This window comes from Heterodontus francisci, chromosome 6, assembly GCF_036365525.1.
Source record: "Heterodontus francisci isolate sHetFra1 chromosome 6, sHetFra1.hap1, whole genome shotgun sequence".
NCBI lineage: Eukaryota > Metazoa > Chordata > Chondrichthyes > Heterodontiformes > Heterodontidae > Heterodontus > Heterodontus francisci.
In genome coordinates this window covers 44863969-45008147 of record NC_090376.1, presented here as the reverse complement: position 1 = coordinate 45008147, position 144179 = coordinate 44863969, and the positions used below count along the sequence as shown (strand labels likewise).

The 144179-nt window shown below is 43.7% G+C and overlaps 2 protein-coding genes across 8 annotated transcripts; one reads left to right on the top strand and one right to left on the bottom strand.

Annotated features, from left to right (window-relative positions):
• Positions 1-33707: 33707 nt before the first annotated feature.
• Positions 33708-77357, top strand: LOC137371278 (transcription factor IIIA-like). The gene is made up of 9 exons (XM_068033567.1): positions 33708-33942; positions 49968-50068; positions 53575-53671; positions 62779-62867; positions 62951-63024; positions 71961-72044; positions 73906-74135; positions 74518-74571; positions 76687-77357. The coding sequence occupies exons 1-9, from the start codon at positions 33742-33744 to the stop codon at positions 76855-76857; spliced, it is 1101 nt and encodes a 366-aa protein (XP_067889668.1). The 5' UTR covers positions 33708-33741; the 3' UTR covers positions 76858-77357.
• Position 77358: 1 nt separating this feature from the next.
• On the bottom strand, positions 77359-89455 carry mtif3 (mitochondrial translational initiation factor 3). Of its 7 annotated transcripts, none has more exons than XM_068033569.1 (5): positions 89266-89356; positions 86067-86135; positions 83737-84242; positions 79774-79928; positions 77359-77598 (listed from the first exon to the last, which is right to left on the bottom strand). In XM_068033569.1, exons 3-5 carry the CDS (start codon positions 84239-84241, stop codon positions 77428-77430), a joined length of 831 nt encoding a protein of 276 aa, XP_067889670.1. In that variant the 5' UTR covers position 84242; positions 86067-86135; positions 89266-89356; the 3' UTR covers positions 77359-77427. The 7 variants fall into 7 exon arrangements, with proteins under 7 accessions (XP_067889670.1, XP_067889672.1, XP_067889673.1 ...); XM_068033571.1 differs by having other exon boundaries at positions 89207-89293; XM_068033572.1 differs by lacking the exon at positions 89266-89356 and adding an exon at positions 89170-89237.
• Between the last annotated feature and the right edge of the window lie 54724 nt (positions 89456-144179).

The following is a 144179-nucleotide window of genomic DNA, read 5'->3' as shown; positions in this document are numbered from 1 at the left end:
ATAGACAGATCGATTAATACAAACACTACTAAAGAGACATACAACCTGATTACCATGTTATTGCCTCTTTGGTGATTCCCTTATCTGATGTGATTCACTTTGATCTGCTTGCTTGTTTAGATCACTAAAGAATAAGAAAAGGCTACAAGGAATGGGCAGGCTAATTTAAAGAGACCTGAGGGGAATAGGAAGACATCAAGGTGGCTCAGAGGTTTTATGTAATTGAGCTGACTTTAGGTTTCTTTCAGTGTCCAGACCACCTTTGTTACCACTGTTAGATATGGGCAAAACATAGAATCATTTGTTTCATTGTTTGGAGCAGGTGAGAGGCCCTTGTGCTATTAATCAGCGCTCTTCTAAGCACCCATTCAGAATGAATTCAAGGTGCTTTTTGTCACGTTGGTTACAGACTCAACCTAGCACCTCCATGAACAAAGCGAGGAGCTGGCTAATTAGTGGTTAAAAACAAAAGCAGGATGCCTTGCATTTGGATGTAGAATGTCACAGTGGCAGGAATACAATGAGGTGAAAACAACAGTATTAGGAAGAAACTGCCTGAGAAAGAGACAGAGATCACCAAACACTTAAAAATTACAGACACAGCAAGAGTGGCAAAGGTCACAGGTGGGGTGGCGGGGGAGGGGGGGGTGGTTGTGGGGGAGGTGGGTGGTGGTGGGGGATCACAAAATCTGATGATATAGACACATTGCTTTTTTCAGAAGAAATCAGAATATTAAATGGACAATCCTCATTTTAAATACATAGGCCGTCCAAGAACCAGATGGTCAATTTTCAAACTGATAACTCTATCTTTGTAGGGTTTATACTTTATTCAGGTTCTACAGATTAACATGACTCACAGGTTAGGTCGTACCAAGCAACATACAGAATTTCCTGTAATATGAATTATTTTGCTCTGGCTATACTGAGACCTAGAACTTGTTCTCAGGATGTGGCCTCACTGGCTAAGCTACATTATTGCTCATCCCTAGCTGCCCTAAGAAGGTTGTTTTGAAACTTTTTCTTGAACCACTGCAGTCCTTGTGCTGATTGTATTAGGTAGGGAAGTCCCAGAACTGTAATCTGAATTCAATTTATTCAATGTGAGTATAAGCAGGTCAACGGGACTGCCCAGTTAGAATGGATAGTCTCAATAGATCAGTTCCATGATTGAAATAATTCCTTCTTTTGCCCATCATGTGCATAATATACTTTTCCTGTACTGCAACAACAATGTACATTTACATAGCACCTTTAACATAGGAAAATGTCCCAATGAACTTCACAGAGTGTGATAAAATTCAAGAGCCAAAGAAGGAAACATCAAGGCAGGTGAATAAAAGCTTGGTCAAAGATGTAGGTTTTAAGAAGGGTCTTAAAGGAGGAAAGAGAGGTGAAGAGAGGTCAAAGTTTAGGCCATACTTTGAATAACTAATAATTTTAAATGTATTCCTTTTCAAATGTTATAACTGCCTTCTGACGTTGTGCCACTTAATATATAAACAAAGACACATGGACTGTGCATTTTACAGTTAGTTTTTCTTTCAGGCACACAGTAGATGGAGCCTGCCACCCAAAAAGTAAGTTCCAACTTTTTTACTTACCTTATTGTGGAGTAGGAGGAGCAGCAGTGCTTCTCCTGGTTGTTGGCCACTACTACTTGCCAACACTCCTCCCACAATTGCCTCACCCTCCTCACACTCCTGAGACTGATTGGCCAAATTTGCTGCCCCTGCACAACTGGCAAGCTGCCCTGGGGCCACGGCTGGCATTTGCAGCTCGCCAGAACTGTCCTAATGATGCTGCAGACCCTTTTGTCGTGGTCTTACCGCTGGCCTCATCAGGCATGTGCAGTGTTAACTACACTGGGATCGAGACCTCATTCAGATGCAATGTAATTTCTAGGCCACATTTTCCATCTGGAGAAATTGGCCCTAACATCGCTGGATACAGGAGAGGAGAGTCAGCCAGGATTCCCATTCTTGATCATTATCGTCTGACACCCTTCTGGAAAGTATCTATGTGGACGTTTAAGTGAGGAACCAGAGAATGTTGAACCTGTGGGACCATAGTTCAACATGAATCAATGTCATTAGGAGAGAAAGTTACAAAAATTGTACTTTTGTAGCTGGGTTAAGCATTGAGTTGTGTTTAAGGAACTTAGTATTTGTTAATTAACCCTCTGTGAATTGCCTTCGAACTTTTTCTACCTCAAAGGCACTAAATAAAAGCAAATTATTATTGTTAATCATGTAACTTGGAACGGAAATTCATCCTCTTGCAGACTCTTTCTAAAATATCACAAAATGCAATTGTATTACTTTGCTCTAGATCACTATCAAACCACAGTAGCAGTTATTGCACAGGTTTTATCACTTTCTGTACTCATACGGGTGTGTCTGCTGCTGTCAACATCAATGAATATTGCATTTGGAAGGTGTAGAAAACTGGAAAGAAAACAGCAGCCAAACTAGCTTCTGATTTCAATACTATTTGATTTTCTTTTGCCCCATGTAAGAAGAATGTCTCAGTATTACATGTCAGCTGTGACTCAGTTGATAGCATCTCACTCCTGAATTATGAGGTTTTGGGTTCAAGTCCCACTCCAGGGCTTGAGCATAAATATCCAGGCTAATGCTGAGGGAGTGCTGTGCTGTTGGAGGTGCCATCTTTTAACGAGATGTTAAACCAAGGCTCCATCTACTTGTTTGGGTGTATATAAAAGATCCCATGGCACTATTTTGAAGAAGAGCAGGGCAGTTACCCCACAGTGCTGGCCAATATTTATCCCTCAATCAACATCACAAAAACATTATCTGGTCCTTATCACATTGCTGTTTGTGGGAGTTTGCTGGGTGAGTTCTGATGAAGGGTCACTGACCTGAAACATTAACTCTGCTTCTCTCTCCACAGATGCTGCCAGACCTGCTGAGTATTTCCAGCATTTCTTGTTTTTATTTCAGATTTCCAGCATCTGCAGTATTTTGCTTTTATTGTATTATTGCTGGTTGCAAATTGGCTGCTGTGTTTCCTATACAACAACAGTGACTACACTTCAGAAAGTACTTCATTGGCTGTAATGTGCTTTGAGACATCCAGTGACAGTGAAAGGCGCTATATAAATGTAAGTCTTTTCTTTTAGTATTAGGGTTCTATCATTATTTTAACATTCATTGCTTAATAACACAAATTAAGCCCTAGTTAGCTTTGTGTTTATTAATGCCAATTGTTACTGCCTTTCAGTTGTGTCAATGTGGAGTTTGTGCCACTATAGTTCCTAGGGGTGTACCTGGGGGTGAGCTTTGCTGATCCAGCAGTATCAACTCAGCAGTTTCTTGCCCCTAAATTCATTGGGCTAGAAGTGTTCCACTTAAAGGCCTGCTCAGGTCTGGAAAAAAAAAACCCAACCCGAACCCGACAGAACCACATAGGACCCGAGCCCGACCCGGCCCAAGTCCTTCCATTTTATCCCACGCCCAACCCAACCCGAGCCTGACCCAACCATAGTGCACTCACTGTACTTACCACTTTTGGATGGATGGAATGGAAGAAGCTGCAGCATGAGCGCGATGACATCATAGAGACGCTCACTCGCTCACTGTGCAGACTCAGAGTCTGTGGAGTGCGGATGCACGTTTCCCTCCTTGACGTCCTGGACTCCCAGCTCAGGTAGGCTTTTCAAATTTTGATGTAGTACTGTGTGTGTCCGACCCAGATCCGACCCCACCCGACCTGACCCAAGCCCGAAAGTCGGACCCAGAAGAGCGACCCGACCCGACCTGAACCCGACATATGTCGTTGGGTCTGTTGGGTTTGGGACAGGTAGCAGGCCTTTAGTTCCACTGATACTTGTGCTGGGTCTGGTGTTCACACAGGACCGTCATCAACCTGAGAGCCATTTGATAAATCTGACATCTAACACTGCAGGACAGCCTTGCCTCATAAGAGACACAGTGGAGCACAGAGGAGATGAGAGGGTTGTCCTATGATGAGAGGCTGAGTAAATTGGGCCTATCCTCTCTGGAGCTTAGAAGAATCTTGTATGTTTGAAATATACAAGATTCTGAAGGGGCTCGACAGGGTAGTTGCTGAGAGGTTGTTTCTCCTGGCTGGGGAATCTAGAACACAGGGGCACAGCCTCAGGATAAGGGACCAACTATTTAAAACTGAGATGGGGAGAAATTTCTTCAGTTAGAGGGTTGTGAATCTTTGGAATTCTCTACCCGGCAGGGTTGTAGATGCTTCATCAATGAATATGTTCCAGGCTGGGACGGATAGATTTTCGGTCGCTCAGGGAATCAAGGGATATGGGGAGCAGGCAGGAAAGTAGAGGCGAGGCCAAGGATCAGCCATGATCGCATTGGTTATTTCTTTCTCCTTTACATTGGATTTCAAAGATTCCGAATTCTACAAAACATCAACCGAATTAAAAGAGAACAAATTGGCTCCCCTAATAACTCAGTGGGTGAGGCCTAGCTTTATCTCAAGGGGCTGGAATTCAAATGGGGGAATGGGGAAAGTTATGCTTCAGTTGTTCCGAGCCTTGGTCTGACCCAATCTGAAGTATTGTGTTCAGTTTTGGGCAGCAAACTGCAAGAAAGATATATTGGCCTTGGAAGGGGTATAGTGCAAATTCAACATAATGATACCAGGGCTTAAAAGGGTTAAATTATGAGGGCAGGTTGCATAAACTTAGTGTGTATTCCCTTGAGTGTAGAAGACTGAGGGGTGATTAATCGAGGTGTTTAAAATTATAAAGGAATTTCATAAGATTGATACAGAGAAACTGGGTGGGAATCCAGGACAAGAGGGCATAATCTTAAAATTAGACCTGGCCATTTAGGAGTGAAATCAGGAAGCTTTTTTTTACCATTAAGGATAGTGGAAATCTGGAATTCCCACCAAAAGGCTGGATGGTGGGTTAATTTTCACGAGGAGATCAGTAGATCTTTGATGGTTATCAAGGGAAATTGAGCAAAGGCAGGTAAATGATTTGAGGTACAGATCATCCATTATCTAATTGAACAGGCTTGAGGGGTTGAATGGCCCTGTCCTGTTCCTGTGTCTCAGATGGCCAACAAATATTTACTCCCATTGAGCGGAGGACTATTCTATTTACGGCAGAAGAACCAAAGGAAATGTGAGGAAATTATTTTTAGCAATGAACGGTTAAGATTTGGAATTCACTGCCTGGTGCGGTGGTGGATGCAAATTCTATAACAGCCTTCCAAGAGAATTGGATAAATACTTAAGAGAAAAATTGCAGGGATTTGGAGAAATAGTGAGGGAGTGGGACTAACTGGATTGCTCTTTGAATGAGCCGGCACAGACTCGAAAGGCCAAATGGCCTCCTTCTATGCTGTACAATTCTATGATACTGTGAAATACCATGCAATTGGCACTGGATCATACACCTCAGGAAGGTGCTAGTTTCAACCCACCCAGTCTGTACTGAGTAACCTGGTCTCAGTCAGAGTTTTAATAGACACACTACAGTTGAAATCAGTGTCCCCGGGTGAGGGAGGGGGAAATCAGTTTGGATTCCTGCTCCTGGTCACCATCCAGGGATCCGCTGCTGAAATTTAAATCTCTGGATGTCGGGTGAAGACAATTTCAGATGATGCATCCACAGTTGAATTGCCCATCTATACAATTTGAGCTCAGTCTGATAAATGTCTTACTTGATTAAGGCACTAGAGAGCTATACTCCAACATTAGTCACAACTTTATGAATGGGATGGGGAAGGGGAGTGGGGAAAAAGCAGAAAATGGAAAAATAAATCAAACTCCCATTCTCTCGGATGTCTGTATACAGTAATACAATACTTTAGTTGTGAAAATACCTAAGGATAAAAAAAACTATTATTACTATCAACAGTCAAAGTGGTTTTGTTCTGCTTTTGATAAAAGTAACAGGTTATTTGGTGTAACTGTTAAATCAGCCATAGTAGCTTATATTATGAGTGAACAATTTGATATTTGCCTTAACCTTTTCATTTAGCAAAGTTATATTTGCCCTGAAATATTTTTGAGCAACAGAAAGGCAGATATCAACTGAGGGACTGAGTGGCGCTCGGTTACAATGTTATCTTTCTGCTGTGAGACCTTTGAACAGGATACTTTTGTTACGAACTTTAAGGATGTTACATGAAATGGGTTTGAACAGTAGCAATCTATTTCCTAGGAATATGGATCCAACTGAACGATTGGCCGTAACCCAGCAATGTTTGGAATTAAACTGAGAGTATCACTTCAAATATGAGGAAATGTTGCTGTCACATTGGTGTTGTAGGGGATGTATTCCTGAAGCTCAAGTTAAGGTACATTGTGAGGTTACAGTAGGAGGTTTACTCTGCATTTGGCCACATGATAACTGAGGGTGGGTGTGCTTGATACAGATACTGAGTGACAAAAAGTGGGACTTTCCTTCTCTCTTTAAAGCACACTATTCTGACTTTGTGGGGAATCATTATGCTAGACATGCACTATTTCCCAATCACTGCCGGGTGGAGGCAGTGAGCAAAGTCAGTCCCCTCTACATTGGCCTAGAAGAAAAATCCTAAATGTCACTGTGGACTATTCTTATACCCTTCCTAGCAGCGCGTTACAAAGCAAGGGCATGGGAGGAAGCTGGTTGCTCACCCTGGGGCTAGAGTATATTGTGAGTTACAGCGATACCTACAAGAGGGGATAGAAGACAAATATCAAATAAAAGGCAAACTATCAATTTAAAAAAAGATTGGTGGATTTAAAGGATCCAGTTCTTTTTTTTGGCATTGTCAGATTGTGGATTTAATATAAGTAAGGTGTGCGGAGCATATAAATGATTGGGATAGAATCAGAATGTAAAGGCATAAGATGAGGGAGAGTTTAAAATAACATATCTTTCCCACAATATTAGGGTTTTAGGTAATGTAGGTATATAAATCATCAAATGGACCCAGGTTCACTCAGACTTTTGTCCTGTTAATTGAGATTTGCCTAAACACTAATATTTTTCCATATGATTAATGGCTGAAGTGGTGAAAGAAACATTTTATTTTTTGAACACAACTTTAGTAATAAAATTGTATTCATTTTAATGCATGTGTTTGTACTTCATTCATGAATTCTGGTTTAATTAAACAGTAAATTTTGATGCTCTGATAAAGTTACACCCAAAATTTTTCTTTGAGATACTGATTGATTTGCTGACCATTACCATCATTTTCAATTTCAATTTCCAGAATCTATAGATTTCCCCTTTACTGTTAATGCTTATTCTCTTTTAACAGCAAGTTCATAAAGAACTTAGTATATATTAGATTTTTTTAACTGAAAAATGATCAAAGGGTGATCATTATAGTATGGTATGTATAATAAGCACTTTGAGATTGACTTCAGGTAATCTTATGCACAGGTGTTGTGTTAATGCTGGTTAGAGTCTCAATGATTAATATGTCATTGACATTGTCAGTAAATGATTACTTCAGATAGGCATTTTCTGGACAGGTGGCCTTTCTCTATGGGTGGGCTTTAAATCATAGAGTAAATTCAGCAACTTCATTCTCTCAGCAGGGAACTGCTAGCCACAGTTGTAGCTCTATCTAGATCTGCTCCCTCTGAGTGCAATCACTGAATCTGTTCACATATTTCTCTGGCAGTTCTTAAAGAAGATGATACACTTTGCAGGTTTTGCTAAAAAGTATCACAAGGCTCCACAACTATTGTTACTATATGTTAGGTAATTCTTATCTCTCCACTAAGAAGGAAAGAATCTGTTTAGGAGGGCAATTAAAACAGATCAGTGAGAACTGATTTCCATCCTGGGTTATGCTCTAAATCAGAGTTTGATTAAGTATGAATTGACTTAAAAAGCCTTCTCCATTGGTTAAGGGAAGGATGGAATACCCTAATACCAATAACAAGCAGCCAATGGCAAAGGAAGCAACTTGGCTGCCTCCTCACCAGACAGTCAAGGTTTTGAGTCTGAGGCCAGGGTTTCCAAATACAATAGCTAAACTCTTGTTGAGACTTGTTCAGTCCAGATACAACTGCAGTGTAGATGCGACTTCTGTCAACAGATGTGAGCACCTCAACTTGGGAAATGTGGTCTGGAAGGGGACTGTTTCCAGTATGGATTAACTAGCTATGAATCTTTGTTTATTATTGAGCAAAATTGCACCATAATTGTATCGTTTCTTTATTTTTTAGGCTGGTTAATTTTTGGTGATATATAGAAAGATGCTTAAAGCTACTTAAAGCATTTTCTTAAAATATCAAACAGAAGCAGGGAGCCCTCATGCCCTGCATCTGTTTGAAGTGGTTCTCATCGGCTCTTCCTCAGGCCAGGAGGTAAGATGCTCTTGGGATCAGTGAAAATATTTTAAATCAGTTCTTCACATTACTGCATACACACCTCCTACAGCTGTACACAGTGCTGCCAATGGCCATGGAGCCATGTGGAAACCAAGGCTGTCCATTTCTTTCAGCGAGAGAAAGTTTAGGGTGCATATGGGCTAGATCTGAAGTAAGGAGCCACAAGAAAAGTTAAATAATAGCCACAACATTGGTTCTGAACATCTTCAATGGCACTATTGTCATGAATAATGTTCTTCCAGGGTGACGTCTATAAGTTCTTTAATAGAATTTTGTCTTTAAAAAGCAAGAAAAAACATCCATTTATGCAGTACCTGTCATGACCTTAGGACATGCCAAAGCATTTACAGCCAATGAAGTACCTCTGAAATGTAGTCGCTTGTACTGTAGGAAATGCAATAGCCAATTTAAATGGGATAAATATTGCCCAGTATACTGGGGAGAACTCCCCTGATCTATTTCAAAACAGTGCCGTGGGATCTTTTACATCCACCTGTAAGGGTAGACAAGGCTTCGGTTTAATGTCACATTCTATAGATGGATTTATATGCTCTGTTTCCTCTTATAGTTTTCCGATTCTCCTGTTCAATTTTCCCTGCTTCTCCTGAAGTTAGCAACTGACTTTTGGGCCACTTCTGTTGACGAGCAGTCAAGCCCGATGCAGTCCGCAGTCAATAGTCTACACACATGCACTTTGCAAGAAGTTTACTGAATAACTATCAGTATCAGGAATCCTGACTGAAATTCCCGTTGTTTAATCTCCGACCACCTGCTTTCAGCTTGCAGAGCAGAAGAGATTGGAACCTTGTTATGCATGGGATCATAAGCACTAACCTTTAAACTAGCCATATGTAGCACAGCATGTAGGAACATCAGTGTGTTGTGCCTTTGCATCATTGCTCTCTTTTTCTTACTGCTTTCTCCCTCATCCTGATGAGATTACTTTTCCTGCTGTGATTTATCATTTGTCCCTGAGATCTCTGAGCATTAAAATGGTCCTTCCTGAATTGAACAGTGTTTTTACGACTGGAGGGTCTATTGTTAGCTAAGGACTCCAATAGAAAAAGGATGTTTACAGTCCTCTATAAAAGTAGTTACAGCCAGACATTCAGGACAGCCTAGACAGAAGACATTAAGCAGCATAATGCAAAGGCTGGAAATCTAGAATAAAAAACTGAAAATACTGGAAACACTTAGCAGTTCAGGCAGCAGCTGTGGAAACAACAAACAAGTTAACAATTCAGGTTTGCAGAAGTAGACGGAGAAACAGATGTGTCCATCCATCGGTGAACAATTTGTGTCATGTGCACATGATAATATTTCATAGTTTCTTACCAGAATCTGCTGGTTAAAAAAGACACTGCACCTGCACTGTGTATAAGTTCATGGGATGTCAAAAAAAAGGGCACAAAGAACAAATCTGATGGAACTGACGATTCGTTGCATTAATGATCAAGAAACTGTTTTATACAACACCATCAAGTAAGACAATTATAAACTCATCGGAACTGGGGGCAAAATCCATCTCATTGAGGTTCATCTTAAGAAAAGCTTGAGCATTTTGAATAATTAGAATAGGAACAAAGGAAATGGTTAGTTATAATAACAGACTAATTATTTAAAAAAATGTTTTGATGGTGAGGTTTTCATTTAATGTGGACAAGTATCCACACAGGAATCAGTCAGCCAGAAATCCGTTCTGGCCATATTAAAACTGTACACCTGTAGTAGCAGATTCTTCACTTTTAAAAAATGATTGTAATTCTTAACACATATTGGGATATGAGGTTAAATCTGTTTCCTTTGTGTTCACACAGTTCTTCCACATACTGAGATCTTACGTAATAAAAACAGAAAATGCTGGAAATGCTTAGTAGGTCTGGCAGCATCTGTGGAAGCAGAGTTAATGTTTCAGGTCGATGACTTTTCATCAGAACAGTTCTAATGAAAGGTTACCAACTTGAAACAGTAACTATTTCTCTCTCCACAGGCGCTGCCATACTTACCGTGCGTTCAGAGGGAGTCGTCCGGTAAACAGTTACTTTCTACTGAAATAACATTCTTGCTATTGCTTTTCCCACAATTAACAAAATATAATCATCTTCTGGAATCTCCAAGGATTACGGCCATAAAAATCCCAGGTGAGGCATCTTGGCATGTGCCCAAACGGGCCTGCCCCAGGCCTCTGCTACCTATCCTGCTAAGGTTCACAGGAATACCTGCATCGACCATGTGCCAGGTCATTCTGAAAGTGTGGGGTATGGCAACTTCTGACCTATGGAGTTCCCACCCCCTCAGCCCCGTATCTCCTTACCACATTGGGCTTGAAATGGGTGAGCAGAGGCTCCATCCCCGCAAGGCCATTCTGGAAAGGTCATTGCTACATCAGAACCTAATGTAATCAGGTCCCGACCTGGTTTGCAGCTATTTCAGCAGATTATGCTGGAATAACCTTGGATTTTCAGGTCCTATCTATTTCACAATTTTAAATACTGAACATCATGAAGAAAATGCAAATGAAGAAGTCATGAAGCTTTATGTAAAGTGGATAAAATTTAAATTAGTTTGAAACTGACTATAATTTTGAAAGAGTACACACCTTCGTGAGTCAGCATTGCACGTCTGACTGCTAAAATACAGAATTGTACCCAGACTTCCCTAAACAGTGAGTTACTACCAGTCTTGACTCAATCGGTGAACATAGTGAAGGATGGAGGAAGAAACAAAATCAAAGGAGGAGTCACCAAAATCTGTCCCGCACAACTCCCCGTGCTTAGGGTGGGAGCAAGTCACCTGCCCAAACACAGCTAATGAATGATGTGCAACTTTGGGGGGAGAGTTTAAAGGAGACCAAAAGCAATTTAAGAAGAAAGTCTAGAAAAGAAGATAAATGGTAAAAATAAGTCTGACCTTATAGTGAAAGGGGAATCTACATGCAAATGGGATTCACTAGAAAAGAAATGCTTGCTTTTACATAGAGCCTTTCATGAGTTCCTCAAGCGTTTTACAGCTGATGTAGTACTTTTGAAGTGTAGTCACTGTTGTGGTGTAGGAAATATGGCAGCCAGTTTGTGCACACTTAAGTCCCACAAACAGCAGGCATCAGGGGTTGTGGTGGGAGGGCCTGGAAAATTCTTCTGGAAAAGGCCCGCCACAACCTGCGACGCCGCATTTTACCAGCAGCGGCGGGGCCTTCATTTTAATATGCAAATGATATTAAAAATAAAGGATAATTACCTACCTGGTAACGACGGCAGTCCCACGCCGATATTCCAGCTGCTGGCCAGAACTCCCGTGCCTTTGGAACTCTGTTTGGCGTTCTGAGGCGTGACACTGGTGGGGAGGGGGGAGGAGTGAATCTTTTGGAGTGGGGGAGGGAGCGGGGAAAACTGCTCCGATTGGGTGTGGGGATGGTGGGAAGGGGTTGAGGGTCAAAGGTGCTGAAGTTGGTGGTGAAAGGTCTTCATTTAAAAAATTGGTTTTCGGGGGCGGGGGTTGGGTTATTTTATTTATTGATAACTCAGTGGGGGGTGTTGGAAATGGGATTGAAAGTACACTAAACTTTTATTTCTCCATTCAGGGCGGTGGGACCTTTAAAAATTGAAATCTAGCTGAAGGGCTTGGAGCCCTTTAAAAATGGTGCCGGCGCCTGCGGGGTGGCGCTGGATGCCATTGCTTGGGACGGAGCGGCCGCACCCTCTATGTCATTGGAGTGGCCACTCCGCCTCCTCCATTTAAATAAGCCCCCACGTGAAATATCACGGGGTCTAAGTGTCGGCGCATCCCGCGGGAAGACTGGTCAGATCAGAGTACGCCGCCGTGATTTGCGGCGACCTCATAAATTTCAGCCCAGCATGTGATAATGATCAGATAATTGGTTTTATTGTTGTTCATTGAGGGATAAATATTGGCCAGGACACCAGGAAAACACCCTTACTATTCTTTGAAATATTATCATGGGATCTCTTGTATCCACCTGAGACCACAGAAGGAGTCTCAGTTTAACGCCCCAACTGAAAGACAGCATCACTGACAGTGCAGTGCTCCCTCATTACAGCACAGACCTAGATTTTAGCTCAAGTCTCTGGAATGTGGGAATTGAACCCATAACCTTTGATTCAGAGACAAGAATGCTACCACTGAGCCACAGCTGACACCAGAACACTTTTAACATTGTCTCCGTCTGCACCCTGCTGTTATGTCACCTTTCATATGTATAAAAGAAAACAGGAATAGGATATTGAATGGGTGGGAATTATAATACCTTTTATCTGTTAGGATGCTAAAGACATAAGTTTTATTGCTAGAGCAGTTGATATGTTATCTGAAGTAATAAAATTCATTGTAAATGTCATTTTACCAAAAGGGGTCTCAGGCTATCAGCTGTTGAGGACCCGCTGTGTTGACTTAATGTGGTGTGAGGGAGACTCCATATTAGGCACCTGCAGATAGTGATGGTTTATCCCATTTCCAATAGCATCTCAGGCTTTCCTGATAATTTTGACAGGTGTGTGGATATATTATAGGGATATTTCTATGGTCCAAATGGAAGTACGACTATGGAGAAATAATTAAAGGATCAAAGATACTCTAAAAATGTAATAGTGAAGCCAAGGCCTGGTGTAAGGCCGATTCATGTTACAAAACAACAGCTGATGGGAAACAGATGTTGCTCTCCCACCATTGGCTGCTGTATAAAATCGACAAGTGCTCACATACCCTGTGTACCCTTAGCAGCACAGACACATTTATCCATGGGGTTTGTGAAATGCTCCCAGAATCTGTTGCTTGATGGAGAACTGCTGAGTGGCAAGGTAAACAGGAGAGCACAATGCCAGGAGGCTAATTTTCCTGTTTTCAAATCCCTTCATGGCGTCACCCATCCCTATCTCTGCAATCTCCAAACCCAGAACTCTCCAAGATTTCTGCACTCCTCCAGTTCTTGCTTCTTGTGCATCCCTGATTTTAATCACACCACCATTGGTGACTGTGCCTTTAGTTTCCAAGGCACCAAGCTCTGGAATTCTCTCCCTACACCTCTCCACATTGCTTTCCTCCTTTAAGACCCTCCGTAAAACCTACCCCTTTCACCAAGCTTTTGGTCATCTGACCTAATATGTCCTTTTGTGGCTTGGTGTCACATTTTGTTTTATAATGCTCGTGTGAAGTGCCTTGGGACATTTTATTCCATTAAAGATGCTATATAAATATATATTGTTGTTGTAGTTGTTGTTGACTGTTCCACTTCATGATGGTGTGTGACTTGGAGGGGAACTTGCACGTGGTGGTGTTCTCAGGTGTCTGCTGCCCTTGTCCTTCCAGTTGGTAGAGGTCACAGGTTTGGAAGATGCTGTCAAAGGGGGCTTGGTGAATTGCTGCAGTGCAGTGCAGACTGCTGCCACTGTGTGCTGTTGGTGGCGGGAGTGAATATTTAAGTTGGTGGATGGGGTGCTGATCAAGCGGGCTGTTTTGTCCTGGATGGTATCAAGTTTCTCGAGTGTTGTTGGAGTTGTACCCATCCAGGCAAGTGGAGTGTATTCAATCACACTCCTGAGTTGTGCCTTGTTGTCATGAAAACCCCTATATACCAAATGGGAAATATTAATTTCATTGGTTGGAACCTTGCATTAGACTTTTACTGGAAATTCTTACAAGTAACTTTTTAAAAAAGTAAACAGGCAGCCAGGATGGCCACTGCAATTTACGTTTGAAACACCGAAAGATCAGACTGGAGATAACACGACTGACACAACCTAGCCAGAACAATGGGTTGCTCTCTGATTGAATTACATGGAATGGCCTTATCATCACAGTCATCAGAGGCCATCTACACCCATTGACTTTGAAAGAGCCAATCCCCTCCAAGTGTGACTGGACAGCTTGAGGTGTAGCGCCTTGAATCTCAGAGAAGATTCCAGAAAGACCTCATTGAATCAACAAAGGAGCTTGATAATATCATGTGACTGCCTGCGTAGCTCTGGGGAGACTGTAAGCTTTATCGCACAGAAAGCAGACAGGGGTAAGTGAAAAGCCATCAATGAAGCAGGTCTCACTTACTCTCTCCTTCTCTAGTAAATATCAAGAGAAAACCCGGCTGCAGCTGGAAACCACCCCCCCTCAAGCTTACAGACCACCACAGCCAGAAACTAGGGGACAAGGATCGAACCCCTCTTCTGCCTTTAGGAGTCCTGAGAAAAGCAAGCCCACGACCGTGCACGTGGCCCAGCGAGGACATCAGGAATACAACTTCAACTGAGGACTTGAGATTTAAAACTGTATTTAAATTCCATTTATTCCAGACTCTACTCCAATCACCAAAGCTGTTTTCTTTCTGTAATCTATTTATGTGTGTGTGACTCTTGTGTGAATGTGTGCTTGAATGCATAATTTCTTTTAGTAACTTTAATCAGTTTAGAGTGTTAAGAGTAATAAACTCACATCTTTCTTGTTTAAACTCATGAAAACTTGTCTGATTGGTTCTTTAGCAATTACATTCGAGGAAGAGGAGCAAGCGCTCACTGACAGTTCAATGACTCTGTTAAAAAAGTATAAACCCTGTTGCAGTCAAATCAGAGAAGGGGTGAAAGGGGAGCCTGAAATCCCCTCCTCACCTGGTCGTAACACTTGTAAATGGTGGTCAGGCTTTGGGGAGTCAGGAAGTGAATTACTCGCCGCAGAATTCCCAGCCTCTGACCTGCAGTTGTAGCCACAGTATTTATATGATTGGTCCAGTAAGGTTTCTGGTCAATGGTAACTGCTAGGATGTTGATAGTGGGGGATTCAGTGAATGGAATGCAGTTGAATAAGAACCAGGAACATAAGAACTAGGAGCAGGAGTAGGCAATTCAGCCCCTCGATCCTGCTCCGTCATTCAATACAATCATGGCTGATCTCATCTCGGCCTCAACTCCAATTTCCTGCCCATTCTCCATAACCCTTCAACCAATTACTAATTAAAAATCTGTCTATCTACTCCTTAAATTTACTCAATGTCCCAGCAACCACCACACTCTGGGGTATTGAATTCCACAGATTCATGATCCTTTGAGAGAAGTAATTTCTCCTCATTTCAGTTTTAAATCTGCTACCCCTTATCTTAAAACTATGACCTCTCAGTCTAGATTGCCCCACCAGAGGAAACATCCTGTCTACGTCTACTTTGTCAATCCCCTTAATCATCCTATATACTTCAATTAGATCTCCTCTCCTTCTTCTAAACTCCAGAGAGTAAAGGCCTAAACTGCTCAATCTCTCTTCATAAGACAAACCCCTCATCTCGGGAATCAATCTAGTGAACCTCCTGTGAACTGCCTCCAATGCAATTACATCCCTCCTCAAGTAAAGGGACCAAAATTGTACACAATACTCCAGGTGCAGTCTCACTAATGCCTTGTACAGTTGCAGCAACACTTCCCTACTTTTATACTCTATTCCTTTAGCGATAATGCCAAAATTCCATTTGCCTTCCTTATTACCTGCTGCACCTGCAAAATAGTTTTCTGTGATTCATGCACGAGGACACCAAGATCCCTCTGCACTGAAGCACTCTGAAGTTTCTCTCCATTTAGATAATAATTTGCCTTTCTAGTCTTCTGACCAAAATGGATAACCTCACACTTAGCCACATTAAACTCCATCTGCCAAATTTTGACCCATTCACCTAACCTATCCATATCCATTTGTAAATTTCTTATTTCTTTATTGCAACTTACTATCCCACCTATTTTAGTGTCATCTGCAAATTTGGCTATAGTACCTTCTATCCCTGCATCCAAGTCATTAATATAGATTGTAAATAGTTGGGGCCTGAGGACAGAACCCTGTGGCACCCCACTAGTTACATCTTGCCGACCAGAAAAGGACCCATTTATCCCGACTCTCTGTTTTCTGTTGGTTAGCCAATCCTCTATCCAAGCTAATAAATCGCCTCTAACCTCATGTGATCTTACCTTGTGTATTAACCTTTTGTGCGGCACCTTAACATTGCACTTGGAAAAGCATAGTATGATTAGAACAAGTCAGCATGGTTTTACTAAAGGGAGATCCTGTTTGACAAATTTATTAGAGTTTTTTGAGGATGTAACTAGTAGGGTAGATAAAGGGGAACCAGTAGATGTAGTATACCTGGATTTTCAAAAGGCATTCAATAAGGTGCCACATAAAAGATTAATAGGCAAGATAAGGGCTTATGGTGTTGGTGGTAATATATTAGTGTGGATAGAGGATTGCTTAACAGACGGGAGCAGAGAGTGAGCATAAATGGGGCATTTTCAAGTTGGCAGGCAGGGAATAGTGGGTTGCCACAAGGATCAGTGCTGGGGCCTCAGCTATTTACACTCTATATTAATGACTTTGATGAAGAGACAGAGAGTATTGTATCTAAGTTTGCTGTTGATACAAAGCTCGGTGGAAAGGTAAGCTGTGGGGAGCATGTAAGAGATATAGACCGGTTAAGTGAGTGGGCAACAAGATGGCAAATGGAGTATAATGTAGGGAAATGTGAAGTTGTTCACTTTGGTCGTAAAAATAGAAAAGCAGAAAACATTTTAGAAGGTCTGAAACTGCTAAGTGTTGATGTTCAGAGAGACTTGGGTTTACTCGTGCAAGGAACACACAAGTCAACATGCAGGTGCAGCAGGCTATTAGCAAGGCAAATGACATGTTGGCCTTTATTGCAAGGGGATTGGAGTACAGGAATAAAGAAGTCTTATTAAAATTGTACAGAGCTTTGGTGAGACCACACCTGGAATATTGTGTGCAGTTTTGGTCTCCACATTTAAGAAAGGATATACTTGCACTGGAGGCAGTGCAGCAAAGATTTACTAGATTGGTCCCTGGGATGAGGGGTAGTCCTTTGATGAGAGGCTGAGTAAATTGGGCCTATATTCTCTGGAGTTTAGAAGAATGAGAGGCGATCTAATTGAGACATACAAGATTCTGAAAGGGCTTGATAGTGTAGAAGCTAAGAGATTGTTCCCACTGGTCAGGGAATCTAGAACACGGGGACACAGTCTCAGGATAAGGGGTCAATCATTCAGGACTGAGATGAGGAGAAATTACTTCACTAAAAGGGTTGTGAATCTTTGGAATGCTCTACCTCAGAGGGTTGTGGATGCTCCATCATTGAATATATTTAAGGCTGGGATAGATAGATTTTTGGTCTCGCAGGAAATCAAGGGATATGGGGAGGGGGCAGGAAAGTGGAACTGAAGCCCAAGATCAGCCATGATCGTATTGAATGGCGAGCAGGCTCAATGGGCCATATGGTCTACTTCTGCTCCTATTTCTTGTGTTCTTATGATACTGCAGAACATGGTGCAAATGAGTATTAATATCATATAGCCTGTTATAGAATATTAATATTAAAGAGTATGGTATGACAGTGTTAATATTATAGAATAAGCTACAATAAAGTATTAATCTTAAAGAGCACAATACAACAGAGTATAGATATTAATGCACATGGGGCAAAAGAATTTTAATATTTAAGAGCACAGTCGGCAGAATATTAATATTGGAGACCACTGTGCAACCAAGTTATAGTATGGTAAAAATTAATATACTGGTAAGAGCAGTTAGACATTTAATACTTTGGTATTTCTCTGTCTGCACCTTTAACAAGGGTATTAACCAACTTATTTTAAATGTTAAAATAGCAGACAGAGAAATATCAAACAATTAGGTTAAAGAACTCGTCCATTATTATCAGCTGTAATTTCTGGTCTAGTGTTGGGTGATCACTGTGACTAACATTGACAGGACAGAAAGACCTAAGCTTGCCATAGATTTGTGATTAAATAAAACTCATACAATTCTTAAAGGATTATTAAAACTGATAGACAGCCACTTTGGAGAGAAGTTTACAAGGAGCAACTTACTGGCAGGCAACTTCGACCTTTAACCGTGTTTCACTTACCTACTTTCAACTCTTGTTGATTCAACAACAGAATAATGCAAGCAACCATGTGCCCTACATGGGTGCCTATCGGTGCTGCGGATTAGTGACTGCAGCTGGCAAGCTACGTCCTGCAACAAATATAGACCACACCTGTAACACAAGACCATTCTCATAACTGCTGATTCTGATACCTCACTGGGCTGAGACACACTCCACGTAGTTACTTTTAAGAGTTCACAGCTCCAGGCTGTCAATTTTATGTTGCAGATAAGAATATAAGTTACACTACAAGATGGTAAACCTATCTAAAGTTCAGTTCAGTGAACTTTAAAGGAATGTAAACACCTAATTATTAATCTGGAATAGTAATTAATATCAAACTTTGCTAAATCTTTTTAGGTTTTCAACCTTTTCCATGCCTGTTTCTTTTTAAGCCACTGTGAAAAATAGGGAGCAGTCACTGTTATCATTAGCTTATTTTTCCACTAAAGCATCTATTTGACAAGAAAATTCCATTCTGATAGGGTCTTAAAAGCAACACAGGAAGATCAAATTCACCAAATAAGATCCCGAGTTACTGCAATGGTTTCACTTGCAGGCTGGTTTCAATGCCCTAGCAAGGATCTAGACAAACCAGAAATGGGACAACCGAAGCAGAAACATTCAGCACTCTGCCAGCGAATGGATCATGAATTCATCATTACCTCAAAAAAGTTATTTGCACGTGACCTATTTCCACACCTTTAACCTACTGCTAAGGGATGTACCAAAGAGGTAACATGTGACTGACCCCTCAACATTCCTTCCCTCCCTTGCACCTGTTTATTTACTGTCCTTGAAGATACCATGTGAGGACCTCAAATTTCTAACAAAAAATATGAAGCATCAGAATCCAAGAACACATCAAATGCTGAACTGTTTATTTGGGATAGTATTCTCTGAATAAAATCTTGAAGAAGTCTCATCCGAAGTGTTAACATTTCTCTTTCTGGCACTGAATGACTTGCATTTTCTATTTTTATTTCAGATTTTATACACTTTTGATCTAACTGTAAATCATTGCAATCTTACCTTACTTGTTAAACTTGGCCCAACTTGCAGGAGGATTAGGAACATAGCAACAGGAGTAGGCCATTGAGTGAGCCTGCTCACCCATTCATTTAGATCATAGCTGATCTGTAACTCAACTCCATATACCCACTTTCTTTTTTAACTCTTGATACCCTCACCTCACAAAAGCTGATCAATCTCAGTCTTGACATTTTCAATTGACGCAGCATTAACAAACTTTTGGGAGAGTTCTAGTGTTCCATTATGTGTGAAAAAGTTAACAAATTGAAAATTGAACAATATAGCACGAGACAGTGTGAACTCACCATTCCAGATTGCCAGGTTGAAGAGGTTATACTGTCCCACAGGCTGCCAAAGAGTTACTAGAGATTATAAACATTTCCACTGTCTCAGAGTTGCTTAATAATTTACCAGTACCACAAGTTCCATGTGTTATCATCACTACCTGAGGTCAGTATCAAAAATACACATCCATACCTAACAGGGCACCTGTTATCTTCGGCTTATTCTGTTTGTCTACAGGTAGTGAGTACACACAGTTATTAAACACAAAACTGGTTTATTGTGATGTAGTGGCTCTATGTAGCTAAACATACAGGTGGCAGGACTATATCTCCAACACAGAAGTCCTTGAAGCGGCCAACATCCCCAGCTTATACACACTACTGAGTCAGCGGCGCTTGAGATGGCTTGGCCATGTGAGCCGCATGGAAGATGGCAGGATCCCCAAAGACACATTGTACAGCGAGCTCGCCACTGGTATCAGACCCACCGGCCGTCCATGTCTCCGTTATAAAGACGTCTGCAAACGCGACATGAAATCGTGTGACATTGATCACAAGTCGTGGGAGTCAGTTGCCAGCATTCGCCAGAGCTGGCGGGCAGCCATAAAGACAGGGCTAAATTGTGGCGAGTCGAAGAGACTTAGTAGTTGGCAGGAAAAAAGGCAGAGGCGCAAGGGGAGAGCCAACTGTGCAACAGCCCCAACAAACAAATTTCTCTGCAGCACCTGTGGAAGAGCCTGTCACTCCAGAATTGGCCTTTATAGCCACTCCAGGCGCTGCTTCACAAACCACTGACCACCTCCAGGCGCGTATCCATTGTCTCTCGAGATAAGGAGGCCCAAAAGAAAAAGAAAGAATGTAGCTAAACTATACCTTCCATTATTTTAACATAAAAAGTGAAATCAGCCACACAGATCAATCTGAGAATCAACCACTGCGTCATTCAAAGTCTGTTTTTATCAGGCAGTTAAGTTAATTACATCTAGTAAATCTTGTAACAATCGTTGTAACACTTGATGCTCTCTATCATGTTGCCTTGCTATACGGGTTTTAAATGAGACTTACACGACTAGAAAATAGCAGTCCAATGCATAATTCCTGCTGTTAGGCTAATTGATATGATCAACTCACAATTATAACTAGCTTGTTGATCATGCTATAAATCACCCAAAACCACTGAACCCACAACAAAACATTGCTGATATTGGCCAGCAGATGGCTCTGTTTGTTCATTTTTCTTGCGAATTACCTTGTAAAGATCGTGGTCTTAACTGTACTCAAAACTGTGGAGCAGAGACATTGTAGACATTTAGTCTAATTCTGGCAGAATCTGTTTTGTGTATCTTACCCATTGGGAGCAAGTATCATAATCTTTTTGGAACCTTATACTTTCACTGCTAATATATAATATAAATATTCATACCTACTTCAGTTTCTAAATTCGAATTAGAAAATAATTAATTGGCAGGATTGATGTATGTTACAAGACATTTCTAAAAGTAATTCTATAAGAAGGTTATTTACATTAATAGATTATAGAATCACATCTCCAATTTAAAAATGTTAACACATGAAATTTATGCTGTTGGGTGGAAACTGTGCCATCTTATTGCACCAAATCCTGTAAAACATAGGGTAACATACTGGATTGATGTGCTAAAGGATTACCTCCTTTGTTGATATGCATGTGATTGCTCCATATTGGTGTGCATTTTTAAAAAAACTTGCACTTAGATGACCACCGGACATTGAAAAGCATTTTACAGCCGATGAAGTACTTTTTTTTGAACTGTTGTAATGTTGGGAACACAGCAGTCAATTTGCACACAGCAAACTCCCACAAAAGGCAATGTGATAAGGACCAGATGCTCTGTTTTTATGATGTTGGTTGAGGAATAGATATTGACCAGGATACCAGGGATAACTCCCCTGCTCTTCTTTGAAATAGTGTAATGGGATCTTTTATGTCCACTTGAGAGAGCCCACAGGGCTTCAGTTTAATGTCATATCCAACCAAAAGACAGCACCTCTGACAGCATAGCAGTACTGTACTGGTGTATCAACCCAGATTGCTATGCTGAAGCCCTAGAGTGAGACTTGAACCCTCAAGCTGCTGATTTAGAGATAAAAATACGACTAACTAAGCCACAGCTAACATTATACTTTAGTACTGTGAAACAAACCAAACTATTTTTAGTATAATATTTTCTTCCTACCAGAGACAATTTTACTACCTGATGTAGCATGATAATTCCGTAAATCATCCATTCTGTCATGTGCTGTGAAGCTGCAGACCCACACCCTGTGGTAATGGAGAAAGTAGGTGATGGCAATAAAAATATAATGCAAGGAAAAATACAACTGTTTCTGGTATAACAAGATGGTTGGAAATGGGTATATAGATTACACACAGTGGGGATTATATACTTTCAGACTTGTGCATATTTAAATCTCACAATCAAGGAAAAATTATGAATGTTATTTCTGCAAATTAGGAAAAGGTTTTCTCTCTTTGTTATTTGAACTGAAAATATAAACACGGGTGTAAAGAACACAATTTGACCTCTACAATACTAGAGTGAGGCCCTTATTGAAAATACACCTGGAAGTTGTTGTATGCTTCATTGTAATAAATAGTACGAAGTGGAAGCTAGGCTGGCTCCACAGTTATGTGAAAAACATGATCAACTATTTTTCAAAATCTATTGTAAGGACTTCCCAGGCAAGGATACCCCAGGAACCCTGAAGCAAGCACAATCCAATTGCAATGACCAACTTAAACAGCAGTCCGACACTAGATGGCACTATTGAAACACAAACTGGAGCATCACAACCGTTGCAGACAATTAAAAAAACTTCCCACGCCCAGACCAATTCTGGCTCATATTTTCCTGTCAGTGTGAAGAAACTGTTTACAGCCAATGATACTGTAAATATCATGCAGGGTTTATGTAATTTTACTCTCCTGACTGTAACTGGTAATGCAATATAAATACCTGCTTATCAGTGTTCTCATAGTGTAACGATCATTTCTTTTCATTAGTGGAATCAATCATGACCATAAACATATGTTGCATGCAGACACTGGAAATCTTCAATAGTTACAGCCTCTTTAGAGTGGGGCTTAAACCCATGACCTTCTGACTCAGAGATAAGAGTTGCTGCTACTGAGTTAAGACTGACATTTAGGTTGTGCAGAGATAGAGCTGGGCATCAACAGTGTACACATGGAAACAGATTTCATGCCTATGGATATCATTGAGGAGCAACTCTTAAATAGGGATGGAGGTTGAGTAAAGCTCCATCAGGAACTCCATAGGTGACAGTGAAAATCTCAAAGGTGTCCTACAGAGGTTAACAATGAAGGAGAGATGATGAAAGAAGATGTTCCGAAGAAGGGTCACTGACCCGAAACGTTAACTCTGCTTCTCTTTCCACAGATGTTGCCAGACCTGCTGAGTGATTCCAGCATTTCTTGTTTTTGTTTCAGATTTCCAGCATCCGCAGTATTTTGCTTTTATTAAAGAAGATGTCATTCTCTGTTTTTCTAAGGAAGAGGAGAGATATTTCACCTCAGCCCCAGAGGATGTAATTCATTGGTTTGGTTAGAGTCAACTCGGTGTTGTGAGATGGGTGGAAGCCAGTTTGGATAGATATGAACAGGGAGTATTGAGAGAGATGGGTATGGAATTTGGAGGCAATACTGCATTTAAGAACCTTGGAAAGGAAAGAGAAGTGAAAGAGGATGAAGGTGTTGAGGGAAGCCTGTTTTGTGCTTGTATCTGGAATTCCCTCCCTAAAACTCTCCACCTCTTTTTCTCCCTCTCCTCCTTTAAGTCACTTCTTAAAATCTACCTCTTTGACCAAGCTTTTGATCATCTGCCCTAATATCTCGTTATGTGGCTTGGTGTCAAGTTGTGTTTGATAATGCTCCTGTGAAGCGACTTGGGAATGTTTTACTATGTTAAAGATGCCAAAAAATACAAGTTGTTGTATTCACTGTGTATCACACTGTACTTATAAACACTGGAAAATGCACCAAATAAAGTGTCAAAAAAAATTGGGGTCATGCCTCCAGACCTCTCTAGAAAAGAAATCTCATTCAGGAAGTACAGTAGATGTACAACTAAGAGTGAAAACATACTGCTGATGTTGCTATATAACATGTTGTGATGCAAGAAGCAGATGTCAATTTAGGAAATGAGAGTGTTAAAGTAGAGAGAAATTATAAAGAAAACATTTTTAAAAATTCTTTCATGGGATGTGGGCATCACTGGCTAGGCCACATTTATTGCTCTCCCTAATTGCCCTGGAGAAGGTGGTGGTGAGCTGCCTTCTTGAATCGCTGCAGTCCTTAGGGTGTAGGTACACCCACAGTGCTGTTAGGAAGGGAGTTCCAGGATTTTGACCCAGCGACAGTGAAGGAACGGCGATATAATTCCAAGTCAGGATGTTGTGTGGCTTGGAGGGGAACTTGCAGGTGGTGTCCCCATGCATCTGCTGCTCTTGTCCTTCTAGGTGGTCGAGGTCACAGGTTTGGAAGGTGCTGTCTAAGGAGACTTGGTGAGTTGCTGCAGTGCATGTTGTAGATGGTACACGCTGCTGCCACTGTGTGTGTTGGTGGTGATGGGCGTGAATGTTGAAGGTGGTGGATGGGGTGCCAATCAAGCAGGCTGCTTTGTCCTTGATGGTGTAGAGCTTCTTGAGTGTTGTTGGAGCTGCACCCATCCAGGCAAGTGGAGAGTATTCCATCACACTCCTGAGTTGTGCCTTGTAGATGGTGGACAGGCTTTGGGGAGTCAGGAGATGAGTTACTTGTCACAGAATTTCCAGCCTCTGACCTGCTGTTGCAGTCACAGTACCTATGGTGTATAGTCACCAAGAAAGGTGATACTATTATCCATATATCACTATGGGTAGATTCCATAGCTAGATAAATGATGTTTGTTGAGGCAATAAAGAAAATTATCTGGTGCATTTGTTAGAAGCTAGATTGAGTGAGAGCTGGATGATACATGGATAGATGGAAGGACATCTGAGCTAGTTATCCATCTTGACATAGACAAGAAACAGTCCCAATCCCTAAAAAGAAAATTTTTTCAAGGCTACAAGACAAAGTATGAAATGAGATTATTTTCAGGCCTGACATGTGCCTGGAACTTGCTGCCAGGGGAGGTGGTGGAAGCAGATACGATAGCGACGTTTAAGAGACATCTTGACAAATACATGAATAGGAAGGTAATAGAGGGATATGGGCCCCGGAAATGCAGAAGGTGTTAGTTTAGGCAGGCATTAAGATCGGCGCAGTCTTGGAGGGCCGAATGGCCTGTTCCCGTGCTGTACTGTTCTTTGTTCTTTGAAATGAAATGTGATAACTGACTTTAGTTCGTTTAATGGGACTGGATCACATTTAAATAGACAGGGGTTAAAAATTCGTTCAGGATGTAGGAGCCCAGTGATAGAAACATTTTTCCACTTTATTTTCACTGTGACAGTACAACTGGATTAAAAACTAACTGATGTTACCCAGAACTTTAAAAAAAATTCAAAATATAATACAAAAACAAAAAGTGCTGGGAACATTGAACGGGTGGTAAGGGTGTTGAGCTACAAGCACAATTAGCCATATGCGAATATGATGTCGTGGCAATAACAGAAAGGTGACTTAAAAATGGTGAGAACTCGGTGCCTAATATTCACAGATACAAAGTATTCAGAAGGAAGAAAGGGATGTGGAGTGGCAATACTGATTAGGTATTGTTGCAAAGACAGAATCCATTTGGTTAGAGTTGAGAAGCAAATAGGGGATGATCACGATGCTGGGGTATTGTATAGGCCCCCTAATAGTCAGAGAGAGACACAGGAGCAAATCTGCAGTGAAATCACAGAGATGTGCAAGAACTATAAAGTGGTATCACACGTACAAGAAGTGCGAGGAAGAAAAATTACAGATATTGACTTTGTCTTTTAAAACATGGACCTTCCTTTTAAAAAGTGAACAATGTGCTCCAATATGGCCGCCGAGGGTTAAAAGACCTGGCTTTATATATTCAAACTGTTTACTGGCTGGTACAAACAAAAGAATACCTTCAAGGCTAAAATGTATCAATTGCACCCATTCTAAACCCATCAAGAGACACTTTTAATTGAATGGGTTCTTCTGAAATAAAGAAGGTGTGAAGTAGCCATATCCTAGGCTATTGTTGGTCACCATAGGGAGGGAAATCCATGTCTCCCAGCAGAGACGAGATGTAACAAACTTTTACCTTAAAAGGCAGCCCTATAGCGAGAGAGAGACACACACCAAGAAATTAGAATTAGAAGTGATCCACTGTCTTCAACTGAACTTTCAACCAAGAGAGAAACCTACAAATACCTCAGTTCTGCAACCAACGAGAACTTGACTTCTGAGAGAATTCAACAGGTTTCCCGGGATCCCTGAAACTTACCCCACTTAAAACCACTTACCCCTTTTCCTCTCTATCTGTCTCGTGTGTGTGTGTGTGTGTGTGTGTTCAAGCAAATGCGTGAATGGATGTAATTGCAGCAATTTCGGGTTAAGGCATATTGATCAATAAATGATTGTTTTTCTGTTTTAAATTTAAAAGAAAACTTGTCTGTTTATTTGGCAAATAAAACACAAAGGGGTTAAACCCTAACAACAAAAAACACTTGCTGTGGTCAGGTGGGAGTTGAACAGTGGGAACCACCCAAACCCCTCACCACGTGGCCATAACAGTGGTGATATTGGGGGACTTTAATTACCCAAATATCAATTGGGATAGTGTTAGAGTAAAGGGTAAGGAGGAGGAGGAATTTCTGAAATGTGTTCAGGAGAACTTCCCTGACCAGTATGTTCTTGGTCCAACTAGGAAGGCGGCATTGCTGGATCTGGTGCTGGGGAATGAGGTGGGTCAAGTGGACCAAGTGTCTTTCAGGGAACACTTGGGTAATAGTGATTATTGAATCATAAGGTTTAGATTAGTAATGGAGAAGAGCGAGGAACAATCTAAAGTAGAACTTCTAAATTGGAAGAGGGCTAACTTCAATGGGATGAGAGGGGATCTAGTCAAGGTAAAATGGAACCAAAGACTGACAGGAAAAACTGTAATGGAACACTGGGTAATCTTTAAGGAGGAGATGGTACAGGCTAGGCGCATTCCAACAAAGGCAAAAGGTAGGGGAACCAAAGTCAAGCCTCCTTGGATTATGAGGGAGATAGAGAATATGATGAAACAAAAAGGTGTATGATGCAAGTCAGGTGAATTCTTCAAGTGATAACTGGGACAAATACAATAAGTTGAGAAGGGAAATTAAGTGGAAAATAAGACTGGTAAAGAGAGAATATGAGAATAGAATGGCAATTAACATAAAAAGGAACCTAAAAATCTTCTACAGGCATTGTCACGACCGAGGTGGGAAGAGTGCACTGTCTTTTCTTAGTTCCATTTCTCCACAAGTCACAACATATATTTAAATGTTTACCCAGTTACCAATACGGTCAATCATTCTTTATTCCAGAATAAAATATACCAACCAGGTTTCTTTAATAAACAACAAAATTATCAGTTTATTATAAAAACAAGACTTAACCAGTACCAAAGCAAAGCATTAACACAGACTGAAATATGCAAGTTCCCTTTTAACTTAGACACACACACACACACACACCGGTTAACCGAAAAATAAATACATTTTTCCTATAGCGCTCTGTTACAAAAAAAAGACAAAATAGAATATTTTGGCCAAATACTTGCTAATTCTTGAAGATATGGAAAGATGTCAGTTGTCCCTTTTTGGTTTAATGTCCCAAATATGCATAGACAGCTGTCACTGGAATCATTCTGGAACAGTTCTTTTCAGGCGACATTGAAGATGTCAGTTTGGCAGGCTTTCCAGGAGAAATGCAGCATCAGTTTCCCTATCTCTTACACTTGATTCTCAGGAAGTTCTCAAAGAGATGGAAGAGGGTGCTTATGGTGACTGCTCTCTTGGGTGGTTTTCTCCAACTGCCTTCAAAACAGTTCATACCCCAATATTCTGTCCAAGTGAAACAAAAAACAATATCTCAAAGAGTCAAGCCTCCTGATCTCTATAAATTTTGACCTGTCATTTCTCTGTAAACATCTCCCCAAGTCAAAAAGCCCCTGATGAGTATTTATCTGACAGGTGACTTCCAGTAAATGTTGTTTTCAAACAATATCTCTCAGTGTCCTTTCAATGACCCCAGTGAAAAAACATCCATGGAATCCTTTTCCATTTTCCCAAATAAAGCAATGTCTATAATTCTAAAATACATGAGTTCTCAAAAAAAATACTTAACAAAAAATATAGAAGCACCATCATAACACCATGTAAATAGTAAGTGGGTAGTAAGAGGCAGGTGGGACATATTAGGGACAAAGAAGGTGATATATGCTTAGAGGAGCAGGGCAAGACTACAATACTTAATAAGAACTTTGTATTGGTGTTTACTAAGGAAGGGGATACTGACAAAATATTGGTAAAAGCAGAGATGGTAGAGGTAATGGATGGGAAAATTGATAGGAAGGATGTACTGGAAAGGCTGACTATGCTTAAAGTGGATAAGTTGCCTGGTTCGTCTGCCTTGTATCCCAAGTTGTTCAAGGAAGTGGGAGTGGAGATAGTGGAAGGGCTTGCCATAATCTTCCAATCTTCCTGAGATACAGGGGAGGTGGCAGAGATCTGGAGAGTGACAAATGTGACACCCTTATTCAAGAAAGAGTGTAAGGGCAGTCTTAGTAACTACAGACCAGTCAGTCTTAGGTGGGTAAGTTTTTAGAAACAATAATCAGGGAAAAAGTCAATAGGAATTTGGAGAGGTTTGAGTTAATTAAGGCGAGCCAGCATGGATTTGTAAAAGACAGATCATACTTGATGAACCTAATTGAATTGTGTGATCAAATAACAGAGAAGTTTGATGAAGCTAAATCAATGGATGTATTTTAAGAAAGCCTTTGACAAAGTACCACATAAAAGGCTGCTAAACAAAACTGAGGCTCATGGAATAGGAGGGTCAGTGTAGGGTTGGATAAAAAATTGGCTTAAGGTCAGAAAACAGCAAGTCGTGATAAGTGGTTGTTTTTCAGACCGGAGGATGGTAGACAATAGTGTTCTCCAAGATTCAGTGCTAGGGCCATGGATTTTTTTGATCTATACAAATGACATGGATATTGGAATACAGAGTAAAATTTCAACATTTGCCGATGATACCAAACTTGGTATGGCAGACAGTGAAGATGATACCAATCGACTACAACAGGACAGATTGGCTAGAAGGGTAGACAAGTGGCAGATGGAATTTAATACAGAAACGTTTGAGGTGATACATTTTGGCAGAAGGGATAGGGGAGAGGCAATATAAACTCAATGGCGCAGTTCTAAAGAGTTTGCAGGTACAGAGGGACCTGGGGGTTCATGTGCATAGATCTTTGAAGGACACATTGAGAGAGTAATGCACATGGGATCTTGGGCTTCATAAATTGAGGTATTGAGCACAAAAGCAAGGAAGTTATGCTGAACCTTTATGGATCTGATTAGGCCACAACTAGAGTATTGTGCCATCACAATTTAGGAAGGATGTGAGGGTACTTGAGAGGTTGCAGAGGAGATTTACCAGAATGGTTCTGGGGATGAGGAATTTTAGCTACAAGGTTAGGTTGGAGAAGCTGGGGTTGTTCTCCTCAGAACAAAGGAGTTTGAGGGGAGATTTGATAGAGGTGTACAAGATTATGACAGGTTTAGATAAGGTAGACAAAGAAAAGCTGTTCCCATTAGCTGATGGTACAAGGACCAGGGGACACAGATTTACCATTTTGGGCAAAGATGCAGGGAGGATGTGAGAAAGAACTTTTTTATGTAGCGAGTGGTAAGGACCTGGAACTCACTGCCTACTAGGATGGTGGAAGCAGAGATGATGAGTGTTTTCAAAAGGAAATTGGATGGGCCTTTGAGGGAAATAAACTTGCAGGGCTATGGGGATAGAGTGGGGGAAGGGACTGATATAGAGAGCCGACATGGACTCGATGGGCCGAATGGCCCTCTTCTGTGTCATTATGACTCTAGGTCAAGCAGCATCTGTACAGCATGGCATTTATAAGACCCTGAGAATTTTTGAATAGGTAAAGCAAGATAGCTGAATGGAGAGGGAAGCATGAGGAACTGGCAAAGTCTGCTTCCTCCCCCATCCCTGGAAGCACTAACACAAACATCCTGCATTAGATATTACGTTGAAAGTATGATATTGGGAATAATAGATCTATTGGTTTGACATCTACATTTGATAGTTCATTATAACGTCATTGACATCATGTTTGAACAAAGAACTATGAAGTTAGTCCATTCAGCTCACTGAGTCTACCCTATTATTTCAGGCCATGCACAGAACCTGTGGTTGCACTCAGTGTATAGTTTATTACTGAATCAGAAAACAGTCCACTTATTAGTTGAATGCTTCACCTGAGTCTTGTCCACATCTCAGCCAACTTGGTCATTGAAATGTAATAATCTGAAGATAATAAACGGCATTATACAGTGAAAGGCTTTGGGGAGTCAGGAGGTGACTTGCCGCAAAATATCCAGTCTCTGACCTGTAACCACAGTATTTATGTGACTGGTCTGGTTATGTTTTTGGTTAATGGTGGCCTCCAGGTTGTTGATAGTGGGGGATTCAGCAATGGTAATGCCGTTGAAAGTGAAGGGGAGGTGGTTAGGCTCTTGTTGGAGATCTTGTTGGAGATGGTCATTTCCTGGCAATTGTGTGGGGCGAATGTTACTTGTCACTTATTAGCTGAAGCATGAATGGTATCCAAGTCTTGTTGGATGCTGGCACAGACTGCTTCAGTATCTGAGGAGTTGCGAATCAAGGCTGACACTCTGGATTACTAGTCCAGTAACAGATCCAGCATGATACTGTTCCCTAGTCTTCAGCACTCTATGCCCTACCCTCTGCAATTCCCTCCCGAAGTCCCTCTGCCTCTACACCTGCTTCCTTCCTTTTAAAACCCAAAACATTGACCAATCTTTTAGTCATCTCCTTCTTTAGCTGAGCATTGCTTTGTCTGATTGCATTTCTGTGCAGCGCCTTGGGATGTTCTTCTACATTGTAGGCACTAATATCAATGCAAGTTGTAGTTGTATTATTTGATACCAGTCAGATACTACGGGGGGAATTTTAACCCCAACAAATGGCAGCTTTAGGTCAGGTGGGGGTTGAATTGTTACATGTCTGTATCCCAACCACAACCTGCTTCCATCTTTAACAGAGGTGGGACGGAGTCATGCGTGTGGGCGACCAACCTGCTCCAAGGAGGCGGGTTATACTTTAAATGTTATAATGAGGGTATGTGCCTTATTTGTATTTACCAATTGAAATACAGCTCTGGCTGACCGGGTTTCCCGGGCCTTGGGAAACCCGCCAGTTAAATCTAGGCGAGGGATTGCTGGATCAGGAGATAAGTGCCTTTTCAATTACCTGCTGAATCTAGCGTAGCTGCCGGGCCAACTCCCTGCAATCGGACACTCCCCACCCCCCCCAAACCCTTCCAATTTCCTCCCAGTCTCACCCATGAGGCCTTCGACCTCCCCAAGTTGTGGGCCAGACCTACCTCATCCTGCGGCCTGCACCCTGCCCAACTGGAAGTCAAGCTAGCACTTAGGCTGGCATCCAGGTGGGGAACCTATTAGTGACGTCACACATACTTCTGGGTTTCCTGCGCTCCACCAGTCACCCCATCACCACCGCTGCTCAGTTCCTGGCAGGTCAAGAAAGCTGAAAATCTCCCGTCAGTAAGCTTTCCCCTTACTGAACTGCACGGTCCTGCCACTGTGTTGTGTTAATCTGTGCAAGCAGGACTCCAGTTTCCCAGCCTCATCAGTGATGGAACTGGAAGTCTTGCAGAGTGTCAGTTCTACATTTTGTTCTTTTTATGATTAACCTTGGCCAGAAGCTTTTGCTGTCTTTTATTGGCTAAATTGGCTTCGGATATCTTCGTAGAATTGTTCACATCTGGTTTGGAAATGTCTAAATTAGTTCAAGGCTGTGAGGTTCTCTTCTCTAATACTGCTATCATATAATTTTGGAACCCATGACAGAATATTTCAGTATGGATTGAACACATGGAACTGTTTACATAATTCTTAGTGTAAAATCTCAGCTGTTTCTGTCTCGTGTCATTTCCTAGTTCCTATTTCCTGCAAATTGCATACAGGATATATAATTGCTGTATACTAATGTATGGGACAGTAAGTTTTACAACACACCTTTTAAAGGTCCCTGCCAAAGATTGCTGCCAATTTACAGACTTGCATTTATATAGCATGTTTAATGTAATAAATGTGGAGAGACAAGAGAAGCTGGGATTGTGGCAGAGAAGGTTAAGGAAAGATTGAAGGAGGATTTTGATGGAGTAAATAAGGAGAAATTGTTTCCACTGGCACATGGGTAGATAGCCAGAGGACATAGGTTTAAGACAATTGATAAAAGAACCAGAGGGGAGATGGGGAGAAATGCTTTTACTCAGCAAGTTGTTAAGATATGGAATGCACTGCATTGAAAGGGTGGTGAAAGCAAAATTTGGAGCGCTATGGAGAAAAACCTAGCAGAGCCAGCACAGGCAATATGTGCTGAATGGCCTCCATCTGTGCTGTATGATTCTATTAATTGTCCAAAGCACTACACGGGAAAGGAACAGATATCAAACTGGGGGGCAAACTTCACGGCCACAGCGAGGATCTTGAAGATGGAGATGGAGGTAGCAAGGTGGAAGGTTAAGGACAGGTGAATTTTTTTTAAATTTCCAAAATATACTTTATTCATAAAAATCTGTAAAAAAATACATTACCAAACAGTTTCAAACAGCACCAAGTCAAAAAATACAAACAGTGCTAGGGAGATCAGTTTCCTTCAATACAATCATGAGTTGCCTCACAACCCTTCCATTTCATTTGTTATGCCATATACCTTTTTACATTTTACAGCACACACAATTTTCCTGATACAGTTTGAGGGGTTTCCCATGGATCCAGCCCCTCCATTCAGCTTGGTGGGGGGACCTTACACAGTGGTCTTTCCCCATTGAGCCTTTGCTGCGGCTGCCCCAAGCTTTAGTGCGTCCCTCAGCACGTAGTCCTGGACCTTGGAATGTGCCAGTCTGCAACATTCGGTCGTGGACAACTCTTTGCGCTGGAAGACCAGTAAGTTTCGGGCAGACCAAAGGGCGTCTTTCACCGAATTGATAGTCCTCCAGCAGCAGTTGATGTTTGTCTCGGTGTGTGTCCCTGGGAACAGCCCATAGAGCACAGACTCCTGTGTTACCGAGCTGCTTGGAATGAACCTCGACAAAAACCACTGCATCTCTTTCCACACCTGCTTTGCAAAGACACATTCCAGAAGGAGGTGGGCAACCGTCTCTTCCCCCCCACAGCCACCCGGGGGGGCATTGTGCGGAGGGGATGAAACTTTGGGTGTGCAGGAAGGATCTGACAGGGAGGGCTCTTCTCACCACCAGCCAAGCTACATCTTGGTGCTTGTTTGAAAGCTCTGGTGATGAGGCATTCCGCCAAATGACATTGGCGGTCTGCTCGGGGAACCATCCAACAGGATCCACCGTCTCCTTTTCCCGTAGGGCCTTAAGGAAAGGTGAATAGGGTACATGCTGGAGCATTGAGCCGGACAGATTGCAAAGACAAGCTGAGGTGACTGTCGGATTTATTAACTCGGGGACGGCCAGCGTAAAGGCTGAACAATACACAATCTTGACATCTCACCAAGGTCTGCTCAGCCCACCTGACTCTGATACACGTGACTCAGTTTCAGGGAAACGTTCCAGGGCGCGAGGTCGCAGCGACATGACGTACTATGAACAGTCCAACTGAATGTATGGGGGGTGTTGGGTAGAGAACAGAATTTTGTGTATAGACCCGGAGCTCTCCCATGAAAACTTGTTTCTGACATATTTCAGATTATTATTTAAGTTGAATCGTAACTTAAGTAAGTAGTTACATCTGCGGCTGTTCCTGGGGGTTTCACATGCAGGAGAGACGCCCCCCACACTCGTCTCCAGGCCAGATAGAAGAGCCCCTGAGGCTGCGCACTCTGGGTGCGCGGAGATGGATAGCGGGATACAGCAGCTGAGCGGAGCCGGGAGTGAGGAGGATGAGAATAATGAGAATGATAGCGATGGCGCCGGTGGGAGCGGAGAGAAGCCGGCCAGACTCTCGGGGAACCTCTTCATTTGCTCTTTTGGCTGCGGAGCTACTTTTTCCAAGAACTGGCGGTTGCTCGCTCACCTTTGCAGACACACGGGAGAGGTAGGACCTCGGAGGGCATATTCTACACTGGGCCCTAGTCACAGATCATATCAGGCCTCAGTCCCAACTCTCCACACATGGAATAAGCTGTTTTTATTCAGGACTGTGTTGCAGGAGGATGTGATCAACCGCGTGAATACTGTAAATTTTGGGGACTTAATGTTCGGCACTTTTCATCATTTATTATTTTATATCACTCTATAAAGTCATCACTCACATACCATTCTCGTACTCAAAAACCTCAACTCGGGCCCTTGACACCAGGGGTTCGGCTTGTTGTGGCACTTCTTTACATTGGGCTGGATTTTGAAGTCAGCAGTAAAGCGATGCTGCTTGCTGTTGACGTCGTGAAAACTTCCCACAAAGGTCTTGTAATCTCCGTTGTGGATTTTCCCTTTCCCGATGACAGTTTGAATCGGATGCCAAGTAAAGGGGATCTCTGGGCATCAAGCAGTAGTGAATTCAGCAAGCACTGTAAGCAGCCAATTGCACTGAAGTAAAAAAAAAACAACTGATTCCCTTCACTTATTTAATTTAAATGTTTTAAAGAAAGTGAAATAAATGGGCCATGCACAGGAGATTAAGGTAGAAAGTAAAATATCAAACTTTAAGGTTAACAGGTATTCAATTCTGAATACTGAGGAAGGTGATGGTTCATCTGGGGAGTGCAGCCAAGGCACCATGGCTCAGCTGCGCAGAGGGGCACACGGAAGACTGGAAGAGCAATAGTGATAGAAGATTCAATAGTCGGGCGAACAGACAGGTGTCTGTGACCGCAGACCTGAATCCAGGATGGTGTTGCCTCCCTGGTGCCAGGGCCAAATATGTCACTGAGTAGCTGCAGAGCATTCAGAGTGGGGAGGGTGAACAGCCAGTAGTCATGGTCCGCATTGGTACCAATGACATAGGTAGAAAGAGGGATGTGGTCCTACAGAAAGAGTTTACTGAGCTAGGTAAGAAATTAGCAAGCAGGATCTCAAAAGTACTAATCTCTGGATTACTCCCAGTGCCACACACAAGTAAGTACAAGAATAGAAGGATAAGACAGATGAATGCATGGCTGGAAATTTGGTGCAGGAGGGAGGGCTTTAGATTCTTGGGACATTGGAACTGGCTGTGGGGGAGATTGGACCTGTACAGGCTGGATGGGTTGCATTTGAACAGAGCTGGGACTGAGTTCCTCGTGGGACATTTTGCTTCTGCTATTGGGGAGGGTTTAAACTAGTTTGGCAGGGGAATGGGGACCTGAGGGTAGACTCAGGACAAAATCAAATGAAAATGGAATGCATAAAATGAATGGATGAGTCTAGAAGGCAGAGGAAACAAAAGTTAGAAAATAGTTTGGCAGTGCTTAAGGGTATCTATTTCAATACAAGGAGTATAGCAAATAAAGCAGTTGAGCCGAGAGCACAAATAAACACGTGACAGCATATTATAGCCATTACAGAAACATGGCTTAAGGAGGGACAGGAATGGCAGCTCAACATTCCTGGTTACAGTGTTTTCAGATGCGATAGGGAGGGGGATAAGAAAGTAGGGGCTGTGGCACTTTTGGTCAAAGAAACAGTTACAGCTGTGAGGAGTGAAATGTTGGAAGATTCATCAAATGAGGCTATATGGATTGAGCTAAGGAACAAAAAAGGGGCAGTCACACTGCTGGGAGTATACTATCGACCCCCAAACAGTCAGAGGGAGATAGAAGAGCAGATATGTAGGCAAATCTGAGAAGTGCAAAAATCAAATGGGCAGTAATGGGGGATTTTAACTAATCCAATGATAACTGGGATAGTTTTAGTGTGAAAGAAATTGAGGGAGCAGAATTCTTGAGGTGCATTCAGGAGAATCTTTTTGGCCAGTATGTAGCAAGTCTAACAAGAGAGGGTATGGTTTTAGATATAGTTTTAGAAAATGAAGATGGGCAGATGGAAGGAGTGGCTGTGGGAGAGCATTTTGGTGGTGGTGATCATAATTCAGTCAGTTTTAACACAATTATGGAAAAGGACGAGGATAGAACAAGAGTTAGAGTTCTCAGTTGGGGCAAGGCCAATTTTACTAAGCTGAGGAGTGATGTAGTGAAAGTGGACTGGAAACAGCTACTTGATCAGTGTCAGAGCAGTGGGAGGCATTCAAAGGGGAGATTCAAGGAGTTGAGTAAACATATTGCCACAAAGAAAAAGGGTGGGAGAGCCAAATCTAGAGCTCCATGGATGTCAAGGAGCTTACAGGGTAAGATAATGCAGAAAAGGAAAGCTTATGTCTGACACCGAGAACTCAATATTACAGAAAGCCGAGAGGAGTATATAAAGTGGAGGGGTGAAATCAAAAAGGAAATTAGGAAAGCTAAGAGAGGGCATGAAAGAATATTGGCAAGTAAAATCAAGGTGAACTCAAAGATGTTTTATCAATACATTTAGAGTAAGAGGATAACTAAGGAAAGAGTAGGGCCCATAAAGGACCAAAATGGTAACGTGTAGGGGTGGCAGATGTTGGTATTGTTCATAATGAATACTTTGCGTCTGCACAAAAGAACAGGATGATGCAGATGTTGTAGTTAAGGAAGAGGGATGTGAAATATTGGATGTAATAGACATGGAGAGAGAGGAAGTATTAATGTGATTAGCATCCTTGAAAGTTGATAAATCACTCGGGTCGGATGAAATGTACCCCAGGCTGTTAAGAGAAGCAAGAGAGGAAATAGCGGAAGATCTGAACATCATTTTCCACTCCTCACTGGATACAGGTGTGGTACTGGGGAATTGGAGAACTGCGAACGTATCTTTGTTTAAAAAGGGAATAATTACAGGCCAGTCAGCCTAACCTCAGTCGTGGGCAAATTATTGGAATCAATTCTGAGGGACAGGATAAACTGTCACTTAGGGCACAGATTAATCAAGGATAGAGTCAGCATGGATTTGTTAAAGGAAGATCTTGTCTGACCAACTTGATTGAATTTTTTGATGAAGTAACAAGGAAGATTGGTAGTGCAGTTAAGGCTTTTGACAAGATCCCACATGGCAGACTACTTTAAAAAAAAAAGAAAGCCTATGGGATCCAGGGAAATATAGCAAGTTGGATGCAAAATCGGCTCAGTGGCAGGAAACAGAGTAATTGTTTACGTTTTTTTTCAACTGGAGGGCTGTTTCCAGTGGCATTCCACTGGGCTCAATACTGGGTCCCCTGCTTTTTGTGGTATATATTATTAACGGTTTGGATGTCAATGTAGGGAGCATGATCAAGAAGTTTGCAGACGACACAAAAATTGGTAATGTGGTAGATAGCGAGGAGGATAGCTGTAAGCTGCAGGAAGATATCAGTGGACTGGTCAGATGGGCAGGAAAGTGGCAAATGGAATTCAACTTTGGGAAGTGTGAGGTGATGCATTTGGGGAGGTCAAAAAGGCAAAGGAATACACGATTAATGGGAGAATACTGAGCGGTTTAGAGGAAGCGAGGGACCTTGGAGTGAATAGCCACAGATCCCTGAAGGTAGCAGGGCAGGTTGATAAGGCGATTTAAGAAGGCATATGGAATCCTTTCCTTTATTAGCGAGGTATAGAATATAAGAGCAGGGAGGTTATGCTGGAACTGTATAAAGGCCACAACTTGACTAGTGTGTGCAGTTCTGGTCACATTACAGAAAGAATGTAATTGCACTAGAGAGGGTACAGAGGACATTTACGAGGATGTTGCTGGGACTGGAAAAATGCAGCTATGAGGAAAGATTGGATGGGCTGGGGTTGTTCTCCTTGGAACAGAGAAGGCTGAGGGGAGATTTGATTGAGATGTACAAAATTGTGAGGGGCCTGGATAGAGTGGAGGTGAAGGGCCTATTTACCTTAGCAGAGGAGTCAGTAACTAGATTTGGTAGAAAGATTAGAAGGGAGATGAGGAAAAAGTTTTTCAGCCACCGAGTGGTGGGGGGTCTGTAACTCACTGCCTGAAAGGGTAATAGAGGCAGAAACACTCAACTTATTTAAAAGGTGTCTGTATATGCAGCTCAAGTGCTGTAACCTGCAGGGCTACGAACCAAATGCTGGAAGGTGGGATTAGACTGGGTGGCTTGTTTTTCGGCTGGCACAGAGACGATGGGCCAAGTGGCCTCTTTCTGCACTGTAAACTTTCTATGATTCTAAATTTTTAAAATGAACTTATAATGGAAAAATTTGACATTCAAGATATAACATTATTCTTTCAGAGATAGCGAGGCTTTTCAGCAGTAATTATGAACTTAGTACGCTGTTACATATCATTCAGCAAAAGGTGTAACTTTTGCAGGTTTTACAGTGACCAAAACCACACAGAAGGCAGCACAAGTACAGCTCAATTGGCGTAGAGATTGGGCGCCATGGGTTGCCTTTGTCGGTGGGACAGGTCATCGCATCTCCCTGGACAGCTACCGCCCGCCTCAAACCGGGCAACCCCCGGTCAGAAAGGTTCTGTCCCGCCACAGTCCACCTGCTTCAATGGGTGCTTGGAGCTCAGGATCATTGCCCGACATGCGGACTGTAACACTGCACCAAACAGCACGACAAAAAAAGGAAAGCAGGTACCAGCCCTTCGTTTTGCAAGCTGGAACGTCAGAACTACGTGTCCTGGCCTGTCGGAAGACCTTACACAAATCAACGACTCTCGGAAGACCGTCATCATTAACAACGAGCTCAGTTGGCTCAATGTGGACATTACAGCACTTCAGGAGACACGCCTCCCTGCGAGCAGATCTGAGAGCAAGACTACACCTTCTACTGGCAGGGTAGGGATCCTGAAGAACCAAGACAGCATGGAGTGGGCTTCGCCATCAGAAACTCTTTGCTCAGCATGATAGAGCCACCTTGAAATGGCTCGGAACGCATACTGTCCATCTGACTGCTCACCGCCTCTGGCCCAGTATACCTCCTCAGCATCTAAATTCCAACACTCTGCTCCCTACCTGAAGTTAAAGACCAGTTCTACGTGGAACTCCATAATATCATTAGTAGCATTCCTAATACAGAACATTTGTTCCTGCTGGGGGACTTTAACGCCAGGGTTGGGGCCGACCGTGACTCATGGCCCTCCTGCCTTGGACGCTATGGCATTGGAAGGATGAATGAGAATGGACAGAGACTGCTGGAGTTGTGTACCTATCACAACCTCTGCATCACCAACTCATTCTTTCATACTAAACCCTGTCACCAGGTTTCATGGAGACATCCAAGATCACGTCGTTGGCACCAGCTGGACCTCATCGTCACAAGGCGAGCCTCTATAAACAGTGTCCAAATCACACGCAGCTTCCACAGTGTGGACTGTGACACCGACCACTCCCTGGTGTGCAGCAAAGTTAGACTCAAACCAAAGAAGCTACATCAGTCCAAGCAGAAGGGCCGCCCGTGCATCAACACTAACAGAATTTCTTATCCACAGCTGTTACATAAGTTTCTAAATTCACTTGGAAAAGCCCTTCAAAACACTCCTACAGGGGATGCAGAGACGAAGTGGGCCCACATCAGAGACGCCATCTATGACTCAGCAATGGCCACCTTTGGCAAACGTGAGAAGCAGAATGTAGATTGGTTTCAATCTCACTTTGAAGAGCTGGAACCTGTCATAGCCACTAAGCGCATTGCACTGTTGAACTACAAGAAAGCCTCCAGCGAGTTAACATCCGTAGCACTTAAAGTAGCCAGAAGCGCTGCACAAAGAACAGCCAGGCGCTGTGCAAATGACTACTGGCAACACCTATGCAGTCATATTCAGCTGGCCTCCGAGACCAGAAACATCAGAAGAATGTATGATGGCATTAAGAGAGAGGCGGTATGGGGAGGCGGTGGTGTACTGGTATTGTCACTGGACTAGTAACCCAGAGACCCAGGTATTGCTCTGGGGACATGGGTTTGAATCCCACCACAGCAGAAGGTGGAATTTGAATTCAATTAATAAATCTGGAATTTAAAGCTAGTCTAATGATGACCATGAAACCATTGTCGATTGTTGTAAAAACCCATCTGGTTCACTAATGTCCTTTAGGGAAGGAAATTTGCTGTCCTTACCTGGTCTGGCCTACATGTGACTCCAGATCCACAGCAATGTGGTTGACTCTTACAAGCCCTCAAAATGGCCTAGCAAGCCACTCAGTTCAAGGGCAATTAGGGATGGGCAATAAATGCTGGCCTGGCCTGCGATGCCCACATCCCATGAAAGAATAAAAAAAAGAGAGAGCTTTTGGGCCACCCATCAAGAAGATCGCCCCCCCTCAAGTCTAATTCAGGGGAAACGGTCACTGACCAACGCCAATGGGTGGAGCACTACCTAGAACTGTACTCCAGGGAAAATGTTGTCGCTGATACCACCCTCAATGCAGCCCAGTCTCTGCCAATCATGGATGAGCTGGACGAACAGCCAACAAAATCGGAGCTCAGTGATGCCATTGATTCTCTTAGTGGTGGAAAGCCCCTGGAAAGGACGGCATTACCCCTGAAATAATCAAGACTGCCAAGCCTGCTATACTCTCAGCACTCCATGAACTGCTTTGCCTGTGCTGGGATGAGGGAGCAGTACCACAGGACATGCAAAATGCCAATATCATCACCCTCTAGAAGAACAAGGGTGACTGCAACAACTACCTTGGAATCTCCCTGCTCAGCATAGTGGGCAAAGTCTTCGCTCGAGTTGTTTTAAACAGACTCCAGAAGCTGGCTGAGCGTGTCTATGCTGAGGCATAATGCGGCTTTCGAGCAAAGAGATCCACCATTGACATGCTGTTCTCCCTTCACCAGCAACAGGAGAAATGCCACGAATAACAGATGACCTTCTACTTTGCTTTCATAGATCTCACCAAAGCCTTTGACCTCATCACCAGACTACTAGCAAAGATCAGAAGTCCACCAAAGCTACTAAGTATCATCACCTCATTCCATGACGATATGAAAGGCACAATTCAGCATAGCGGTGCCTCATCAGACCCCTTTCCTATCCTACCTTTTCCTATTTACATGGAGAAGGTCATGGAAGCTAGTGAGTTCAAGGGAGGGAACAGTGATTATCCTGGAGCTTATCAACATTACAAAGGAGGAGGTGTTGGAGGTTTTGAAGTGCATTAAGGTGGATAAATCCCCAGGGCCTGACCAGGTGTATCCTAGGATGCTCTGGGAAGCAAGGGAGGAGATTGCTGGGGCCCTGGCAGAGATGTTTGTATCATCGTTCGCCAAGGGTGAGGTACCAGAAGACTGGAGGATAGCTAATGTTGTGCCATTTATTTAAGAAGGGTAGCAGGGATAAGCCAGGCAACTACAATAACAAAGTTATTGGAAGGGATTCTGAGAGACAGGATTAAAATGCATTTGGAAAGGCATGGTCTGATTAGGGATAGTCAGCATGGCTTTGTGCGTGCAATCATGTCTCACGAATTTGAGTTTTTCGAGGAGGTGACCAAGAGGATTGACGAGGGCAGGGCGATGGACATTGTCTACATGGACTTTAGCAAGGCCATTGACAAGCTCCCGCATGGTAGGCTAGTCCAGAAGGTTCGAACACTTGGGATCCAGCGTGAGCTAGCAAATTGGATACAAAATTGGCTTGGTGATGGGAGGCAGAGGGTGGTAGTGGAAGGTTGTTTTTCAGATTGGAGGCCAGTGACCTGTGGTGTGCCACAGGGATCAGTGCTAGGCCCTCTTGTTTGTCATATATATTAATGACTTGGATGTGAATGTAGGGGGCATGATTAGTCAGTGTGCAGATGACACCAAAATTGGTGATATAGTGGACAGTGAAGAAGGTTGTCTAAGGTTACAACAGGATATAGATCAACTGGGAAAGTGGGCAAGGGATTGGCAAATGGAATTTAACGCAGACAAGTGCGAAGTGATGCATTTTGGGAAGCTAAACCAGGGCAGGACATATGGCAGGGCCCTGGGGAGTGTTGTTGAGCAGAGACACCTTGGGGTGCAAGGTCATAGTTCCCTGAAAGTGGCAACACAGGTAGATAGGTTGGTGAAGAAGGCGTATGGCATGCTTGCCTTCATCAGCCAAGGCATTGAGTACAAGAGTCGGGACGTCATGTTACAGTTGTACATAAGGTTGGTTAGGCTGCATTTGGAGTAATGTTGCAGTTCTGGTCGCCGCACTACAGGAAAGATGTGATTAAGCTAGAGATGGTGCAGAAAAGATTCACAAGGATGTTGCCTGGTTTGGAGGGCTTGAGTTATAAAGAGAGATTGGATAGGCTGGGTCTGTTTTCCCTGGAGTGAAGGAGGCTGAGAGGGGACATGATGGAGGTATATAAAATTGAGAGGCATAGATAGGGTAGATAGCCAGAGTCTGTTTCCCATGGTAGGGGTGACTAAAACTAGAGGCCATAGATTTTAAGGTGAGAGGGAGGAGGTTTAAAGGGGATCAAAGGGATAAATTTTTCACACAAAGAATAGTGGGTATCTGGAATGAGCTGCCTGAGGAGGTGGTGGAGGCAGGAACAGTAGCAACATTTAAGAGGCATCTGGACAGGTACTTGAATGAGCAAGACATAGAGGGATATGGAATTAATGCAGGCAGGTGGGATAAGTATAGATGGGCATTATGGTCACCATGAACGTGGTGGGCTGAAGGGTCTGTTTCTATGCTATATGACTCTATGAAACAGGGCTGTGTTCTCGCACCAACACTGGGATCTTCTCCTTGCTGCTCTCACATGCGTTCAAGTCTTCAGAAGAAGGAATTTTCCTCCACACAAGATCAGGGGGCAGATTGTTCAACCTTGCCCGTCTTAGAGCGAAGACCAAAGTACAGAAAGTCCTCATCCGGGAACTCCTCTTTGCTGACGATGCTGTATTAACATTCCACACAGGTGAGTGTCTGCAGAGACTCATCGACAGGATTGCGGCTGCCTGCAACGAATTTGGCCTAACCATTAGCCTCAAGAAATGAACATCATGGGACAGGACGTCAGAAATGCTCCATCCATCAATGTTGGGGACCACGCTCTGGAAGTGGTTCAAGAGTTCACCTACTGAGGCTCAACTATCACCAGTAACCTGTGTCTCGATGCAGAAATCAACAAGCGCATGGGGAAGGCATCCACTATGTCCAGACTGGCCAAGAGAGTGTGGCAAAATGGCGCACTGACACAGAACACAAAAGTCAGAGTGCATCAAGCCTGTGTCCTCAGTACCTTGCTCTACGGCAGAGAGGCCTGGACAACGTATGTCAGCCAAGAACGACGTCTCAATTCATTCCATCTTCGCTGCCTCCGGAGAATCCTTGGCATCAGGTGGCAGGACCGTATCTCCAACGCGGAAGCCCTCGAGGTGGCCAACATCCCCAGCATATACACCCTACTGAGCCAGCGGCGCTTGAGATGGCTTGGCCATTTAGGGTGGCGCAGTGGTTAGCACCGCAGCCTCACAGCTCCAGCGACCCGTGTTCAATTCTGGGTACTGCCTGTGTGGAGTTTGCAAATTCTCCCTGTCTGTGTGGGTTTCATCCGGGTGCTCCTCCCACATGCCAAAGACTTGCACGTTGATAGGTAAATTGGCCATTATAAATTGCCCCTAGTATATATAGGTAGGTGGTAGGGAAATATATAGGGACAGGTGGGGATGTGGTAGGAATATGGAATTCGTGTAGGATTAGTATAAATGGGTGGTTGATGGTCGGCACAGACTCGGTGGGCCGAAGGGCCTGTTTCAGTGCTGTATCTCTAAAATAAAAGAAAAAATGTAAGCCGCATGGAAGATGGTAGGATCCCCAAGGACACAATGTACAGCGAGCTCGTCACTGGTATCAGACCCGCCGGCCGTCCATGCCTCCGCTTTAAAGACGTCTGCAAATGCGACATGAAGTCCTGTGACATTGACCACAAGTCGTGGGAGTCAGTTGCCAGTGATCGCCAGAGCTGGCGGACAGCTATAAAGGCAGGGCTAAAGAGTGGCGAGTCAAAGAGACTTAGCAGTTGGCAGGAAAAAAGACAGAAGCGCAAGGAGAGAGCCAACTGTAACAGCCCTGACAACCAATTTTATCTGCAGCGCATGTGGCAGAGTCTGTCACTGTAGAATTGGCCTTTATAGCCACACCTGGCGCTGCTCCACAAACCACTGAGCACCTCTAAGTGCTTACCCATTGTCTCTTGAGACGAGGCCAAAGAAGAAGAATGGTGGAAGTTCTTGTTAGTTCAATGATTTCCAAATAATTGCAGTTTTTGAGGAGGAGACTGCTACACTGCATCCGATGGAGAAGTATAGAATCACTGACGAGCACTTCTGGATTTCCGAGATTAACTGCGCATTTCTGAACTCCAGAAGTTGATGTCAGTTTAAGAGGAGTAATGATGGCGAACGCTGACCGTTTCACCATAATTATTACTGTAAAAGTTGGGCCACTGTTTCCAGCTCTTGAATGTTTCAGCAACTTGTATTATAGAAAGCACACTTACGGAAAGAGAATGTTCGAAGATGCTTCACAGGAGCATAATTGGACAAAAACGCAGAGTTCTCCGAGGGTTGGAGGAGATAATATTGGGAGGAAAGAGACCATGGAGGGATTTAAACATGAGCATTTTACAATCGGAGCATTGGTGGATCAGGAGCCAGTGTAGGTTAGCAAGCACAGGGCTGATGAGTGAACGGGACTTGCAAGTGGAAGACAGGCAGTAGAATTTTGGATGAGCTTAAGTTTAAGGGGGGGTGGAAGGTAGGATGCAAGCTTGGGGTCTATTGGAATAGTTGAATCTGGAGGTAACCGGTTCAGATTTCAGATGAGTGGCAATATTACAGACGTGGGAGTAGGCGATCTTTGCGATGGAGAGGATATGGGGTTGGAAGCTTAGGCTCAGATAGGATGCCAAGGTTGCTGACAGCCTGGCTTGGCCTGGGACAGTGACCAGGGATAGAATCGGTGGCTAGAGAATGTAGTTTGTGTCAGGAGCTGAAAACAATAGCTTTGGTGTTTGCAGTGTTTAATTGGAGGAAATTTTGGTTTATCCAGAACTGGATGACAAATGCAACATGAGCATTGAAGGGGGTCGAGGAAGGTGGTGAGGTAGAGCTGGGTGTTCATATATACATATGGAACCTGACCTGTTTTTGGATGATCTTGCTGAGGGGAAGCAGGAGGTGGCCAAGGATTGATCCTTGGGTTAAAAGGGCAGGAATGCAGGAGCACTAAGAGAAGGTATTGCAGGATATCCTCTGGATACGACTGGATAGTTAAGAGCAGAACCAGCTGAAGGCAGTCTCACTCAGCTGGACGCTGGCGCAGAGGTGTTGGAGGAGCATGGTGTGGTTAGCCACGTCAAAGGCTGCAGTCAGATCAGGAAGGATGAGTGATCGTGCACCATGGTCAGAGTCATGTAGGGTGTCATTTGTGATTTGATTAGGGTAGTTTCAGTGCTGTGGCACTGGTGTAAACCTAATTGGAGAGGTTACAGATTGGAGATGGGACATGATTTTGTAAGGACTGAGGATTTGGGGTGGAGGGCGGCAGATTTGAAAGGGAGGGGTACAATATCTGGGGAACTGTTTGTAATATCATCTAGCATGGGGGCCAGGAGGGAGAGCTGGGTGGTCAGCAATTTAGTTGGAGTAAGAAAGTAGAAGGTGGATCTCGTGGACAAGATGAAATCAGGAGGGAGAAAGAAGAAAAACTAGAGAAAGATGTGTTTAGGGCTAGGCAGGGGCACCATGGCAGAAGCTCATATTGGTGCCTAAGAACAGTGAGGGAGCCGACACAGAGACCGCTGAATGGATGATCTCGATCTCGGTGACCAACCTACGAGTTCTTCACACTTCTTGTAGATATGCTTGGAGGAGGCAAGGGAGATGGGATTAGGTAGTTGGTAGTGGAGAAAAGTCGGGGAAGGAGTTATCTTTGTATTCCAAAATGATCCTAGAGTCATGAGTTTTGACAGAGGAGAGCAGGGATCCAATAGAACAAAGAAAATTACAGCACAGGAACAGGCCCTTCGGCCCTCCAAGCCTGCGCCGATCCAGATCCTCTATCTAAACATGACGCCTATTTTCTAATGGTCTGTATCTCTTTGCTTCCTGCCCATTCATGTATCTGTCTAGATACATCTTAAAAGACGCTATCGTGCCCGCGTCTACCACCTCCGCTGGCAACGCGTTCCAGGCACCCACCACTCTCTGCGTAAAGAACTTTCCACGCATATCCCCCCTAAACTTTTCCCCTCTCACTTTGAACTCGTGACCCCTAGTAATTGAATCCCCCACTCTGGGGGAAAAAAAGCTTCTTGCTATCCACCCTGTCTATACCTCTCATGATTTTGTACACCTCAATCAGGTCCTCCCTCAACCTCCGTCTTTCTAATGAAAATAATCCTAATCTACTCAACCTCTCTTCATAGCTAGCGCCCTCCATACCAGGCAACATCCTGGTGAACCTCCTCTGCACCCTCTCCAAAGCATCCACATCCTTTTGGTAATGTGGCGACCAGAACTGCACGCAGTATTCCAAATGTGGCCGAACCAAAGTCTTATACAACTGTAACATGACCTGCCAACCCTTGTACTCAATACCCTGTCCGATGAAGGAAAGCATGCCGTATGCCTTCTTGACCACTCTATTGACCTGCGTTGCCACCTTCAGGGAACAATGGACCTGAACACCCAAATCTCTCTGTACATCAATTTTCCCCAGGACTTTTCCATTTACTGTATAGTTCACTCCTAAATTGGATCTTCCAAAATGTATCACCTCGTATTTGCCCTGATTGAACTCCATCTGCCATTTCTCTGCCCAACTCTCCAGTCTATCTATATTCTGCTGTATTCTCTGACAGTCCCCTTCACTATCTGCTACTCCACCAATCTTAGTGTCGTCTGCAAACTTGCTAATCAGACCACCTATACTTTCCTCCAAATCATTTATGTATATCACAAACAACAGTGGTCCCAGCATGGATCCCTGTGGAACACCACTGGTCACACGTCTCCATTTTGAGAAACTCCCTTCCACTGCTACTCTGTGTCTCCTGTTGCCCAGCCAGTTCTTTATCCATCTAGCTAGTACACCCTGGACCCCATACGACTTCACTTTCTCCATCAGTCTACCATGGGGAACCTTATCAAACGCCTTACTGAAGTCCATGTATATGACATCTACAGCCCGTCCCTCATCAATCAACTTTGTCACTTCCTCAAAGAATTCTATTAAGTTGGTAAGACATGACCTTCCCTGCACAAAACCATGTTGCTTATCACTGATAAGCCCATTTTCTTCCAAATGGGAATAGATCCTATCCCTCAGTATCTTCTCCAGCAGCTTCCCTACCACTGACATCAGGCTCACCGGTCTATAATTACTTGGATTATCCCTGCTACCCTTCTTAAACAAGGGGACAACATTAGCAATTCTCCAGTCCCCCGGGACCTCACCCTTGTTTAAGGATGCTGCAAAGATATCTGTTAAGGCCCCAGCTATTTCCTCTCTCGCTTCCCTCAGTAACCTGGGATAGATCCCATCCGGACCTGGGGACTTGTCCACCTTAATGCCTTTTAGAATACCCAACACTTCCTCCATCCTTATGCCGACTTGACCTAGAGTAATCAAACATCTGTCCCTAACCTCAACATCCGTCATGTCCCTCTCCTCGGTGAATACCGATGCAAAGTACTCGTTTAGAATCTCACCCATTTTCTCTGACTCCACGCATAACTTTCCTCCTTTATCCTTGAGTGGGCCAATCCTTTCTCTAGTTACCCTCTTGCTCCTTCTTTATGAATAAAAGGCTTTGGGATTTTCCTTAACCCTGTTTGCTAAAGATATTTCATGACCCCTTTTAGCCCTCTTAATTCCTCGTCTCAGATTGGTCCTACATTCCCGATATTCTTTCAAAGCTTCGTCTTTCTTCAGCCTCCTAGACCTTATGTATGCTTCCTTTTTCCTCTTAGCTAGTTTCACAATTTCACCTGTCATCCATGGTTCCCTAATCTTGCCATTTCTACCCCTCATTTTCACAGGAACATGTCTCTCCTGCACGCTAATCAACCTCTCTTTAAAAGCCTCCCACATATCAAATGTGGATTTACCTTCAAACAGCTGCTCCCAATCTACATTCCCCAGCTCCTGCCGAATTTTGGTATAGTTGGCCTTCCCCCAATTTAGCACTCTTCCTTTAGGACCACTCTCGTCTTTGTCCATGAGTATTCTAAAACTTACGGAATTGTGATCACTATTCCCAAAGTAGTCCCCTACTGAAACTTCAACCACCTGGCTGGGCTCATTCCCCAACACCAGGTCCAGTATGGCCCCTTCCCGAGTTGGACTATTTACATACTGCTCTAGAAAACCCTCCTGGATGCTCCTTACAAATTCTGCTCCATCTAGACCTCTAACACTAAGTGAATCCCAGTCAATGTTGGGAAAATTAAAATCTCCTATCACCTGTTGCTCCTACATCTCTCCATAATCTGTTTACATATTTGTACCTCTATCTCACGCTCGCTGTTGGGAAGCCTGTAGTACAGCCCCAACATTGTTACCGCACCCTTCCTATTTCTGAGTTCTGCCCATATTGCCTCACTGCTCGAGTCCTCCATAGTGCCCTCCTTCAGCACAGCTGTGATATCCTCTTTGACCAGTAATGCAACTCCTCCACCCCTTTTACCTCCCTCTCTATCCCGCCTGAAGCATCGATATCCTGGGATATTTAGTTGCCAATCATGCCCTTCCCTCAACCAAGTCTCAGTAATAGCAATAACATCATACTCCCAGGTACTAATCCAAGCCCTAAGTTCATCTGCCTTACCTACTACACTTGCATTAAACAAATTCACCTCAGACCACCTTTGCGTTCATCATCTGCTCCCTGTCTACTCTTTCCCTTAGTCACGCTGACTTCATTATCTAGTTCCTTACAGGCTTTAGTTACTACCTCCTTACTGTCCACTGACGACCTCATTTGGTTCCCATCCCCCTGCCACATTAGTTTAAACCCTCCCCAACAGCGTTAGCAAACGCACCACCAAGGACATTGGTTCCAGTCCGGCCCAGGTGTAGACCGTCCAATTTGTAATAGTCCCACCTCCCCCAGAACCAGTCCCAATGTCCCAAAAATCTGAACCCCTCCCTCCTGCACCATCTCTCAAGCCACGCATTCATCCTGATTATTCTTTCATTTCTACTCTGACTATCACGTGGCACTGGTAGCAATCCTGAGATTACTACCTCTGAGGTCCTACCTTTTAACTTGGCTCCTAACTCCCTAAATTCTGCTTGTAGGACCTCATCCCGTTTTTTACCTGTATCATTGGTGCCTATGTGCACAACAACAACTGGCTATTCACCCTCCCCTTCCAGAATGTTCTGCAGCCGATCTGAGACATCCCTGACCCGTGCACCTGGGAGGCAACAGTGCCTGATATCCAACCAGATCTAATAATCAATGGCTGAACCAGTCTTGCACCATTATTGCACAAATCTCTTGGACTTTAGGGAGCAAGGGTGGGGGCCAAACCAAGGAGCTTGACAAGGTTGAGAGAGTGCGCGAGGGTTTTCTGGGGACAAGGGGATCGGGGTGGAGGTGAGGGTGTGATTAAGCTACAGAAGTAATGTGGTGAATGGTAAAGCCTGGCTACCCGACCTGAACCCAACCACGTATGTCGGATTTGGGTCAGGTCTATATTCTGAGTCCAGCATCCCGACTCTGGTCCGGTCAGGCTGGATGCTGCTTCCGGGAAGTCACGGGATCAGGCTTACCCATGATTCCCCACAACTCCATCTGCAGGAATAGCCTTCTGCCGGAACGGATGAAGAATATTCAGGTCGGGTGTGAAAAAAAGATTAAAGGACTCTGGCTTGGCTCGGGTTTGGGTTGGCTGTGGTCGGGTTGGGCCTAGGTCGGGTTTTAATTTTATACCCGAGCCAGGCTTTAGTGAGTGGCAGCCCAAAAGCTAGCCAGTGGGAATTTGAAAGTGCTGTTGTATGTGACTTGGGGAAGATTTCTGCAGGTGAATCTTGTTTTGTCTTTTGTACTGAATTTCCACAAGGATAACTTAAAGGCAATAACTTAAAAGAACAATCTGATTTTTTTTTTTCCAGAAACCATTTTCTTGTGATCATGAGGGTTGTGGTAAAGGTTTCTCCAGGAAAGGTCACCTTGAAAGGCACATTCTGACTCACAGAGGAGAAAAGCCATTCAAGTCAGTAAACACATTTAAGAATTACTTTTTACTTCAGTTTTTATATTTTTGTATTCTCTTGGTCCTTAAGAGTAATTACAGGTAAGAATAAGCCAAGGTTTGATTTTATTAATAAAATACAAGTGTTACAAAGGAGATTCATAGAACCTATTAGGTCAGTAGTACAACACAAACCTCTGGCCAGTTTTTCTGCTTCAGGAGACTAAGCGGTTAGTAATTCATTAAGGTGCTATATGGTATTCATTTGGATGGTGTCTCTTGTTGGTCCCGTGGACTGAAATGGCTTGTTTTATACCCTCCTTGCTGGTACTAAACAAGCTTCTAATACTTTCCCACACCTTAAAAGTAGTTGATACTGCAGCATCTAATGTTTACAATAGCTTCTTTGAGACATTCAAGGCCTCACAACTGTCTTTAGTCTCTGAGATAGTGTGCTAAATGACTTTTCAAATATGGCCAATCTTCCCAGCATGCTGCCTTGAACAGTCAGTTTCAGGTAATCAATTCAGGTTTCTATCCAATCTTTTTAGTTTCCTCAAAACTAGTGTTTTGGTTTTATAATAAAAGGTTCAAAATCCTTCTTGCCAATGGGAAAATGTCAGAAACTAATGTATATATTGTATTCTGAAATATCGTTTGAAGAATGGAAAGTAAAATTTAAATCATGAAATGTAACTTATTAACAGTAAAAGAGAATAAATTTTGAGTGAATAAAATGGGTTGAATTCGTACATAACCAATTCCTCCCAGAGTAAAGTTTTAAAACATTTAGTAGGGAATTAGGTGGGTGAAGTGTTCTTCAACTCCAACTTCATTAGCAAAAGAGGAGTGGTGTTCACTTTAAGCAACTTCTGCCTTTATTCAATTCTAAATTCTCCACAAAAGATGGCATTGAATGTACAATCTAAACATAGATTGCCCTCTTTTCAAGCACCCTGAGCTAAATGGTATATGTGATGGATGCCCCACTTCAACTTGGATTTTTGAAAAACAAAATTATACTCCTTCATTTCTGAAGGACATTTTGGGGGGGGGGGGGTGCGCGGAAGGAGGGGGGCGGAAATTATACCAGCAGGCCATTCAGCACCTCGAGCTTGTTTTATTCGATCTTTACCTTAACTCCATTTGTTTGCCTTTTCCCATATCCCTTGATACCCTTACCTAACAAAAATCTGTTGATCTCTGTCTTGAAAATTTCAAATGACCCTGGCAGAGAAGGAGGGATTCCAGATTTCTGCTATGTGCGTGTGTTTGGGGGAGGTGGGGGGTGAGTAGAGGTGGTAACTTCCTGATTTTTACTTTTAAATGGCACAGCTTTAATTTTAAGTATTTGCCTCCCATGTTCTAGATTACCCCACCAAAGAAATAATCCCTGTGTATTAGTCTATTGAATCATTTTCTCATTTTAAACACCTTGATTGCATCACTACTCTGCCTTCTAAACTCAGTAGAATACAAGCCAGGTTTATGCAACATTTTTTCACAATTTCACCCTTTAACTCCTGGTGATTGTGTTTTCATTTTTGATAATTGCTTGTGTGATAACTTATCAGATGTCTTCTGGAAGTCCATATAGACAACATCCATAGCCATCCACCTATCCACTTTGTCCTTAGGCTGTGTTTCTTGACAATGCAACCACTAGGTGGCACAGTACTTGCACATGCCGAAATGCAGGCTCTTCAACTGGAACGTCAGTGTCTGCGACGTTTAGGCAGCTGCCAGGATTAAAGATGGCGCTGCTCAACCTATCACAGGAAATGCGTATGGCTAGATCGTTCTAGCAAACTAACCTTACATTAAGTTGGATGGAAGCCCAGTAATATGCTACTATTTAATTACAAGATACTAACTGTAATCCTTAGATCCATTTAATATTCCAGTAATCCTATTAAATACAAAAGGAATTTTATGATTGAATTTCCATTGGAAGATAGTGAATGTGCACCCCAATCGAAAATCAGGCAGAGTATAAAATGTGCTGCCAATTGGTTATTGTGATTTGTTTATATGGCTGAGCAACATGGATTTCACCCGAACGCAGCTACTAGCTCCCGCCCTGCTGGCCGCTCTCCCACCTCGGCAACCCCCGCCCCCAGCTGCTTGCTCCAGACCTCACTGCTCTCTTTTCCCCCCCACCGCTTCCCCTGGCCGATTGTTCCCCACTCGCGCCACCCCGCTCTCTAGTTGGTCGGTTGCCCCCCCCCCCCCCCCCCAGCCACTTCCCTCCTCTCGCCCACTCGTTCCCACATTTGATCAGTCTCCACGCGCCGCCTGAAGAAGCAAGGCGGGCCGCAAGAGGTTACGAGACGATGGAGGAGTGAGTGGCCGAGAAGAGGGAAGCAGCGCGGCCTGGGGGTGGGGGGGTTGGTGGTGGTGTTGCAGGAAGCGAGCAGCCGGAGAGTGAGTTGGCGCATAGTGAGGAGTGGGAACAATCGGCCAGGGGAGTGGGGGTGGGGGGGGGTGCAGCAGCGAGGTCTGGAGTGAGTTGCCGAGGGGGAGAGCTCCAGCTGAGTGGTGGGGGCTGGATACCCGATAATGCTTTATCGCGCATGCGCGAAGATGGACCAGGCGTGGATATGCGATGATGGCGCTACACAATGACGTCATCGCGTGCAAGCACCACATAGTCCTGGCAAGATGTATCTGTGCATATGCACAGTTTGGCGCACTCTGACTTCAGCAGGCCGCTGTATTATCAGAAATCGCTGTTGTCCATAACAACTCAAAAGATTTAACTCGTTACTCAAGCAGCTTGTTACTCGAGCTGATTCCTTATGCCCTTTTTCAAATAATGAAGCAAGTTACTGTAAAAGCTGTTGTGATCTTTGTTCATTTCCCAGTTTACAAGTTATATTAAACATAAAACTGATTTAAGCATATTATTGGGGCTGTGCAAGTGTTATGAGAAAATGTACAATGAACTAGAGTTGAGAGGTGACAGAAAAGAGAGTTTTGAGGAAGCATTTGAATGTGGGGAGAGATCAGCAAGGTGGCGGGTTTAGGAAGAGAATACCAGAGTGCAGGAGCATGATGGCTGAAGGTTTTGCCACCAGTGATGGAGTGGAGAGAATGGTATGCACAATGGACCAGAGTTGGAAGGTCAGATTGTGCAAGCTTGAATTGCACAGATAGGGTGGGCAAATCTGCAGGGAATTTCAGACCAAGATCTCAAAATCAAAGCATTGGGAGATTTGGAGACACTAAGGACCGTGCACCAAGTGAGTGAGCGTTAGTATGAGATGAATGAATGAGGTGTGTTTAACAAAGGCTGAAGCTCAAGAGGAGACTGTTAGAGATGTCAGGCCAGGAACTGATGAAGGTAAGTGGATGTCTAACGTGTCTTGAATAGAGGTTGCTCCAAATACAGCTGGAAAAATGTTTTTTTTCTTGATCACTGAAAGCATCACAATATTAAGTAACTTTTAGGTTACTTTTAGTTTTAAATTTATTTACACTGTGAAGCATTGCAAATAGATTGGCCTTTAACTTTTTATGCCTTGCAGATGTACAGATGAAAGATGCAATAAAACTTTCACTACAAAGGACAATTTGAAGAAGCATATCTCAAGAAAGCATGACAATGTAGAAAAACTTTATTTGGTAATTAATCTTCTGCCTTTTTATTTATTCATGGGATGTGGAGGTCGCTGGCAAGGCCAGCATTTATAGTCCTAATTGGCCACGAGAAACCACTGCAGTCCTTGTAATGAAAATACTCCCACAGTGCCGTTGGGAAGGGAGTTCCAGGATTTTGACCCAGCGACGATAAAGGAATAGTGATCTATTTCCAAGTGAAGATGGTGTGTGACCTGATGGGGAATGCAGGTGGTGGTCTTCCCATGCACCTGCTGCCCTTGTCCTTCAAGGCATTAGAGATTGAGGGTTTGGAAGGTGCTTTTGAAGAAGCCTTGGCAAATTAGTGCAGTGCATCTTGTAGATGGTACACACCACAACCACGATGTGCCAGTAGTGAGGGAGTAAATGTTTAAGGTGGTGGATGGTAAAGGCCGGCTACCCGACGACATGAGTCGGGCTCGGGTCAGATTGCACTTCTGGGTCTGACATTCGGGCTTGGGTCGGCCTGTGGCGGACACGGTCTATCACAACGTCAGGTAAGTGGCTCCAATGTTAATGTAATTTTTGGACTAGAAAAGTGGTTTTGTTACTTTAAGCTTGTACAGATCAGCAACAAGGTGAAAAATGGAAGGTAGGTTAACTGATGGTCGGGTCGGGCGCGGGAACAAATGGAAGGGCTCGGGTCAGGTTTCATTTGCAGACCTGAGCCGGCCTTTAGTGGTTGGGGTGCTTTGTCTTAAATGATTTAGAGCTTTTTGAGACTTTTTGGAGCTGCACGCATCCAGACAAGGGAAGAGTATTCCATCTTCAGACTTATGCCTGCGAATGGTGGAAAGGCTTGGGGAGTCAAGAGTCACTTGTCACAGAATAACCAGTTTCTGACCTGCTCTTGTAGCCATACTATTCATCTGGCTGATCCAGTCAAGTTTCTGGCCAATGGTAGGATGTTGATGGTGGGTGTTATGACCAGGTGAGACTGAGGTCTAGGGGCTCCCTCTCAGCCTTTGCCTGGTTTAACTGCAACAGGATTTAATTTTATAAACACCGTGTTTTATCTCCCCCCTCAGTGAATGCTTGTTCACTGTTTTCCATTTGCAAGGCAAAGAAATCAAATCATACAGGTTTTCTTAGATTTAAACAAGAAAGGTGGAAGTTTATTAACCCTCAACTCTAATTCAGTTAACGGCTACGAACATGCAACGTGACCATGTTAGCATGTATAAGCGATAAACGTATATGCAGATGGAGACAAAAAGTACAAAGAATAAAGGGGAAAAGTTTGAGGCAACATCCGGTAGTTATTTACAGTCCTTTGAGTTCAATGTGGAGTCTTTGGTTGCCGGTAAGTTTTGCTGTTGGGGCTTAGTGCACGCTTTAACTTGTTTCGCTTTAGGAGTCTTCTCTCTCTCTCTCTCTCTCTCTCTCACTCTCTCTCTCCCTTCCGCTCTTTCTCTCGCCCTCCCTCTCGAGATTTATGCGACTTCAGTGAGTCCGGAGGTTTGTGAGAAAGTGAGAGCGCGCCAGCCAGGAGAGAGGCTCTCTTGTTCCAGGTTCAATTACAATCTGCAGTCTGACTTTAAACTGTCCTGTGTCTCGTTCAAAAAGTCTGGACCAGCTGGTTAGTCATGTGACCAGCTGGTCTAACCACTCCTGCATTTGTGGATTCCATCATCTTAGCAGACCCTGGAATGTGAGCTTCCATACACCTTCATTGTCTGGTGATCAAAATCATTTGGGTTAATTTGACCAGGGTGTAGCTGCTTTGTCTCCACGAGCACCGTCTCTTAGTATACAAATGTCCTCCAGCCAAATATCTGGTGATCTCTTCAAACAAGTCATTTCCTCACTCCAGCAACCGTTTAAAATTCATATTCACATGATGAAATTAATATGCCTCATTCTTGGCAGGTGGGGGGTCTTCATCACAGTGGGTGATTCAGTACTGTTGTCGAATGTCAAGGGGCGATGGCTAAACACTCTAGCTTGTTAAAGGTGGTCATTGCCTGACACTTGTGTGGCACAAATGTTACTTGCTGCTTACCAGCTGAATGTTCCCAAGTCTTATTGAATGCTGGCACGAATTACTTAATTATCTGAGGAGTTGTAAATGGAACTGAAGACTGCAATCATTTGTGAGCATCCCAACTTCTGATCTTGTGATGAAGGGAAGGTCATTGATGAAGCAGCTGAAAATGGTTGGGATCTCCTCCAGCACTGTCCTGGATTTGGGATGATTGGCCTCTAACAACCACAACCATCATCCTTTGTGCTAGGTATGAATCCAGTCAGTGGAGAATCTTTCCCCTGATTCCCATTGACTTCAGTCTTATTAAGAGTCCTTTCTGTAACACACGGTCAATGCCTGCCTTAATGTCAAGGACAGCCACTCTCACCTCGTCTTTAGAATTCAGCTTTGTCTTTACTTTGACCAAGGCTGTAATGTGGTCTGATGCAGAGTGGTCCTGGCGGAACCTAAACTGAGCAGTGAACAGATTATTGGTAAGTGTTTCTTTGTAGCACTGTTGATGACCCCTTCCATCACCTTTGATTGAAAACCTGATGGGGGTAAACTGACTGGACTGGATTTGTCCTGCTTTTAGTGGGCAAAGCAATCTGGGCAATTTTTCACTGTCCCATTGATGCTGCTGTTGTAGCAGTACTAAAGCAGCTTGTTTAGAGGCACGGCTAGTTTTGGAGCACAAGTCTTTAGTACTGCAGCTGGAATGTTGTCAGGACACGTAGCCTTTGCTGGACTCTGTGTGCTCAGCTGTTTCTTGATCTCGTGTGGAGTGAATCAAATTGGCTGAAGACTGGCTTCTGAGAGGATGGTGACCGCATTGAGGCCAAAATGGGTCATTAAACCTGGCACTTCCAGCTGGAACTATTGAAAATGCTTATCTTTTTCACTTGTGCTGGGCTTCACCATCATTGAGAATGGGGTTGTTCATGAAGCCTCTTCCTCCTCCCATTAGTTGTCCACCATTGTGATTGGATGTGACAGATCTTCAGAGCTTTGATCTGATCCTTTGGTTGATTCTTAGCTCTATCTATGGCATACTGTTCCACTGTTTAACATACATATTATCCAATGTTGTGGTTTTCAGTTACACCTATTTCTGCTGGCATGCTCTTCTACACTTCTCATTGAGCCAGGGTTGATGGTAAAGGTAGAGTGAGGAATGTGATTGTGTACATTTCCACTGGCGCACACAGTGCCTCTTGGATGCCCAGTTTTGAGCTGGTAGATCTGTTCTGTGGATGTCCCTCCTACCAATACTGCCATGGACAGGTGCATCTGCAATAGGTAGGTTGGTGAGGGTGAGGTCAAGTAGATTTTTTCCCCCCCTTTTTGTTCTCTCTCTACCTGCTGCTGCAAGCTATGTTCTTCAGGACTCTTGTCAACTTGGTCAGTAGCCATGTTACTGAGCTACATTTGGTGATGGACATTTGAAGTCCTCCAGCCATAGTATATTCTGTGGCGTTGCTACTGTTATGGCATCTTCATGTGTAAACTGAGTTCTGTACAGTTTGTGTTTGAGAGGCAGTCCCTGATTTGAGGCTGGGGATTTCCAAATTGAAACTAGGTTAGACAAACAGTCTTGACTGAGGGAAAATAAACAGGTTTTTTTAACCAGATACATGTGACTGGTAGTTTTTTGTTTGTCAAGAGGCCAGCAAAGGAAATGGCTGAGAGTGTTAGTCAACAAAATACTAGTGTGTGTTAAGCGGGAAAAAGCTGTGTGGCTTTCCCAAGAAGCCAGCCGGGTGGGGCGGGATTGGTTGTTGAGAGACTGAAAAGCTGCACAGCTGGGTGTTTTAAGAGTCTCCCAGGGCTGCTAAACTGGAAAAAGCTGGGAGTTGTTGGTTAAAAGAACAAGCCCTTTCAATTGGAACCTGTTTTCTGGTAGCTGACCCTTGGAAGATGCAAGTTGCTACCATTGTCTTCGGTGACTCTGAAGTTATCAGCGGAGCCATGCCGTCAGTTTGAGGTGGTTCAAGAGGCGACAAGACCAAACCGTTAAAGGGAAGATTGATCGCTTGCTATCGACAGGACATTATTACTTCCATATCCGCATCCTGAAGGACCGGGCTTGAAAAACTGCCTGAGGAAGATCTTGATCTTTGTGCTGTGAGACCGATCAGACTGTAAGGACTTTCCTTGAAGCGTGATTTAACAGTTAGTTCATGTTTAATTTGTTAATTTTTGGGTTGAGTGTTAAAGTAAAATTTATGAATCTTGTCCATTTGGTTTTTGGTTTCCTAAATTGGGGTCAGTTGGTAGATTAGATTATTTTGGTTTGTTGGTGTTCCTTGGGGATCATAACACTACCTTCAGTGCTTCTTACAAGTGGTGTTCAACATAGAGTACTGATTCATCAGCAGAAGGAGGTAGATGGCAATCAGGAGGTTACCATGTCCATATGAGACCTCATGGTGTTTAGAGTCGATTGTTGAGGAGTCTCAGGGCCATTCCCTCCTGAATGTATACCATGTGCTGCCACCACTGGTGTGTCTGTACTGCCAGAGGAATTGGAATAGTGTGGGACGTTGGATGAGAGGTGTGATTCTGTGCCTAACTAGTCTGTGGGACTGCCCTCCCAATCTTGGCACAATTCCCAGACTAGGCATTCAATAAAGTTAATACAGAAGATAAGAGCTCATGGAGCTGGGGGTAATGCATTAACATGGATAGAGGATTGGTTAACGGGCAGCAAGTAGAGTGTAGGGATAAAGGGGGCATTTTTGAGTTGGCAGGCTGTGACTAGTGGAATCTGTTCTGGGGCCTCAGCTATTTACAATCTATATTAATGACTTGGATAAAGATACCGAGAGTAATGTATCTTAAGTTTGCTGATACAAAGTTCGGTGAGAATGTAAGCTGTGAGGAAGACACGAGCTGCAAAGAGATATAGACAGGCTAATTGAGTGGGCAACAAGATGGCAGATGAAGTATAATGAGGGCAAGTGTGAGGTTATTTACTTTGGTAGTAAGAATAGAGAAGCAGAATATTTTTTTTTTTAAAAGGTATGAAACTTATAAATGTTGAACTGAGACTTGGGTGTACCTGTACAAGGAACACAAAGTTAGCAAGCAATTAGGAAGGCAAATGGCATGTTGGCCTTTATTGCAAGAGGATTGGAGCGCAAGAATAAAGTCTTGCTGCAATTGTATAGGGTTTTAATGAGAGCACACCTGAAGTACTGTGCACAGTTTGGTCTCCATATTTAATTAAGCATATACTTGCATTGGAGGTAGGTATAGCAAAGGTTCAATAGGTTAGTTTCTGAGATGAGGGGGTTGGCCTATGATGAGAGGCTGAGTAAATTGGGCTTGTACTTTTGGAGTTTAGAAGAATGAGAGGTGATCTCATTGAAACTACACGATTCTGAAGGGACTTGACAGGGTAGACACTGAGAGGTTGTTTCCCCGGCTGAGAAATCTAGAACACAGTCTCAGGATAGGGGGCTGATCATTTAGGACTGAGATGAGGAGAAATTTCTTCATTCATAGGATTGTGAATCTTTGGAATTCTCTACCCCAGAGAATTGTGGATGTTTTATTGTTGAATATATTTAGAAACATAGAAAAATAGGAGCATTCAGCCCTTTGAGCCTGCACTGCCATTCAATACGGTCATGGCTGATCATCCAAACTCAGTACCCTGTTCCCTCTTTCTCCCCGGATCCCTTTATCCCTTCAGCCCTCAGAACTATAGCTAACTGTTTCTTGAATATATTTCATGATATGGCCTCAACTCCTTTCCGTGGTCGAGAATTCCACAGGTTCACCACTCATCTCAGTCCTAAATGGCTTACCCCTTATCCTTAGACTGTGACCCCTGGTCCTGGACTCCCCCGCCATTGGGAACATCCTTCTTGCATTCAGTCTGTCCAGTCCTGTTAGAATTTTGTAGGTTTCTTGAGATCCCCTCTCATTCTTCTAAACTCTAGTGAATACAAGCCTAATCAACCCATCTGTCTTCATACGTCAGTCCTGCCATCCCGGGAATCAGTCTGGTGAACCTTCGCTGTACTCCATCCATAGCAAGAACATCCTTCCTCAGATAAGGAGATCAAAACTGTACACAATACTCCAGATGTGGTCTCACCAAGGCCTTGTATAATTGCAGCAAGATATCCTTGCTCCTGTACTTGAATCCTCTCACTATGAAGGCCAGCATACCATTTGCCTTCTTAACTGCCTGCTGCACCTGCATGCTTACTTTCAGCGACTGGTGTACAAGGACAGCCAGATCTGGCTGCCCCTCCCCCTTTCCCAATCCATCACCGTTCAGATAATCTGCCTTTCTGTTTTTGCCACCAAAGTGAATAACCTCACATTTATCCACATTATACTGCATTTGCCATGTATTTGCCCACTAACTCAACCTGTCCAAATCACACTGGAACTTCACTGCATCCTCCTCACAGATCACACTCCCACCCAGCTTTGTGTCATCTGCAAACTTGAATATATTACATTTAATTCCCTCATCTATACCATTATTATATACTGTGAATAGCTGGGGTCCTAGCACTGATCCCTGCGGTACCCCATGAGTCACTACCTGCCACTTGGAAAAAGACCTGTTTATTCCTACTCTTTGTTTCCTGTCTGTTAACCAGTTCTCTATCCAGGTCAGTACCATACCCCCAAACCCATGTGCTTTAATTTTGCGCGCTAATCTCTTGTGTGGGACCTTATCAAAAGCCTTCTGAAAGTCCAAATACACCACATCCACTGGTTCTCCCTTATCTATTCTACTAGTTACATCCTCAAAGCATTCTAGTAGATTTGTCAACCATGATTTCCCTTTCGTAAATCCATGTTGACTTTGTCTGATCCTGTCACTGTTTCCCAAGTGCTCTGCTATTACACCTTTAAGACTGGACTCTAGCATTTTCCCCACTACTGATATCAGGCTAACCGGTCTGTAATTCCCTGTTTTCTCTCTATTTCTCTCTATTTAAGGCTGAGATTGACAGATTTTTGGTTTCTTGGGGAATCAAGGGATATGGGGAGTGGGCAAGAAAGTGGAGTTGAGGCCAAGGATCAGCCATGATCGTATTAATTGGTGGAGCAGGCTCGAAAGGCCATATGGTCATCTGCTGCTTTTATTTCTTATGGTGCTGCCAACATAATGCAGTACCTACTAGTGGAGGCTACTGGATAGTGGTCCGGAATGAAAATCATGCAAGATTTTCTCTTGGTGCAGAAAGCCATTGTCTTTGGCCCTCTCCATACACACACACACACACACACACACACACACACACACACACTGTTCCATAGCCACTGACTCCATTCCTCTTCCAGGTCACTGTCTGAGGCTGAATTAGACTGTTCGCAAGATTGGCATCCTTTTTGACCAATGTGAGCCTCTGACCACACACGCTATATCACTTAGACTGCCTACTTACACCTCAATAACGGTGCTCATCTGCTTCTGAAACCTTCACCCATCCTTTTATTTCTCGACTTGATTATTCCAGTGCTCCTGTTCACCCTCTATAAACTTGGACCGATCAGAAACTCTGCTGCCTGTATCCTAACTTGCACCAAGTCTTGTTAACCCATTATCTTTGTGCTTGCCAGTCAGGCAACATTTTGACTCTAAAATTCTCATCCTAGATTTCAAATCCCTCCATGGCCTCTCCCTTCCCAATCTCAGTCGTGTACACTTTCCTCTCTCCCCATCAAACAACTCTGATCTCTGTGCTCCAACAATTCTGGACTCTTGTACATCCCTGATTTTTATTCGCTCTACAGTTGGCAGCCTTGCCTTTAACTGTCTGGGCTCTAAGGCTCTGGAATTCCCTCCCTACATCTCTTTACCTCTTTCTCCTCCTTTAAAATGCACCTTAAAACCTACCTCTGACCAAGTTTTTGGTCACCTGTCCTGATATCTTCTTGGGTCAAATTTTGTTTGACAATGCTCCTGTGAAACACTTTGGCATATTTTATTACATTAATGCTGCTATATTTTTGTTTTCGTGTTATTTTATTTTGAATTGTATGGGAGGTTTCTTTTTGATTTCCATTTCTAAAGTACAGTGACTATTTTGGTGGCTTAAATCGCTGAAAGTACAGATCCAACAACCTATGAAAATGGGTCAGTTTTCAAAGTGAAATCCAGCGCTATAAGGAAACCAAAAGAATGGCACAACTGGCTACTTGCATTGAATTAGTCTCTGATATTTAATCGTTTGGTGTTGTACAATATTGCTAATGGTACCATAAAAATCAAAACCATACATAAGAATCTATTTAGCACCTATAAAAATTTCCTAGGATCATTGTGAAAAAATCAGACACTTGCTTGCGGGTACCCTTCTACTAGCACTGTAGTGTGAACTGTGTATCTTAATTTATTAATGAGCTGGCTGAAGCTAATAGTTTAATTGAAAACTACAGGATATCCCAAAGTGGTTCCCAAGCAATGAAATTGTTTGAGGGGCAGGTTAGATGAGCTAAATCGAGTAACATTATGCTTTTGTTCATTCTCTTAGCAGTTCTTTAACCAATTTGCAAGCTCTTGCTTTCGCTGCAAGTCACCTTTTGAAGGGTCTTTTTTTACAAAAAATATTGCATTTATATAGTGGCATGATTTCCAAAAGTACTTGTTCTAAAGTCATTTTGAAGTATAGTCACTGCTATAATGTTGGGAAACATGACAGCAAGTGTATACACAGCAAGATCCCATAAATTGCAATGAGTGACCAGATAATCTGACTTACAGATGTTGGCTGAGGATTAAATCTTGTCCAGGACACCTCTCTTTTACTTTGACCTGAGAGACCATTTAAAAGACAAGACCTCCAACATTGCAGCATTCCCTCAGCATGCTGGAATGTCAGCCTAGATTGTGTTTGCGCCTCGAGTTGGGCTTTAACCCTTTTAACTCGTGAAAGTGCTACGACTGAGTCAAGGCTGTCAAAAGTCACTAAAACATTAACCATATTTAGCAATTACTAATGTTAATTATTGGGAGTTACTGTTTGAATTTAAGTGCTGCTTGGGATGTCACCTCTACAAGATCAAATGCATTTAAGAACATGTATTTTTTTTTGTTATGCTATGTTAAATATGATGCATGCAATTATTGACAAGTTTGCATTTCACCATGCAGTGTGAGTTTGAAGGATGTGGTAGATCATTTAAGAAGCATCAGCAACTCAAAGTGCATCAGTATGAACACACAAATGTGCCACCATTCAAGTAGGTATCAAACTCTGCTTTAATTGCACTTTTATAATGGGGAAATACTAAAAAGATTTAATTGCATTTAAATGTTTTACTAGGTGCAATTATGAGGGCTGTGACAAACGTTTCTGTCTTCCAAGCAAGTTGAGACGTCATGAAAAGGTACATGCAGGTATGTCCTTCTCCTTGTTAATCTTTCTTCAAATAGACATTGAATGAGGTGAATGGAATATTCCAAACATTGCATTTGCTGATATAAAACCCGCTTCTAAGTAATGCAAATGGGGCTTGTGTTTTTACCTGTTGATTACTATGTATATGGCAAAAACTGTTATGTAGGGTTTTATTCTGTTGGTTGTAACTTGAGTCAGGAAACTCCTTTGCCAGTACCTTCATAGTACAGTTGTGCAAGTGACTAAAGAAATTGTTGTAATTTTTTTTAGTATCTCTGGTCCACAACAGTTCTTTCTGTTACACTCTCCAGCCACCCCATAAAGAATTTTGTAGGATTGTTACTGTTTAATATGCAGGGCTTCCATCAGCAAATGGATTTAAATATAGATAGATGTGACAATTATTTGTATAGTTTTGATTTAATTCATTTAAATCCAGTCACGGTACATAAGCAGTTTACTGTAGTTCAGATCTTGATGCAAACTTATTCTAATACAATGTTGCAAATTGTTACAGGCAGGAATGCTGTGTGGCTGGTTGTAAATGACAGATTCTTTAATCTTGAATGATCCAAAATCCAGGAAATTTCAATAACCCTTCTCTAGGGTATAAAAAGGACTATCTGTTTAACATGAGTACCTAGTGCATCTGAATAGACAGTTAGAAATTACAGAATCACTAATATAATAGTGAAAAGGGTGAATAATCCCTGGGCCAACCTTAGCAAGCTGTATAAAATGTTTTGATTCATGGCATTTTTAATCAGTTTGAAATGCCTGGAAGAAAGGAGGGAAAAAAACCCTGAAATTTGCAGAAAAAAGTTTAGATGAATTACTTAACTGCTGTGTTTTTTAAAAAAAATCTAGAAAAAGACTATTTAAAAGTTACTTATAAGCATTAGCTTAGTTCTTTAGAGTTGTGTTTTTTATTTTCAAGTTAGGTAGAAGGATGAATACCGACTTATTTGCTTGCTTTGTCTTTTATAAAATAAATTTGCTTGAGATCTCATGTAATGCTTTCAAAAACTGGATTGAGATCTTGTGGAGGCAGAGAGTAAGTCCAGTATGTATAAGCAATTATCAGATAGGTTCGCTGTTCATTTCCTAGGTATGTTACTGAAAACATACTTACATTTTATTGCAATGATAGACACACTCAAAAGGTATTGGGAGTTGGGACTTATAAGCATATGTAGACAGATTTTGGAAAGATGGAAAGGTAACAGGGTTGTAGTGGTGGGTGATTTTAACTTCCCCAATATTGACTGGGACTCACTTAGTGCTAGGGGCTTGGATGGGGCAGAATTTGTGAGGAGCATCCAGGAGGGCTTCTTGAAACAGTATGTAGATAGTCCAACTAGGGATGGGGCCATTCTGGACCTGGTATTGGGGAATGAGCCTGGCCAGGTGGTCGAAGTTTCAGTGGGGGATCATTTCGGTAGCAGTGACCATAATTCCATAAGTTTTAAGGTACTTGTGGATAAGGATAAGAGTAGTCCTCAGGTGAAGGTGCTAAATTGGGGGAAGGCTAATTATAACAATATTAGGCAGGAACTGAAGAATTTAGATTGGGGGCGGCTGTTTGAGGGTAAATCAACATCTGACATGTGGGAGTCTTTCAAACGTCAGCTGATTAGAATCCAGGACCAGCATGTTCCTGTGAGGAAGAAAGACAAGTTTGGCAAGTTTCAGGAAGCTTGGATAACGCGGGATATTGTGAGCCTAGTCAAAAAGAAAAAGGAAGCATTTGTAAGGGCTGGAAGGCTAGGAACAGATGAAGCACTTGAGGAATATAAAGACAGTAGGAAGGAACTTAAGCAAGGAGTTAGGAGGGCTAAAAGGGGTCATGAAAAGTCATTGGCAAACAGGATTAAGGAAAATCCCAAGGCTTTTTATACATATATAAAGAGCAAGAGGGTAACCAGGGAAAGGGTTGGCCCACTCAAGGACAGAGATGGGAATCTATGCATGGAGCCAGAGGAAATGGGTGAGGTGATAAATGAGTACTTTGCATCAGTATTCACCAAGGAGAAGGACTTGGTGGATGATGAGCCTAGGGAAGGGAGTGTAGATAGTCTCAGTCATCTCATTATCAAAAAGGAGGAGATGTTGGGTGTCTTGCAAAGCATTAAGGTAGATAAGTCCTCAGGGCCTGATGGGATCTACCCTAGAATACTGAGGGAGGCAAGGGAAGAAATTGCTGGGGCCTTGACAGAAATCTTTGCATCCTCATTGGCTACAGGTGAGGTCCCAGAGGACTGGAGAATAGCCAATGTTGTTCCTTTGTTTAAGAAGGGTGGTAAGGATAATCCAGGAAATTATAGGCCGGTGAGCCTGACGTCAGTGGCAGGGAAACTATGAGAGAGGATTCTTCGGGACAGGATTTACTCCCATTTGAAAACAAACGAACTTATTAGCGAGAGACAGCATGGTTTTGTGAAGGGGAGGTTGTGTCTTACTAATTTGATTGAGTTTTTTGAGGAAGTGACGAAGATGATTGATGAGGGAAGGGCGGTGGATGTTGTCTATATGGACTTTAGTAAAGCCTTTGACAAGGTCCCGCATGGCAAACTGGTGCAAAAGGTGAAGTCACACGGGATCAGAGGTGAGCTGGCAAGATGGATACAGAACTGGCTCAGTCACAGAAGACAGAGGGTAACAGTGGATGGGTGTTTTTCTGAATGGAGGGATGTGACTAGTGGTGGTCCGCAGGGATCAGTGCTGGGACCTTTGCTGTTTGTCGTATATATAAATGATTTGGAGGAAAATGTAGCTGGTCTGATTAGTAAGTTTGCGGACGACACAAAGGTTGGTGGAGTTGCGGATAATGATGAGGATTGTCAGAGGATACAGCAGGATATAGATCGGTTGGAGACTTGGGCGGAGAAATGGCAGATGGAGTTTAATCCGGACAAATGTGAGGTAATGCATTTTGGAAGGTCTAATGCAGGTGGGAGGTATACAGTAAATGGCAGAACCCTTAGGAGTATTGACAGGCAGAGAGATCTGGGCATACAGGTCCACAGGTCACTGAAAGTGGCAACGCAGGTGGATAAGGTAGTCAAGAAGGCATACGGCATGCTTGCCTTCATTGGTCGGGGCATAGAGTATAAAAATTGGCAAGTCATGTTGCAGCTGTACAGAACCTTAGTTAGGCCACACTTAGAATATTGTGTGCAACTCTGGTCGCCACACTACCAGAAGGACGTGGAGGCTTTGGAGAGGGTACAGAGGAGGTTTACCAGGATGTTGCCTGGTCTGGAGGGCATTAGCTATGAGGAGAGGTTGGAAAAACTCGGATTGTTTTCACTGGAACGACGGAGGTGGAGGGGCAACATGATGGGGGTTTACAAAGTTATGAGCTGCATGGACAGAGTGAATATTCAGAAGCTTTTTCCCAGGGTGGAAGAGTCAGTTACTAGGGGACATAGGTTTAAGGTGCGAGGGGCAAAGTTTAGAGGGGATGTGCGAGGCAAGTTTTTTACATGGAGGGTGGTGAGTGCCTGGAACTTGCTGCCAGGGGAGGTGGTGGAAGTAGATACGATAGCGACGTTTAAGAGACATCTTGACAAATATATGAATAGGAAGGGAATAGAGGGATATGGGCCCCGGAAGTGCAGAAGGTGTTAGTTTCGGCAGGCATCAAGATTGGCGCAGGCTTGGAGGGCCGAATGGCCTGTTCCTGTGCTGTACTGTTCTTTGTTTGTTCTTATCCATGAGTGCAAGAGCTGAAATAATCTTGGCGAAGGTCACAAAAGAACCAAAAAATCTAATATGTTTTGTTTTGAGGTGGTGTTTTGAAAATGTAACAAAATTAGTAAGAATCTCTTCCATTTTCAGAACTATACATTGGTACCATGCAGCTATACTAGCCAGTTAAATACCATCAGTAACTGATCACTTAAATGTGATTGGCTTGTTAAAAGATCACATATTACCTAACTGGCAGTAGACCTATTGGCTTCTTGCAAGATCTGGTGTTAAACTAGTGTTGAAACACTGGTAAATGAAAGTATTTAAATTACTAGTACTTGTTTAAGAATCGTTTCTTTTGTGTACACAATTGAAATACCATATTTTATTTGGAGTTCTGGCTTGTGGGTATACTGGCCCAAAAGAGAGAGAGAGAAGAGTTAACATATTCAGTTCTTTCTCTTCCTATTGGAGAAGTGCTTGCCCTCCAGTTGGTATCTGTTGAGTGGATTCTTGGCACTGCTGAAATTCACTGTTTAACAAAAAAGCACAAATCTACATCTGGCCACTGTTGTGGCACTTGCTGGAGCTTCAATGTAACAATTTGTTTCGATTAATGGAGGATCAGTGAATATTTCATGCTCCATTTTTACTGTGAAGATCGCTACCCTTCAGTTCCTCAAGAATGCACAGAAATCCGGGTCTTTCTTCCATCATCTCCCCTCCACCGAATAGGTTAGTAATATATATTAATCTGACTCAGGACGGAATCAAACTACTTTTTTGATGCTTATAATCAGAGACTAAAGGCTTGGTGGTATTGATGGAGATACATACTGTCTGGTTGTTGAGCGCACAGGTACCGGGCAGCTCTGAGTTTTGGGCCCGCCTGCACGCCCTCTCCTCAGGTTTCGGATGGACCCGAGGGCGGCAAGTGACCGGCTTTCCTCGCTAGGCGGCGGATTGTGGGCCAGGATCCCGACACCGGCCAGAGTGCATTTCCTAGGCCCTAAACCTCTGGATGGCGACCACGAGCGCAGCGTCGGCCTGGAGCACACTGACATCGAGGAGGCCGTCCTCACATCCCCTCCTCCTCTCCGCCCCCCACCCCACCCCACCGCCCCCACCCCCCTGCACTCCCTCCCTCCATGAAATCAGACAGTTTACTTGTTGGGGCCCCTGCTCAGGGATAGGAGCTAACAACCCCACTGCCTTGTGGGTGTCTCGGGAAAGACCAAGGCTAAGGGAGTAAACAACAGAAAATCTGGAATGGAACCCCTAAGGTAGTCATGTGTCACCTTTGGCATGTTTCTGGCAGTTGCTGCAGCCAATCCGGTGCCAAACATCATGCTCTGCACTCCTTTGGACCTCACCAGGAAGGCTGAGACGGGGGTTTTGACGCTTGGGCAACTCACCACCTCCATACATTTCGCCCAGGCATGCGCCATGGAGAGGTCACTCTATAGTTGCCTCACAGCGACCAAAACAACACGGAAGGCAGCAGTTACAGGTTATACGTCCAGCTCAATTGGTGGAGATTGGGCACCACAGGTTGCCTTTGTCGGTGGGACAGGTTATCGCAGCTCACTGGATGGCTACAGCCCGCCTCAAACCGGGCAACCCCCGGTCAGAAAGGTTCTGTCCCGCCACAGTCCACCTGCTTCAATGGGTGCTTGGAGTTCAGGGTCATTACCCAACAAGTGGACTGTAACACTGCACCAAACAGCACGATAAAAAAAGGAAAGAAGGTACAAGCCCTTCATTTTGCAAGCTGTAACGTCAGAACTACGTGTCCTGGCCTGTCAGAAGACCTTACACAAATCAATGACTCTCGGAAGACCGCCATCATTAACTACGAGCTCAGTAGGCTCAATGTGGACATTGCAGCACTTCAGGAGACACACTTCCCTGCGAGCAGATCTTTGAGAGCAAGACTACACCTTCTACTGGCAGGGTAGGGATCCTGAAGAACCAAGACAGCATGGAATGGGCTTCGCCATCAGAAACTCTTTGCTCAGCATGATAGAGCCACCTTGAAATGGCTCGGAACGCATACTGTCCATCTGACTGCTCACCGCTTCTGGCCCAGCACACCTACTCAGCATCTATGCTCCAACACTCTGCTCCCCACCTAAAGTTAAAGACCAGTTCCACGAGGAACTCCATAATACCATTAGTAGCACTCCTAATACTGAACATTTGTTCCTGCTGGGGGACTTTAACGCCAGGGTTGGGGCCGACCATGACTCATGGCCCTCCTGCCTTGGACGCTATGGCATTGGAAGGATGAATGAGAATGGACAAAGACTGCTGGAGTTGTGTACCTATCACAACCTCTGCATCACCAACTCATTCTTTCATACTAAATCCTGTCACCAGGTTTCATGGAGACACCCAAGATCACGTCGTTGGCACCAGCTGGACCTCATCGTCACAAGGCGAGCCTCTATAAACAGTGTCCAAATCACACGCAGCTTCCACAGTGCGGACTGCGACACCGACCACTCCCTGGTGTGCAGCAAAGTTAGACTCAACCCAAAGAAGCTACATCAGTCCAAGCGTCAACTCTAACAGAATTTCTTATCCACAGCTGTTACATAAGTTTCTAAATTCACTTGGAAAAGCCCTTCAAACACTCCTACAGGGGATGCAGAGACGAAGTCGACTCACATCAGAGACGCCATCAATGACTCGGCAATGACCACCTTTGGCAAACGTGAGGAGCAGAATGCAGACTGGTTTCAATCTCACCTTGAAGAGCTGGAACCTGTCATAGCCGCTAAGTGCACTGCACTGTTGAACTACAAGAAAGCCCCCAGTGAGTTAACATCCGTAGCACTTAAAGTAGCCAGAAGCACTGCACAAAGAAAGGCCAGGCGCTGTGCAAATGACTACTGGCAACACCTATGCCGTCGTATTCAGCTGGACTCCGACAACGGAAACATCAGAGGAATGTATGATGGCATTAAGAGAGCTTTTGGGCCAACCATCAAGAAGATTGACCCCTCCAGTCTGAATCAGGGGAAACGATCATTGACCAACACAAGCAAATGGACTGCGGCGTGGAGCACTAGCTAGAACTGTGCTCCAGGGAAAATGTCACTGATACTGCCCTCAATGCAGCCCTGTCTCTGCCAGTCATGGATGAGCTGGATGAACAGCCAACAAAATGGGAATTCAACTCAGAAGGTTTTAGTTTAGGCAGGCATCAAGATCGGCGCAGGCTTGGAGGGCCGAATGGCCTGTTCCCGTGCTGTACTGTTCTTTTTTCTTTGATGCCATTGATTCTCTAGCCAGCGGAAAAGCCCCTGGAAAGGATGGCATTACCCCTGAAATAATCAAGACTGCCAAGTCTGCTGTACTGTCAGCACTCCATGAACTGCTTTGCCTGTGCTGGGATGAGGGAGCAGTACCGCAGGACATGTGCAATGCCAATATCATCACCCTCTATAAGAACAAGGGTGACTGCGGTGACTGCGACAACTACTGTGGAATCTCCCTGCTCAGCATAGTGGGCAAAGTCTTCACTCGAGTCGTTGTAAACAGACTCCAGAAGCTGGCTGAGCGTGTCTACCCTGTGGCACAGTGCGGCTTTTGAGCAGAGATCCACCGTTGACCTGCTGTTCTCCCTTCGCGGCATTTCTCCTGTAGCTGGCGAACAACAGATGCCCCTCTACATTGCTTTCATAGATCTCACCAAAGCCTTTGACCTCGTCAGCAGACGTGGTCTCTTCAGACTACTAGAAAAGATTGGATGTCCACCAAAGCTACTAAGTATTATCACCTCATTCCATGACAATATGAAAAGTACAGTTCAGCATAGCAGTGCCTCATCAGACCCCTTTCCTATCCTCAGTGGCATGAAACAGGGCTGTGTTCTCACACCTACACTGTTTGGGATCTTCTCACTGCTACTCTCACATGTGTTCAAGTCTTCAGAAGAAGGAATTTTCCTCCACACAAGATCAGATGGCAGGTTGTTCAACCTTGCCCGTCTTAGAGCGAAGACCAAAGAACAGAAAGTCCTCATCAGGAAACTCCTCTTTGCTGACGATGCTACATTAACATCCCACACTGAAGTGTGTCTGCAGAGACTCCGACAGGATTGCGGCTGCCTGAAACGAATTTGGCCTAACCATTAGCCTCATGAAAATGAACATCATGGGACAGAACGTTAGAAATGCTCCAGCCATCAATATTGGCAGCCATGCTCTGGAAGTGGTTCAAGAGTTTGCCTGCCTAGGCTTCACTATGCAGAAATCAACAAACTCATGGGAAAGGCATCCGCTGCTATGTCCAGACTGGCCAAGAGAGTGTGGGAAAATGGCGCACTGACACGGAACACAAACGTCCGAGTGTTTCGAGCCTATGTCCTCAGTACCTTGCTCGACGGCAGCGAGGCCTGGACAACGTATGTCAGCCAAGAGCATCGTCTCAACTTATTCCATCTTCGCTGCCTCCGAAGAATCCTTGGCATCAGTTGGCAGTACCGTATCTCCAACACAGAAGTTCGAAGTCCTCGAGGTGGCCAACATCCCCAGCATATACACCCTACTGAGCCAGCAGCACTTGAGGTGGCTTGGCCATGTGAGCCGCATGGAAGATGGCAGGATCCCCAAGGACGCATTGTACAGCAAGCTCGTCACTGGTATCAAACCACCGACCGTCCATGTCTCCACTTTAAAGACATCTGCAAACGTGACATGAAGTCCTGTGGCATTGACCACAAGTTGTGAGAGTCAGTTGCCAGCGATCGCCAGAGCTGGCGGACAGCCATAAAGGCAGGGCTAAAGAGTGGCGAGTCGAAGAGACTTAGCTGTTGGCAGGAAAAAAGACAGAGGGTGCAAGGAGAGAGCCAACTGTGTAACAGCCCCGACAACCAATTTTATCTGCAGCGCCTGTGGAAGAGTCTGTCACTGTAGAATTGGCCTTTATAGCCATTCCAGGCGCTGCTCCACAAACCACTGACCACCTCCAGGCGCTTACCCATTGTCTCTCAAGACAAGGGGGCCAAAGAAGAAGTTAATATATTGTAAACTGCAATTTGTTATACCACACAAGTTGTACATATTAATGGAAATGTCAGCTTGGATTTGGGAAAAAAATCAATTTTTGAGATCAGGCATGTAACCCACATGCCCTTCAGATTTGAATTGTAAATTTCTGCTCTTTATTCCCCAGTGGCAATTATGTACACAAAGTATGCAGTGGTGAAGTTTTAATATGCCATATTGTTTTGCAGGTTATGTATGCAAATTGGAGTGCTGCTCATTTATTGGAAAAACCTGGACAGAGTTACTTAGCCACACACAGAAGCAACACACAGGTAACCACAAAGATGTGTATCACTAAAGTAATTGAATAATGTTGACATGTGGGACAAAATGCTTATTGTTTAATTCTGTCTTGCGCTCAACAATGTGCAATGCATCCTGCTTAACAATAATACAGCTGGAATTAAATAAGACCCTGGAATATCCCTATGACATTCTTAAAAAAAAATCTAGCCTTCTGGGATAAATTAGTTGGAATTAGAGGATTATTTTAAAGAAAATGAATTTATGTATAGTTGTTGGAAGTACTGTTAATTTAATCTCCACCAATTGCAATAACATGGTTGAGAAAAATGTCACCTAACTCACCCTGCCATCCATGCCCCACGTTGACTGTTTTCATCTAAATCCTACCTCATGCCCATATCCTTTTTGTTATTTCAGGAACCTGAACATTTTCCATTGGAAACTAAGATTTCCTTTACAGTGTTTTAAAGAAACTGCACCAGACAGCAGTGTCTATTCTATAATAAGTGTGAGGAAGTTACTCCTATTTACCTCTTGGCTTCTGCTGATTAGTGCCAATTCTATTTTGGCTGCTTATTGAATAAAATCTATCCGTAACCCATATATTTTCTTTTAAAACGTTGGTTTATGTTTGCCCCTGCACACCCTTAACTCTCCAAGAACGCATATTGCTGCTTTGACTTTTCTTCTTAGTTCCAGGTTTAAGCAACTGAGCATTGTTTACTCTTTATTCATTTTTTGCATGTTCATTCAGTATTTCTTCCATGCAGTTTACATATGCCAGCATTTAAGTATAATGTGGGAAAATGTGAGGTTGTCCACTTTGCCAGGAAGAATAGAAAAGCAGAATATTATTTAAATGGAGAGAGACTGCAGAGTGCTGCATAACAGGGGGACCTGGGTGTCCTTGTGCATGAATCATAAAAAATCAGCATGCAGGTACAGCAAGTAATTAGGAAGGCAAATGAAATGTTGGCCTTTATTGCAAGGGGGATGGAGTGTAAAAGTAGGGAAGTTTTGCTTATACCTGTACAGGGCATTGGTGAGACCGTACCAAGAGTACTGTGTACAGTTTTGGTCACCTTATTAAGGAGGGTCATACTTGTATTGGAAGCAGTTCAGTGAAGGTTCACTAGGCTGATTTCCTGGGATGAAGGAGATGTCTTATGAGGAAGGGTTGAGCAAGTTGGGCCTATACTCATTGGAGTTTAGAAGATGAGAGGTGATCTTATTAAAATGTATAAGATTCTGAGGGGGGCTTGACAGGGTAGATACTGAGGATGTTTCCCCTCATGGGGAAATCTAGAACTAGGGGTCTGCCATTTAAGATGAGGAGGAATTTCTTCGGGTCGTTATTGTTTGGAATTCTCTTCCCCAGTGAGCAGCGGAGGCTGGGTCAGTGAAAATATTCAAGGCTGAGTTACAGATTTTTGATTGAAAATGGAGTCAAGGGTTATGGGAGGCAGACAGGAAAGTGGAGTTAAGGCCACATCAGATCAGCATGATCTTGCTGAATGTTGGAGCAGGTTCAAGGGGTCAAATGGCTGCTGCTGCTATTATTTGTTAACCAAAAATGATAGCTGTACGAGATTTTAAACTAATTTTAAAAGTGCTTATGCAAGTATCAAATTCTTTAAGATTCAAGAGAGAGAATATCTAGTTTCAGAACTCAAATTTAGAACTGTCGCTGTCCTGGTCCACAACCAATCTTCTGCAGAAGGGAATTTGGAATAGTTATAAACTTTGGGCTGCTAATTTATTTATAGTTCACTAGAAAAGTGATTCAGTGAATTACTCATGGAAAATGTGGAGAGAAGAGCTTGAAAATTATATTTAATACCATTTTTAAACTACAATTGGAATATAATTTTTGACTTTTTTGTTTAGAAGCCTTTGTTTGTAACCAATGCAATAAGAAATTCAAGCGTAGAGCTTTTTTACAAGCACACCTTAAAGTTCATGCTCAAGTGAGAGAGGTCTTCCGGTGTCCCAGAAAGGACTGTGAGAGAACCTACACGACGCCATTTAATCTACAAAGCCATATTCTATCATTTCACGAGGGACAACGAAATTTTGTTTGTGGACATCTTAATTGTGGGAAAGAGTTTTCCATGAAAGTAAGCTTTATTTTGTTAATTTTAAAGATTAGTTATAGTAAGCCTTTTATTGAGAAGCTACTAACAATGATTCCGCATAGTAGCCTAGATTTTTTTTGGTGTCAACATTGATGTTTCTGTCTTGTTTTAATTCATATTTAAAAGTACTTATAGATTTTAGAGATCCAGTTCCCTACATATGCAGAATGTAGCACACTGTGACATAAAATGTTTATTTGGGGTAAATTTATAGCTAGAATACACTAACAATGTGCATGTGCTGATTTATGGACAAAACCATTCTTTTGACTAGTAATGGATCAAATTCCCCTGTGCTGACAAGTGTGCTCTAAACAGACTTGTTATAAGACGCTTAAAATATTACCACTTATTTGTGTTGCAGCAAAGCTTGGAACGCCACTCTGTTGTTCATGACCCTAAAAAACAGAAATTAAAGGTACCTCTTATGAAATAAGATTAATTTTTTATTCAGTTGTGTTTTATGTGAATATATTTACCAAAAAGTAACGGCATGCAAATAATTCAATATATAATTGAACTTGTGTTATAAAGAGGCATGGATTAGTGCTGTACAAGACAGGACTGATATTGAATTTTTCACTACTCCTGCAAATATTGTGAGGAAGAGAGATTGCGCGATCAACAATATTTGTACAGCTCAAGCTACTTGAGCACTTGGAACAGTGCAGGAAATGTCCTGCTGGGGGATACAGTCTGGGCAGCAGAACCACTGATAGTATCGAGTGTAGTTTGTTCTTTTTGTTTTACTTCCATAATTAGTGTGTTTTAAAAGTAGTTTTCCAGACTTCTCTAACCTTAGCGCGGTCAAATACTTGGCACTGCTATTTACCATGGATGGCTTGTCGAAACTCAAAGCTGCTAAGCTGGAAATGTACAACAGTTAAGACTGTAAATGAACAAGACAGACAGGTTAACATTTCAGGTGTTAAAACAGAAAATGCTGGAAACACTAAGCAGGCCATGACTCATCTGTGGCAAGAGAAACAAAGATAACATTACTGGTCAATTACTTGATCAGAATTGAACGATCACTGAGCTGAAACTTTAACTCTTTCTCTCATTCTATAGGTGTTGTCTGACCTAAGTGTTTCCAGCATTTTCTCTTTCAGATGTCCAGCATCTTCAGTATCTGCTTTTAACATTTCAAACAATATCCTTCAAAATAGCTAAAGGGTTCCATTTGCAAAGTTAATGCATCTTTCTTGTCTAGCTGTTGACGAACGTGTGCACTTCCAACATTTTTCCATGATTAGTAAGGTTGGTGTTTTAAGATATTGGCTTCTGTATTGCTGAAAAAAAGAGACCTGCAAGGTGAAAAGCTTCAACAGCATCCATCAGGACAGATGCAAGAATGCCAAATTTCAAAGGGAATAACAGTTTATACAGCATGAGAAAAGGGTGCTGATTGGTTGGCAAGTCGACTCAGGTCAAGGCATTGCCATAGAGAATGCACCAGGGAACTACTGTCCCCTGTGCTTTACTATAATTCTCAAGAAAGATGCAATGCTGGACATGTTCCATTTGCCTGCAGAGGACAGATCCCAGCATATGAATATATGTAGCTTCCAGCAAGCGTACGGAAGCCATTTTGCGAGCCCGACTGATATTAAATTGGTTTAGTGTAATTCTTAGCACACTTGGGATTGTTTAGTAAGTGCTGTCCAATTGTGGAATCACATCTAACATTTGTGTTCTGAATTTTGCAAATACGGGCTCATTGAGTGCAGTCGGTACTTTGCTTACTACAAACAGCCAAAGGGACATACTGTTCGATATGATCGGCCAGTCATTGGGAGTATGACCTACGTACCTGGCATCACATCAGTACTGTAAGTCATATACCACATTACTCATTTGTGTGGTATGCTGAACGTTTTTTTGGCTTGACAGCAGCATCCTATTACTGTAAAATGCCACTAGTGTTGCTACTGCATAGTAGCAGTGTGAAACAGATAGCTTTGCCTGTTGCTCAAAGTTTTGAAATACCTTGCCCTGTCCTTCCAGAGTAATTTCAGGTCTGAAACTGGTGGCCTTAGGCCCATTCATGAGTATGTACGATACACGTCTTTTTTTCAGCAATACTCAAGTTCTGTATGACCAAGTGACTATATTTAGCTTCTATTTTATATCCTAACTATGCTGTGCAAGCTCATTAACTAACTAGTCCATGAAACCCTTGTCCCTGATGCAGTTTTCATTGGCACGAGAAAATGTTTACACCACCATGTTGGGAACCACTAACTTCTGGTGTTAAAAGAATGCCCAAACCCAAAAATTCAAAAAGATAAATGTAGGAATCTAGCAGATACAAAAAGTGGATAACTGGTAAAATTTATCTTGGATTAGCAAGATTGATAGCATTATATTGCTTACTGTTCTAGGGATTTTAATTGTCACTGAAATAAGATTTCTTTTTAACTTGAATTACTCTGCCTTTTGCATTTGGCCCACAGGGCTCTGTAGTAAGCAACAGTGTGTCTCTGAGAAAGCTTTTAGTTCTGTTACACAGGTTACATCTTGTTTCCTGCAGGAAAAACAGCCTCGTCCTAAGCGTGGTCTTGCATCTCGCCTTGCTGGATACATCCCTCCCAAGAAACAGCCAGCTGCTTTCTCGAGTACTTTAACTGAAATGCTTGAAAAGGCCAAGATGTCAGAAATGGAGGAAAAAGTTGAGCTGACTGAGCCAGTAGTAGCCAATTAAAGGTGTCGTTTATAGTATTCATGAGATGGAAATGTTGGACTCTGAAGGCATGTTACATTGCTATGGTGTATTTGTAAATTTCTTCATTAACTTGCTTCAAAAGTGTAGAGATTTTGTAGCCAATTACAGGCTTCAATCAAGAATTTCCCTGGATTCGCCAGTGAACTTTCCAATGCTATAGCTTGAGCTCAAATTTATCTCTGCATGCTTGAATTCCTGATAGTAATAGGAATTAAATATGTAGTTTTTCTTCCTCTACATTGTTTTTGTTTTCATACTTTCCAAGTACTTCCTCATCTGTTATCGTTCTATCGTAAAACTTGCTCTCAATATAGTTGTTATCCAGCCAAAAAGCCTTTATCTGTTCATAAATTTGACTAAATGGACTGACTGCTATATACCCAAGAGTTTAATTCATGTATGAGCCAGTCTTTGTTGATCATGGACCTGAAATGTAATCTGTCAGCAATGTAATTTGTTAAATAAAGGATTCAAAAATGCTTTGTGAACAAGATAGAGTATATTTAATAAAGTTCACTTGACATTTCTTTGGAATCAGAGCATGCACCTTTAGACAGAATCTGCCTCAGCTTTCACCTTTTGTTTGTACTCCCTCAGTTCTTTTTCAGACAGATGCCGTAGAACGCACATAGCTGCTTTCCCTTCTTTAATGACCTTTGGCCTGAATGCGTAGGTAGCTTTGTCAGGCATGGACTGAACAATTTGATCCAGCAACATTTCCTTGGATAAGAGATTAATAGATTAGAAGAAAGCTTAAAGCTATTCCACCTAATAATGTATGTTTCACACATGTACTGTTATTTACAGTTAAAATTATTTGAATTGAGTATCCTAGCTGAAGCTACTAGTACCACAACTGGAAAGCATTTGGAAAAATACTGGGTACGATATCTGATGAAGATCCATATAAAATGTAATTATGTAAAATTTCTCTTCCTAACATATTAGGCTAAATTTTCAAAAATCTAAATATATCACTGAATTTACAACTATGCTGCTGAAAATAGCCATAACCATTGGTAACATGCAATTCTTGCAAGAGAAAGGTATTATCTACACCATATTAGAATAATGTAGCCCAAGATGGGAAGGTGCAAAAAACCACATGTTCCACATAATCACTTTTCTTTTATTCAGAATTTTTTTTTTGTTGCCAGGATGGAGTGGTCCAATGCCTGTGCAATTCAGGTGGTACAGTGAAGACCAGCTTCACTACATCTTAGTCAGGCTTTCTAATTTGGGACCTGTCAAAGCAAACTAATTGACAGCAGCAACTAAGTCAACCATGAAATAAATTCCTCACATGCAGCCCATCATTGACCATACTGATAGCTGTATGGAAAGTTGAAGGGGTCAGTCAAGCCTATTTTGGCAAGCTAGCATATCCTCAAAAGGAACAATTTGGAGTTTTGAGTCAATAAGCCAAATTTAGGTGAGATATAAGCTGAAAATTACAATAATTCTTGCACAAAAACAGCTAACAAAGTCTTAATTAGGAAGGTGTTACTTATTGCATTCTCCAAGTATTAAGGCATGGAAGCTCTGATTTTCTTAACACTGCATAGATAAGTGTTCTGCTCAAATCAAACACGTAAGATAAATGCAGTTTTCCATGGTTGATTGGGAGAACCCCTTAAATTTCCAGCAAACCAGTTAAAACCACTGCTGCAATTTTGATTACAGATTCAAAATGGAGATGGCCTGATTTCAACTGCATCACTTAATTTACAAGGGAAACCAGAGATAGCACCCTTATATTAATGTAGTCACCATTGCTCTCCAAGGCCCTTTATGATTTCAGCTGTAGCTCAGAAATCTTCAAAGAAGATTGTTATAATATGCTGTACATTACCATTTGAACTTAAAGGAAAAAGCAAGGGTACTATGGCTTCTTTAATGGCCACATTTTTGGCACCACTTTCAAGTATAAAATTTGAAAACCCATGTAAAGCTACCCCAGAACACACTGCAAAACTCGCCAAATATTTGGACGCCTCTACAAAAGACAATTTGTATTTTGGGAGAGCATTTCTGGACTGGTGTGTTAACTTATTCGGTTCAGTAACAGTGCCACTTTGCTGTCATCCTAGTTGTGTGTGGAAGATGGGAATGAAGTTCTCTATTTTTTTAAAATTTATTTAGAGATACAGCACTGAAACAGGCCCTTCGGCCCACCGAGTCTGTGCCGACCATCAACCACCCATTTATCCCAATCCTACACTAATTCCATATTCCTACCACATCCCACCTATCCCTATATTTCCCTACCACCTACCTATACGAGGGGTAATTTATAATGGCCAATTTACCTATCAACCTGCAACTCTTTTGGCATGTGGGAGGAAACCGGAGCACCCGGAGGAAACCCCCGCAGACACAGGGAGAACTTGCAAACCCCACACAGGCAGTACCCAGAATTGAACCCGGGTCGCTGGAGCTGTGAGACTGCGGTGCTAACCACTGCGTCACTGTGTCTTGATATCATTTTCTGAAAGTAAGCATCCACAAATCACACCCTCCATTTAACCCTTCCAATCAGATGAGACTTCTTTAATTTCAATGAAAAAAGATACACTAAGACTCAAGACAAATGTTCATGTGCACACCATATCTACATCTGATCACAACTGAGATTCTAAAATTTTGTTTTCCAATAATTAAAGAATCATAGGAGAGGTAATACAGATAGGGAAAGGGACAAATGCATCGCACTACCATGCCAAAATATTAAGGTCACATTTTTGCACATCTCTGGCACTGGGTATTTCATGGTATATGAAGGATGCTTCCATCTGAAAAATGAATATGGTCCTAAAAGCAATCATCTAATTATATTTTAAGAGAATGAAAATGGAGATTGATTTATCTAACACATGTTCAGTCTTTAAGTCCTACCATCTTATCTGCTTTGTCCACAGCAGCTCCTTTTCTAACAGTAATCCGAACATGGTGCTTCTTCTCAACCCATTGCTGGATCTGCTTAATTTTTGTTTGCAGGTCATGCTTTGCAATGTCTGCTGAGAAAGTCTGTTCCTTGATTTGAATAGGTCCTGCATTCAAAAGCAGAGATTAAAAAAAATATTGTGCAAATTTTTGTTAATAAAGTTTGTACCTTCAGCCATTTAAACTAGCCCCTATGCTCAAAATCCCTCTTAAATTTTCTTTTCATTAATTTCCATTGCTGTCCTCTAGTTATTTCTATTTTTTATTTAAAGATACAGCACTGAAACAGGCTCTTCAGCCCACCGAGTCTGTGCCGACCAACAACCAACCATTTATACTTACCCTACAGTAATCTCATATTCCCTACCTACACTAGGGGCAATTTGCAACAGCCAATTTACCTATCACCTGCAAGTCTTTGGCAGTGGGAGGAAACCGGAGCACCCGGTGAAAACCCACGCGGTCACAGGGAGAACTTGCAAACTCTGCACAGGCAGTACCCAGAATTGAACCCGGGTCCCTGGAGCTGTGAGGCTGCGGTGCGAACCACTGCGCCACTGTGCTGCCCCTTGTTTATTTTGAAGTAATATTTTAGATTGGATTATTCATCTATGCTGTTAATGTCAGTATATTAGCTTTTCATTCAAAAGACCTGTCAGCAGTGGGTATGAGTTATTCAATGATTGTGTCCATATTTGATGTGTGCCTTGACATGTTTTTGATAGGCTGTCACACTAATGAGAAAATCCTGTGATGTTGCAGTCTTACACTCTGGCCACTGGGTGGCTTTAGAGGTTTGAACCCATTCATCCCGTAGAAATACATCGCTCAGCTTTTGCTTCTATTTTTGATGTCATTTAGATTTTCTTTAACTGCTCGGTTAAGTTTAAATATTTAACAACTTTTACAGTTTCTAATCAAAGGCCTTTATTTTTGTTGCTATCTGGTTATCAAGCCCTTGGCCTGCAGCCAGGACTTGATAATTAATTTTTTAGGTGGGACTCCCAACATTTATTAAACTGAAGGCTCATTCTTAGCCAGGCTTCCTTCTCGCACCCCACCTTCTTTCACTGTCCCTCCTTCCCGACACCTTCGTGTCCTATCATCTCTCCTTCCCCTGGCCTCTAATCATCATCTACCAAGCCTGCCAGCTGACCCCCACCAAACTTTAATCCTGCTCTATCTCGTACACTTTGGCCTCTAACTCTGCTTGATATTTCCCTTTGTCCTCAACCTGTGACTGTGCTCTACCTTAACGCCTTCTGCCTGCCTGCTTTGGTCTCTAACCCTCCAACACAATTCGTTCTTCCTTAAACTTAGCTGAATGGCGGTGCAGTCTCAAGGGATCAAATGGCCTGCTCCTGTTTCCTATGTCCCTGAGCCAAGATTCAATTATCTCCTGACTCTCTACCATCCCTTTATCTAAATAGTGTACTTCATACCAACTGCCCACACATAACTTTGAGGAATTAACTAGCACCATCTAAAACGTTGCAATATTGAGGTTTCCCCTTAACCACTGCCTTTCTAAACTGTAGAGATTAAGTTTACCTTGACTCATAAACTCATCCAATTTACATTTTTGCACCTTAGCTAATGCATACAAAGACAATACTCAAGGTACAATCCATTGGTGTCTTTGTTTTTAGGTACACACCTGCTAAGTTATACGAGAATGTCTGAAAACACATGTAGCTGGCTATTTTGCACTTTTTAAAAAAGGATTGGGAAGAAAAAGGAAATTTCACCACAAATGCCTTGACATGATTTGTTCTTTATCCAAATTAATTAATTGAACAGATGACAAAATGACAAATAAAATTTCATCTTGAAGAAATGTATACATTGCTCAAGCTCATTATTTATACTTATAGCAATCAAGATTATGCAGTTTTTAATTAAGAAAAATTAAAGTACTGTATATAGTCCTGTAGTTTTAAGGGGATGGGGGGAAAGCTATCTTTTCGCTCTGAGCAGTGAAAAACCAGGTGACTTCAGTCACTATTAAAAGAATATCCATTATATATTTATTCTTCTTCAGCTTTCAAGGCTCTTAATATAGATGTTTCAAAGAAGATTCACAAACTAATGCAACAGCACCCCACCCCCATGCTGCTTATATTACAGTATCATAGAATCTTACAGCACAGAAGGAAGCCATTCGGCTCAGTGTGCCTGCACAAGCTCTTTGAAAGAATTATCCAATTAGTCCTGCACCCCTCCTGCTATTTCTTCATAGCTCTGCAAATTTTTCCTTCTCGAGTATTTATTCAATTCCCTTTGACAGTTACAATGGAATCCATAGGATATGAAATTTCTAAAACTGCTGCATATTTCATTTAAAGAGGCATTGGTGAAGCTCAAAATCTAGGTTGACAACTAGCATCAACCAGTTACCAAAATAACTATAACAGTCATGAAGATCAAGTTGTCAGTAAAAAGTAATGCAGGTTTAAAAAAAAAAAATCCCCACTATCCCTAACCAGGTTCAACTTGCAAAATCAGTTAGTGGTTGCTGCATAAGCCATATGTCCTGCCCTCTCATCTTTCATCAGTTTTTTTTTATGTAGAGGTAGGATTATGAGCACAATTGTAAGAATCCAGAGGCAGTCAGATTAGCCATTTGAAGGTGTTTTATCTTATAAGTAGCCTTATGGATATCCTGGCCTGGAGTTTCTGCTCGATCGTGGTGGTTTTTTGGTGCACTTCCCCCAGGATCAGCATAATTTTATTTGTAAAAATTGCATTTTAAAATGCTTAATTGTGCTGGTTCATAGATTTTGTGTTCAGCAATATGCAAATGAATGAGTGAAAACTCTCAAAAAAGGTGCAATTTTGGGCCCAATTTGTGCTGGAATCACCGATTATGCCAAAAGCCAAATTCTACTCCCCTTATTGTGGAAATATTAATGTTCGTGCTTATACTAGAGTACAGGAGAAAAGGACATATCCTGCTAAAACTATGTTTTGGACTTTAAGATCGCTTTTGGTGGCGCGGGGGGGAAGAGAAAAAGCAGGTCAGGTATGTGCTGAAAACATCCCCAAAAACTTGCATTTATATGACATTTTATCACGTTGAGATGTCTCAACGCACTTGACACAAAAATATTTCTTCAGGTATTGTGATCATTATGTAGATAAACAACAGATATTCTGTGTTAACAATGTCTATTACTGCTTATGGAACAATCACCCAGTCACACTGTTTTAGGTGATACTGATTGAGTGGTTTAACAGAGGGCACACTCCATGACTTGAATAGTTCCACTGGATCTTTAATATCCATCAGAATCCCCAGAAAAACCCATGGTCTTAATACCTCATCTGATGGATGAAACATAGCACTAGATGGTCCTATTGTTAAGACAAATCCAGCACCGTATTTCGAATTTTCTCCCCTCTCATGGTGAGGGGGGACAAGAACACAAGAAATAAGAGCAGAAGTAGACAATATGGCCCATCGAGCCTGCTCCGCCGTTCAATACGATCATGGCTGATCTTGGGTTTCAATTCCACTTTCCTGCCCACTCCCCATATCCCTTGATTCCCTGGTAGACCAAAAATCTATCTATCCCAGCCTTAAATGATGGATACTATCTGAGGTAGAGAATTCCAAAGATTCACACTACTTTGAGTGTAGTAATTTCTCCTCATCTCAGTCCTGAATGATCGGCCCCTCATCCTGAGACTGTGCCTCCGCGTTTTAGATTCCCCGACCAGTGGAAACAATCTCTCAGCTTCTACCCCATCAAGCCCTTTCAGAATGTTGTATGTCTCGATTAGATCGTCCCTCATTCTTCTAAACTTCAGAGAATATCGACCCAGTTTACTCAGCCTCTCATCATAGGACAACCCCCTCATTAAAAAAGGATGAATTTGATAAATATCTCTCAAGAAACTTATCTATCCACTCACCAGTTTTGGGTTTATTCTTTTGTTTTTCTCGGAGTTTCATTTGTTCTTCATGGATCTGTTTTCCTGTCATTAGTTTGTACACTGGAGGGTCTGCATTTTCTCTGAGAGGTACAACCTTGACTCCACGCTCATCCATGATCCGAATAACATCAGCTCTGTGCAGATTTCCCAGGTTCTCTCCATTTTCATCAATCACGTGAATGATGCGGTGGTGAATCTTTCTGCCAAGGCTCCCCAAAGTTCTTCGTGCTCTTGAATCCTTTTCTTCCCTGTGCTGCGTTGTCTCAGGCTCACCCTCACCAACTGTTATAAAAGTTTTTACAGGTTGACTCCAGGGGCCTGGTTTCCAATAGGGTATGATGCATCTGGATTGGGGTATCATTGCTTTCATCACAGTTTGTACCAAGAAAGTATTAAAATGCCTTGCACTCTCAGTAAAAAGATACCAACTAGCATAACCAGTTTTAGTTTGGAGAGCAATTTTCCTTATGCAATGTGTAGCCATCCTGAAAGGCAATTCAAACAGAAAGAATTACTGAGTTAGTGGATTAATGGAAGGTTTGACCAGCTGGGCTTTATGCTACTTTGGTTGTGTTGTGACTTTTAATGTCATTATAGTTACCGCATAACTTGACCTGAAAGCGATGTGCTTCAGTTTATCAATTGTAATGAGCTGGGAAACTCCGATAAGACGGGGTCAGAAATGAAAAATGCAACTGCATTGGCGTGAATAAAAACCTTTTAAGCATGAGCTTATGCAATTTATATTTTTATCATTAGGGCATAGAACCATAGAAATTTATAGCATGGAAGGAGACCATTCTGCCCATAGCTCTTTGCTACAACAATCCAAAATTAATCTCACTGATCCCTCTCCTCCATAGCACCTTATATTCCCCTGCTTTAAATATTTATCCACTTTTCCTTTAAAAGATGGAATGCTGCCTGCCTCACCACTCTTAAGTAAAGCATGCCATACTCCAACAACACTCTCCATAAAGAAATCTCTCCTAACCTCTCTTTTCACTTTCAGTAATTTTAAATTGATGATTCCCCAACAAGAGCTACTGGTAGTCTGTCCCTACTCCCCCTATGACAATACTTCATATTTGAAATGAAGTTATATAATGGATGTGTGTTGCTGGCTTACCTTATCCTGTTTATTTTTCAGTTGAAATATCTAGTCTGTCACATTATTTGCAAAGTTTAATCAATGCCAGAACCTTTCAAAACCACTTAAAACTTGCCCATTGCAAATACATTTTACTTTTCTAAACTTGCATACTTTCACCAGAATTCTGAAAAGTGAAAACTTTGGGAGGAAAAGTTACATGATCACAAGATAAATACAGTTGAAGAATATTGGGATTTAAGTGGACGTAGAAATCTCTTGGTACCATCCAAAGGAAAGCAGGATTGTCCTAACATAGGGTCTTGCTACGCAGAAATTGGCTGCTGTATCTGCCGATACAACGGTGACTACTTTTTGCTTTGAAGCCGCTTGAGAACGCAAAAGATACTTTATTTCAAAACTCCGTATAATCTAGTAGTGTTTGAATAATCACGGAGAGGCAATGGCAGTAGATTAGAAACAGATCAATGTGATGCCAATATTAAAAGGTGGGGGCAAAACACTGAGGCAACTACAGACCTTATCGTACCATCCAATGTAAAATATGGAATCAATTGTTAGGTGTGAACTTGAAATTATCTGCATTATATAACTTAATTAACAGTCAGTATGGATTCAGAGAGATATCCTAGCTAACCCACCTTCTTAACTTCTTTGACAAAGTATCCTAAGTGAACTGTAGTAAGCCTTACAACATGTACCTCGGCTTCAGAAGGCATTTAACGATCTTAAACCCGGATTGACTGCCTTCCAATTATTAAACGTTATTATACTGATCATGTAGTGACGATGCAAAACATGCAGTGTAACCGCAGGCATCTTGCTGTCTGTTCAGCATTTGGTGTTTGATGCAAGGGTACTTGAGGAGGTACAAGATTATGGGTATCACTTGAAGTATCTGCAAAGCCAACTTTACACATTTAAAATTAATGTTAAGTAAAAGCCCACAGATTATTTTTGAATTTTATTAGCTGCTGGCAGAGTTCTGCCTGCATGAAGCAGGTTTATTTTGTCTAAGCTGACAGCACTTCAAGTGACTGTAGAATTCGAGATTGCCTATTAATTGTGCTTTGAAAATCATTTTGGTTAAAATCAGTCCATGTCATTTAACTGCCCCTTAAATGAACTGCAGCTGGATAAGGCTTCCAGTCAATCTATCCATGAATGTCCCAGCTAATAAATAAAGTACTAATCACACCTGTTAGTCTTCTGTAGAATAGGATCTCAGATGTGAGACTTCAGTGTTCAAACTAATTCAGTATCATTCCTAAAACAAGATAGATAGTAGTTTTGATGAAAAGTCACAGACCTGAAATATTAGCTGCCAGACCTGCTGAATGTTTCCAGCATTTTCTATTTTTATTTCAGATAGGTCAATTGGCTTCAGTTTATTACAATTATTAGGTTGTTCACATTAATTCATATAGTATATTCATACAATAGTACTGAAGACCTGTGCTCCAGAACTTGCCGCGCCCCTAGCCAAGCTGTTCCAGTACAGCTACAACACTGGCATCTACCCGCCAAAGTGGAAAATTGCCCACGTATGTCCTGTACACAAAAAGCAGGCCAAGTCCAACCTGGCCAATTATCGCCCCATCAGTCTACTCTCAATCATTAGTAAAGTGATGGAAAGTGCCATCAAGCAGCACTTGCTTAGCAATAACCTGCTCAGTGATGCTCAGTTTGGATTCTGCCAGGGCCATTCAGCTCCTGCCCTCATCACAGCCTTGGTTCAAACATGGACAAAAGAGCTGAACTCAAGAGGTGAGGTGAAAGTGACTGCCCTTCACATCAAGGCAGCATTTGACCAAGTATGGCATCAAGGAGCCCTAGCAAAACTGAGGTCAATGGGAATCAGGGGGAAAACTCTCCACCAGTTGGAGTCATACCTAACGCAAAGGAAGATGGTTGTGGTTGTTGGAGGTCAATCATCTCAGCTCCAGGATATCACTGCAGAAGTTCCTCAGGGTAGTGTCCTAGGCCCAACCATCTTCAGCTGTTTCATCAATGACCTTCAATCATAAGGTCAGAAGTGGGGATGTTTGCTGATGATTGCACAATATTCAGCACCATTCACGATTCCTCAGATAAGGAAGCAGTCTGTGTAGAAATGCAGCAAGACCTGGACAATATCCAGGCTTGGGCTGATAAGTGACAATTAACATTCATGCCACACAAGTGCCAGGCAATGACTATCTCCAACAAGAGAGAATCTTACCAACTCCCCTTGACATTCAATGGCATTACCATCGTTGAATCCCCCACTATCAACATCCTAGGGGCTACCATTGACCAGAAACTGAAGTGGAGTAGCCATATAAATACCATGGCTACAAGAGCAGGTCAGAGGCTAGGAATCCTGCGGCGAATAACATCTCCTGATTCCCCAAAGCCTGTCCACCATCTACAAGGCACAAGTCAGGAGTGTGATGGAATACTCTCCACTTGCCTGGATGAGTGCAGCTCCAACAACACTCAAGAAGCTCGACACCATCCAGGACAAAGCAGCCCACTTGATTGGCACTCCATCCACCAACGCACAGTGGCAGCAGTGTGTACTATCTACAAGATGCACTGCAGCAACGCACAAAGGCTCCTTAGACAGCACCTTCCAAACCTGCAACCTCTACCAACTAGAAGGACAAGGGCAGCAAATGCATGGGAACACCACCACCTCCAAGTCACACACCATCCTGACTTGGAACTATATCGTCGTTCCTTCACTGTCGCTGGGTCAAAATCCTGGAACTCCCTTTATTACAGCACTGTGGGTCTACCTACCTCACATGGACTGCAGCGGTTCAAGAAGGCTGCTCACTACCACCTTCTCAAGGGCAATTAAGGATGGGCAATAAATGCTGGCCTAGCCAGCGACACCCACATCCCATGAATGAATAAAAACAAATTTACAATTTCCCCCTCACTAGATATTATACAGTCTTTATACTAGCATACCTCAATTTTAAAATTCTCATCCTTGTTTTCAACTCCCTCCAATTATTAATGGCCAACATTTATTCCTCAACTAACACTACCAAAAATGGATGAACTGATCAAGTATCTCATTTGTTGGCTGTAGCACCTTGTTATGCACAAATTGGCTGCTATAAATGCCTAGATAACTGCAGTTACTGTACTTTTAAAAGTAATTCTGTGGCCCATCGCCAAGACTGCCTATTCCACACATTGCCTGTCTCCACCCCTGCCTCAGCTCATCAGCTGCTGAAACCCTCATCCATGCCTTTGTTAACTCTAGACTTGATTATTTCAATGCTCTCCTGGCTAGTCTACCATCTTCCACCCTCCATAAACTTAAGCTCATCCAAACTCTGCTGCTTGTACCCTAAATACAGTAGAAACTCACATCAAGTCCCATTCATCCATCACTCTAGTGCTCCATGTCTTACATTGGCTCCTGATCCAGCAACACCTCAATTTTAAAATTGTCATTCTTGTTTTTAAATCCTTCCAGGGCCTTGGCCCTCCCTATCTCTGAAACTTCTTCCAGCCCTACAACCCTCCAAGATCTGTGCATTCCTCTAATTCTGGCCTCTTACACATCCCCAATTTTATTTGTTCCACTGGCAGTGTGCCGGCAGCTGCCTCGGTCCTAAAACTTTGCAATTCCTGCCCTCAACCTCTCAGTCCCTTTAAGATGCTTCTTAAAACCTACCTCTTTGACCAAGCCTTTGGTCACCCATCATAATATCTCCTAATATGGCTCAGTGTCAAGTTTCTGTTTGATAACACTCCTTTGAGGCACCTCAGGACATTTTACTACTACAATAAATGTGCTATATAAATGCACGTTGTTGCAAAGCACTATGGGTGTCTTGAATCTGTAAAAGACATTATTTAAACTTTAGTTCATTCTTTCTTTTACCAATTGCTGTTCTGTTGGAAGTTCTGACTTGCAACCCACTTTCCAGCAGTCTAACAGACACTAATGGGCTTTTTAAAACCAAACACAATTTAACGTGTAAATAAAAAATCCTCAAATCTACAAATTCATGTTAATAAACTAACACTAGACGCTCTGACAAGTAATGATTTATTAGGGTAGGGCTGGAAGATTTGGCAGAGTTTAAAAAAAATTAACAGTAGATTTGCCATCAGCGTTTAAAATCACTCCTCTCAACCCTGCTCCCGGCCCGGCTCTCACTCCAGGCCCAGGCCCTCACCCCAGCTCCAGGTCCTGGTCCCGGCCTTCACCCCAGCTCCAGGTCCCGGTCCCGGCCCCGGCTCCGGCTCTCCCCCAGCTCCAGGCCCAGGCCTTCATTCCCCGCCCCGGTCCTCACCCCAGGTTATCCGTGTTTCTGTGCGCGTCAAATTCACCTCAATACAGCTCAAGCTGCAGTGACGAGGAATCCACGGAAAGTCAGAGCTCAACTCACCGCAACACAGGCAGAGGCGGAGACTGAGAATCAACAACAACATATTTCTGTAGCGCCCTTCTAATGATAGAACATCTCAAGTCGTTCCACAGAGGCATTATAAAACAAAATATGACACCAAGCCACAAAATTAATCATTAGATGACCAAAAACTTGGTGAAAAAGCAAAATACTGCAGATGCTGGAAATCTGAAATAAAAAGAAGAAATGCTGGAAATACTCAGCAGGTCTGGCAACATCTGTGGAGAGAGAAGCAGAGTTAACGTTTCAGGTCAGTGACCCTTCTTCAGAACTCTGGTGAAAGAGGTGGGTTTTAAGGAGCGTCTTAAAGGAGGAAAGTGAGGTGTAGGGAGGGTATTCTAGAGCTTCGTGCATTGGCAGCTGAAGGCATGGCCACGAATGATGGAGCGGTTGAAATCGGATTCACAAGGCCAGAATTAGAGGAGCGCAGATATCTCGGAGGGTTGTGGGGTGGAGGAGATTACAGAGATAGGGAGGGGTGAGGCCATGGAGGGATTTGAAAACAAGGATGAGAATTTTAAAATCAAGATGTTGCTTGACCAATGTAGGTGAACATGCACAGGAGTAATAGGTGACTGGGACTTAGTGTGAATTAGGACAAGGGCAGCAGAGTTTTGGATGATCTCAAATTTACATGGGAGACCAGCCAGCAGTGCATTGGAATAGTCAAGTCTAGAGGTAATGAAGGCATGAATGAGGGTTTCAGCAAAAGATGAGCTGAGGCAGGGGCAAAATCAGGCGATGTTATGGAGGTGGAATGAGGCGGTCTTAGTGATAGCTTGAATATGTGGTTGGAACCTCACCTCGGGGTCAAATATGAGACCAAGTTGCAAACATTCTGGTTTAGTCTCACTCAGTTGCCAGGGAGAGGCATGGAGTCGGTAGCTAGGGAACAACATTTGAAGCAGGGTTCGAAAACAATGGATTCAGTCTTCCCAATATTTAATTGGACCACCCAATATCCCTTCCTTGTCCCCATTGTTAGCCAATCACTGCGGGACAACTGAGAATCACAGAAAGAGACTGAGAATCACTGTGAGACAGACTATGAAATGCAAAGAGACTGAGAATCACTGACTCAGACAGACCAAATCACTGAGAGAGACTGAGAAGCACAGAGAGAGAGACTGAGAAGCACAGAGGAAGACTGAGAAGCACAGAGGAAGACTAAGAATCACTGAGGGACAGAGTCAGTGAGAGAGACTGAGAATCAGTGAGAGACCAAGAAGCACTGACAGAGAGTTAGTCCCACTCCTCTGCCTTTTCCCTATGCCCCTTCAATGTTTTTCTTTTCTGATAATTATTCAATACCCTTTTGAAAGCCACAACTGAATCTGCCTCCACCACACTCGCAGGCAGTGCATTCCAGATCCTAACCACTTGCTGTCTAAAAAGGTTTTTCCTCTCGTTGCCTTTTGTTCTTTTGCCATTCACCTTAAATCAGTGTCCTTTGGTTCTCGACTTTCTCTACAGAGAACAGTCCCAGCTTCTCCAATCTATCCAGATAACTAAAGTCCCTCATCTCTGGAACCATTCTTCTAAATCTTTTCTGCACCCTCTCCAATGCCTTCACATCCTTCCTAAAGTGCTTTTATACTCTAAGCCTTTATTTATAAAGCCCAGGAACAATGCTTTCTCAACCTGTCCTGCAACTTTCACTTCTTTATGCACATATACCCCCAGGTCCCCCTGCTCCTGCACCCACTTTAGACTTGTATCGTTTATTTTATATTACCTCTCCTTATATTTTGGTAGGAAAAAATCATTTACATTTCTCTGAATTAAATTCCATCTGCCACGTGTCCACCCATTCAACCAGCCTATGTCCTCTTGAAGTCTATCCCTATCCTTCTCACAGTTCACAATACTTCCAAGTTTTGTGTCATCTGAAAATGTTTAAATTGTGCCCTGCACACCCAAGTCTAGGTCATGATATATCAAGAAAAGCAGTGGTCCTAATTCTGATCCCTGAGGAACGCCACTATATACCTTCCTCCAGTCTAAATAACAACTATTCACCACTAGTCTCTGTTTCCTGTCACTCAGCCAACTTTTATCCATGCTGCCACTGTGCCTTTTATGTCATGAGCTTTAACTTGGCTGACAAGCCCCTCTTATGTGGCATTTTATCAAACACCTTTTTAGAAGTCCACATACACCACATCAACGATATTACCCTCATCAACTCTCTGTTACCTCACCAAAAAATTCAGTCAAGTTAGTTAATTTTGATTTGCCCTTAACAAATTCGAGCAGGCTTTCCATAACAAATCCTCATTTGTCCAAGTGCTTGTTAATTTTGTCCTGGATTATCATTTCCCAAAGTTTTCACACCACCGAGGTTAAACTGATAGGACTGTAGTTGCTGGGTTTATCCTTACACTGTTGTATGAACAAGGGTGTAACATTTGCAATTCTAGTCATCTGGCACCACCCCTGTATCGAAGGAGGATTAGAAGATTATGGCCTGTACCTCTGCAACTTCCTCCCTTACTTCCCCCATTATCCCCGGGTGCATCTCATTCGGTCCTGGTGACTTGTCAACTTTAAGCATCACCAACCTTTCTAATACCTCCTCTTTATCAATTTTTAGCCCATTCAGTGTCTCGACTACATCCTCTTTCACTATGATTTTGGCAGCATCTTCCTTGGTAAAGACAGATGCAAAGTAGTCATTTAGTACCTCAGCTATGCCCTCTGCCTCCATGCATAAATCTCCTTTTTGGTCCCTAATCAGCCCCACTCCTACTTTTACCATCCTTTTAATCTTTATATGCTTAAAGAAGACTTCTGGATTCCCTTTTATGTTAGCTGCCAGTCTTCTCTTATTCTCGCTTTGCTTCCCATATTTCTTTTTTCGTTTACCCTCTAAACTTTCTATATTCATCCTGGTTCTCACTTGTATGACATTTGTCATACACACCCTTTTTCTGCTTAATCTTCCTTTCTAACTCTTGTTATCCAGGTAGTTTTGGGTATGTTTGTCCTACCTTTCCCCCTCTTGGGAATGTACCTCAACTATACCCAAACCATCTCCTTTTTATAGGCAACCCATTGTTCAATTACAGTTTTGCTTGTCAATCTTTGATTCAGATTTACCTGGGCCAGGTCTGTTCTCACCCCATTGAAATTGGCCCTCCTGCTGTTAAATATTTTTATTCTGGATTGCTCCTTGTCCTTTTCCATAGCTAACCTAAACCTTATGGTACTATGATCACTGTCTCCTAAATGTTCTCCTACTGACGCTTGATCCACTTAACCCACCTCATTCCCTAGAACTGGATTCAGCAGTGCCTCCTTCCTCATTGGACCGGAAACATACTGATTTAGAAAACTTTTCTGAACACACTTCAGAAACTCTACCCCCTCTCTGTCCTTTGCACTATGACTACCCAGTCTATAGTAGGATAGTTAAAGACATCCTCTCTCTCCATTACTAATATTCTGTGTCATCAATATTGCCACTCCTCTTCCCTCTTTCCTTCCCTATCTTTCCTGAGCACCTTGTATCCAGGAATATTTTAGTAACTAATCCTGCCTTTTTTGAGCCAGATCAACATTAGCAACACAGTATCATATTCCCACTTGGAAATCTGCACCTGCAGTTCACCAACCTTATTTACCACACTCTGTGCATTCACATACATGCACAGTAAACCTCATTTAGACCTCATTGCATTCCTCTTACTCTGCCCACACTTAATGCCTCATTATTTCTTACTCTAGTGCTATCTGTCGCTCCCAATTCTTTGCCCACCTTGTTTTTCCTCTCTAATTTTACCTCGCTGTTCCCATTTCCCTGCCAAATTAGCTTAACTTAGATTTATACTCAGAGAGAGAGTAAGAATCTGTGAAATTGAGAATCATAGAGAGAGAGAGCGACTGAGAATCATGGAGAGGTTGAGGATCACTGAAAGAGAGAGACTGAGAATCACAAAAAGAGACTGACTGAGAATCACTGAGATGGGGCTTGAGAATCACAGAGAGATATTTGGAATCGAGAGTGAGTGACGGAGGATCACAGAGAAACTTGGAATCACCAAGGGAGATAGACTGAGAATTGCTGAGAGAGAGAAAGACTGAAACTCAGAGACTGAGAATCACAGACTGAGAATCAGAGAGAGACTGATCATCTCTGAAAACAGAATCACCAAGAGAGAGACTGAAAATCACCAAGAGGGTTAGACTGAGAATTACTGAGAGACAGTCTGAGAAACACTGATAGGGAGAGACAGAGAATCACTGGGAAAAAGACTGAAAATCACCAACAGAGACAGGAAATCACAGGAATAGTCTGAGAATCACAGAGAGACCGAGGCCCACTGCAAGGGATACTGACAATAACTGAAAGAGAGACAGAGAATCACAGAGTGAGACTGAGAATTAGACTAGAATCAGTGATCGGCAGAAACTAAGTATCACTGCATTAGAGACTCTGAATCAGAGAGAGACTGAGAATCACGCAAAGCGACTGAGAATCATGAAGAATGAGACTGGGAACCATTGGGAGAGAGACAGAGAATGACTTAGAAACGGAGAATCACAGAGACAGTGACTGAGATATACCAAGTGACAGACTGAGAATCACTGAATGAGACTGAGAATTACTAAGAAAGAGACTGGGAACCATTGAGAGGAAGAGAATGAAAATCACAGAGAGAGGGAGAACTGGGAATCACTGAGAAAGGCTGAATATCAGAGAGGGAGACTGAGAGTCACAGAATGGCAATCACTGAGACTAGGAATCTTAGAGAGAGTGACTGAGAATTACTGAGGGAGAGACTGAGAATCATTGGGATAGAGACTGGGAATCACTGAGAGGCGGAGAATCAGACAGAGAGTAAGAATCAGAGTTAGCCTGAGAATCACAGGGAGAAACTGAGAATCACTGAGGTGGAGAGTGAATCACTGAGGGAGGCTGAGAACCACAGAGATTGAGAATCAGAGTGAGTGACTGAGAATCAAAGAGAGACTTATAGCCACTGAGGGAGATTGAGAATCATTGAGACAGAGACTGAGACTTACCAAGTGACAGACTGAGAATCACCGAGAGAGACTGCAAATCACTGACATGCGGATAATCACTTAGAGTCTCAGTCACTGAGAGGGAGACAGAGAATCACTGAGTGAGACTAAGAATCACTGAGGGGGATACTGAGAATCAGTGAGAGGCACTAAAAATCACACAGCATGATAGTCACTGAGAGACCGTAAGTCAATGACAGAGAATGATAATCACTTACAGAGACTGAGAATTCTTGACAGGGAGACTGAGAATCACAGAGTGAGACTGTGAATCACTGAGAAAGAGAGAGAAAAACTCTGAGACTGACTGGGAATCACAGAGAGAGACAGACTGAGAATCACAGAGAGAGATGGACTGAGAATCACAGAGACTGAGAATCAGATTCTGAGAATCACTGGGAGATAGAATCACAGAAAGAGACTGAAAATCAGTGAGAGCATGATGGACTAAGCATCATGGAGAGAGACTTATATTCACTGAGAGAGAGAATGAGGCTCAGAGAGAGACTGAGAATCACCGAGGAAAACATATTCATTGAGAGTGTGACGAAAATCCCACATGCCAAATGGAAATATTAATTTCATCGTGTGGAACCTTGCCTGAGACATTTACTGAGATTGCTACAAATAACTTTTAAAAAATAGAACAGCGAGCAGCCAAGATGGCCATGCACAATTTGCACATGAGAAGCCAAAGACTGGCTGGAGACAAAGGTGATTAACCAGTCTAGCCAGAACAAAGGGGTGCTCTCCAATTAAATTCCCTAGAATGGTTTTGTCAATGTCGATCGTCAAAAGCCATTGTCTGTGAAAGAGCCACCCCGCCCCCCTCCTCCCCACCAAGTATGTCTGAACAGCCTCGAATTTCAAATAAAAACAAGAAATGCTGGAACCACTCAGCAGGTTTGGCAGCATCTGTGGAAAGAGAAGCAGAGTTAACGTTTCAGGTCAGTGACCCTTCTTTCAAAGATCATTCCAGAAGGTGCTGTTTCAAACAAAGAGGTGGTCACATCACATAACTGCTTGTGTAACTCTGGGAGTTTATGAATTGTGCCTCAGAAAGACAGTAAGTGAAATCCAGGGAAGAAAGCATCTCTCTCACTCTCTCCAGCAAAGTCCCAGGGATGCCTCTACTGCAGCTAAACCTCAAATCTACAGATGTGAGTGTGGACGCATCACATATTTTAGTAATTTTAACCGGTTTAGAGTGATAAGGTTAATAAACTTACACCTTTCTTGTTTAAACTCACGAAAACCTGTCTGATTGGTTCATTTGCAAATATATTAGAGTAACAGGAGCAAGTGCTCACTGAGATGGTAAGTTAAATCACTGTGTTAAAAAAGATAAACCCTGTTGGGGTCAAATCAGAGAAGGGGCGAAAGGGGAGCCTTAGACACCCTTCCTCACCTGGTCGTAAGAAGACTGAGACTGAGAGTTACTGACATGCGGGCAATCACCAAGGGAGCAACTGAGAATCACATAGAGAATGAGAATCACTGAGAAAGACTGATAATCACTGAGAAAAGCTTGGAATCACTGAGAGTGACTGGCAATCATTGAGAGAGAGCTGTTAGTGAGAAATGATATAGGCACTGGAGATCAAGACGTAGAATCAGTCTGGGTAGAAATAAGAAATAGCAAGGGAAAGAATTCCCTGGTGGGAGTAATCTATAGGTCCCCAAACAATAGTTCCGCAGTGGGGCACAGTATGAACCAGGAAATATTGGTGGCTTGTAAGAAAGGTACAGCAATAATCATGGGTGATTTTAATATGCATATAGACTGAATTAATCAAATTGGCAAGGGTAGTCTCGAGGGAGAGTTCATTGAATGTATTAGAGATTGCTTTTTGGAGCAATGTGTTGTGGAACCAACCAGAGAGCAGGCTATTCTAGATTCTGGTATTATGTAATGAGGTGGGATTAATTAATGGTCTCATAGTTAAGGATCCTCTAGGGAAGAGTGATCATAGCATGCTAGAATTTCAAATTCAGTTTCAGGGCGAGAAACTGGAGTCCCCACACTAGCATTCAGGAGTTAAACAAAGGTAATTACATAGGCATGAGGACAGATTTGGCCCTAGTGGACTGGGCAGGAAGACTAAAAGGTAGGACAGTTGATGAGCAATGGCAGATGTTTAAGGAGATATTGAATTCCTCCCAACTAAAATATATTCCAGAGAGGAAGAAAGATTGTAAGAGGAGGAAAAAACATCCATGGCCAAGCAAGGAAGTTAAGGATAACGTAAAGACAAAAATTAAGGCATACCATATTGCAAAGGCCAGTGGCAGGCTGAAAGATTGGGAAATGTTTAAAGATCAACAAAAGGTTACTAAAAAAGTAATAAAAAGAGCAAAGGTAAATTATGAAAGAAAACTAGCGCAAAATATAAAGACGGATGGCAAAAGCTTCTATAAGTATATAAAAGGGAAGAGATAAGCTAAAGTGAAAGTTGGTCCCTTGGAGTATGAGACTGGGGAGTCAATAGTGGGGAACACAGAAATGGCAGAGACACTAAATCAGTATTTTGCTTCAATTTTCATGGTGGAGGACACTAGTAACATCCCAATAGTACCAAGTAATGCAGAGGTTATAGAAAGCGAGGAACTTAGAACAATCATCATCACTAGGGAAAAAGTACTGAGCAAACAATTGGGATTGAAGGTAGACAAGTCCCCAGGGCCTGATGGCCTACAACCTAGGGTCTTAAAGGAAGTGGCAGTGGAGATAGTGGATCCATTGGTTATAATATTCCAAAATTCCCTGGATACGGGAAAGGTTCCAGTGGATTGGAAAAGTGCTAATATTATTCAAAAAGGGAGGGAGGCAGAAAGTGGGAAACTATAGACCAGTTAGTTTAACATCTGTCGTTGGGAAATTGTTAGAATCCATTATTACGGAAGTAATAACAGGACAGTTAGAAAGTCAAAACGTAATCCATCAGAGTCAGCATGGTTTTATGAAGGGTAAATTGTGTTTGACTAATTTGCTAGAGTTCTTCAAAGATGTAACAAATAAAGTGGATAATGGGGATCCTGTAGATGTAGTATATCTGGACTTCCAGAAGGCATTTGATAAGGTGCTGCACAAAAGGTTAAGAGACAAGGTAAGATCACATGGGGTTAGGGGCAATTTATTAGCTTGGATGGAGGTTTGGCTAACCAACAGAAAACAGAGAGTCGGGATAAATGGGTCCTTTTCTGGTTGGCAAGATGTAACTAGTCGGGTGCCACAGGGTTCGGTCGTCGGGTCCCAACTATTTACAATCTATATTAATGACTTGGATGCAGGGATAGAAGGTACTATAGCCAAATTTGCAAATGACACTAAAATAGGTGGGATAGTAAGTTGCAATAAAGAAATAAGAAATTTACAAATGGATCTGGATAGGTTAGGTGAATGGGCCAAAATTTGGCAGATGGGGTTTAACGTGGATAAGTGTGAGGGTATCCATTTTGTTCGGAAGAATAGACAGGCAAATTATTATCTAAATGGTGAGAAACTTCAGAGTGCTTCAGTGCAGAGGGATCTGGGTGTCCTCGTGCATGAATCACAGAAAACTGGTATGCAAGTGCAACAGGTAATAAGGAAGGCAAATGGAATTTTGTCATTTATTGCTAAAGGAATAGAGTATAAAAGTAGGGAAGTGTTGCTGCAACTGTACAAGGCATTAGTGAGACTGCACCTGGAGTATTTCGTACAGTTTTGGTCCCCTTACTTGAGGAGGGATGTAGTTGCATTGGAGGCAGTTCACAGGAGGTTCACTAGATTGATTCCAGAGATGAGGGGTTTGTCTAATGAAGAGAGATTGAGCAGTTTAGGCCTTTACTCTCTATAGTTTAGAAGAATGAGAGGAGATCTAATTGAGGTATATAAGATGATTAAGGGGATTGACAAAGTAGACGTAGAGAGGATGTTTCCTCTGGTGGGGCAATCTAGAACGAGAGGTCATAGTTTTAGGATAAGGGGTAGCAGATTTAAAATAGAGATGAGAAATTACTTCTCTCAAAGGGTCGTGAGTCTGTGGAATTCACTACCCAGAGTGCGGTGGATGCTGGGACATTGAGTAAATTTAAGGAGGAGATAAACAGATTTTTAATTAGTAAGGGGTTGAAGGGTTATGGAGAATGGGCAGGAAAGTGGAGTTGAGGCTGAGATGAGATCAGCCATGATCGTATTGAATGGTGGAGCAGGCTCGAGGGCTGAATTGCCTACTCCTGCTCCTAGTTCTTATATTCTTACATTCTTATGTTTGAGAATCACAGAGAAACTGGGAATCACCAAGGGGTGAGAGAATGAAAATCACCAAGGGAGAGATACTGTGAATCAATGAGGGAAAGACTAAGGCTCACGGAGAGAGACTGAGAATCACTGAGCAGACAATAAGAATTACAGAGAGACTGAAAATTAGAGAGACTTATAATCACGAAAAGGGACTGAGAATCACAGAGGGAGAGAATCCCTATCTATAGTCCTAGTTATTCAATGGACCAGAACACTGGTCCCAACACGTTTCAAGTGAAGCCCATCCCAACAGAACATCTCCCTCTTTCCCCAATACTGGTGCCAGTGCCCCATTGATTGAAACCCATTTCTCCCACATCAATCTTTGAACTATGCATTCAACTCTGTGATCTTATTTACCCTATGCCAATTTGCTTGTGGCTCAGATAGTGATCCAGGGATTATTACCTTTGTGGTTCTGATTTTTAATTTAGTCCCCAGCTGTTCATATTCCCTCAGCAGAACCTCTCAGCCTTAACTGTGTCATTTGTACCTACGTCGAGTTAGGAGGGCTAAAAGGGGTCATGAAAAGTCATTGGCAAACAGGATTAAGGAAAATCCCAAGGCTTTTTATACATATATAAAGAGCAAGAGGGTAACCAGGGAAAGGGTTGGCCCACTCAAGGACAGAGAAGGGAATCTATGTGTGGAGCCAGAGGAAATGGGCGAGGTGCTAAATGAGTACTTTGCATCAGTATTCACCAAAGAGAAGGACTTGGTGGATGATGAGCCTAGGGAAGGGAGTGCAGATAGTCTCAGTCATCTCATTATCAAAAAGGAGGAGGTGTTGGGTGTCTTGCAAAGCATTAAGGTAGATAAATCCCCAGGGCCTGATGGGATCTACCCTAGAATACTGAGGGAGGCAAGGGAAGAAATTGCTGGGGCCTTGACAGAAATCTTTGCATCCTCATTGGCTACAGGTGAGGTCCCAGAGGACTGGAGAATAGCCAATGTTGTTCCTTTGTTTAAGAAGGGTGGCAAGGATAATCCAGGAAATTATAGGCCGGTGAGCCTTACGTCAATGGTAGGGAAACTATTAGAGAGGATTATTCGGGACAGGATTTACTCCCATTTGGAAACAAACGAACTTATTAGCGAGAGACAGCATGGTTTTGTGAAGGGGAGGTCGTGTCTTTCTAATTTGATTGAGTTTTTTGAGGAAGTGACGAAGATGATTGATGAAGGAAGGGCAGTCGATGTTACCTATATGGACTTTAGTAAAGCCTTTGACAAGGTCCCGCATGGCAGACTGGTACAAAAGGTGACGTCACACGGGATCAGAGGTGAGCTGGCAAGATTGATACAGAACTCGCTCGGTCATAGAAGACAGAGGGTATCAGTGGATGGGTGTTTTTCTGAATGGAGGGATGTGACTAGTGGTGTTCCGCAGGGATCAGTGCTGGGACCTTTGCTGTTTGTAGTACATATAAATGATTTGGAGGAAAATGTAGCTGGTCTGATTAATAAGTTTGCGGACGACACAAAGGTTGGTGGAGTTGCGGATAATGATGAGGATTGTCAGAGGATACAGCAGGATATAGATCGGTTGGAGACTTGGGCGGAGAAATGGCAGATGGAGTTTAATCCGGACAAATGTGAGGTAATGCATTTTGGAAGGTCTAATGCAGGTGGGAAGTATACAGTAAATGGCAGAACCCTTAGGAGTATTGACAGGCAGAGAGATCTGGGCGTACAGGTCCACAGGTCACTGAAAGTGGCAACGCAGGTGGATAAGGTAGTCAAGAAGGCATACGGCATGCTTGCCTTCATCGGTCGGGGCATAGAGTATAAAAATTGGCAAGTCATGTTGCAGCTGTACAGAACCTTAGTTAGGCCACACTTAGAATATTGCGTGCAATTCTAGTCGCCACACTACCAGAAGGACGTGGAGGCTTTGGAGAGGGTACAGAGGAGGTTTACCAGGATGTTGCCTGGTCTGGAGGGCATTAGCTATGAGGAGAGGTTGGAAAAGCTCAGATTGTTTTCACTGGAACGACGGAGGTGGAGGGGCGACATGATAGGTGTTTACAAAGTTATGAGCGGCATGGACAGAGTGAATATTCAGAAGCTTTTTCCCAGGGTGGAAGAGTCAGTTACTAGGGGACATAGGTTTAAGGTGCGAGGGGCAAAGTTTAGAGGGGATGTGCGAGGCAAGTTTTTTACACAGAGGGTGGTGAGTGCCTGGAACTTGCTGCCAGGGGAGGTGGTGGAAGCAGATACGATAGCGACGTTTAAGAGCCATCTTGACAAATACATGAATAGGAAGGGAATAGAGAGATATGGGCCCCGAAAGTGCAGAAGGTGTTAGTTTAGGCAAAAATCAAGATCGGCACAGGCCTGGAGGGCCGAATGGCCTGTTCCTGTGCTGTACTGTTCTTTGTCGACTACAATTGGATCTTTCTGCTCCCTTGCCACGTTCTTCTCCAGCCCTGAGGAGACGTCCTTAACCCTACCACCGGGCAGGCAACACAGCCTTCAGAACTCATGCTTTTGGCTGCAGAGAACTGAATCTATCCCCAGAACTACTCTGTCCCCTCCTACAACTATGTTACTTACTACTCTCTCAACTTGAATGGCCCCCTGTACCATGGTGCAGTGGTCAGTTTGCTCATCCTTCTTGCAGTCCCTGCACTCGTCTGAACTGACGGCAAGAGCCTTCTACCTATTGGACAACAGCAAGGGCCAAGGCTCCTCCAATGATACCTTCTGGGTCCCTATACCTGCCCCACTCATAGTCACGCCCTCCTGTCCCTGAACACAAACCAAATCTGAAGTACTTACCCTAATGGGTGTGACTGCATCCTGGAACAAGAGTCCAGGTAACTTTCTCCCTCCATGATGCATCGCAGCGTCTGAAGCTCGGACTCCAGCTCATCAACTCTGAGCCGAAGTTCTTCGAGCTGCAGACGTTTACTGCAGATGTGGTTTTTGTGGATCACACTTGTGTCCACCAGCTCCCACATGCTACAGCTGCAACACAACACCTGCCCTGCCATCTCTATTGTACTTTATTTAACTAATTAGGTTTTCAAGTTTTGCAATATCACTCGATTGTCTATTTGTAGTTTTAATCTAGGCAATGATCTTGTTTAATTTATTAAATTTAGTTATATGCTTTAGGTCTTTACTGTAACTTAGACCACAGCCCAAATTTAACCCTATTTGTTCACTGAGAGAGACTGAGAATCAGAGACAGAGAATAAGAATTGCTGAGAAATACTGAGAATCACTGAGAGAGACGGAGAATTACTGAGTGAGAGAGAATCACGGAGAGAGAGAGAGACTGAGAATCACTGAGAGGGTTAGGAGAATCAGCGAGAGATTGAGAATCACAGAGAGAAAGCCGTGACACCAATCCCACCATCTCATAAATCAGGAGACAAATGCTTAGAAATCAAAGAGATTTGGAATAATGGTCATGAGGTGCTTTTTTCAAAGATAAACCAAAGTAGCTTGGCAGCTGATTTATAAACCTCATTAGTGGCTTGTATAATCTCCATCAGGTCAGAACTCTTTACAAAAACTATATCATCGCCCTGCTTGGGCATAACAAGTCCTAATTTCAGGGGCAAGACAAAAGATGCAGGAAATACTCAGCAGGTCTGGCAGCATCTGTGGAGAGAGAAGCAGAGTTAATGTTTCAGGTCTGTGACTTTTCATCAGACCTAATTTCAGGGACCTGTGTCCTAAGGATGCCTGAAGAAGGTCTGACCCAAGATTGATTCAGGCTATTTTTAAGGTTTCCAGATTGGCTGCTTAACTTGGGTGTTTGGTCCCTTACTAACACCTGATTTAGGACATTTCGGGGAAGCTGCAATACCCGAACATCAGGCCTACTTCCTCCAATGGAGGTCTCCCTCCAGTGAGAACTTTGGGAAGTCTCTTGGAACTAATCTCCTTCCCCATTCCAGAGGGGGTCAATGAACTTGCAGGTGATAGGTAAATTGGCCATTGTAAATTGCCCCTAGTGTAGGTAGGTGGTAGGGAATATGGGATTACTGTAGGGTTCATATAAATGGGTGGTTCTTGGTTGGCACAGACTCAGTGGGCCGAAGGGCCTGTTTCAGTGCTGTATCTCTAAATAAATAAACAGGGGCCTATGAGTGGGGGTCTTCCTCTTTTATCCTTAGTCTCGCTTTCCCTCCTTCCCAACCCTGGGTTTCAGGGAGAGGCACCTGGCCAAGTTTCTCTGGCTGTTTGTGTGAATGAACCAAGAATCTGAGTCCCTCCTCTTTCTCGGGGTTTTTACCTGCACCATGCTGCAGAACTGAGTGTCTCAAATCTGCCAACAGATCCTTTCTGGATCTGGCATTAACTTTGGGTCCACACACTGCATCACCCTGTAACTCATGCAGATACATCAGCACATGGTAGAACGCTTCAGGCTCCAAACTCAACAAAGCAACATGCTTCAACAGACCCCACTTCAGGTTTCCTCTCCAGTCTAGACTCTCAGGTGCATTCTGTGCATGTACTCTTCTCATTTTGGTTCTGCACCTGTGTGAAGTCCAGTTCTCGGAGGCATTTGTACATGCAGAGTGCGAGCTATTGGGCGCACAATTTCAAACCGGGTGCATATGCGCAGAAGCATAATTGAAAATCCCAATTTTTCAGAGCCATTTCACAAGATCGAAGGTGAGGGTAAATTTGATTGAGAAATTGCCCCTGACGATTAATTTGCATGAGTTGGCATAACTGGGAATTACTGAGACAGATCACTGAGAGATCGAGAATTGCTGTGAAAGAGAATTACTAAGAGAGATATTGGAAATTACAGCGAGAGAGAGAATCAAGAAGGCAGAGATTGAGAATCACAGATATAAAAACAAGAAATGCTGGAAATGCTCAGCAGGTTTGGCAGCATCTACGGAGAGAGAAGCAGAGTTAATGTTTCAGGTCAGTGACCCTTCAGCCAACAGATCTGATGACGGGTCACTGACCTGAAACGTTAACTCTGCTTCTCTCTCCACAGTTGCTGCCAGACCTGTTGAGTATTTCCAGCATTTCTTGTTTTTATTTCAGATTTCAAGCATCTGCAGTATTTTGCTTTTATTTGAGAATCACAGAATGAGACTGAGAGTGAGACGGAGAAACACTGAGAGTGAAACTGAGAATCACAGAGAGTGAGACGGAGAATCACAGAGTGAGAATGAGAATGACAGAGTGAAACTGAGAATCACTGAGAGTGAAACTGAGAATCACAGAGAGTGAAACTGAGAATCACAGAGTGAGACGGAGAATCACAGAGTGAGATGGAGAATCACTGAGAGTGAAAGTGAGAATCACTGAGAGTGAAAGTGAGAATCACTGAGAGTGAGACGGAGAATCACTGAGAGTGAGACGGAGAATCACTGAGAGTGAGATGGAGAATCACCGAGAGAGACTGAGAATGACAGAGTGAGACTGAGAATCACAGCATTAGCCTGAGAATGACAGAGAGAGACTGAGAATCACAGAGACTGAGAATGACAGCGAATGAGACTGAGAATGACAGAGAGAGAATGAGAATGACAGAGAGAGAATGAGAATGACAGAGAGAGAATGAGAATGACAGAGTGAGACTGAGAATGACAGAGTGAGACTGAGAATGACAGAGTGAGACTGAGAATGACAGAGTGAGACTGAGAATGACAGAGTGAGACTGAGAATGACAGAGTGAGACTGAGAATGACAGAGTGAGACTGACGATGACTGATAGAGAGACTGAGAATGACTGATAGAGACTGAGAATGACTGATAGAGACTGAGAATGACTGAGAGTGAGACTGAGAATGACAGAGAGACTAATGACAGAGACTGAGAATCACAGAGACTGAGAATCACTACGAGTCAGACTGAGACTCATTGAGAGCGACTGAGAATGGCAGAGAGAGACTGAGATTCACAGAGGGACCGAGAATCACAGAAAGTGAGACCGAGAATCACTGAGAGACCAAGAATCACTGAGAGAGAGACTGAGACTGACAGAGAGAGACTGAGACTGACAGAGAGAGACTGAGACTGACAGAGAGAGACTGAGACTGACAGAGAGAGACTGAGACTGACAGAGAGAGACTGAGAATGACAGAGTGAGACTGACGATGACTGAGAGAGAGACTGAGAATGACGGAGTGTGAGACTGAGAATGGCAGAGAGAGACTGAGAATCACAGAGAGACTGAGAATCACAGAGAGACTGAGAATCACAGAAAGTGAGACTGAGAATGACTGAGACCGAGAATGACTGAGACCAAGACTGAGAATGACTGAGAGAGAGACTGACAGTCACAGAGTGAGACTGAGACTGACAGAGAGACTGAGAATGACTGAGAGATTGAGAATCACAGAGAGAGACTGAGAATGACTGAGAGACTGAGAATGACTGATAAAGTCTGAGAATGACTGATAAAGTCTGAGAATGACTGATAGAGACTGAGAATCACTGAGAGTGAGACTGAGAATCACTGAGAGACTGAGAATCACTGAAAATGAGACTGAGAATCACAGAGTGAGACTGAGAATCACTGAAAGATTGAGAATGACTGATACAGACTGAGAATCACTGTGAGACTGAGATTGACTGATAGAGACTGAGATTGACTGATAGAGACTGAGAATCACTGAGAGTGAGACTGAGAATGACAGAGACTGAGAATCACTGAAAATGAGACTGAGAATCAGAGTGAGATTGAGAATGACTGATACAGACTGAGAATCACTGAAAGTGAGAGTGAGAATCACAGAGAGACTAAGAATCACTGAGACTGAGAATGACAGAGACTGAGAATCACTGAGAGTGACTGAGAATCACTGAGAGTGACTGAGAATCACAGAGTGAGACTGAGAATCAGGGTGAGACTGAGAATGACAGAGACTGAGAATCACAGAGACTGAGAATCACAGAGAGAGAGTCTGATAATCATAGAGAGAGATGGAGAATCAATGAGAGTGAGACTGAGTATCACAGAGAGACTGAGTATCACAGAGAGACTGAGTATCACAGAGAGAGACTGAGAGTGAGACTGAGCATCACTGAGAGTGAGACTGAGCATCACTGAGAGTGAGACTGAGAATCACTGAGAGTGAGACTGAGAATCACAGAGAGTGAGACTGAGAATCACAGAGAGTGAGACTGAGAATCACAGAGTGAGACTGAGAATCACAGAGTGAGACTGAGAATCACAGAGAGAGACTGAGAATCACAGAGAGAGAGACTGAGAATCACTGAAAGTGAGACTGAGAATCACTGAAAGTGAGACTGAGAATCACAGAGACTGAGTATCACAGAGAGAGAGACTGAGAATCACTGAGTGAGACTGAGAATCAGAGTAAGAATGACAGAGTGAGACTGAGAATGACAGAGTGAGACTGAGAATGACAGAGTGAGACTGAGAATGACAGAGTGAGACTGAGAATGACAGAGTGAGACTGAGAATCACAGAGTGAGAATCACCGAGAGACTGAATGGCAGACTGAGAATCACTGAGAGCGACTGAGAATCACTGAGAATCTCTGAGAGAGACTGAGAATCTCTGAGAGAGACTGAGAATCACTGATAGAGACTGAGAATCACTGATAGAGACTGAGAATCACTGATAGAGACTGAGAATCACAGAGAGACTGAGAATCACTGAAAGTGAGACTGAGAATGACAGAGAGACTGAGAATGACTGATAGAGACTGAGAATCACAGAGTGAGACTGAGAATCAGAGTGAGACTGAGAATCACTGAGAGAGAGTCTGAGAATCATAGAGAGAGATGGAGAATCAATGAGAGTGAGACTGAGAATCACAGAGAGACTGAGAATCACAGAGAGACTGAGAATCACAGAGAGACTGAGAATCACAGAGAGACTGAGAATCACTGAGAACGAGACTGAGAATAGAGTGAGATTGACAGAGATAGACTGAGAATGACTGCGAGAGAGACTTAGAATCACAGAGATAGATTCAGAATCACTGAGTGAGACAGAATGACAGAGTGAGACTGAGAATGACAGAGAGCGATAGAGAATGAGAGAGAAAGACTGAGAATGACAGAGTGAGACTGAGAATCACAGAGAATCTGAGAATCACTGAGACTGAGAATCACTGAAAGAGAGACTGAGAATGAGAGAGAGACCGAGAATGACAGAGCGAGAGACTGAGAATGACTGAGAGCGAGAGACTGAGAATCACAGAGAGAGACTGAGAATCACAGAGAGAGACTGAGAATCACAGAGAGAGACTGAGAATCACTGAAAGAGAGACTGAGAATCACTGAAAGTGAGACTGAGAATCACTGAAAGTGAGACTGAGAATCACTGAAAGTGAGACTGAGAATCACTGAGAGAGAGACTGAGTATCACAGAGAGACTGAGAATCACAGAGAGACAGAGAATCACTGAGAACGAGACTGAGAATAGAGTGAGATTGACAGAGATAGACTGAGAATGACTGCGAGAGAGACTTAGAATCACAGAGATAGATTCAGAATCACTGAGTGAGACAGAATGACAGAGTGAGACTGAGAATGACAGAGAGCGATAGAGAATGAGAGAGAAAGACTGAGAATGACAGAGTGAGACTGAGAATCACAGAGAATCTGAGAATCACTGAGACTGAGAATCACTGAAAGAGAGACTGAGAATGAGAGAGAGACCGAGAATGACAGAGCGAGAGACCGAGAATGACTGAGAGCGAGAGACTGAGAATCACAGAGAGAGACTGAGAATCACAGAGAGAGACTGAGAATCACAGAGAGAGACTGAGAATCACAGAGAGAGACTGAGAATCACAGAGAGAGACTGAGAATCACAGAGAGAGACTGAGAATCACAGAGAGAGACTGAGAATCACAGAGAGAGACTGAGAATCACAGAAAGTGAGACTGAGAATCACAGAAAGTGAGACTGAGAATCACAGAAAGTGAGACTGAGAATCACAGAAAGTGAGACTGAGAATCACAGAAAGTGAGACTGAGAATCACAGAAAGTGAGACTGAGAATCACTGAAAGTGAGACTGAGAATCACTGAAAGTGAGACTGAGAATCACTGAAAGTGAGACTGAGAATCACTGAAAGTGAGACTGAGAATCACTGAGAGAGAGACTGAGAATCACTGAGAGAGAGACTGAGTATCACTGAGAGAGAGACTGAGAATCACTGAGAGAGAGACTGAGAATCACTGAGAGAGAGACTGAGAATCACTGAAAGTGAGACTGAGTATCACTGAAAGTGAGACTGAGTATCACAGAGAGAGACTGAGAATGACAGAGACTGAGAATGACGAGAGAGTGAGAATCACAGAGAGAGACTGAGTATCACAGAGAGAGAGACTGAGAATCACTGAGAATGACTGAAAGTGAGACTGAGCATCACAGAGACTGAGAATGACAGAGAGACTGAGTATCACAGAGAGAGACTGAGAATCACTGAGAATGACAAAGTGAGACTGAGAATGACAGAGAGAGACTGAGAATGACAGAGAGAGACTGAGAATGACAGAGAGAGACTGAGAATGACAGAGAGACTGAGAATGACAGAGAGAGACTGAGAATGACAGAGAGACTGAGAATCACAGAGAGAGACTGAGCATCACTGAGACTGAGCATCACTGAGAGACTGAGAATGACAGAGTGAGACTGAGAATGACAGAGTGAGACTGCGAATGACAGAGTGAGACTGAGAATGACAGAGTCTGAGAATCACTGAAAGTGAGACTGAGAATCACTGAAAGTGAGACTGAGTATCACTGAAAGAGAGACTGAGTATCACAGAGAGAGACTGAGTATCACAGAGAGACTGGAATCACTGAGAATGACTGAAAGTGAGACTGAGCATCACTGAGAGTGAGACTGAGAATCACAGAGAGTGAGAATCACAGAGAGACAGTGAGAATGACAGAGAGAGACGGGGAATGACTCAGAGACTGAGAATGACAGAGACTGAGAATGACACAGTGAGACTGAGAATGACAGAGAGTGAGAATCACCAAGAGAGACTGAATAACAGACTGAGAATCACTGAGAGTGAGACTGAGAATCACTGAGAGTGAGACTGAGAATCACTGAGAGTGAGACTGAGAATCACTGAGAGTGAGACTGAGAATCACTGAGAGTGAGACTGAGAATCACTGAGAGTGAGACTGAGAATCACTGAGAGTGAGACTGAGAATCACTGAGAGTGAGACTGAGAATCACTGAGAGTGAGACTGAGAATCACTGAGAGTGAGACTGAGAATCACTGATAGAGATTGAGAATCACTGATAGAGATTGAGAATCACTAATAGAGATTGAGAATCACTAATAGAGATTGAGAATCACTGAGACTGAGAAACACTGAGAGACTGAGAATCACTGAAAGTGAGACTGAGAATCACTGAAAGTGAGACTGAGAATCACAGAGACTGAGAATCACAGAGACTGAGAATCACAGAGAGACAGACTGAGAATCACAGAGAGACAGACTGCGAATCACAGAGGGACTGAGAATCACAGAGAGACTGAGAATCACAGAGACTGAGAATGACAGAGCGAGACTGAGAACCACTGAGAGACTGAGAACCACTGAGAGACTGAGAACCACTGAGAGACTGAGAATCACAGAGAGAGACTGAGCATCACTGAGACTGAGCATCACTGAGAGACTGAGAATGACAGAGTGAGACTGAGAATGACAGTGAGACTGAGAATGACAGAGAGCGATAGAGAATGAGAGAGAAAGACTGAGAATGACAGAGTGAGACTGAGAATCACAGAGAATCTGAGAATCACTGAGACTGAGAATCACTGAAAGAGAGACTGAGAATGAGAGAGAGACCGAGAATGACAGAGCGAGAGACCGAGAATGACTGAGAGCGAGAGACTGAGAATCACAGAGAGAGACTGAGAATCACAGAGAGAGACTGAGAATCACAGAGAGAGACTGAGAATCACAGAGAGAGACTGAGAATCACAGAGAGAGACTGAGAATCACAGAAAGTGAGACTGAGAATCACAGAAAGTGAGACTGAGAATCACTGAAAGTGAGACTGAGAATCACTGAAAGTGAGACTGAGAATCACTGAAAGTGAGACTGAGAATCACTGAAAGTGAGACTGAGAATCACTGAAAGTGAGACTGAGAATCACTGAAAGTGAGACTGAGAATCACTGAGAGAGAGACTGAGAATCACTGAGAGAGAGACTGAGAATCACTGAGAGAGAGACTGAGAATCACTGAGAGAGAGACTGAGAATCACTGAGAGAGAGACTGAGAATCACTGAGAGAGAGACTGAGAATCACTGAGAGAGAGACTGAGAATCACTGAAAGTGAGACTGTGTATCACTGAAAGTGAGACTGAGTATCACAGAGAGAGACTGAGAATGACAGAGACTGAGAATGACGAGAGAGTGAGAATCACAGAGAGAGACTGAGTATCACAGAGAGAGAGACTGAGAATCACTGAGAATGACTGAAAGTGAGACTGAGCATCACAGAGACTGAGAATGACAGAGAGACTGAGTATCACAGAGAGAGACTGAGAATCACTGAGAATGACAAAGTGAGACTGAGAATGACAGAGAGAGACTGAGAATGACAGAGAGAGACTGAGAATGACAGAGAGACTGAGAATGACAGAGAGAGACTGAGAATGACAGAGAGACTGAGAATCACAGAGAGAGACTGAGCATCACTGAGACTGAGCATCACTGAGAGACTGAGAATGACAGAGTGAGACTGAGAATGACAGAGTGAGACTGAGAATGACAGAGTGAGACTGCGAATGACAGAGTGAGACTGAGAATGACAGAGTCTGAGAATCACTGAAAGTGAGACTGAGAATCACTGAAAGTGAGACTGAGAATCACTGAAAGTGAGACTGAGAATCACTGAAAGTGAGACTGAGTATCACTGAAAGAGAGACTGAGTATCACAGAGAGACTGGAATCACTGAGAATGACTGAAAGTGAGACTGAGCATCACTGAGAGTGAGACTGAGAATCACAGAGAGTGAGAATCACAGAGAGACAGTGAGAATGACAGAGAGAGACGGGGAATGACTCAGAGACTGAGAATGACAGAGACTGAGAATGACACAGTGAGACTGAGAATGACAGAGAGTGAGAATCACCAAGAGAGACTGAATAACAGACTGAGAATCACTGAGAGTGAGACTGAGAATCACTGAGAGTGAGACTGAGAATCACTGAGAGTGAGACTGAGAATCACTGAGAGTGAGACTGAGAATCACTGAGAGTGAGACTGAGAATCACTGAGAGTGAGACTGAGAATCACTGAGAGTGAGACTGAGAATCACTGAGTGAGACTGAGAATCACTGAGAGTGAGACTGAGAATCACTGATAGAGATTGAGAATCACTGATAGAGATTGAGAATCACTAATAGAGATTGAGAATCACTAATAGAGATTGAGAATCACTGAGACTGAGAAACACTGAGAGACTGAGAATCACTGAAAGTGAGACTGAGAATCACAGAGACTGAGAATCACAGAGAGACAGACTGAGAATCACAGAGAGACAGACTGCGAATCACAGAGGGACTGAGAATCACAGAGAGACTGAGAATCACAGAGACTGAGAATGACAGAGCGAGACTGAGAACCACTGAGAGACTGAGAACCACTGAGAGACTGAGAACCACTGAGAGACTGAGAACCACTGAGAGACTGAGAACCACTGAGAGACTGAGAATCACAGAGAGAGACTGAGAATCACAGAGAGAGACTGAGCATCACTGAGACTGAGCATCACTGAGAGACTGAGAATGACAGAGTGAGACTGAGAATGACAGAGTGAGACTGAGAATGACAGAGTGAGACTGCGAATGACAGAGTGAGACTGAGAATGACAGAGTCTGAGAATCACTGAAAGTGAGACTGAGAATCACTGAAAGTGAGACTGAGTATCACTGAAAGAGAGACTGAGTATCACAGAGAGAGACTGAGTATCACAGAGAGACTGGAATCACTGAGAATGACTGAAAGTGAGACTGAGCATCACTGAGAGTGAGACTGAGAATCACAGAGAGTGAGAATCACAGAGAGACAGTGAGAATGACAGAGAGAGACGGGGAATGACTCAGAGACTGAGAATGACAGAGACTGAGAATGACACAGTGAGACTGAGAATGACAGAGAGTGAGAATCACCAAGAGAGACTGAATAACAGACTGAGAATCACTGAGAGTGAGACTGAGAATCACTGAGAGTGAGACTGAGAATCACTGAGAGTGAGACTGAGAATCACTGAGAGTGAGACTGAGAATCACTGAGAGTGAGACTGAGAATCACTGAGAGTGAGACTGAGAATCACTGAGAGTGAGACTGAGAATCACTGAGTGAGACTGAGAATCACTGAGTGAGACTGAGAATCACTGAGAGTGAGACTGAGAATCACTGATAGAGATTGAGAATCACTAATAGAGATTGAGAATCACTAATAGAGATTGAGAATCACTGAGACTGAGAAACACTGAGAGACTGAGAATCACTGAAAGTGAGACTGAGAATCACAGAGACTGAGAATCACAGAGAGACAGACTGAGAATCACAGAGAGACAGACTGCGAATCACAGAGGGACTGAGAATCACAGAGAGACTGAGAATCACAGAGACTGAGAATGACAGAGCGAGACTGAGAACCACTGAGAGACTGAGAACCACTGAGAGACTGAGAACCACTGAGAGACTGAGAACCACTGAGAGACTGAGAACCACAGAGAGCGACTGAGAATCACAGAGAGCGACTGAGAATCACAGAGAGCGACTGAGAATCACAGAGAGCGACTGAGAATGACAGAGCGAGACTGAGAATGACAGAGCGAGACTGAGAATGACAAAGACTGAGAATGACATAGAGAGACTGAGAATCACGGATAGAGACTGAGAATCACGGATAGAGACTGAGAATCACGGATAGAGACTGAGAATCACGGATAGAGACTGAGAATCACGGATAGAGACTGAGAATCACGGATAGAGACTGAGTATCTCAAAGTGAGAATGAGAATCACAGAGAGAGACTGAGAATGACTGAAAATGAGACTGAGAATCACAGAGAGACTGAGAATCACAGAGAGACTGAGAATCACAGAGAGACTGGGAATCACTGAAAGTGAGACTGCCAATCACAAATTGAGACTGAGAATGACAGAGAGACTGAGAATGACAGAGAGACTGAGAATGACAGAGAGACTGAGAATGACAGATAGAGACTGAGAATCACTGAAAGTGAGACTGAGAATGACAGAGCGAGAGACTGAGAATGACAGAGCGAGAGACTGAGAATGACAGAGCGAGAGACTGAGAATCACAGAGAGAGACTGAGAATCACAGAGAGAGACTGAGAATCACAGAGAGAGACTGAGAATCACAGAGAGAGACTGAGTATCAGAGAGAGACTGAGAATCACTGAGAATGACTGAAAGTGAGACTGAGCATCACAGAGAGACTGAGAATGACAGAGAGACTGAGAATGACAGAGAGTGAGAATCAGAGAGACTGAGTATCACAGAGAGACTGAGAATCACTGAGAATGACTGAACGTGAGACTGAGAATGACAGAGAGAGACTGAGAATCACAGAGTGACTGAGTATCACAGAGAGAGACTGAGAATCACTGAGAATGACTGAAAGTGGGACTGAGCATCACAGAGAGAGACTGAGAATCACTGAGAGTGAGACTGAGAATCTCAGACTGAGAATCACTGATAGAGATTGAGAATCACTGATAGAGATTGAGAATCACTGATAGAGATTGAGAATCACTGATAGAGATTGAGAATCACTGATAGAGATTGAGAATCACTGAGACTGAGAAACACTGAGAGACTGAGAATCACTGAAAGTGAGACTGAGAATCACAGAGACTGAGAATCACAGAGAGACAGACTGAGAATCACAGAGAGACAGACTGCGAATCACAGAGGGACTGAGAATCACAGAGAGACTGAGAATGACAGAGACTGAGAATGACAGAGCGAGACTGAGAATCACTGAGAGACTGAGAATCACTGAGAGACTGAGAACCACTGAGAGACTGAGAACCACTGAGAGACTGAGAACCACTGAGAGACTGAGAATCACAGAGAGACTGAGAATCACAGAGAGAGACTGAGAATCACAGAGAGAGACTGAGAATCACAGAGAGCGACTGAGAATCACAGAGAGCGACTGAGAATCACAGAGAGCGACTGAGAATCACAGAGAGCGACTGAGAATGACAGAGCAAGACTGAGAATGACAGAGCGAGACTGAGAATGACAGAGCGAGACTGAGAATGACAGAGCGAGACTGAGAATGACAGAGCGAGACTGAGAATGACAGAGCGAGACTGAGAATGACAAAGACTGAGAATGACATAGAGAGACTGAGAATCACTGAGAGACAGACTGCGAATCACAGAGAGACTGAGAATGACAGAGAGAGACTGAATCACAGAGAGACTGAGAATCACAGAGACTGAGAATCACATGGAGACTGAGAATCACAGAGAGAGACTGCGAATCACAGAGAGAGACTGCGAATCACAGAGAGACTGCGAATCACAGAGAGAGACTGCGAATCACAGAGAGAGACTGCGAATCACAGAGAGAGACTGCGAATCACAGAGAGTGAGACTGAGAATCACGGATAGAGACTGAGAATCACGGATAGAGACTGAGAATCACGGATAGAGACTGAGAATCACGGATAGAGACTGAGAATCACGGATAGAGACTGAGTATCTCAAAGTGAGAATGAGAATCACAGAGAGAGACTGAGAATGACTGAAAATGAGACTGAGAATGACTGAAAATGAGACTGAGAATGACTGAAAATGAGACTGAGAATGACTGAAAATGAGACTGAGAATCACAGAGAGACTGAGAATCACAGAGAGACTGAGAATCACAGAGAGACTGAGAATCACAGAAAGTGAGACTGCCAATCACAAATTGAGACTGAGAATGACAGAGAGACTGAGAATGACAGAGACTGAGAATGACAGATAGAGACTGAGAATGACAGATAGAGACTGAGAATGACAGATAGAGACTGAGAATGACAGATAGAGACTGAGAATCACTGAAAGTGAGACTGAGAATGGCAGTGAGACTGAGAATGACAGTGAGACTGAGAATGACAGTGAGACTGAGAATGATTGATAGAGACTGAGAATCACTGAAAGTGAGACTGAGAATCAGAGTGAGACTGAGAATCACAGAGAGACTCTGAGAATCATAGAGCGAGATGGAGAATCAATGAGAGAGAGACTGAGAATCACAGAGAGACTGAGAACGAGACTGAGAATCACTGAGAACGAGACTGAGAATCACAGAGTGAGATTGACAGAGATAGACTGAGAATGACTGCGAGAGAGACTTAGAATCACAGAGAGATAGATTCAGAATCACTGAGTGAGACAGAATGACAGAGTGAGACTGAGAATGACAGAGCGATAGAGAATGACAGAGAGAAAGACTGAGAGTGATAGAGTGAGACTGAGAATCACAGAGAATCTGAGAATCACTGAGACTGAGAATGACAGAGCGAGAGACGGAGAATGACAGAGCGAGAGACGGAGAATGACAGAGCGAGAGACTGAGAATGACAGAGCGAGAGACTGAGAATGACAGAGCGAGAGACTGAGAATCACAGAGAGAGACTGAGAATCACAGAGAGAGACTGAGTATCAGAGAGAGACTGAGAATCACTGAGAATGACTGAAAGTGAGACTGAGCATCACAGAGAGACTGAGAATGACAGAGAGACTGAGAATGACAGAGAGACTGAGAATGACAGAGTGAGAATCAGAGAGACTGAGTATCACAGAGAGACTGAGTATCACAGAGAGACTGAGTATCACAGAGAGACTGAGTATCACTGAGAATGACTGAAAGTGAGACTGAGAATGACTGAGAGAGAGACTGAGAATCACAGAGTGACTGAGTATCACAGAGAGAGACTGAGAATCACTGAGAATGACTGAAAGTGGGACTGGGCATCACAGAGAGAGACTGAGAATGACAGAGAGAGACTGAGCATCACTGAGACTGAGCATCACAGAGTGAGATTGAGAATGACAGAGTGAGACTGAGAATGACAGAGAGAGACTGAGAATCACTGAGAATGACAAAGTGAGACGGAGAATGACAGAGAGAGACGGAGAATGACAGAGAGAGACGGAGAATGACAGAGAGAGACGGAGAATGACAGAGAGAGACTGAGTATCACTGAGAGAGAGACTGAGCATCACTGAGACTGAGCATCACTGAGTGAGATTGAGAATGACAGAGTGAGACTGAGAATCACTGAGAACGAGACTGAGAATCACTGAGAACGAGACTGAGAATCACAGAGTGAGATTGACAGAGATAGACTGAGAATGACTGCGAGAGAGACTTAGAATCACAGAGAGATAGATTCAGAATCACTGAGTGAGACAGAATGACAGAGTGAGACTGAGAATGACAGAGCGATAGAGAATGACAGAGAGAAAGACTGAGAGTGATAGAGTGAGACTGAGAATCACAGAGAATCTGAGAATCACAGAGAATCTGAGAATCACAGAGAATCTGAGAATGACAGAGCGAGAGACGGAGAATGACAGAGCGAGAGACGGAGAATGACAGAGCGAGAGACTGAGAATCACAGAGAGAGACTGAGAATCACAGAGAGAGACTGAGTATCAGAGAGAGACTGAGAATCACTGAGAATGACTGAAAGTGACACTGAGCATCACAGAGACTGAGAATGACAGAGAGACTGAGAATGACAGAGAGACTGAGAATGACAGAGAGAGAGAATCAGAGAGAGACTGAGAATCACTGAGAATGACAAAGTGAGACTGAGAATCACAGAGAGAGACTGAGAATCACAGAGAGAGACTGAGAATCACAGAGTGACTGAGTATCACAGAGAGAGACTGAGAATCACTGAGAATGACTGAAAGTGGGACTGAGAATGACAGAGAGAGACTGAGAATGACAGAGAGAGACTGAGAATGACAGAGAGAGACTGAGCATCACTGAGACTGAGCATCACAGAGTGAGATTGAGAATGACAGAGTGAGACTGAGAATGACAGAGAGAGACTGAGAATCACTGAGAATGACAAAGTGAGACGGAGAATGACAGAGAGAGACGGAGAATGACAGAGAGAGACTGAGTATCACTGAGAGAGAGACTGAGCATCACTGAGACTGAGCATCACTGAGTGAGATTGAGAATGACAGAGTGAGACTGAGAATGACTGAGAGTGAGACTGAGAATCACTGAAAGTGAAACTGAGTATCACTGAGAGAGAGACTGAGAATCACTGAGAATGACTGAAAGTGAGACTGAGCATCACTGAGAGTGAGAGTGAGAATGACAGAGAGAGACAGCGAGAATGACAGAGAGAGACAGCGAGAATGACAGAGAGAGACGGAGAATGACAGAGAGAGACTGAGTATCACTGAGAGAGAGACTGAGCATCACTGAGACTGAGCATCACTGAGTGAGATTGAGAATGACTGAGAGTGAGACTGAGAATGACAGAGTGAGACTGAGAATCACTGAAAGTGAAAGTGAGTATCACTGAGAGAGAGACTGAGAATCACTGAGAATGACAAAGTGAGACTGAGCATCACTGAGAGTGAGAGTGAGAATCACAGAGAGAGAGTGAGAATCACAGAGTGAGAATGACAGAGAGAGACGGAGAATGACAGAGAGAGACGGAGAATGACAGAGAGAGACGGAGAATGACAGAGAGAGACGGAGAATGACAGAGAGAGACGGAGAATGACAGAGAGAGACGGAGAATGACAGAGAGAGACGGACAATGACAGAGAGAGACGGACAATGACAGAGAGAGACGGAGAATGACACAGTGAGACTGAGAATGACAGAGAGTGAGAATCACCGAGAGACTGTGAATGACTGAGACTGAGAATCACAGAGTGAGACTGAGAATCACTGAGAGTGAGACTGAGAATCTCAGAGACTGAGAATCACTGATAGAGACTGAGAATCACTAAGAGAGACTGAGAATCACTAAGAGACTGAGAATCACTGAGAGACTGAGAATCACTGAGAGACTGAGAATCACTGAGAGACTGAGAATCACTGAAAGTGAGACTGAGAATCACCGAGAGACAGACTGCGAATCACAGAGGGACTGAGAATCACAGAGACGGAGAATGACAGAGCGAGACGGAGAATGACAGAGCGAGACGGAGAATGACAGAGCGAGACGGAGAATGACAGAGCGAGACGGAGAATGACAGAGCGAGACTGAGAATGACAGAGCGAGACTGAGAATCACAGAGCGAGACTGAGAATCACAGAGCGAGACTGAGAATCACAGAGCGAGACTGAGAATCACAGAGACTGAGAATGACAGAGACTGAGAATGACAGAGACTGAGAATGACAGAGACTGAGAATGACAGAGACTGAGAATGACAGAGACTGAGAATGACAGAGACTGAGAATGACAGAGACTGTGAATCACTGAGAGAGACTGAGAATCACTGAGAAACAGACTGAGAATGACAGTGAGACTGAGAATGACAGTGAGACTGAGAATGACAGAGAGACTGAGAATGACAGAGAGACTGAGAATGACAGAGAGACTGAGAATGACAGAGCGAGACTGAGAATGACAGAGACTGAGCATCACCGAGAGAGAGACTGAGCATCACCGAGAGTGAGACTGAGCATCACCGAGAGTGAGACTGAGCATCACCGAGAGTGAGACTGAGCATCACCGAGGGAGAGACTGAGCATCACCGAGAGAGAGACTGAGCATCACCGAGAGAGAGACTGAGCATCACCGAGAGAGAGACTGAGCATCACCGAGAGAGAGAGGGAGAATCACTGAGAGACTGAAAATCACCGAGAGTGAGAGTGAGCATCACCGAGAGTGAGACTGAGCATCACCGAGAGTGAGACTGAGCATCACCGAGAGTGAGACTGAGCATCACCGAGACTGAGAATCACCGAGAGAGAGACTGAGCATCACCGAGAGAGAGACTGAGCATCACCGAGAGTGAGAGGGAGAATCACCGAGAGTGAGAGGGAGAATCACCGAGAGTGAGACTGAGCATCACCGAGTGATGAGACTGAGCATCACCGAGAGAGAGTGAGAGTGAGAATCACCGAGAGTGAGAGTGAGAATCACCGAGAGTGAGAATCACCGAGAGTGAGAATCACCGAGAGTGAGAATCACCGAGAGTGAGAGTCACCGAGTGTGAGACTGAAAATCACCGAGAGTGAGAGTGAGCAGCACCGAGAGTGAGAGTGAGCAGCACCGAGAGTGAGAGTGAGCAGCACCGAGAGTGAGACTGAGCATCACCGAGAGAGAGACTGAGCATCACCGAGAGAGAGAGGGAGAATCACCGAGAGAGAGAGGGAGAATCACCGAGAGAGAGAGGGAGAATCACCGAGAGAGAGAGGGAAAATCACCGAGAGTGAGAGTGAGAATCACCGAGAGTGAGAGTGAGCATCACCGAGACTGAGCATCACCGAGAGAGAGACTGAGCATCACCGAGAGAGAGACTGAGCATCACCGAGAGAGAGACTGAGCATCACCGAGAGTGAGAGGGAGAATCACCGAGAGTGAGAGGGAGAATCACCGAGAGTGAGAGTGAGAATCACCGAGAGTGAGAGGGAGCATCACCGAGAGTGAGACTGAGCATCACCGAGAGAGAGTGAGACTGAGCATCACCGAGAGAGAGTGAGAGTGAGAATCACCGAGAGTGAGAGTGAGAGTCACCGAGAGTAAGAGTGAGCATCACCGAGAGTGAGAGTGAGCATCACCGAGAGTGAGAGTGAGCATCACCGAGAGTGAGAGGGAGAATCACCGAGAGAGAGACGGAGCATCACCGAGAGTGAGACTGAGCATCACCGAGAGTGAGACTGAGCATCACCGAGAGTGAGACTGAGCATCACCGAGAGTGAGAGTGAGCATCACCGAGAGAGAGAGAGTGAGCATCACCGAGAGAGAGAGAGTGAGCATCACCGAGAGTGAGAGAGTGAGCATCACCGAGAGTGAGAGTGAGCATCACCGAGTGTGAGACTGAAAATCACCGAGTGTGAGACTGAGCATCACCGAGAGTGAGAGTGAGCATCACCGAGAGTGAGAGTGAGCATCACCGAGAGTGAGAGTGAGCATCACCGAGAGTGAGAGTGAGCATCACCGAGAGTGAGAGTGAAAATCACCGAGTGTGAGACTGAAAATCACCGAGAGGGAGACTGAGAATCACCGAGAGGGAGACTGAGAATCACCGAGAGGGAGACTGAGCATCACCGAGAGTGAGACTGAGCATCACCGAGAGAGAGACTGAGCATCACCGAGAGTGAGACTGAGCATCACCGAGAGTGAGACTGAGCATCACCGAGAGTGAGACTGAGCATCACCGAGAGTGAGACTGAGCATCACCGAGAGTGAGACTGAGCATCACCGAGAGTGAGACTGAGCATCACCGAGAGTGAGACTGAGCATCACCGAGAGAGAGACTGAGCATCACCGAGAGAGAGACTGAGCATCACCGAGAGAGAGACTGAGCATCACCGAGAGAGAGACTGAGCATCACCGAGAGAGAGACTGAGAATCACCGAGAGAGAGACTGAGAATCACCGAGAGAGAGACTGAGCATCACCGAGAGAGAGACTGAGCATCACCGAGAGAGAGAGGGAGAATCGAGAGTGAGAGGGAGAATCACCGAGAGTGAGAGGGAGAATCACCGAGAGTGAGAGGGAGAATCACCGAGAGTGGGAGGGAGAATCACCGAGAGTGAGAGGGAGAATCACCGAGAGAGAGACTGAGCAGCACCGAGAGAGAGAGGGAGAATCACCGAGAGAGAGACTGAAAATCACCGAGAGTGAGAGTGAGAATCACCGAGAGTGAGACTGAGCATCACCGAGACTGAGCATCACCGAGAGAGAGACTGAGCATCACCGAGAGAGAGACTGAGCATCACCGAGAGTGAGAGGGAGAATCACCGAGAGTGAGAGGGAGAATCACCGAGAGTGAGAGGGAGAATCACCGAGAGTGAGACTGAGCATCACCGAGAGAGAGTGAGACTGAGCATCACCGAGAGAGAGTGAGACTGAGCATCACCGAGAGAGAGTGAGAGTGAGAATCACCGAGAGAGAGTGAGAGTGAGAATCACCGAGAGTGAGAGTGAGAATCACCGAGAGTGAGAGTGAGAATCACCGAGAGTGAGAATCACCGAGAGTGAGAGTCACCGAGAGTGAGAGTGAGCAGCACCGAGAGTGAGAGTGAGCAGCACCGAGAGTGAGAGTGAGCATCACCGAGAGTGAGAGGGAGAATCACCGAGAGTGAGAGGGAGAATCACCGAGAGTGAGAGGATCATCACCGAGAGAGAGAGTGAGCATCACCGAGAGTGAGAGAGTGAGCATCACCGAGAGTGAGAGAGTGAGCATCACCGAGAGTGAGAGAGTGAGCATCACCGAGAGTGAGAGAGTGAGCATCACCGAGAGTGAGAGAGTGAGCATCACCGAGAGTGAGAGTGCGCATCACCGAGAGTGAGAGTGCGCATCACTGAGAGTGAGCATCACCGAGAGTGAGAGTGAGCATCACCGAGAGTGAGCGTGAGCATCACCGAGAGTGAGCGTGAGCATCACCGAGAGTGAGCGTGAGAATCACCGAGTGTGAGACTGAGCATCACCGAGAGAGAGACTGAGAATCACCGAGAGGGAGACTGAGAATGACCGAGAGGGAGACTGAGAATGACCGAGAGGGAGACTGAGAATCACCGAGAGTGAGACTGAGCATCACCGAGGTGAGACTGAGCATCATCGAGAGAGAGACTGAGCATCACCGAGAGAGTGAGGGAGAATCACCGAGAGTGAGAGAGAGAATCACCGAGAGTGAGACTGAAAATCACCGAGTGTGAGACGGAGCATCACCGAGAGTGAGAGTGAGCGTCACCGAGAGAGAGGGAGTGAGCGTCACCGAGAGAGAGGGAGTGAGCGTCACCGAGAGAGAGGGAGTGAGCATCACCGAGAGGGAGACTGAGCATCACCGAGTGAGAGACTGAGCATCACCGAGTGAGAGACTGAGCATCACCGAGTGAGAGACTGAGCATCACCGAGAGAGAGACTGAGAATAACCGAGAGAGAGACTGAAAATCACCGAGAGTGAGACTGAAAATCACCGAGAGTGAGAGTGAGAATCACCGAGAGTGAGAGTGAGAATCACCGAGAGTGAGAGTGAGAATCACCGAGAGTGAGAGTGAGAATCACCGAGAGAGAGACTGAGAATCACCGTGAGAGAGAGGGAGAATCACCGAGAGGGAGACTGAGCATCACCGAGAGTGAGAGGGAGAATCACCGAGGAAGAGAGTGAGCATCACCGAGGGAGAGAGTGAGAATCACCGAGAGTGAGAGTGAGCATCACCGAGAGTGAGAGTGAGCATCACCGAGAGTGAGAGTGAGCATCACCTAGAGTGAGAGGGAGAATCTCTGAGAGTGAGACTGAGCATCACCGAGAGTGAGAGTGAGCATCACTGAGAGAGTAGACCGTCTAGCCTTTTGAAGCTGCTCTGCCATTCCATACACTCATGGCTGATCTTCTGCCTCAACTTCACTTTCCCACCTGCTCCCTTTATCCCTTGATTCCCAAAATTCTGTCTATCTCAGCCTTAAATCTATTCAACTATAGTGCATCCACAGCCCTATGGGGTAGAGAATGCCGAAGATTCACAAGCTCTTCACTGAAGAAGTTTCTCCTCATCTTAATCCTAAATGATCATCCCCTTCCGAGACTCTGCCCCCGTGTTCCATATTTCCCAGCCAGGGAAACAATCTCTCAGTGTCTACCCTGTCAAGCCCCTTCAGAATCTTGTATGTTTCAATGAGAGCACCTCTCATTCTTCTAAACTACAGAGAATATCGACCCAATTTACTTAGTCTCTCATCATAGGACAACTCTCTCGTCCCAGAAACCAATCTGGTGAACCTTTGCTGTACTACCTCCAAAGCAAATAAGGAGACCAAAACTGCACATAGTAATCCAGTTATCGTCTTACCAAAGCCCTGTGCAATTGTAGCAATCCTCTTGCAGTAAAGGCCAACATGCAATTTGCCTTCCTAATTGCTGGCTTACCTTTTCTGTGTTCCGTCTATGAGCATACCCAAGTCTCTCGACATCAACATTTAGAATTTTCACATCTTTTAAAAAATATTCTGCTTTTCTATTCTTACTACCAAAGTGAATAACCTCACATTATACTCCATCTGCCATCTTGTTGCCCATTTACTTAACCTTTCTATATCTCTTTACAGCCTCTTTTATGTCCTCTTCACAGCTTACATTCCCACCCACTTTGTATTGTCAGCAAACTTAGATACTTTACTCTCAGTCCTCATCTAAGTCATTAATATAGATTGTAAATAGCTTGAGGCCCCAGCGCTGATCCTTGCGGAAGTCCACTAGTTACAGCCTGCCAACTTGAAAATGCCCCATTCAACCATAGTTCTTACAATCTGTTTTTATATTCCTGACTAGTTTACTCTCCTATTTTTCCCTTTTTTTATCAATTTTTTTGGTCACCCTTTGCTGATTCCGAAAGCACTCCCAATCCTCAGGTTTACTACTATTCTTTGCAACATTATCAGCCTCCTCTTTTAATTTATTACTATCCTAAGTTGCCTAGTAAGGCAAGGATGGATATTTCTCGCTGACTTTTTGATTTTTAATGGAATGTATTTTTGTTCAACATTTTGAATTGTTTCTTTAAATGTTTCCTAAATGTTTCCTACTGGGTGGCACAGTGGCGCAGTGTTTAGCACCGCAGCCTCACAGCTCCAGGGGACCCGGGTTCGATTCTGGGTACTGCCTGTGCAGAGTTTGCAAGTTCTCCCTGTGTCTGCGTGGGTTTTCGCTGGGTGCTCTGGTTTCCTCTCACAGCCAAAGACTTGCAGGTGATAGGTAAATTGGCCGTTGTAAATTGCCCCGAGTGTAGGTAGATGATAGGGAATATGGGATTACTATAGGGTTAGTATAAATGGGTGGTTGTTGGTCGGCACAGACACGGTGGGCCGAAGGGCCTGTTTCAGTGCTGTATCTCTAAATAAAATAAATAAAAATAATAAATTTGTCACCATATCTTTTAGTTTATTTCTTATTATCCAGCTCTGCCCTCATACCTATGTAATTGGCTTTGTTTAAGTTTAAGATTCTTGTTTGGGACTGGAGTATGTCACTTTCAAACGTAATATGGCATTCAACAGTGTAATGATCCACATGGCGATCACAAACCAAAAGAATCCAATTCATCGACTGTCCCCAATTTAGAAAGAAAAAAAGAAATGGGCAAGATTTCACTTTTATAAATTTTACTTTAAAACTCAAACCAAAACCAACAAAATCAAGCATGAGCGAACAGTCAAATCATGGTCGATAGATATATAGCTTAAATAATACATGTTAATTACAACATGTACAATTTTTAGGGTAAATCGCTGTAACAATAAACTCCAGCAAAACAGCCTGATGTTCCCTTTTCTGAACTTTTCCAGAAGTACAAGTGTGTTGTGGTCTGTATAAAACAGTATTTCCCCCTGACTATTGATTACATATACCTCAAACTGTTGAAGAGCTAGTGCAAGACTTAAAGCCTCTTTCTTGATGGTCGAGTACTTTCTTTATGTTTATTATGATTTCTAAAGAAGTAGCTAATGCGCCATTCCATACCAGCATCATTGCTCCTACCCCTATGTCACTGGTGTCAATAGCCACCTTGAATGGTTCATAAAATCGGGGGCTGCAAGAACTAGTTCCTTTATTAAAATGGCCTTCAACTTCTCAAATGCCATTTGGCTTGACTCCGACTATTCAAATTTCACAATTTTCTTTAACAAATTAGCCAATGGGCTGACCCACACATACCCAAAAATTATTACACTTCTTTCTTTGTATTGGATACAGGAAAGTCTATTGTTGCCTGAACCTTGGCCTCGCATGGAAGCACTTGATCCTGACATGATATGTCCTAAGTAAGTGACCTTGGCCTTTGCAAGCTCACTCTTTGCCAGGTTTATGATAAGGTTAGCCTTGGCCAGTCTGTCAAATAGAGCTCTTAAATATCAGACATGATCACTCCACGTGTCGCTGTACACAAATAGGTCATCAATGTACACAGCACAATTACTCAGCTCGGCAATCACTTGATTGGTCAATCTTTGAAATGTAGCCGGTGCATTTTCATACCCAATGGCATGACTTTACACTGGAACAGACCATCTGGTATCACAAAAGATATTTCTCTGGCTTGGTCAGACGACGGGACTTGCAAATATCCTTTAAGTAAATCAATCTTGCTAACAAATGCAGAGTTCCCCAGCCTAACAATACAATCCTCAAGCCTTGGAATTAGATCGGAGTTCGTCTTAGTTACCGCATTAACTTTTCAGTAATCTATACAAAATCTTTGAGAACCATCTGGTTTTGATAAGAGAACGACAGGAGAACTCCAACTACTTTGGGTTCAATTATATCATTACTCAACATATATTGAACCTCCTCCCTGACTTTGGCCAATTTACTGGGATTGAGTCTGTAGGGGTGTTGCTTAATTGGTTTAACTTCCCCTACATCAACCTCATGAATAGCTAGAGAGGTACGACCTGGTTTATCTGTGCATACAAGCTTATAATCCCTCAGTAGGTCAGCTATGTCTTTCCTCTGCTGTTCAGGTAGATGCTGTGGCACCTCATCCAGACCCTATAACACCTTTGCTTTTGCCAGCTTCACCAGAGGAGGCTCAATCTGGGAACACAGTCTCAGACTCATCATCTGGTTTATTCATTGCAGCAGTGTGTCTACATTCTCTACTACCTACCAGTTGGCTATACTCACGGTCAGTTTTTTTTCAGCATATTCACAAAACACACACTTTGACTTTTCCTTCTGTCTGGGTACTAACCAAATAGTTCACTTCACTGAGTTTCCTTTTGATACAGTAAAGTCCACTAAACCTAACTTTCAATGGTTCACCAGGCAACGGCAGCAAGACTAGTACCTTATCCCTGGTTTAAAATTATGTGCCGTAGCTATTCTATCCGCTTGGGTTTTCATCACTTGCTGTGAAGCCTTCAGATGTTCTCTGGCCATCTCACAAGCTTTTGAGACTCTTTCTTGGAACTCTGACACATGGACCTGGCAACAAGTGTCCTGGCTGTTGAGGGGCGTATCTAAAACTGCTGAACATCACCAGACAGGATGTGATACATATACTCATGTTTAATCAAGCAGAAGATAGGAGCAGTCCTAGAGACCAGATGAACTAACTAGCCTCCCAGATATTGTTTGTATATATTTTCATCTATTCAAATAAATGAACCCACTTAACTGAGTTATCAATCTGCTTCATGTGATTGGTGTGTTTGTGTTTGTGACCTGTCAGCTACTTGCTGACACAATTAAATATCAATGACACACATGGCATCAAAAACTCAGTCTTGTTGACTTCATATCAACAGCGAGTGAAGTATGATCATCTTCATAATGATAACCTGCAGCATTCTTACCCTGCCAGTGCCAAACATCCTGGAACTCCCTTCCAAACAGTACTGTGAGTGTACAGGCACCAGATGGACTGCAGCAGTTCAAGAAGGCAGCTCACCACCACCTTCTCAAGGGCAATTAGGGATGGTCAACAAACTCTGGCCTTGCCAGCAATGCCCATATCCCATGAAACAAATAAAAAAAATAATTCATGGCCTGGATTTTGCAGTGATAATGATGATGAAACGGTCAGCATTCGCCGTCATTACTCCACTGACACTGAGAGCAACTTCTGGAGTCCACATGTGCAAAGAATAAGGTGGAAATTCAGAAGCTGCTGTCAATGATTCTATGCATCTCCAGGGGGTGCGTTGTTGAGGCACCACCACCCCACCCACTACGTACCCCATCCACCACATTCTACCCCGCCCCCCCCCCCCCCCCCCCCCCGCCACCACCAGATTGCTATCAATGGGAAATCAATGAATTGACAAGAACTTCCTGTTTGCTGAAAATCACTACTGCTGGACACCTGGAGATCACTCTCTCTTGGCACCAATTTAAACTGGGAAAGGGGAGAACCACACCTCAGAGATCTTTGTGGGCAGCTATCTTCAAGTTTAGTGGTAAGTGTCGTTGCTTCGCCACTGATCACAAAATCCAGCCTCATATCTTTTATCTTCTACAGGATCTTCATGTGTGCAGCAGAAGTCGGTGGAGGTCATGGACAACAATTCTTCCAAGGAGCTGAATCTTTGAGGGTGCACCATCACAGGACTCATACATATCATGCACCACTTCAGATACTCAGCAGGGATCAGTTAGACAGATGGTTGGGTTTTCACCTAGTGACTCACACTTCACAAGTGAACAAGAGCAAATACCAATGGCTGGGAAAGGAATGGAAAGCCTTCGTCGGATGGTGCAGTCCTCACTAAGTTCTGCTTGGTTGGACACAGATGCTATACTCTGGGGGGCCATCGATGAAAAGGAGAATTATTGAGCAGCAGTAGAGAATGTGCAATACATTGGCAGGCCTTCCAAACACACTGACCAGGATTGCAGAGAGAATGGTAGATCCACCTCAAGTATGAGTGGGTTATGTCGCAGGGCATTGTGGCAATGTTCTCTTGCATGGAAAAAGTGGCTGGCTTTGTGGAACATAAAACAATACAATCAAATGAGTTCATGCACACCTTGACCATGGCCATGCATGGCAGTGAAACTTGCATTAATAAGGGCGTCCCTGACATCCTGGGCAGCAGTGTGAGCAGCTGGTGGTGCATTCTTCCCCTGTCTTGGAATCATCCAAAGAAGATCTGAGCTCTGCAACTTATTCCTCCTGCAGGTCCAAACCTCGCTGCTGTGTGATGTTAAGCAGAGCAGAGCACACCATAATCACTCTGGACAGACAGGCTGGTGCATCCTGAAGGGTTCCTCCAAATCTGTCTAAGCAGCTGAAGCGCATCTTCAGAATGCCTTGTCACATCTAGTCACACATCACCGATCTGGTGGTCATATGGCATTCATTGTAGCGCTCTTGGGCTTCACTGGTGGAGTTTCTGATGGTTGCACCAGCCATGTTTGAAGTGCGTATCCTCTGTTTCCTGGCAGCCACCCCTTAAGTGAGCTTGCAGGTCTGAAGATGTCAGAGAGCTTGGATGGCCACAGGATGAAAGCATCGTAGCAGCTCACTGGGAATCTTCCACACACCTGCAGAAATATCTTTTTGTGGTTTCACACTACCTTCGTATTGATGGAATGGAAACCATTCTGGTTGATGAATAAGCCTGGTTGCTTTGTGGGTGTCCAGATTGCCCTATGTTTGCAGCCAATGACACCCTACACCTGTGGGAAGTCAGCCAGAGACACAATCCCGCTCATTCTGACTGGTGTAATCTCAGGCCAAGTTCACATAATTGCCGAGCCTGACAAACAAGCCAGAAATTACTTATCTTATGTATATGTGGGTTGTTGATTGGGAGCTCCTGGATATGTCTCCATCAGAATTCTAGAAGAACCCAGAGGCTAAAAGGTTGTAGGTGAGGGTGACTTTGAATACCACTCGTCATGTGCGGCCACCAGGACAAGCAGGCAGTAGGTCTTCTTCTAGAGCAGGGGCTCTCAACCTTTTTGCTTCTGAGGCCCCTTCTCCCCACTCAGAAAAATTCCACAGACCTCCCCTAAACCCAGAACCAGTACTTTTTCTGTATAAAAATTAGTTACACAATTAAATGTAGGCATTTATTATTATTTTGTTTTACTTACTTAATGTGAAACTTGTTGCTGGCGCTGAGCAACAATTCTGTCAAGATGTAGAGATACCTTTGCCAAGCACAGGCGCAGGTCATGGTCAGTGTTCATCCTGGCTCAGTATTTTGTTTTCATTGGTGTCATTGCTGAAAATCCAGCTTCATATAAGCAGGTTGTACGAAATAGGACCAACACTTTCAGTGCTGCAGAAGAAGCAGTGCTTTATTCAGTTGCACCATAACCAACATGATCCTGCCTTATGTGATGTCCACATACACGCACGCACTTTCTAGCAGAGGTCACTGGATGGCAATCAAGAATGGGAATTATCACTGACTTTATTTTACCCTTCCAACAGATGTTGAAGGCACACTTATTGCTGTTCAACTCAGGATTGCTAACAGAGCACAGCCCAGGGATCTAAACAAGACGCTTCTGGTATCACATTGGATTAGTGCATTTACCCAGTATATATACTCAGTATATATCTACGCGTATTAACAACACACATTGCTAATGTAGGCATCCCATATAACAGGATGTATAACCAAGTATTACTTTAGTTAGACTGTCACAACACATCAGTTTCGATTTTTGTTACTAAAATTAGGCAAACATATATGCTACATAGACACATGCACAATCATCTATGAAAGCAAACTAATTCCAAACCATTTGTATAGATTCTCCATCAAACCAGGAGCTCCTATATCACATCTGATATGTTTGTACCAGTAGTTATGTCCTGTCTTTATCCTCCTGCATATATTTTATATGTAGTCGACTGTGTTTAGTGGACACACCTCAATGCAAATACAAACTCAGCGAAAGCTACTCGTGTTATTTCCTTAGACAGCAGTGAAAAAGAAAACCACGGTGGGCCGAAGGGCCTGTTTCTCTGCTGTATAACTCTATGACTCTATTAAAAGTATGGAAATGGTCAGGAATGAATAAATGAATGAATGAACACATTTCTCTCCCAAAGAAAATGTTTGATGAAAACGGGAACATGTTAAAAGCAAGTTTTAGAGGTATTGCAACTAATCAACCCCTTATCCATGATTAAAAGCTGAGGTGGCTGGATTGTGATAAACTTATAGGAAACAGTAAAAGTCGCATGGGGGGAATGGGGTAAGGTTTGTGTTTAACTATCAAAACAATCGGGAAAACTTTGCTGAGGATATTTCTGCTGATTGAAGAAAGATCACTGAGGGAAATACAGCAGTTTGGTAAGTTCTTTTTGGAAAAAGATATTCTCAACCAATTAATTGACCAATTATAGGCCTCTTCCTGCCCCCATTGGCATATTACCAGCATTGGAACAGAGCCCCACCACATGAGAAGACCATCAGGTAAACCATGGCAGCCTCCCAGCCCATTCGTGGGGGTGGGTCTTTCTTAATGGCTGATCTATGGTCCACGGAAGGCCCAGGCCCCCTACCCCATCCCCCCACACCCCCCAGGCAGCAATGGCTGCTCCGGTCACTCCGAAGCTGCCGCTGGAGAGTAAAGAAAACTCACCTGGCCTTCAAAGGTGCATCAACATGGAGGGGCCCTCTTCCTTGCCCTGCAGCCTCAGCAGCAGTCACCTCTATCAGTGGCGTGGCCGAGGCTACCAAGCTACAGGCCCTCTGATTGGATGGTGGCCCTAGCAGCGGCTTCTTAATTGGCTGCTGCCAGTAAAATTCCGCCTGTGGTCCCGCCATCTGTTTGTGTGGGCTCGACACCTGCTTTCAATCCAGATGGCAGGACAACCTGGGATTTGGTAAGATTGCAGCCCTGCAGTAGGCATCTAACATCCTTTAAAAAGGAAGTTGTCAAGTTCCCAAATAAAGAAGATATTTCCAGTTATAAACAGTAAGTTGTTGGTTAGGTGAATTATGAGCAGTTATAGAAATTGTGCTACCCTGGAAATTCATTTCATTATTTAGTGAGGTAGAGGGGAATTTTCTAGAGCCTATGGCTGCAGATTTTTTTTCTGTATTTTTTTCACTTTTCCCAGGAGTTCGCAATGTTAAAGGTCTGTCTTACCATGTCTGGATGGGATGTGCTTTGTGAACAGGAAGATCTTTCACAATCCTTTTTGTAAGTCTTTTCAAGTGAAGACTATGAGTAAAATCTAACTCCAATTATTTTGCATTATGAATTCGTAACACAGGCCGATGTCAGTAAAACATGCATTATGAAGAAACTCAAACAAAGTATCTATGGCAACTGAGCCAAATGGGATACACTTCAGAATCATCAAGGAAATTAGAGGAAATAAATGAAGCTGTAGTTAAACAGAAGTGGACAATAGAGATTATATCCTGATTACCAAACCTGGAGAGTTGTAAACCTGAGAATTGAAGCTCAGTTAGTTTATTATCCTTCATGGAAAAATACACTCAAAATTATTCTAAAAGCATTTAGTGAGCTGCCATCAATCCTCATCTGAGGAGCAACAAGGCTACAAGGAGTAGTTAGCCTGTATTTAGAAACCACATTAATTGACTGCAGTTCTTTGAGGCAGTAACTGAAATATTCTGCAAGTCTAAACATATAAATCAAATAGGAATAGGAACCCTGTTTGCATTCTGATATTTGAATGAATTGTTTTTGTAACAGATGAAAAATGTTACTCACAAATTTTAATTTAAATCTCTGCTCTGTATGTTTGCATCCACTGCTATTAAAACTTTTTAATTCTTACTAAAATAAAACAGTTTAGTAACTACATGTATAGGAATGAAAGGTAGATGATTCAGTTCACTTTTAAAAGGATACAAATTTAAAACTGGTAAGTTATAATTTTTCATTTAAGAGTCAACGCCAATTAAATCTGACAATTACCCCATCCCAAAGATGAATTCCAAAATTAAGGTTAAATCCCCTAAAATATAGAAGCATAATAATTTGTACACTGCAGTTCTGGTGCATCACACATCCTCTTTCTCAGTTGGTGCACTAGGTGCTTCATCCTTTTGTAATGTCCAGCAGTACCTATCTAGAATTCACCATCAATTGCCTGTGTTACATGTAGACTGCTAAATAAAATTCAACATGGAAGAAAATGTTGCATGTCAGTTCCTTTGATCGTCATACCTTGTGAAGACAGTTATATTTGTTATTTAAAGTAAAGTAAGTGCTCCTTCTAAATTTGTTTTCATGACGAAATCTTAAGTTTTCTGATTAAAAACATTCTCTTCTTTTGATCTGAAAATGCAGCTGAATTTACCTGAGTTTTTGAGTTCAGACAGAATGGGCGGGATTTATATTTAAATGAAAGGGCGGGAACGGGGGCCAGAAGTCACTTAAACCTGCACTTCAGGTCGGTGTGCCGGTTTCCTGATGCAAAACCAACATGCTCAAAGTTTGAAAGGCTCTGACAAGAGCTTGTTGTCAGCTTGTTAAGGGCCAGTTTTAAATTTTCTTCATGAGGCACAGAATCCATGCGGGGTCCCAACCATGGCAGGGAGGAGGAGGGGCAAACACAGTGGGGAGCAAGTCTGAATGGTGGGACAGAAGCAAGAGGCACAATTAAAGAGGGAAGCTCAAAGAAGGCCTTCATTCACAGGCAACTAGTTGTACAGAGTCAGGAGAATTATCTGTCATATCTCTTCAATCTGGTCAAGGGCATTTTGGTGGGTGGGGTGGTGGGGGAGCAGCTTTGAGGGGGGAAACTGATGGGTCCTTCTGCTTACCGGCCTCACGGGTTCATGAGCGGAGGTGGAAGAGGTGGTGGGGTGGGTGCGGGGCGGTTCATGAAGACTGCACATTCCACTTGAAAGGAAGGAAAGACATAACAGGAAATGGATTAACTACTCAGAGATAGGATCGACTAGCAATGAGGGACAGCATCTACAGGAACAGAGGCAGATTCCTGGGCAACAGGGACACAGGAATCAGGAACAAGGGGCAGGAAGGCATTAAAGGCAATACCCTCAGCAGAGGGTCTACCACCAAAGGAGAAGCTACCGGGACATGTCGGAGCATCAGTGCTGCAGAAGCCTGCTCCTGTCCAGGCAGATGGTTGCTGACTTGTGTGCCCTTGTTGAGGGTCATGCAAGAGCTCATAGGAACTGTCGCCATGGCCTGTAGAAGTCACAGTGATTTTGCACTTTTTTGCAACGTTCCTTTCAAGAAGCAGCAACAGACGCTGGTGGCATCTCGTAGGCAGCAGCACATCATCACATCACAGAGGTAACGGATGCTTTGTTCAAGAGTGTGGGGGATAACATTGAATTCAAGGTGGATAGCAATACTCAAGCTCAAAGGGCAGGGGGATTTTCCTCCATCGCTGGATTCCCTCAGGTGCAGCAGATCATCGATTGCACCCATGTGGCCATCAAGGCACCAACTGGCCAGCCTGGGAGATTCTTCAACACGAACGGATTCCATTCCCTAAACGTTCAGCTGGTCTGTCCCTACAGCAAGCGTTTTATGCAGGTGTATGCATGCTATCCTGGAAGCTGCCATGATGCCTTCATGCTCCGTCAACTGCAGGTGCCACAGCTCTTCATGGAGCAATCGGAAATCCATAGATGGCTATTAGTGGATAAAGCTAATCCTGCGAGGAGATGGCTGATGATTCCGGTGTGTAACCCTACCACAGAGGCTGAGAGATACTACATCCGATGCCAACAGAGTACAAGGGTCATCATTGAGCAGGCCATCGGCCTCCTGAAGTTGAAGTTCAGGTGCTTTGAACTGTCGGGTGGTGCCCTCCAGTACACTCACTCAAGGGTCATTGTGGTGGTCTGCTGCACACTTCATAACATGGCCCTCCAGAGAGGTGTGGACCTTGAAGAGGGAGAAGCTCTGGAATGGCACTTGCTGGAACTGGAGGAGGAAGAGGATGAGGAAGCTGAGGATTAGGAGGAGGTTGAAGGAGAGCTTGAGAATGGTCACCATGCTTTGCAAGGATGTCGCTGTGGTAGGCTCAGAAGGTGGAATGCTTATCAGAATGGCGGGACACTAGGGCCACTCTGATCCATACACATTTCACCTGAGTGATAGTCTGTAGGACATTTGGAGAGGAGAGTCTCCTTCATCCGAGTGAGAACAAGCTTCCGTTAAGAACAAAAGTCAACAACCTTCCGATGCATGAATACTGCAAGGTCCCAGAGTCACCATCTGACACATTCTTCCCCAACACACTACTTTTCCCCGCTAACCCTTATTTACCATTCTCAGATGGAAACACACAAGTCTGCCTAGTGCAACAACATGCCCAGTGCTTTATCGCATAACAGTTTGATGTCATGTACAACAGAAACACCCAAGTTACCCACAAAGTGATATCCCTGATGCAGTGGCTGTGCTCATGGCTATCCCTACGAGATGGTCCACCTGTAGCAGAGGATGAGGTGGAGGCAGACTGCTTGCCAGTGCCTGTCTGGGACTGAGATGCCCATGGAGGTCAACCTTGGCGTGGAGATGCCAGGGGGCTAACATTGCAGGAGGCAGCCTCCGTTACAGCACGTGACTCTACAGATACTTTGGCTGTTGGAGGGGCCATGAAGATGGATGATGATGATGGAGCCTCGTGAGGGGTGGCCCCCCCCTCATCACCATCTGTCACCACCTCAGCCCTTTCACGGCCCCCTTGATCGCTAGAGGGAACCTGCAGCTGGCATCTGCTCTATGCTTCTTTGCATCATTTGCACCACTGACCACTCAATGCTACAGACTGTGCATGTCAGTGAGCTGTTCCTCCATCCACTCTGAGTGATGCTCCATATGACGCTCCATGAGGTTGACCACTTTGTTAATGGAGGAGCTCATGCACTCAAAGCAGTAAGACATTGTAGAGCACATGAGATGAATGGACTCTTCATTCTCATCCCGTGACTCCGCAGTCCCTCAGCTAACTCCGACGTGTGGGCACACATCTCACGCTGGTTGTCCAGGTGGAGCTGCTTGTTTTCTGACTCCCTGGGCTCTGCATCTCGGTCCTGATGACCAGGGCTGCACCTGTCCTCCATCCTCCAGTGGGGACTAGCCATAGACAACACTGCCTCCCTGTCTCCTCCTGCTTTGAGTTCATGTACGCTACACCCTGTGCCCCATTTCTAATAACACACGAGGACCCAATGAGGTCTGCGCTCGTGGAAGGTGTGCTAGTAAGATGCGAATGATATAGGCTCTGGGGTGTCTTCCTCCTCTGACTCTTCCAGAAAAAACTGGCAATGTCTAAACTCCTCCCCCTCTGTAGCTGGCCCTGTGGCAGACATAAGAGAAGGTGATCAAGAGAAATTGACACAATCAACAGAGGCTTCTCCTGCTTGAAATAATGAGATGACAGCTTATGCATTGACAGCTTGTTGCACAGGGAGGATTGCCATGCATTCCCTGAACCTGGGGAGGTTGAGATCTTTTCACCTTGTCTATATTGGACTCCCATTTCTCCATCTTCAGTGCTGCGGTGGTTTGTCACTCTGGTCTGTTCAAGGGCTAGGTCATTGAAATGTGTCAGTGATGTGTACTGGGGGTCCCCACCGTCCAAAGGTGCCCTCTCGTTCTCCCTGGCAGTGTTCTCCCTTTTGATCTGCAAGGTGAATAAATATGCCATTAGGGCAATGCCTTTCTCCCTAACCACTTGCAGCTTTTCATTCGTATAGGATGTTGCAGACTACCCTTTAGTCTACTGTCCGATAGTGCTCAGATAATGAGCAATGCTTATGTGTTATCAATGCTGCTGTGCACACATCTCTCCTCTGCTCAGGAGAACTCTATCCACCCTCAGGATGAATGTCACTTTTGCATTCTGCTGACTGCTTACCAGGAGGGATGCCATCTGAGTCTATCTTTGGACTCACGTTGCCAGACCTAAGCAGGTCATTGAAACGTTTCCTGCACTGCACCCAGTTTCTCCTCACCATTCCTCTGCTGCTGATCTCATGAGCCACCTCCAGCCATGCCTTCTTGGTCAGCCTTGCAGGCTTTCTCATGTCGCTGGCATGCTGTCACCGCCTCCAGCAGCACCTCAAGTTACCCTGGCATGGAGGGCCTCCCTACCCACTGCCCTCTGCTCAGTTTCTCCTTCCATCATTGAGATGAACAGCAACCATAGAAATGCTGCCACTCACCCTTTAAAGTGAGCCCACTCCTCCCTGTGTCCCACCTCCTTCCATCGTCTGGTGCACTAATTGAGCAGCAAACGTAACTCTGGGCCAATTAACTGGTTTTCCAATTAAAATTGCAATGCATGCATGTTGCCAATGTGGTGTGGGTGGTGACCTGGAAGTGAACGCGATGTTGGGGTTGCGACCCGTGAATTGAAATCCCACCCAATAAAACCTGAAAATTAGAAGTCTTAGTTATATAGTCTTAAAAAGAGTATAGTCAAACAGAAAATATCTGCAAAATGGCAATGTGGAAGTAATATGAGATTTTAAGCTAACTTTGTTAATAGGCACATCCAGATGGAAATCCAAAAGCTCATTGAAGTGAGCCTCAAGACTCTCTATTGCAACAGTAAATCACATGATTTTATAGTCAGTTGAACAGCAATAGCTGATTTATCTGAAGCATTCTTTCACAAAGAAACTCTGAACTTAATTTTCCTGAATGGTTTAAACCCTGGCATTTAAGTTGAAAGGTAAAGGCCATCAGGTCCAGATAGTTAATTTTCATCAGCTGCTCCTCCATAGCTGCTGACCTTTTAGGTTCATCCAGTTCTGACCTAATTGAGGATAATTTGCTTGAGCATTGTGAGAAAGAGAGGGTTTTGCCTACAGATTGACCCTCTGCCGTCTGCAGCCAGAGCAAGTAAATAATAAAGGTTAACGGTCAGGCAAAGGGTCAGTTTGGTTTAGATTCTGTTGGTGTCAGACAGAGATACCTGCTTTTACAAAGAGAGTCAGTGCACAGCATTGCACTAACAGCCCTTTTATGTTTGTCCCAGTTTTGCAGGGTGCAGAGAAAAATTACTTGTTGTTCCTGGATTCAGTACAGATCAAAATCACATAGACCAGTGGAAATGTCAAGAGTCATCCTTCCCAAGAGAGCACAAAGATGTCACTGGGGCCCGGACTGTTGATCGTCTATACTATATTGTGATCAGAATAGCAACACAAGAGATGCTAATGTTTTATGCCAAGACCTAAAGAGATGCTTCAGCTATCCCTTCAGAGCAGCTAACAGTAAAGATTTGCATACTGCCCTTTACGGTAGAACTCACTTTGAGATAGCGTTATCACCTCAAACTCTGTTCTATGCAGAATTTTAAAAGCAGAGTTCATTGTCACTTGCTGAGCTAGGTTTGTTGGAGCAAACATCAAACTATGGAAACCTCCGATTCACACATAATTGCAAGTTCAAGTCATCCAGGTTTGCTTGTTTTACCAACAATAACCAGGATCAATATCATTTTTAGTCATACTCTTCCGTCAGTTAATACATTAAACAACTTCAGCAGAAAAATTACTTGCATTACGTGAGCTGGATTTAGCGAGGCCATTTGGAGCAGGAATAGAGACATGGAGGCGGGCCGGAGAATAGTATCAGACCTTTCCGCCTGAAATCCAATGTTGTGATGTCTGTTCCAGAGTTAGTCAGCTGCGGGAAAGCATCACGACACGACGGGACTGCAACTTAAATTGTAGAACAGTTAGTTTTAATACATTAGCATGTAATTAATCGCGATTCAATGGGGAGCTTGGAATTAAGTGGACGACAGGCGGCCCTCACACGTCTTCGGATCTCCAGCCATTGAAAGCTGGTGACATCGAGGCAAGGTCTCAATGCTGCAACGGGTAGGCAGCCATGACCATCACTGCTTAGAGGATGAGGGGGGAGCGGAGGCTATTGTTGGCCTGCAGTGCTGTGCGCTCTGCATGGGTGGCTTGGTCTCAGGTGGCAGTATCGGAGGGGCCTTGGTCTCGGGTGAGAGGGTTTGGTAGCCATACTATCGGGTGAGATGCTTGGCTGCCCTTAACATCAAGGCAACTTTTGCCCAAGTATGGCATCAAGGAGCCCTAGCAAAACTGAAGTCAATGGGAATCAGGGGGAAAACTCTCCACTTTTGGAGTCATAACGAGTAAAGGCCTGCTACCTGACCCGAACCCAACGGGACCCGATGACATGTGTCGGGTTCGGGTCGGGTCACTCTTTCGGGTCCGGAATTTGGGCTCGAGTCGGGTCGGGCTGAATCGGACGTGCTCTATCACCACCTCAAGTAAGTGACTCTAATGTTAATTTACTTTTTGGACTTTAAAGGTGGTTTTGTTACAGTTATTTTAAGCTTGTGCAGGTAAGGAACAAAGTGAAAAACGGAAGGTAGGTTAATTGATGGTTGGGTCGGGTCGGGTCAGGCACGGGAAAAAATGGAAGGACTTGGGCTGGCTCGGGGTCGGATGGGGTTCTGTTGGGCTCGGGTCAGGTCTCATTTGCAGACCCGAGCAGGCCTTTATTACCTAGCACAAAGGAATATGATTGTGGCTGTTGGAGGTCAATCATCTCAGCTCCAGGACATCACTGCAGGAGTTCCTCAGAGTAGTGTCCTAGGGCCAACCATCTTCAGCTGCTTCATCAATGACCTTCCTTCAATCATAAGGTCAGAAGTGGGAATGTTCACTGATGATTGCACGATGTTCAGCACCATTCATAACTCCTCAGATATCGAAGCTGTCAGTGTAGAAATGCAGCACGACCTGGACAATATCCAGGCTTGGGCTGATAAGTGGCAAGTAACATTCGTGCCATACAAGTTCCAGGCAATGACCATTTCCAACAAGAGAGAATCTAACCATCTCCCCTTGACATTTAATGGCATTACGATCGCTGAATCCCCCACTATCAACATCCTAGAGTCTACCATTGACCAGAAACTGAACTGGAGTAGCTATATAAATATCGTGGCTACAAGAGCAGGTCAGAGGCTAGGAATCCTGCTAGGTAACTCATCTCTTGACTCCGCAAAGCCTGTCCACCATCTACAAGGCACAAGTCAGGAGTGTGATGAAATACTCTCCACTTGCCTGCATGGGTGCAGCTCCAACAACACTCAAGAAGCTCGACACCATCCAGAATAAAGCAGCCCGCTTGATTGGCACCCCATCCACAAACATTCACTCCCTCCACCACCAACGCACAGTGGCAGCAGTGTGTACCATCTACAAGATGCACTGCAGCAACGCACAAAGGCTCCTTAGACAGCACCTTCCAAACCTTCAACCTCTACCAACTAGAAGGACAAGGGCAGCAAATGCATGGGAACACCACCACCTGCAAGTTCCCCTCCAGGTCACACACCATCCTGACTTGGAACTATATTGCTGTTCCTTCACTGTTGCTGGGTCAAAATCCTGGAACTCCCTTCATTAGAGCACTGTGGGTGTACCTACCCCACATGGTCTGCAGCAGCTCATGAAGGCAGCTTACCACCACATTCTCAAGGGCAATTAGGGATGGGCAATAAATGCTGGCCTGGCCAGTGACGCCCACATCCCATGAATGAATAAAAAAGAAAAATCTGCAAGAGTGGGCACTGAGGGGAATTAGCGAGACAACCAAGAGGGTAGCAAAGGCAAGGCTGCTAAGGCAGATTAGTTTCTGCAAGGACAGGACTCTGGAGGCCTACTGATCACCTGGCATGGGTCGCATACACCCTGTCATTTTGGAACCCCTGTGGCGTGATACAATGCCTCCAAGAGAGAGAGGGCCAGGAGGGAGCTGTGCCTGCCTGTGAAGCTGCACGACAGCAGCCAACCATCCCAAGAAGGGCTCACCTGCAGCAGAGAGTGCAGCAGACTCAACTCGCCTACCTCCAAATGTCCGTGCGCATTGTCAGCGAAGACTACGGCTCTCTAGGCAGGCTGTCACCGACTTATGCATCCTGCTGCAGGACGAATTGCCACCTATAGGATTTGGGGGTCACCCTATACCCGTAGCCTTGAAGATCACTATGGCACTTTTAATGTCTGAATCGTTCCAAGGATACACTGGGACATGTCATAGAGAGATACAGCACCAAAACAGGCCCTTTGGCCCACCGAGTCTGTGCTGACCATCAACCACCCATTTATACTAATCCTTCATTCATCCCATTTTTCCCTCTCACATTCCCACTTCCCTCAATTCTCCTACCACCTACTTACTCTAGGGACAATTTTTTTTACAATGGCCAATTTGCCTATCAATACGCAAGTCTTTGGCATATGGGAGGAAACTGGAGCACCTGGCAGAAACCCACGCGGTCACAGGGAGAACTTGCAAACTCCGCACAGGCAGTACCCTGAACCGAACCCGGGTCGCTGGAGCTGTGAGGCTGCGGTGCTAGCCACTGCGCCGCTCAAGTGTTGGGTCTTCCAGGCAGGGAAAGTTAGAAGACCCAGGGAGTGAATTAAATGGATTTTCCCTAGCTGAGGCTCAGCAAAGCGACCCAGTTTTGCAAGGGTTAGCATGGGCTGCCCAGTCTGAAAGTGAAGTAGAGGGAGTCCCTCTGAGAGGGAGTTATTTAACGAATTAAGTACTGATGAGGAAATGGAATTCTCTTCACAGACCTGAGAGCAAGAAGTGGACAGTAGTTCACCAGTTAATGGTGCCGCAGAGGTACCGGAGAGAAATATTAAGAAGGGCCCATGAGACTACGGTGGCTGTACATGCTGGTATATGAAAGACCAAAGCTCGCATAAGACAGCAGTTTCACTGGCCAACATGCCACAAAGATGTGGTGGAGTACTGCAGGTGTTGCCACATGTGCCAGGTTGAAGGGAAACTCCAACCTACAGTGAAACCTGAACCCCCTAAGTCCTGTACCAGTGTTAGGAGGACCCTCCAGCAGAGGGCTGGTGAACTGTAAGGGACCCCCATCGAACAGTGGCGCAGTGTTTAGCACCGCAGCCTCACAGCTCCAGCGACCCGGGTGCAATTCTGGGTACTGCCTGTGTGGAGTTTGCAAGTTCTCCCTGTGTCTGCGTGGGTTTTCTCCGGGTGCTCCGGTTTCCTCCCACAAGCCAAAAGACTTGCAGGTTGATAGGTAAATTGGCCATTATAAATTGCCACTAGTAGAGGTAGGTGGTAGGGAAATATAGGGACAGGTGGGGATGTGGTAGGAATATGGGATAAGTGTAGGATTAGTATAAATGGGTGGTTGATGGTCGGCACAGACTCGGTGGGCTGAAGGGCCTGTTCAGTGCTGTATCTCTAAAAAAAAAACGAAAGGGGACAGGCAGGCACACAGCTGGCAAATGGTTAGAAAGGGAAGAGGAAAAAGTGACCAAGAGGGCAGGTTAAAGGAAATCCAGCAAGAATCCCGGATGAAACCCTTATGTCCAGTCAGCCAACCCCGAAAAATTTGAAACGTTTGACCCCACATCTTCCTATGTAAATGCGGACACTAGAAGCACCCTACCAGAGTTGCTAACAGCATTTGCAGGAACTTGCAGAGACAAAGAAAGACCCCACGGGACAGAGAAACCATGAGGGTGATGCCTCACCCAGGGAAGTGCAGTCGAGTCTGCACAAATACCTGCAGGCAGGAGAGTCCCAGAGGATAAAAGGGAGATTAGCAAAGAATCCTCCCCCACAGTATGAAAAAAAAGAGAACTACCCATCGCCTGAAGTCAAATGCCTTTGCATAACTCAGTAAAGCACTGAAAGGGAATTCAGGATAGAACCATCCACTATCCTGGAAAAAAAAATTCCAACTCAGGGCTAATTAATTTTAACTATCTCAAAGACACCCTAGGCAGTCATGGAAATTGCCAAACTGAAGAAAAACCTCCCCAAAAAACCACATGTTTATTGGGATGACAAAAAAGGGTAGTTTAAAGCAACACTACTACCAAGAAAAGACAGGCTGTAATAAGTCTTAGGATTTATGAATGAATGTGAATCACAGGGAGAGAGAGAGAGACACACATGCTTTTTCCTGTATCATATATTTTCTCTTGACACTTTTTAATGAAATGCACTTTTCTCAAATCGCATTTCATTCCACTGAGTGTGGAGGTGTCATGCGCGCCCCCAACTGCCAAAGATGAGGCATATTTATTTTGTCATATGAACATTGATTTTAAACTTGCTGGGAAGGGAAGGCCTGTTACAAGGCCAGGCACTTAGCTGAAAAACATTTGCATACTAACAGATAAAAGGACCATTCCCTGACACATTCAACCCACAATGGATTTTGATCACCATATATGGAAGGTGTAAGGAACAGCATTCCAGAGACTGCTAAGCTGATACAATTCATAAAAGCCAGGCCTGGTTAAACCAACTGGTCACATGACTAACTGGCTGAGCCAAGGTTTTTTGAACTAGCCACAGAGTTTTTGAACTCAGAAAGACTGTTTGCTCCTGGAGTGAGAAGACCTCTCTTGTCTGCTCTCATCTCTTTCTCCCAAGCCTCTGGACCCACTGAGGACACATGAACTTCAAAAGAGAAAAGTCTCCTACATGGAACAAAATTTAAGAAGAATACTGGGCCCCAATGAAAAGCAAGCTCTACCTACAATCAAGGACTTGACAGTGAGCTCGAAGAACAGTAACCAAAACCATCTTCAGATAATGCCTCAAACTTTTCCACTTTATTTCTCCTGCCCTTTTCTGTCTCTATCTGCATGTGTATAGCGTATGCATGCTAGCGTGGGGGCATCGCATATCCATAGGCGTTAACAGAATTAGAATTTAAGTTTAATAAAGTTCAACCTTTTTTCTTTAAACCTAAGAAAACCTGTTTGGCTAGTTTCTTTGCCTTATAATTGGAAGTTAGTGAACAAGGATTCACCAAGGGGGAGCTAAAAACACAGTATGTTTAAAATTAAATCCTGTTATGGTAAGACCAGGTGAAGGCTGAGAGGGAACCCTAGACCCCTTTCTCACCTGGTCATAACAGCAGGCTTAGCTACTTTATTTATGGGAGAAATGTGTTTTAAATTGGATGGTGTTTTGATGGCATTAGATTGGCTATACAACTTTATATACAGATTTATTGCCCTCATGTCCATGACTGAGTCAATAATTTTGTCAAATGCCCGTGGTGCAACATGTCGGTGCCTATCCGTGGTCCCCTGCTGGGGTTTCCTATATAGTTCATCCTCCCATCAGCTCTCAGGATAGTTAATGGGGGTGAGCTGTGACAGAAGGTGACCTGTGGCCAAGATTCAGCTATGCATCTGTCAGAATGAGGTGATGCCTCACCCCCTTTGCCAGCTCCTTTGTGGTGCCTACCTCCTCATGTCCTGCTTTTTCCTGCTCAGCCACATGCAATCCCTAAAAAGGAGAGTGGTATGGAGCAGTTACCTTGGCAGATCGAAGGAGGTTGTTGACCCTCATGCGACCCATTTCCGGGGGGGTGACTGCACGGCTGCTGACCTCCTCTGCGATCTCCATCTATACTGACTTGGTCAGGCATGTGGACCCCTTATTATTTCTGGTGAAGAGGACCTCCCACCTTTCCCTTGGAGGCCTGGAGGAGAACTTTCAGGGAGGTCACACTCTGGAGAGGGGTGGGGGGGGGGGGGGGGAGGAGGGCAGGGGGCGTCCAGCACTTCCTCCAACAACAGCTTCAGCAGAGACCACGAAACTGCAAATGAGTATAAGTCAGCAAAGCAAGCAGGGCTGCAGGGCTTTAAATTTGGCACCAGCACCAGAGTCATCTGATGCCATACTTAGTGCTTTGAATCCAGTCCCCATTGCATGATTGGACGGGCCCCACGTCTTCATTATGTAAAGTGTCCGCCTACCACATGATGGCGGTGGGCCAGCCGCACACATGACTAGCGGGGACGGTGCCCATTTCCAGGTCCGCCATGGAGATCTGCAATGGGCTTACTAAATTCAGCCCCCTATGTTGCTCAACTAATCACATTTTCATACAATAGTGATCATTATTTCTCCTTGGCCTGGAGTTCCATTGATCTTACTATAAAATCCTCAGTTTTTTTAAATTGCGGTGTGTACTTATATTATACCCTTCTTGGAGATACATTGCACTGAAACCCCCAACCTGAGCCTCTGAACACATTCTCCAGAGTTCCTCAAATTGATTACGAGTCACAGAGACATGACCAGTCACTGTATAACAACACAGTCAACATCCAATAATGATGAAAGATCAGCAGTCTAAAACATTAACTTCTCTTTCACAGACACTGCCTGACCTGCTCAGTAGTTCCAGCATTTTCTGTTTTTAATCCAATAATGTTGGTTGGAAGCTGAAGGAATTTGACGAATTTCAACATTGTACATTGACCCCTAGCTCTTGAAGTTGGAAATAAATGCTTTCTCAGATGGCAGAGACAAATATAATCTTCGTGAGACATGAGAAACAAAACCAAGGAACAGGCTTTCCAGCAAAATTGAAGGGAAAAGTAAAAAAGAGGAAGAAAAGGGAAGAGCTAGAAAGGGGCTTATTTTTTGGAGTTGTTAATTTTTATTTGGAAGGATGGAACATTACATAAATATTATGCATATTGTTATTACAATAATAAAATTAGTTCTAATATTCCAGTAGAATTACTATAATATTATACAAGACCAAAAAATCTGAAATACTGAAGCTTAATGTCTAGCATCCTTCCATCTACAAAAGATGATGGACAGGCAGAAAACAATCCATTTAGGTGGGGTGTCTTCTCTTGTACACCTTTGCTGATGGCTGTGAAGGCCAATCCTTGAGAGGCAGGTTCTGCTACAAGTGCTGCACATGAAGTTGCCAAGTGAAGGTATGAGTTGTTTTTGGCATTGGCGCCTGTTGGCAAGCTGCTGTTGCAACTGGTCGTAGTGGTAGTGCACACCAGTCCACAGAATGTGTTGCCATTTCCCTCTTTCGCCAGCTAGTGACTCCCAAGTGTGATAGTCGACATTTAGGGACTTCATGTCACGCTTGAAGTGGCGCTTTGGGCACCCCACTGGTCATCTGGCCCCAGTCACCTCACCATACAGA

Coding starts and splice junctions, on each gene's coding strand:
- mtif3 (XM_068033568.1), bottom strand. CDS start 89,363: ATGCCTCTGTGGAACGACTTGAGATGTTCTATCATTAGAAGGGCGCTA. Junction 79,929..83,736: donor AAAGAATAAACCCAAAACTG/GTGAGTGGATAG, acceptor TTTTGAATGCAG/GACCTATTCAAATCAAGGAA. Junction 77,599..79,773: donor TGGACAAAGCAGATAAGATG/GTAGGACTTAAA, acceptor CTCTTATCCAAG/GAAATGTTGCTGGATCAAAT.
- LOC137371278 (XM_068033567.1), top strand. CDS start 33,742: ATGGATAGCGGGATACAGCAGCTGAGCGGAGCCGGGAGTGAGGAGGAT. Junction 53,672..62,778: donor ATGTAGAAAAACTTTATTTG/GTAATTAATCTT, acceptor TTCACCATGCAG/TGTGAGTTTGAAGGATGTGG. Junction 63,025..71,960: donor TCATGAAAAGGTACATGCAG/GTATGTCCTTCT, acceptor ATTGTTTTGCAG/GTTATGTATGCAAATTGGAG.